The 107957-nt window shown below is 38.6% G+C and overlaps 20 protein-coding genes across 21 annotated transcripts in view; 8 read left to right on the top strand and 12 right to left on the bottom strand.

Moving 5' to 3' along the window:
* LOC108608093 (kinesin-related protein 6) overlaps positions 1-3966 on the bottom strand; it is a 4747-nt gene extending 781 nt beyond the window's left edge. The window contains exons 1-4 of the mRNA XM_017999297.2: positions 3681-3966; positions 1292-1643; positions 733-785; positions 1-670 (exon numbers count right to left, since the gene is read on the bottom strand). The exon at positions 1-670 is cut by the window's left edge and continues 781 nt beyond it. Coding sequence (XP_017854786.1) covers positions 1-670; positions 733-785; positions 1292-1611 — 1043 coding nt within the window. The 5' untranslated portion in view covers positions 1612-1643; positions 3681-3966. The remainder of the gene's footprint in view (positions 671-732; positions 786-1291; positions 1644-3680) is intronic.
* Positions 3967-12605: 8639 nt separating this feature from the next.
* Positions 12606-25319, top strand: LOC108607595 (junctophilin-1). Its single transcript, XM_017995783.2, is given in 10 exon segments — positions 12606-12679; positions 17654-18497; positions 18647-18861; positions 19939-20204; positions 20273-20409; positions 21099-21239; positions 21301-21769; positions 21772-23142; positions 24476-24676; positions 24738-25319. Coding segments are annotated over 9 exon segments (3234 nt in total). The 5' UTR covers positions 12606-12679; positions 17654-18150; the 3' UTR covers positions 24825-25319.
* A 1326-nt stretch (positions 25320-26645) lies between these two features.
* On the bottom strand, positions 26646-30364 carry LOC108606053 (UPF0430 protein CG31712). Its single transcript, XM_017995903.2, has 4 exons — positions 29907-30364; positions 29564-29836; positions 27361-27444; positions 26646-27297 (listed from the first exon to the last, which is right to left on the bottom strand). Exons 1-4 carry the CDS (start codon positions 30240-30242, stop codon positions 27130-27132), a joined length of 861 nt encoding a protein of 286 aa, XP_017851392.1. The 5' UTR covers positions 30243-30364; the 3' UTR covers positions 26646-27129.
* A 104-nt stretch (positions 30365-30468) lies between these two features.
* Positions 30469-38817, bottom strand: LOC108596570 (bis(5'-nucleosyl)-tetraphosphatase [asymmetrical]). Its single transcript, XM_017982480.2, has 4 exons — positions 38807-38817; positions 33228-33232; positions 30953-31109; positions 30469-30868 (listed from the first exon to the last, which is right to left on the bottom strand). The coding sequence occupies exons 1-4, from the start codon at positions 38815-38817 to the stop codon at positions 30595-30597; spliced, it is 447 nt and encodes a 148-aa protein (XP_017837969.2). The 3' UTR covers positions 30469-30594.
* LOC108606008 (CG4619) lies at positions 31421-33070 on the top strand. Its single transcript, XM_033293653.1, has one exon. The coding sequence runs from the start codon at positions 31490-31492 to the stop codon at positions 33068-33070; it is 1581 nt and encodes a 526-aa protein (XP_033149544.1). The 5' UTR covers positions 31421-31489.
* LOC108608382 (ATP-binding cassette sub-family G member 4) lies at positions 33274-39682 on the bottom strand. The gene is made up of 9 exons (XM_017995811.2): positions 39556-39682; positions 36599-37005; positions 35314-35484; positions 34974-35256; positions 34661-34899; positions 34189-34599; positions 34009-34109; positions 33588-33946; positions 33274-33525 (listed from the first exon to the last, which is right to left on the bottom strand). Exons 2-9 carry the CDS (start codon positions 36990-36992, stop codon positions 33384-33386), a joined length of 2100 nt encoding a protein of 699 aa, XP_017851300.1. The 5' UTR covers positions 36993-37005; positions 39556-39682; the 3' UTR covers positions 33274-33383.
* A 5697-nt stretch (positions 39683-45379) lies between these two features.
* LOC108606033 (methyltransferase-like protein 17, mitochondrial) lies at positions 45380-47218 on the bottom strand. The gene is made up of 3 exons (XM_017995865.2): positions 46140-47218; positions 45791-46080; positions 45380-45726 (listed from the first exon to the last, which is right to left on the bottom strand). The coding sequence occupies exons 1-3, from the start codon at positions 47166-47168 to the stop codon at positions 45600-45602; spliced, it is 1446 nt and encodes a 481-aa protein (XP_017851354.2). The 5' UTR covers positions 47169-47218; the 3' UTR covers positions 45380-45599.
* Positions 47219-47393: 175 nt separating this feature from the next.
* On the bottom strand, positions 47394-48123 carry LOC108606064. The gene is made up of 3 exons (XM_017995914.2): positions 47850-48123; positions 47682-47783; positions 47394-47625 (listed from the first exon to the last, which is right to left on the bottom strand). Exons 1-3 carry the CDS (start codon positions 48102-48104, stop codon positions 47485-47487), a joined length of 498 nt encoding a protein of 165 aa, XP_017851403.1. The 5' UTR covers positions 48105-48123; the 3' UTR covers positions 47394-47484.
* Positions 48124-48380: 257 nt separating this feature from the next.
* On the top strand, positions 48381-50749 carry LOC108605997 (ATP-dependent RNA helicase DHX33). The gene is made up of 2 exons (XM_017995823.2): positions 48381-48553; positions 48621-50749. Exon 2 carries the CDS (start codon positions 48636-48638, stop codon positions 50721-50723), a length of 2088 nt encoding a protein of 695 aa, XP_017851312.1. The 5' UTR covers positions 48381-48553; positions 48621-48635; the 3' UTR covers positions 50724-50749.
* A 539-nt stretch (positions 50750-51288) lies between these two features.
* On the bottom strand, positions 51289-55714 carry LOC108606016 (UDP-N-acetylhexosamine pyrophosphorylase-like protein 1). Of its 2 annotated transcripts, none has more exons than XM_017995846.2 (3): positions 55458-55714; positions 54043-54408; positions 51289-52621 (listed from the first exon to the last, which is right to left on the bottom strand). In XM_017995846.2, the coding sequence occupies exons 1-3, from the start codon at positions 55540-55542 to the stop codon at positions 51516-51518; spliced, it is 1557 nt and encodes a 518-aa protein (XP_017851335.1). In that variant the 5' UTR covers positions 55543-55714; the 3' UTR covers positions 51289-51515. The 2 variants fall into 2 exon arrangements, with proteins under 2 accessions (XP_017851335.1, XP_017851342.1); XM_017995853.2 differs by lacking the exon at positions 55458-55714 and adding an exon at positions 54581-54651.
* Positions 55715-55914: 200 nt separating this feature from the next.
* Positions 55915-57822, bottom strand: LOC108606043 (transmembrane protein 115). Its single transcript, XM_017995894.2, is given in 4 exon segments — positions 55915-56519; positions 56521-56614; positions 56673-57029; positions 57089-57822. Coding segments are annotated over 4 exon segments (1320 nt in total). The 5' UTR covers positions 57613-57822; the 3' UTR covers positions 55915-56174.
* Positions 57823-58274: 452 nt separating this feature from the next.
* Positions 58275-61247, bottom strand: LOC108606041 (protein transport protein Sec61 subunit alpha). Its single transcript, XM_017995880.2, has 4 exons — positions 61094-61247; positions 60804-60871; positions 58841-59932; positions 58275-58774 (listed from the first exon to the last, which is right to left on the bottom strand). The coding sequence occupies exons 1-4, from the start codon at positions 61098-61100 to the stop codon at positions 58511-58513; spliced, it is 1431 nt and encodes a 476-aa protein (XP_017851369.2). The 5' UTR covers positions 61101-61247; the 3' UTR covers positions 58275-58510.
* A 307-nt stretch (positions 61248-61554) lies between these two features.
* On the top strand, positions 61555-66250 carry LOC108605976 (mucin-2). The gene is given in 6 exon segments (XM_017995802.2): positions 61555-61678; positions 62209-62426; positions 62483-65079; positions 65142-65322; positions 65383-65448; positions 65450-66250. Coding segments are annotated over 6 exon segments (3660 nt in total). The 5' UTR covers positions 61555-61630; the 3' UTR covers positions 66000-66250.
* A 72-nt stretch (positions 66251-66322) lies between these two features.
* On the bottom strand, positions 66323-67542 carry LOC108601953 (kynurenine formamidase). Its single transcript, XM_017989942.2, has 2 exons — positions 67270-67542; positions 66323-67203 (listed from the first exon to the last, which is right to left on the bottom strand). Exons 1-2 carry the CDS (start codon positions 67400-67402, stop codon positions 66413-66415), a joined length of 924 nt encoding a protein of 307 aa, XP_017845431.2. The 5' UTR covers positions 67403-67542; the 3' UTR covers positions 66323-66412.
* A 196-nt stretch (positions 67543-67738) lies between these two features.
* Positions 67739-68781, top strand: LOC108599722 (coatomer subunit epsilon). The gene has a single exon (XM_017986723.2). The coding sequence runs from the start codon at positions 67809-67811 to the stop codon at positions 68721-68723; it is 915 nt and encodes a 304-aa protein (XP_017842212.2). The 5' UTR covers positions 67739-67808; the 3' UTR covers positions 68724-68781.
* Positions 68782-68797: 16 nt separating this feature from the next.
* On the bottom strand, positions 68798-69418 carry LOC108599711 (PHD finger-like domain-containing protein 5A). The gene is made up of 4 exons (XM_017986711.2): positions 69299-69418; positions 69046-69236; positions 68903-68988; positions 68798-68837 (listed from the first exon to the last, which is right to left on the bottom strand). Exons 1-4 carry the CDS (start codon positions 69348-69350, stop codon positions 68831-68833), a joined length of 336 nt encoding a protein of 111 aa, XP_017842200.1. The 5' UTR covers positions 69351-69418; the 3' UTR covers positions 68798-68830.
* An 84-nt stretch (positions 69419-69502) lies between these two features.
* On the top strand, positions 69503-75108 carry LOC108594247 (coiled-coil domain-containing protein 102A). The gene is given in 10 exon segments (XM_017979367.2): positions 69503-69718; positions 69784-69854; positions 69938-69977; positions 70044-70205; positions 70207-70562; positions 70616-70798; positions 70854-71190; positions 74051-74217; positions 74338-74893; positions 75020-75108. Coding segments are annotated over 10 exon segments (2010 nt in total). The 5' UTR covers positions 69503-69589; the 3' UTR covers positions 75029-75108.
* Positions 71226-73058, bottom strand: LOC108594248 (glutaryl-CoA dehydrogenase, mitochondrial). Its single transcript, XM_017979369.2, has 2 exons — positions 72474-73058; positions 71226-72063 (listed from the first exon to the last, which is right to left on the bottom strand). Exons 1-2 carry the CDS (start codon positions 72937-72939, stop codon positions 71270-71272), a joined length of 1260 nt encoding a protein of 419 aa, XP_017834858.2. The 5' UTR covers positions 72940-73058; the 3' UTR covers positions 71226-71269.
* A 772-nt stretch (positions 75109-75880) lies between the features above and the next one.
* LOC108601875 lies at positions 75881-77217 on the top strand. The gene is made up of 3 exons (XM_017989848.2): positions 75881-76525; positions 76586-76765; positions 76822-77217. The coding sequence occupies exons 1-3, from the start codon at positions 75942-75944 to the stop codon at positions 77090-77092; spliced, it is 1035 nt and encodes a 344-aa protein (XP_017845337.2). The 5' UTR covers positions 75881-75941; the 3' UTR covers positions 77093-77217.
* A 389-nt stretch (positions 77218-77606) lies between these two features.
* Positions 77607-105393, top strand: LOC108594285 (carbohydrate sulfotransferase 4). The gene is made up of 4 exons (XM_017979423.2): positions 77607-78776; positions 103649-103831; positions 103890-104091; positions 104158-105393. Exons 1-4 carry the CDS (start codon positions 77869-77871, stop codon positions 104287-104289), a joined length of 1425 nt encoding a protein of 474 aa, XP_017834912.1. The 5' UTR covers positions 77607-77868; the 3' UTR covers positions 104290-105393.
* Positions 105394-107957: the final 2564 nt, after the last annotated feature.

The following is a 107957-nucleotide window of genomic DNA, read 5'->3' as shown; positions in this document are numbered from 1 at the left end:
TTGCTGTTTGTGCTGGGCTCACATTCCGTTTTGATGCGTTTGGCGCTGTTGGGTTCAAAGTGCGTCGAAGTCTGCTGCTGCTGCTGCTGATGAAGATGATTGTGCAATGCGTGGGAATGTGGCGTCTGATGATGCAGCGGCGTTGATGCCGCATCGTTATAAATCAAATCCTGACCAGACTCAGCCAGTTGTACATCGGGTATAAAGTTTTCCAGACTAGCGCTGGCTGTTTCACTATGCGCCGGCGAGCCAGGCGCCACTCCACTTGCAGGCGCCGCGTGTTGCAAGCCCAGTGTGGCCGCAATGGCAGGATCAAATGCATCTATAGTCTCCTCATCATCGTTCTCTGACAATGACTGTTTTAGCTCCAGCGATTCATCCAGGCCATTGTTGTTATTATTATTATTGTTGGCGCTGCTGCAATACAAATGATCCTGCTGATGTTGCTGCTGCTGTTGCTGCAGCTGCAAATGCTGCGAGAACTGATAGAGAGTTGCCAGGCTATTGTTGCCCTCCAGTGAATTTCGTGTGGACTTGAGAAACGGCAACAGAAATGCCATGTGCTCGGTCAGATAATAAGGTTTGTGCTGCGGCTCCGAGCCGCTTTGCTGTTTGATATAACGTGAAAGGCATGCGCGCAGATTTCGCCATCGCTCCTTGCAGTGTATAACTAAAAAAGGAAGCATTGATTAATATAAGTATGCTGACAATATTTTATCTCTAATTGCTTACCACTCTCACGAGTTTCCTTGGATATAAGCGCCCAAGCTTTCTCCTGGTTGTCTCTACAAGTAAATAAATAAATGAAATATTAAGTAGCCGCAGATTTAAACTAGTTAAATTTTGTGAGAACAACAGTAATGCAATCAAACAAATATATATTCTTAAAATTGTCTTTTAAGATTTACTCATGTTTATATTTACTTTTATTTCAAAGTCCAATTGTTGCTTTTATAATTACTTTAATTTGATTATCCTCCTAGATTTACTGCTATGGCTTATACATTTCCTAACTGTGATGTAAAAGTACTCTTTTCTGCATATACAGTTCCTTAATTTAATAAATTTATTAAAAAAAAAAAAAAATTAATAAATAAAATTACATTAATCATATAATTAGATGAATCTAAAAATTCTTCTCATACTTGTTGTATTTAATTAATAATAATAGACCCACAATATTTTCTTTAAAAAAGTCTCATTTGCTTACGCATCAAATAGAGCATGAAAAATTCCATATAATTGCTGTTTTGCACTCAATTTTATTTCTCGATTATACTGAAAAACTCACCTGTTGCGATACTCGGGCACTTTCTTATCATAAAGACAGCGATGCGTGCGCACCAAATTAACGAAACGTATGTTGAAATCTTCGTCCGCTTGCATGACACGATTTGTTGATCCTATGGATGCAGTTGCTCCACTGGGACTGTTTAAGTTGTACAAAGCTAATGCAGTGACACCACTCTCTGTGTCGCCGCCTTCCAAATGTGTGTTGTTGTTGCTGTTGCTCTTGTTATGGCTCGTATTGTTGTTGCTGCTGCTGGTGCTGCAGTTGTTGTTGTGATTTGTGTTGGCACTGGCGCTGTTGTTGGGCGTTGAGGTGGTCATATTCGTTGCACTGGTTGTTGATGTTGTGCAGCCTGTTAATTACAAAATTCACAATCAGTTTGCTGTTCAATGTTGCAATGCTGCTGCTGTCGCCTTCGCTGATAAAAAGAGCAAATTTGTGTGCATGTTGTTGTTGTTGTTGTTGTTGTTGTTGTTGTTGTTTTGTTGTTGTGTTGATTGTGTTGTGTTGACAGTCAGAACAACAGCAGAAACGTTTGCATAATACAGTTGAGTCTTGAATTTGTGTTTCAGCAACAGCAGCAAAGCTTTTTGCTGGTATTGTTGCTGTTGTCATAACTCAGCAATACATGCATGTGTATATGTATGTGGCTGTATTTTGTGGAGCTTAATAAAACAGTCTGTTGTTGTTCTTTTTGCTATTATTTTGTGAGCGAGCAGCTTTGCGACATTTGTGTTGTCGACGTCAAGCAGCAGCAACATTGTTTACTTTTCATATTAGCGAAGTCGGAATAACACAAGAACAACAATAAAAATGTCAGTCATAAAACTAACAAGCAATTTGGTTGTACTCATGCTCATTTTATTGTAACAAGTTCTTGTGGCCGTTTATTTTGGCTCGTATCTACTATCGTTGCTGCTCTGATAACAATAACAGACCCGACAGCAATTCACTGCATGCTTATGCCAAATGATTAATTTAAGGATTCGATGCTTGGACTCTGACTGCTTGACTTTGTCTATTACCTGTTTGAATTCTAAGCAACCCACTCAGTTCACCTGCTCACCGCTCTTCCGCTCAGTCCCACTCGTTCACTCTCTCTCTCTCTCTCTCTTTGCATATAAATCACGTTGCCTACTCTCACCTCTCTGGCGTTGAAATCTCTTACAAATTTTCCCGCCACTTTTCAGCACCTTGCGCTAAGCCCACCAGTTTTGCACAAAAACAACGTGCGCACAGTGGGCCTAATGTGCACATTTCTACGGGAATACATTACCATATTTTAAATAGCCATAAAATTGTTGCCAAGATTAAAGAAATAGCCTGTTTCTTTGAAAGCATGCATATTTATATTGCCAATTGTTTTTGAGTTTGTGTACCACTGTACAGTTGTTATGTTGTTTTCGCCATCATTATTATCAACCAACATCATTATCATCTTTTACGCTGCGCGCGTGTTCCGTTCTGCTGTCGGCTGTCGTTGTGTTGCTGTTGCTGCGTCATTTGTTTTTGTTGTCTACGTTAGTTTTGTTTGTTCGCATTTAACAGTTGCTGGCGACGTATTATTATATTAATTGTTGTTGTTGTTGTTGTTGTTGCTGTTGTTGTTGTTGTTGTTGTTGCTGTACCGCCTGCGCAACTGTTCTTGTTGTTGCTGTTTTCGTAGCTGTTACTGATGTTGTTGTTGTTATATGACAAGTGGAGAGGGCAAATAATAAACTAGCTGGCAATATTAATTGTATTTTGTCTATTAACATAAAATAGGCGTGTGTGTGTGTGCGTGTGTGTGTAAGTATAAACACATTGCTATTTTATAAACACACACAGACATACTAACGTAAATATCTGTATGTAAGTATTTGTATAAGAACACAACAGCGACAGCAGCAACAGCAACAGCACACAAAAAGTACAGCAACGTGCAAAAACAAGAAAACAGCAAAACACAAAAATAAAAGAATATTTCTAAAGCTAACAAAACACACACAAAACTTGCAGAAATACCTGGCCGTATACCCCCCACTGTATACCGCACATACATACAACACACCACTGTATATATGTATGTGTGTGTGTGTGTGTCTGTGTGCCCAATGACAGCCAGCAAGAAGGCAATAACTTTGTTAGATAGAGCAACAACAACAATAAAAAAAAAAAAGCAGCAGCAACAAAAGGCTACAGAAACACACACACACACGCACACATACAAACTTTTGTTACACTATGGCATATAGAATTTTTCTTGTTAGTGATTTGTTGTTGTTTATCAGGCCCAGGCTATTGTTGTTGCCTGCTGGTCTTTTTTTTTATTATACTCAATGTTTCATTGTATGCGTGTGTTTCAACATTTTGAACATTTTCATACAAATTTAGCATTTGTTTATTTTACCTTTTTGCTGCGAAATTCCGTTTGATCGCACAATCGCACTTTTGAACAATCGTTTCCGCCACACGAAAAATTTGAAAAGCGCGCTTTATTTTTTTCCACCGTTTTTCTTTTTTGTGTTTTTTTTTTTAATATCAGCAACACATAAAAATCCGCGCGAAAAGTCGCCGCTGTGGTGACAGCAACTGACGTAACGTACAATAAATAAAAAACTAAAGTTGCAAATTCAATTTCGTTTTCGGTTTGTGTGTCGTATGTTTCACGTTTCAAGCGACGAAAGCAACTAAACATACAGATACTCAGTATCTATCAGCTACAGTAGAACACAACAACAACAATAACAGCAGCAGCAGCAGCAACCAAGCAAACGGCAACGTCGCACAGTGGGCCGTAGGTAATTGTATGTTGCTCGAACAAGAAACAAAAAGTTAACATTTCATTTTTTGCTCTATACGCATATTTTATTCTTAACCATGCAATTTATCTATTTTACTAGCAATATTAAAGATTTAATTTTAGGCTGATGCTGTGACACTGTGCAGCGCCGACAGCAAACAGAGAACAACGTACAAAACACTGCCGTTTCTCTTTCTCTCTCTCACACATACACACACATATACTCGTATACGTATACAGCAGAACGGCAACTGCGCGCTACAAATTGCAAAGAGACAGAGACACAAAGCAGAGCCAACAATAAAAAAAATTATTGTTTTTCAATGGCTTGAGTGTTAAATTAAGCTTTACATTAGTCTTATTTACTCTATAATAATCAATATGGGCTGTAATTGCAATATCAATAAGTTTTTGGGCTCGAGGATCGCAGCCCTGCTGAGGATCAGCATTTAAATAATGTTAAACATACGAAAATCTTTGCATTTGATAGCATAATTAATACAAGTTGTTAAAAGAATGTATATCTTTCAAGTATAAAACATATTTCTCTCAAATTTCGTAAAACGTTATTGTTTATTTTGCTCTTTGAATCCCTTAAGTAAATATAACATTCCATATGGTTATCCTTTGTGCCTCAGCCGTGCATTTGTATGTGTGTGCGTGTATGTGTGCAACCACCTTAAAAATGAGTTTCGAACTCTCAGCGAACATTGGAACGACAGCAGCTGCTCTCAGAATAAACAAAATGCTCTGGCAAACAAAAATATACGAAAACAATTGTTTGTGTTATTGTATTGAAAGCTTTCGCTTGCGCTCTGCACCAAGTTCGTTCAAAATTGTTGCTGTTATAGCAGCAACACGAGCTGGCAATGAGCTTCGCTCTCTCTCTCTCAAATTGTTGTTTACATTGCAGGGCACTTTAGATGGGTGGCTAGATGGATGGATGGATGTAATAAAAGCTTTCAAGTTACTATAATATACACTATGTTTGATAGATGGCGCTTTAGCACAAAAACGGTAACAACTTAATGTTTGTATTCAAAATATAGCAAAAATGTATTTCATTTATGTATGAAAATAAACAAAGAATAATTCTATAATTTTACAAATATCAAATAAATTGCTTTAAGCTCGAAGGTATTAAATTTCTGAAGTACAACACGTCGTATGAAATTACGCAAATTTTCGCTTTGAAAGCTATGCAAAAGCTTTAGGGCAACCAAGCTCTTACTACACGACAGGTTCACAGTTCACACGCTTTTAGCCACAAGTTTGGGTCGCTGTGGTTTTTAATGATTTGTTTACAACTTTGTTGGCTTGCAAGTTGCTACAGGCATCAACTTTCAACTGTCACGCCTACAGCGCCTCCAGAGCTTGCACCCCCGCTGCGTTTGGCTGCCCGCATTTGTTGCAAGCTCTCTGCTCTGCTCGACTTGTTGTTGTGGCCCCGAAAATTCAATAAAATGGAGGCTCGCTTCTGTTTTGGCCCACATGCAGACAGACGAAGCAACGAACGCGAACGCGAACGCGAACGAAACTTGGTCAGCAGTGAGAAAGAGAAAGCTTGAGGCCGAGTGCAATCCTTTTTGTTTTTCTGTTTTGGCGGCGCTTAAAAGCTGACTAACTTTCAACATGCGAACTCAGTTGGTTAAGGACAGTCGACACTGACGCTAGTCCTGGTCCTGTTCCTGGTTCGGGCGTACAACGAACACAGTCTATAAACATTTTGTTGTTGTTACAATTACGCGCTGTGTGCTTTGAGTGCCTGTGTCAGTGTCTATGTCTGTGTGTGTGTGTGTGTGTGCAATGAAAATTTTGTCATGAATTATTAAAAACAGTGTACTCTAAAATTGTTGATTACATCTGTCATCTGTCACACAGCAGACGCACACCAATGTGAAGGATATAAAACGTAAGCTGAAAACTCAAGTGCTCAAGTGCGCTGACCCAAAGGATTTTTCTGCTTTTCGAAATTGCAGTGCAGAATGCATTAGAAAAGCGCATACGCTCTTGCTCTTTGTACGCTCTTCTCTCTCTCTCTCTCTCTGTCTCTGTCTGTCTCTCGGCGTTTGCATTTGGCGTGTAGAGTTTCGATTTCGTTAGAAAATAGAAACGACTGGTGTGTGTGCTGTAATAATTGTGGGAGTCGTTGCTGCGGCTACCTGTAGATGCCACATTCACTCACTCACCAATACACACATACATATGCGTGTATGTGTGTGCGTGTTTGAATGACAGTGGTCTGGCGAGTCCTTGAACAAAGTTTTTATTGTTAAAATAACGCTGACGCGCCCTCGCTTCGTGCTACTCAATGCTTCTGCTTCTGCTGCTTACTGCTCTCATTTCCGACTCTAATTAATCTATAATTCAAGGTCCAATGAGCCCGTCATGAAGGTTAAACATGACGAGCAGCATTATGAGATTTTCCTTAGCGCTCAGGCTCATTATTTGCACATCAATTTGTTGGCAAGTTAAATCCAAGAGCGGCAGCAGCTTTAAATTTAAAGTAAAGTCGAGTTTAATAATATGTCAAACAAGTAGCAGCTCGATTAAGCTTTGCTCAAACAATTGCTTTTGTTTGTTGTTTTGCTTAATGCGCTAACAATGGATTTATAATTTATGAGTCAATAACAAGCATTAAAGCAACTACAAATATTGATATGATTAAACTTCAAACAAATTGTTTATTTATTTAAAGGTTTAAAGCAAAATACTATTTATGCTACCAATTTCCTTATTCTATTTACTTTAAGCAGCTTAAGTAAACATATTTAATTGAATAAAATATTTCGCAGCACGAAAACAATGAGCACATTCCATAACAACAACAAGACTATGCTTATTTAAATTCTTGACACAACCTCAAAGCCTAAATCTTGACTTACCACAACTACTACTATAAATGTGGAGCATTAGCAAAACGTTGGACTTACGCCCGCTCCGCTTACACTCACGCCCATTGAAGCAGCAGTTGGGGCTTTAAAGAAAAAAGAATCATATTACGCATACGCCACATTGGCATCATTGAGGCAGTCTGGCAACTTCGCTGCACGCCAATAGCAAGAACAAAAACAAAACACAGCAAAATAAACTGACAAAGAACTAAAGCAGCAAAAGCTTTTCATTGCTGCCCATTAGCGCTCACTGCTCACTCACACTCAAACTCTCGCTCGCACACGCTCTTAGACTCACACGCGCTCGCTCTCGCTCATACCTGCGCCTTCAGTCAATGTAAAAAAATAAAAAGACTCGAGAGTTTCTTTTTTTCGGGGTTTTTCCTGCGTCGACGTCGCCGTCGCAGCAGACAGCGAAACATTTTGGTTTGGGATGAAAATTTCAATAATTTTCGTTTGCCTTAGTGTGAAACGAACCAAGAACTTAAACGAAACGAACGCGCGCGTAATATCAAACAAACAAAAAACAGCAAATTAAATGAATATTTATAAATTAATAACAGCAAACATAGTAGAGTCAAAAGTTTAGCTAATTAAATTGATTAATACAAAGCTTGCAACCTTTTTGCTAAAACGATTGCATTAAGCATAAACGAACAAACAACAATCCACAAGTAGCCAAACTGAGCAACTGTAAAAATATAAATATATATGCCTATATGTATAAATAAATAGTATATGTATTATGTACATGAATATAGCTATAGCTAAGTGACAATTGTATTGCATTTTGTCACTAAATGTTACTAAAACAAAAAAGTGCTAACAATATTTTATGCATCATGCTTTTGTGATTAACTGATTGTCACTCGAATTTGGCGGCTAGCAGTTTGAAAAGTGAGTGTTGGGTATTAGCTAAGAAATTAGCATTAACTATTTAATTATTATTTAAATGATGCAACTGCTGTAAAATTGTTTATAATACAAATACAAGCTCAATCTATTGTCTGGCTGCATGCTTAATGTTTTACCAATTGCATTTTGATTGTAAACAAAGAGCAATGAGCTTGCTTAATTATAAATAAATCTTTTTCTTAGTCATTACTTTTTATTTCTCCAACAATATAATTTCGTATCGGAGCTATTTTTGTTTGTTTACTCATAATTGTTTCACACAGAGTATTATACTTACTTGGCTGCTGCCAATTTGCAGCTTATGCATATTTGAACAAATTAGCTGTGCGCCAATGAAAAGAAATCGAAATAAAACAAATATGCAGAGTCAAGTAAACGACCGCGCCCTTGTCTTATCGTATTGTATACCCTCAAACGATCGGCTCACCCTTCAATTTATATATACTCATCAGGCAATAGTGCACACTTACTAGTCGTATGCTTGTTGTTGCTGGTACCACACGACGTATGAGTGTTGTATACATTTTTATAGCCAGCAACAGTCACACAAGCCACACAATCAAGCAGCCCCGTGTCTGTGTTTATGACAATTTTGCTCGCCCCCCGCGCTCATCTCACCTGCGATCAAGTCTGTTTGGGTATGCGGCGTATGCAAGTGCGACGGAAGTAAACTGCAAACTGCGCTTCATTGCAACTCTGTGTGACTGTATACATATATGTGTATGTATGTATATGTGAGTGTGTGTGTGTGTGGGGTGGCACTTGTTAGAACGGAAACGGATATCCTGTGCGCTCTTTGCACAGTTTGTCAGCTTGGCACAGAGTGCGCCTCCTGTTTGTCATTTCATCAGGCAAGTCAGGCAGTGTCCTTGTATATCCGTGTACACTTGCATTTCGCAATGTGTCCACACTGGGAAAGAGTAACAGGAAATTTTAAATTGAATGTGCGCCCGCTTGTTTGTTCGTATTTGTTGCCGCTACCGCTGCCGCTACAGCCGCTGGCCAAGATTTGTGTGCTCAAGCCAAAGATTTGTGTTTTCGGTTTGTTGAACAGCTGCGGGCAGCACTTAGTGGCGTCAGCAGTAAAATGCAAGCTGCAATTTAAGTAAGAATAGCTTTACAAGTGCTACATGCTTGCCAAAGTTAAGTCCTAACTTAATTTAAACAGTTTTCATTGCACATAAAATATATTTTGACCTTCTCACAGAATTTACATTTGCGATTGCCGTTGACTCTTGTGGTGTGTTAGTTTTCGACTGATTCATGTGCCCGCCATGACTTTGTAGTTGCCCTCAGTGCGTGCATACTTCTTTTTTTGTTGATATTTATGTGCCCTATACATGTGTCCTCTGTTTTCTGTTTCTGTATACTTGCCAGACTCAGCAGTAACCCAATTTCAAATGCTTGCTATTTAAACAAATTTTCGGGCTTGGCCCCATGTGCATCCGCCATTTGTTGTGACCTCGATTTGAGTGTGTGTGTGTGCCCTTTCTATCTAACCCTACACTAGTTAGTAACTGTCTCGCTCTCTGGGGTGTCGTTAGATGGCAGCCGCAGCAGCTTGACTTTAAATACATTGCAGCAGCAGCAGCAGCAGCTCAACTTGTAAGAATCTAAGCTAAAATGCTTGGGCTTAGCTTTTAAGTGTTATTGTTCTAATCTAACACACACACACACACACATACACACATGTGCACATTATGTGTATTATCCCATAAACACTTAACATGCAAGTTGGCGATTGCTTTTTGCTAAGCTTTTGTCTTGCGGCTTTGCGCTTATCGCGCCAATCACAGCAGAGAGACCAGCAGACACTACACACAGGACAAGGCCTAAGCCCACGCACACTTATGCGTACTGTAGTCTGTCTGTGTGCGTGTGTGTATTCACTTAAAGCTGCTTCAACTTGTCGTTGCTTGTTCTTGTTCTCGTTATTGTTATTATGCCTCGCCTCTTTGCATCTCTTCCTCCAAGGCTCTGAGTGTGTGAGCTTTCAATCCTTTTGTATTTGACACAACAATAACTAACACACATACGCACTCCTCACACATACATATACGTGCTACACATGCATAAATATTTGATTATTTTTATCGGATTTTTCCGCATTTCGTACCATAGTGCGTCGTATCCTTTTTTGCATTTTCAAGTCAACAGTTGCCTGTCAAGTTTTTTTGTTTGGCCTGATTTCAAGTATTTGCTGTTGAGTTTCTGCTTAATTTGCCAGAAAATATAAGTTGCTATTGTTCAACTTTATTGATTTGTTTATTGTTTGGCGGCATATGTGGCGTATGCGTAATATTTGTATATATACGACCACTAAGCAGCAAATGCAAGCACTCTAATAACAAAACAAGCTTAAAGCTTAAGCATTTGTGCTCAGGCGCTTGCTTTAAGCTGGGCAAGACTTGAGTACACGTGGCGCTATGCGTAATATCTTCATTAAGTCCTTCTGTCTGCGCACACACGACCGACGACCGACCCGACCGACCGACCGACCGACCGACCGACATTTGCAATCAGCTTAGATATCAATAAGTGATTAGTTATTTGGTTTGCCTAAAGACCACAGTTGGCATAAATTTCACATCAATCAAACTGCGAGACTCTTGTATCGTTCTACTGAATTATTTAGCCTATGTTGACCCACAGAGGCAAACGCGCCCGCCTGTGATACAGGCTCAACATGATTCTGACGTTTAATCGCACAACTGTCTGACTGCTTGTTATGCAGCAGACAAAATATTCGAAATATTCTATATCTCGTGCTGTTTTTTGCTTTCGCTTGCTTGTGACTCATGGAAATGTGGAAAAGCGGCAAGCGAAATATTTGTGCACATGCCAGGCAATCACAATTAAATTTGAAATACATTTAAATTCATAATTTGGCAACAACAACGGCAACTTAAGTGAAATTGACTAAGCAATAATTGAATTGCCAGGCCACGTGCCACGCACACACAAAATCGAAGGTCATCAGTCTCTGCTTATCAAGAATTACCCTAAAAACAAACCAGACCGCAGCCATTTCCTTTCCCTGCGGCAATTATAAATTCAAAGTCAGCTGTATGTGGACCCATAAAAGTTCATTTCAACTGACAGCCATCAGTCCGAGAGGCAAACAGACAGACAGACAGACTTGTGTACCTGCCTACGCCTACGCCGCTGGAGCTGTCGTAATTGTCTGACAGGCAGGCCATTATTATTATAAAGCCAAGTTGAAACAACATAGAGTTGACCAAGAGAGCAAACGAACAAGCACTTTTCCTTTCCAAGCTTTTCCTTGAATGCCATTGCGTGCGAAAATGTAGAAAGAAAATGAATTGAAGTTTTCAAACATATTAAGCCACAAGCATTGTTTGCTTATATGCATTGTCGGGTTAATTGGCATTTAAATGTGAATTAATGTTAAAATGAACATATTATGTTGCTGCTATGTTAAGCAGAATAATTTAGTTAAAGTGATTAAAGAGCAGTAAGCTACGAAATTTGATTTAACAGACATTTAATTGAATAAATAGTGCATAAATAAATATTCCTAGGTAAATGTAATTAGTACATGAGTATATGAGTTTACACCCAGTTGGTTTCTGTTTGTTCATTTTGCTTTTAATTTCAAATTGTATAAGCTTATTACTCAGGAGCATATCCAAACAGTTTGTATGGCTTGTCAGGAGTTCGGAGAAATGTGGCGGGAATGTCGGATCGCCCTATTGCGTGCTCAAGGCTCAAGGGACTGGCACTAGAGACGGCAGCTATCCGTTTACAGTGTTAATCGCGAATGTATTAACAGCATTTGTGGCTTACAATTTTAATGACACGCTCCGAGACTTTCATTTATGTGGGGTAATTGCATTTGCTGCACACACACACACACACACACACACAGACGAGCATTAAAAACACCGAACGTTAAATAAATAAATAAACTAGAGCACACATGTGTGCGCGCCTTTGTGTGTGTGTGTGTGTGTGTGTGTGTTAGTAAAGATAAGTGACTGGCAGCATGTTGCATTCAAAAGTTTAATTTAGCTGTTTTAAGCCAAATTGATTTCAATTACGCATAGCACACACATACACACACTTAAACAAATATCTACATATATAGCATGTCTGCTATGTTTGCGTATACTTATTATGACTGGGGCGTCAACAGAACACTCCTCAGCTAAATAGCATACGCCCGCCAGCCAGCTCGCTCGCCAGCCAGCGCTAGTGTTAGCTTGTCCATCATTGGCCGCAGCCATTTGAGTTTATGACTCAGCTCTTGCCACATTACCTGGCTGTCATTTAGCCAATTACCTGCCAAAGGCAAACAAAGGCGCCATTACCACAGACACACACACACACACATACATATACATATATAGCATTTATTATAGCGCTGATCAGTGAATGCCACCGGGCATTCATTCATATTTTTATGTCTATATTATGTTGAGAAGCAGCACTCGAAATTAATTTTTATTGCCCCATGCACACACAACAATTGGCAACAGCTGTTGCCACTGCAAAATAAAAACTGAGAGACTGTTTGTTGCTTTGTCGCTGGGCAACTTTCCAGTTGCCGCTGTCGCTGATCGAGTGAATTCAGCGCCCGAGTCCCCGAAAATAAATGCTCGCTCTTTCGGATGCTCTAGAGCACTTGTGGCCAGCAGAGAGAGCGCAAAATTAGCCTGAAACTCGCTGCGCTTGCATTGGGATTTTCTTTTCGTGTTGCGAACGTTTGGCGTTTGGACGTGGTACACGCGTAATCGCATAAATGTCGCGTCTACTTACTGCCTAAATACAACAAAAGTTAGTTAACAACAAATACACTCGCACACAAATAGACTTTCCATTGCTTTCTCTTTGATACAACATAAATCATTTCATTTTTTTTTCGTCGGTTATTATTACTGGCACGGCGGCCACTGATCAGCGATCAGATCAGTCTTGCCTTTCGCCCCATTCCCATAGCTAGTTCGCAGTTCTTATTGCCAGTCGTTGGCCGCCGTTCGTGCGTTTCGATCCGATCCGATCCCGATCCGTTGCGCTACGCTACGCTGTTCTCGCTCAGTTGTACTCGTCGCTCGTCGCAGTCGCAGTCGCTATCACTGTCGCTGTCGCTATTCGTTGCCGTTGCCGTTGCCGTTTGCCAGCTGTCAGCGTTTGCTGCTCAGCGCCGCCGTTTGGAACTAAAAACGTTTCAAGGCACGGGGATTTTCTCAACATTTATTTGTTCAACGCTTTTGCCTTTTGCTATTTTTAACGTATATGTGTGCGGCGGCCCCAACGCACACACTACAAACAACAACAACAACAAATATAACAAAATTGAAAAATAAAACATTTTCACATTTTTTTAACAATTTGCTCGAGTTATTCTATGTGCTCTGCTATATACTTATACATCTAATATGTATATGTGTGTGTGTGGAAAGATTCTTATTGCGTTAAATAACTTATAAAACAATATAGGTAGCAACAGCAACAAATAAATGTATTTTAATTTGATTTATATTGAAAAAATCGACTTATATATTTGGCAATAAATACGCATTGCAAATAATTTAGAGCTTTGGGTATTGGCAGCTATGAAGTAAATGAGGTAAAAGTTTTAGCTACTTAAAAAATAAAAGAGAATTAAATAGTTTGTGAAAAGTGTATAAATTTAAAAATGCATAAAACAAAATAAAGCTGGAAGAGTAAATAAATAAATAATTTAAAAACTGAATGAGTAAATTAAAAGCTACATTAAATATTTTAAATTTAGACATACCCAGATTTTGCCCGATAATAATATTTAGAGATTGAAAATCTGGCGGTTCAAATAATTACAGTCTGTGCAAAAATTTCAGTTCATAAACCATATAAGAAAATATTTCAATTAAAATTTATTAAACCATAAATTCTTTATAATCGATTTGGAATGAAAGCGTGTCAACTGAAATTTAATCGAAAATAAAAAACAACAAAAAAGTGTCAATAAAAAAAAAAGCGTAACTACTAAGGCAAGCAAGCTATTGGACTGTTGTTAATACTTAATTTATGTGAAACTATAAATAATTTCAATTTAGAGAATGTGTTGCCTCCAATAAGTATAGAACATAGTGCGAGTTGTGCGAACACAAAATATATATGCTAAAAATATCAAAAACTGAACGCTGCCTGTGCCTCTCTCTCTCTCTCTCTCTTTCGCTCTTTATGTATGTGTGTGTGTGTGTGTGTGCGGTGCAGATTGATTGAAATGCATTCGCTAAAACAAAAGTAAAGTAAATGCAACTCAACTAAAACAAAAACACACACAAAACAAACAAACCAAAAGGGATATTATATGCTTAGAGGCAAAAACGAACTCAACGTATTGGCAACACGAACAGTTGTCTGTCCGTCCGATTGTCGCGATGTCCAAGCACATCGACAACGACGTCAGTCGCAACCGACTGTTATTTAATTTTGTTGCTTGACCGACAGAACCAGAGACGCAGGCCACATTTCGCTTGCAAAAAGAAGAAAAAAGAAAAATTGAAATACTTGCGTCGATGTTTTTGCCAACACACAGAAAAACTGTTCAGCAATATTACGAGTTCTTTATTCTTATGCTTTTTATTTGAATTTTGCTTTGGTCGTTGGCAGCCAACAATTTTTAAAATAACAATGATACATGCGGCTGCTGCTTGTTTATAAATAAATGCGCATACGTAAATGATTTTTATCAGAGCAGCGCGTTCGCCCGAACTGTGATAATATGTTACAAATGCCTGGGCAACACGCCTATGGCTATTCTTATGGCCACAATTGATCGCTTTAACTTATTACTTCCCCCGAAAAAAGCACAGCCAAGGAATTTGCATTTGTGGTCATAAAAGTTGTGTATTTAATTCGATTAGTCTGTGTTATATATTTTGGAATATTTTTAAAAATTATACGTCATAATAACAAACTGACTACATCCAGTTTTATCAGCAGTGTAGCATTTGAATTGATTTATATTAAAATAAAGTCAAGTGACTTGTTGAGAGAACATTCCACTGTTGAAAAGACTTATATAATTTGAATTAAATAATAATAAATGCAAAATTTAATGAATTGAGAATTAAAATTACTAAAAACTAGCTGATTTAAATTAAAATCATGCAATGGCATTTACTCCATAGTATTTTGTTGAACACAGATAAGAATCATTGCCCAAGCACTTTTGCCATCTTGACTGCATTTTAGTTGCGTATGTTTTCCTCATGTTCACTAATGTTTAAACAAAATAACAGTGGCTGCCGCTCAGCAAACTTTGCACCGGTATATGTGTGTATTTTGCTATTAATAACGACAGCTTCAGAAGAATTCGAAATTCAAAATCAAATTTCATTTCATTTCGTTTTTGTTTGTTCGGCCACCACACAAAAACAATAAACTGCAAAACAAAGCAAAGAAAAATTAAACTAAAATAATTAAAAGGCAGCAGCAGCAGCAGCAGCAAAAAGTGTTTGCGGTAATTTTCTAAAATAAATACAGCACGCTATGTGTGCTGCAATATCAAAAAGGCAATCTTCAAACACATTATGCCTTTAAACAAAAGATAAATAAATATTAAATGTTTCGAAAGATAAATAAATAAATAGCAAAAGCAATCTGCAACTTCAAAAAGCCATTAAGACTACTAAAATAATAAAATAATGTTGATTTATTACAAAGCTTGGAATTCAAAATTTTATGCGTTAGCCAACCTAACCCAACAATTGTTGCCCAATAGCTAAAAACTATTAAACTCAATCTACAATTACATAAATGTTTATGCTACAATTTAGTATCAGTCTATATATCTTAGTATTGCTTGTTTCACACTATAAAATGCCAGCAGGTTAATTCTGTGGCAAACAAAATTCCAATCAACCGTGTGATAAGCTCAGCAGCCAATGCACAGCTTCTGCAGCTTCTCTCCCTCTTTTGCTTGGGTGGGGGGGCTTGCTTGCAACGCTTGCCACAATAAAACTGTAAATTATTTGCAGCCGAGTGAAGAATTTTCCAAATAAACAATTTCCGCTGAAACTTTGGTTTAACCTAGCTATCGATAACGCAATGTTGAGGTATTAAGTACTGAGGGCCAGTCATACATGCCGTATACGCAATGTATATCAAGCGAACATTTCCTGCAGACTGCAGACAATGTTGCTGGCCGCGGTAGATAGGGTAGGGGGATTGTTGCTTTATTTATTGCCCAACTTTGCTGCAGTACTTTTGGTTTGGCTGCAAAATATTCGAGTGTGAAGCGTAAAGAAATTAAGCATACGCCATGTGCAACAGAAAAACCTGTACTAACTGCATTTAATCTTGAATATGAATCACTTAATTTAAATAACTGTTTTATTGATGTACTCAAAGCCTACACATGTTATCGAAAAAACAAACAACAGCAAAATTATGATTAACACATGGCCCAGACGCACAAATTACATATCAATTAAAGAAAGCAAAAGCCCAAAAAGCAGAAAGCAACATAAATAATTACGAGGCAGTAAAAAACACACGGCTAAAGAACAAAACACAAACTTGGCATAGCCAGACTACAAGAAATTCTACAACAATAACAACACAACAATAAAGAACTGAAGGAATAAATTATAAAAAACTGAAATCATATAAAATGAAAAGTTTGCGAGTGCTGTGCATGGCATTTGTGTGCTACTATGCAATATTTATAATCTTTTATTACTATCACCGTGCATATGTGCAAAGAGTTAAACAAACGAGTGCAGACACACGCTAAACGCCAAAAAAAAAAGAAACACAGCAAGCAGCAGTCGCATAGCAACGAGTACTCGAAACAGCTGAGCGTGAACAACCTGCAGGCCGTCGCCTCCCACACACCAAGCGCCAAAGCCATTGAGAATCCAAATTTTTGTTTTTTTCTTACACACACGCACACTCAGACATACACATACCCATGTATATTTAAATATGTAGCTATAGCTATAGCTGACTATACGTAAATCCACATATATACAAAGATATATATACATATATGTAGATAAACTGATGCTGGGTGTTGCGTCTATAAATTTCGTTTGCCCCGGTGCCAAGCAAAACTCAACTGAAAAGAAAAACGTTTTTGTTATTAACAAACAAACAGCTCACACACATTTGCCTACATCGAACGTCTGTGTGTTATTTTGCAATTGCTACTTTATCATCATCATCATCATCATCATCATTATCATCATCAACAGATTCATCTGCAGCCACAACAATTAGTTAAACATCGTTGTCAGCGCAACTTTAACCAGCGCAGGTATTTTTGATTATGCTAGCGAAAAAGAAATTGAATTTTTATTTACATATTTGGTAAACATTTCGTTTAGCGCGTGCCCCAAAAATATCTGAAAAATTTCGACAGATTAAAATCAATTAAATGCGCTTTATAAATCATTTTGTACACTGCAATTTTCGCAGGCGTTTGTGTAAAATGTTTATGTGATTTGTTTACCCAGCGCAAAAGCGTTTTTATGGCAACTAATAAATATAGTGCGAATATTAACTTGATTACATAATAGCATTTCAAATTGTACCAGAAAGACAATGAGCGCACACACACAATTGAAAGTTGAATCGCTGGCAAGCTAAAAGCAAAGTGAATCATAGGCCGCAATTCTTGGAAACAAATACAAGCACAACGTCAATAGCAACATTTTCCTTGTCTAATTGCTTTTGTATAAAAACTGCTTCAAAGCCTTATTAAACTATAAAGCCTCAAGCAATCTTATTAATTATTATTTTGTGCGTTTCTATTTGCAGACCTGTTGCCAATCCAATGATGGCCCACGACATAAGCATACAACTTGCAGTTTATAACATTTGAGACTTGATTCAAAGTTGGGCCAACAAGTTGTGGGCTGAACACAAGACGAGGCAAACAGAATCAAAGAAGCAAAACCCAACTTGAGTGGGAATCAAGTTGCAACTTTCGCGTTTCAGTGAAAAACAAATCAACAAAGGAACTAACTTTAAGTTTAAGCACAAGCCAACACAAGTAATCTAACCAATCAAGAAACGAAACTAAGCGAAACGAACTTAAAAAGTTAGACATTTAATTTATACACATATTAGAAATATATTCAACAAATTAAAACCAATGCAAATGAAGCAACAACAACAACTACAGCAGCAGCAGCAACAATTGAGCAGTAAATCAATGTGCAACAGACGAAAGCATAAAAAGCTCAAAGCGACAACATTAAGTAGTACACACTAGAAAAATAAAGAGCAGCAACAACACGAATTAAGCATTGAGTATGCAACAAGCTGGTCAACTAACACAACAACAACTACAGCTACAGCAGCAGCAGCAACAGCTACAACAACAGCAACAGCAACTCCAGCAGCAGCAGCAGCTACCACAGCAACAACAGCTGCTACAAAATGGCGGCGACATGGCCGCCTACGCTGCCGCCGCTGGCATCAAGCGTGCACCGATGAGCGGCGGCCGCTTTGATTTCGAAGACGGCGGCACCTACTGCGGCGGCTGGGATGAGGGCAAAGCGCACGGGCATGGCGTCTGCACGGGACCCAAGCACCAAGGCGCCTATGCGGGCGCCTGGAATTATGGCTTTGAAGTGTCTGGATCGTACATATGGCCGAGGTAAGTGAATGTGAACAAATGGCTGATGATCTATTTCAAATGATAGCATTTAATTTTTATTCAATACTTTGTCCAATTGATAACAAATAATATTATTTATTTTTATACAATTTAAATAGTTAAATATTTGTATTATCTATTCCTTGCAGTGGCTCACATTATGAGGGTCAATGGCAGAATGGACGAAGACATGGGTTGGGCGTAGAACAAATTGGTCGGCAGATCTATCGCGGTGAATGGTCCAAGGATGGTCACAAGGGACGCTATGGCGTTAGGGAGAGCACCGTTTCGACGGCCAAATATGAGGGCACTTGGAACGAGGGCTACCAGGATGGATCCGGTTGTGAAACCTATGCGGATGGCGGTAAGCTACGCGCACTCACACTGCGTATACGTAACGACACTTTAATGCATGAGATCATGCCGCTAACATTCAATATAATAATTTTTGTTTTGTGGTTCTCTATTTGACTTTGTTTTTTTTTTGTTTTGACGTGCCTGTAATAATTTGGCTTGCGTATTCTGTTTGCGTCTTGCCGGTAGTAGGGAAAAATACACTCACACATGCAAAATATTTGTCGAGTGACCAAAAACTGACGTCATATTTTTGTTCATTTTGCCTTGCGGTTCAATGATATTTCGCTCGTTGTGCTTACACGTTGTATTTTCTTAATTTTTTTCTTCTGTTGCTTTTGAGAAAAACATTTTTGCACCATGAGTAGGTTTTTTCTGGGGAAATTCGGTTTGCTCGCGAGCATATGGCTCTCTATACTATACGCATAGGCTCATTGTCTTGCTGTGGGTGTGTGCATGCAATAAAAATGCATAAATATAATATATACTGAAATATATATTATATACAGCTTACATTGTGTTTAGCCAAGTTGTCACAGGCATGTAGACAATTGAGGTTATTATTTACCAAAAGATACTTGTAGAAGCCTCAGCTACAAATCATTATATTACTCATGAGAAATATGCTTAGAGTAGAATTTTAATTAATTATGATTCGACTTGTGGCAATTTCTTAGCTTAGCCTTAACCCTGCCAATTAATAGCCAGACTAAGCGTTAGGGCCTAACTAGGCAAATGTTTGCCCATATTCGCATTTAGTCTGCTGTAAATTGTTATTTGCACAAGGCTCTGCAACATTTACTAATTAAATAGCCCAGCGCATGCCACACAGACACACAAATTCTCGTTACAGCTAGCCCTATACTAGTTTCAAGTTAATAATAGCCTAGAATACTTGCCACAGGACTTAAGTTAGCCGTTCTTGTTGGCAAATGAACGTATTTCATGCTAAGTAGCTGCAGCCGAGCAGGACATCCGCTTTGAACTAACATTCCAATGAGGTCACACACTGCGACAGCTTGAGAATATTTGCATTTTAATTGCGAGTATCTATTTAATGTTGGAGTTGTTTCCTTTTTTCTTGTAGGCAAGTATCAGGGCCAGTGGCAGGAGGGCAAGCGTCATGGCTATGGCATACGCACCTCGGCACCCTTTGGCCTCGCGTCGCATCATCGACGCAAGAATTTGCACGCCTCGTTGAGTTCCCTGCGCAGCGCTGAGAACGGTAATGCCGCCAAGGTGACCGAGAAGACGGAGGAGATACGCGGTGGCTTCGTCCTCACCGCCAAGTCGGACAAGTTGCCGGTGCGGCGCAACAGCCTCACGGAGAAAACCAAAAAAGGATTTCTCATGGCAAGTTGTTACGCACAAGTAGTTAAATTAATGCGTATACTTAATATTTATTTTCTTTTGCGCTTCAGGGTCTGAAAATGCGTAAACAACGCAGCACTGGTGACTTGGAGAAGCGCGGCACAATTGCTTCGGGCAGCATACGATCCACAATGTCCTCAGCCTCTTGGATTAGCACTGGCTCCGAGCAGTCCAACTTGACCACAAAGTAAGTAACTAAGTTCACCATGAATAGTTAAATTTGGATCGATTATAATTTACTTGCTATTAGTTGGGAAAATGTTTAAAATAGTAAAACTTGCTTACACTGAAGCAGACAGTTGCCCAAATACGTCACTGCAACATTTGAATCCACTTTGACAGCTTCGAATTAAAGCTTACAGGCTCTTATGACGCTATATACTTATATACTTATGTATATGGAAATCCAAAAGTTCCGCATCAAGTTAATCAATCTCATTCTATGGTATACGCTATAGAATAATTTGTAGTTAGAGACAGCATCATTCCCACGTACATAACCAAGCTTGAGAAAATAAGCCAGGCCAGCCTTTTGATAAACTGTAGTCATTATCGATATATCCAGTAAATATGGCGTAATATGGGTACATAGTTAACAGTTGCAGTTGCACCACAACATTTGTTATTTGTGTTGACACAAGAACTGAGATTAATCAAACTTCAGCTGCTCTAATCACAAAGCATAAGTCCTTGGGTAGTCATTGAGCTTTGTTTGTTTTAATGCAACCAATAGTTAACTACATAGCTTACTTCTCTCATATCCAATGATGATTGAGGGAGCTCCAGGCATAGGTCTATGCATTTGCTTTAGAGTTAGTGATGCACATGAAGTTGAAGCCTCATTAAATCTTTCTTTTTTCATTTACTCTTTTACAGATCTGCGCATACAGAATCCAATGCCAGTTTTACCATGGAGGACGAGCAGCTGGATCCGACGGTGGTGGAAACTTACATGGGCGAATGGAAGAAGGACAAACGCTGTGGTCACGGCGTAGCCGAACGCAGCGATGGCCTAAAGTAAGTATTAAGATCTTATTTAATAAAGCTGCTCAACTGATAAAATAATCCTTTTAAACAGATATGAGGGCGAGTGGTATAACAATCGCAAGCATGGCTATGGTGTGACCACCTTTCGCGATGGCACCGTCGAGGAGGGCAAATATAAGAACAACATATTGATCACCAGCCAGAAGAAGAAGCATTTGTTCCTGGCGCGTTCGCGCAAATTCCGTGACCGCATCACGGCCGCCGTAAATTCCGCGCAGCGTGCACTCAAAATGGCCATGCAGCGCTCGGATATGGCCATCTCGCGCATGGCCACCGCTGCAGCCAAAGCACAGAATGCCGATGTTGCCGCCGAGCAGGCGCGCATCGATTGCGAGAATGCGGTGCGTATGGCGCGTGAGTTTGCGCCCGATTTCAAGCCCTCGGTGCTGGAGCGATTCGAGAAGCTGCGTTTTCGCGAGCGTGAACGCTACCGCGGCGGCACGGGTCAGTCCAATATGGACTTGAGTATGGGCATGACGGGCATGAAGCCAACAAACACCACAGCAACAACAGCCGCAAGCAGCAGCAGCAATTCTCACCGGCGAGCAGCAGTGGTGGTGGCGCTGGCAGTGGGTCCAGTGGGGATGCGTATGCCACGCAGGCACAACGACAGCAGCAATATTTGAATATGCAGCAGCAACAGCAACAGCAGCGTCGCATGTCGCAGCAGCAGCAACAGGAGTCAGAGTGTCCAGTGCCCTCGTCCATGTACTCGCAGCAGTTGCCGGTGTCGCCGCAGACAGATCTGTCCGGAATGATAAGTCATGGACAGCCCAGTCATGCGCAGGTTGTTAGCGCCATCAATCAGATGTATCATCAGCAGCAGCATCAGCAGCAGCAACAGCAACAACAAACGCAGCAGCAGCAGCAACAGAGCAATCCACAAATGAATCCTGCATATCAGTTCCAGCAACAACAGCCGCCCGGCATGGGCAACAAGCCGAATCAGCAGCTGTCCTTTGGCGGCGGCACGTCAAATCTGGCGCCTAGCAACAGTAGCAACATTTCGCCACAGCAGCAACATCAGCAATTGCTGCAGCAACAGCAACAACAGCAGCAGCAACAAAGACTCTACCAGCAGCAGCAGCAGCAGCAACAACAACAACAACTGCTGCAGCAGCAACAGCAACCCTCTTTGAATGCCTCGCCTAGTCACAATGCGTCCAACCTAATGCGTCGCGCCTCCCAACAGCAACAACATCAACAATTAGCGGATGCTGCCAATGCTGCTGCAATGGCTGCAACACAGCAGCAGCAGCGCGGCCAGCGTCCACCCATGCTGGGCCAGATGGGCCAGCAATCGTCCATCGATCACTTCGATCACTACAAGCGACCGCCCAGTCGCGATTCCTCCATCGATCGCTATGCTCGCGCCACCAGCCGCATGAGCGGCGCCTTTGCCGGCTCACGTCAAACCTCACTGGATCGCTCTGGACTAGCGGAAGGCATGACCAATGGCGGTGGCGGCGCCAGCACTCCAGATGGACGCCCACGTGCTGGCTCAGTATTTCGCGGCACAACGCCGGTGCCGGCGGGTGCGACTGCCACGACTGCCAACTCAACACTGACCGGGAATGGTTCGCTGCCATCCGGAGCAGGCGGACGTTTGTCGCGCGCCGGCACGCCCAGTTTGGGAAGCGCTGGACGTGCGCCAAGCCAGAGCACTGCGGAGCCGCTTTACTCGTCGCCCAATCAACCGTTCGAGGATGTGCTGCTCCGCCAGCGTACGCTCGGTCAGGATATCATTCCCTCGCCCTCGCAACCCAAACGCACGGAGAGCTTGTACTTGCCAGCCAAGCCAGCGACACCCGTGGGCATGGCCATGGGCGGCAAAGGAGGCGGCGGCGGCGGCAATGGCGGCAAGAAAATGAAGGTAGGTTCGAAATATAAAATAATTTAATTATGCATTTTTTAAATGAGATCCGATCCGAAGTACAAACCTAAATGGTAATGAATGACACCAACAGGCAAAAGGATTTCAATTCATACGCAAATCACATAATATATAATTTGTATTATATGCTAGCTATAGTAAGTCCGAATATCTGTCGAATATCTCTAGGTGAATGCATTATGTTGTCAGCATTTGTTAATGTGTCCTATTAAAAGTGCACGCGTCTGTCTGTCAAATTTCCCGGGGGCCCCGAAAATATTTCATAGCAAAGTTAATCCGAACAATTAACTTAATTTGTATGCCATAGATCTCTCAGGGCAGGCGCTCCTTGTACGCCGTTGACAAAACAAACGAGTAAATTTGTTTCTTATAATATATACGTGTTTGCATATATATGTATTTATTTCTCGGCCGATCTTTGTGAACGAACATGTGCCCATTCTCTGGCTATTTATAGTTGAGTTTTGAGTGCACGCCTGGTCAGAATGGAATGCATGCGCTGAAAGATTCAGATTCAGCAGAGATCAGCGATGAACGCGCTCCACAAGTGGTGGCCGTTTGGCTGACCACAAAAAAGAATAAAAAGCATAGACATTGGAAGATCGCTGAGCAAAATGTCGCCAGTCAGTGCTCTGAGTGCTCTCAGTTGTCGCCAGGCTAATGGGCAAAGACAAAATGCTTGGCAAGCACTTTGGTAGTAGCAAAAGACGCGTTGGCCACGCCAGAGGCAGAAGAGGCAGCTCTAATGCTTTGAAATTATTGCCACTTGTATATTTCTGTGTGTCGTTCAACTAAAAACAAATACAAGAGCAAAAAGGCAAAAACAAAAAAGAAAATATAATAAATACGTACAAAAGAATTTTCGCAGCGCGAACGGGGGAAAAGAACTCTTTTCATTTTATTTTTGTTGATTGTTGTCTTGGCTCATTGCCGTGCGGTTGGACTATTTTTGGCCATTCGGCGCATTGCTGGCAACTGATGACTGGCGACTGTCGTCTCGTTTAGTCAGAAATTCTAGCGTCATGTACAACTCGTTTACAAGTTGTTGGGGGCGTCTGTAAAGTCAAGAGACTTATGCAAGCAGCAATTGCCGCTTCAAAAGTACAACTACATAAATTAAGGCTCAAGCATTAAGCAGTCATGGACTGGTATCCTGAGGAGGATGAGGAGGAGCTGATGTTTTCGCCGGCACTGTTGGCGCGTCGTGCTAGTGAAAGTTGGATTGTTGAGCCGCCCGTGGAGGTGCTGCGTCCACTTACGGAACTTGCCAATTTGCTTAACTAATCTCTGCTCGTAATTTTCTTTTGCCTAGACGGTGCCCATCAATGTGACGCTGCAGCGCAAGAAGTCCATGCCGGACTTTCAGGAGCTGCCGCGTGCCACAGAGGCCATGAGTCGTGAGGAGGTGTCTGCCTTGGGCTCGGCACGCCGTGAGGCTGTGCGTCGTCAAATCGAAGTCAACGAACGTCTTAAAGCGAATCCTTTACTCTACTTGGTTAGTCCTCAAGTGAGGGTAAGTCGAAGTCAAACCAAACTGCATTGAAATTCTTGCTGAGTTGTTTATTTCTTTACAGGATTGGTTTGTGCGCCAACAGCTAATGCTACTGGTCGTTTTTGTCAATGTGCTGTTGGCGCTATTGTTTGTTAAAATGCTTACCTAGCGCCGAATTCACAGGACCACACGGAGATCAACAACGGCTACAGTTTTCAGTCACTGCAAGTGGCTAAAATTTGAGGGTGTGTGGTTTGAATTTGTTATTGTTTTGTGGGGCTAAAGCTAACAAGTGTTTAATTTAGCATTTGCAGTAAAACAGATTTAGCATGAATACTATATATATCTAAAATACCATATTCATATATGATATATCAATATGTATGTAAAAAGAAATCGAATTCAACACTAGACTGCAGCAAAAGAGAAAGTAAAACAATTTATAATTTAAAACAAACGCAATAACTGCAATGCACAAAATCGTAGTAAATAACATCTAAATAATTTGGTAAATTTGCTGGCCATTAAGTAATTTATTATTGTGGCTAAAAATTAAATGAATAGAATTCAATACTTACTACATAACTTACTTATGTATATGCAAATCAATTTAACGAATTTTTCTACACAAGCTAATGTAAAAGTACACAACATTAAACTTAAAAAAATATATATTTAATGAATTAAAACACAGGAAAAACACTTGAAAGTTGTTTGCTTCCTGCTGGCCATTTTAATTAAAATTCACAACACCCCACTGTCCACAATCTCTCCATGAAAAATGCAACTTCATTGCTCATCAGTGGCAATTGAATTTAAATTTAGTCAGCAAGCTAATCAAAAAGGCAAAAAAAAACTAAATAATTAATGCATAAATATATATTGTAATAATGTAAACACGCATATTTGTATAATTAGCGAAATTATGTGGGACCTAAAACAACAAACAACAGCAAAGATAAAACCAAAAAGGAATACATTTAATTTACAAAAAAATTTTTGAGGCCGTCATAAGTGCGCTTCGTTTTGGGCTTACAAATGCAATTTTAATTACGTTTAAAATTAATGAAGATTAAATCAAACGAGATATCGATATTGAGATTGTTAATGAATGATGCTGTATATATATATAAATTTTAAATTTATCGTATAAACTATAACATTTAATTATGTTTCTCCATATATAAATTTACATAACTTATTTTCAGCCATGCTGAGATTACGCGTATGACCATTTTTGAAAATGTTTGCAACAATTTTTTGTTCGTTTTAATTAATTCCATATCATTTTCTTTATTTCACTTTTGATTTGTTATTTTTTAATGCATATATTATTTTCAAAATAAACTACACATATGTGCATACAACTTGTATGTGTGTATGTGCAAAAAATATGTTTACTCGACTCTCTCTCTTTCTCTTTTTCTTTTTAAAAAAATATATATTATATATTTAACTATATAAACTCTCAAGTGCAATTACTATATATGAACTGTAAAACTTTCTGCTTTCTTCAGCTGCTAATTGGCAATGAGTTTGAGATATAGGGCAGAAGAAAAGAAAATCTAACAAATTGAAAGACTTTATAAATGAAAATTGTTGGCTGATGTTTGAATTGAAATTAAATTTGTTGCACATGCTTGTGCAAATGCAATCGTATGCAATATATACGATATATATATATTTGCATATATATGAAATTAAAGTATAATAAAAATATGTATGTTAGCATATGCCTCTATATACAGAATTATTCAAATCAATTTGTTATTGAGAAAGGAACATCCAAGCATATATAAGTATATGAAAAATGCAAGCATATTAAAAAAAAAAAAAAAACAACTTTTTAAGGCTAATAAAATAAAAAAACAAGCGTAAAGCACGAAATTATTAAATAAACATAGCTTATTTTCTATATATGCATATAAAAATTTATGTTATTTAAATGTTTAAAGGTAAGTAAAAACACAAATTTAATATTTATGCGAATGCTTTATTAATTTTCATTTAGTTTATGATATTCTAGCATTTTCAAAAGGTTGAGTTGATACATTTTCTAGATTTCTTTTCGGTCTTTACATTTTGACGCATTACAGAAATCTTTTGACTATAGATATATGAAGAAAACTGATTTAATTGCTTGCATATTGTACTATAAGAGCTGCATAATATTGATGAAAAGGCTGGGCATTGAAATCTGAATAAAAACTAACATATTTTTGTCGTATTTAAGTTTGTATATGCTGAAAACATAGGTCAACCTAATAATACTTTGCTTGCAGTCAAACCTCTTGCACAGGCTTCCGTTTAAAAAACAATAAAACAAATTCAATAAATCATAAAAGCCTATGCAATGGTCATAAGTGCAAGCAATTGGGAAAATTGGGATGAACAAAAAAAGCAAAAGCTATTAACAAGTAAAAGGGGACTGCAGTGCCCCTAGATCAAACTGCAATGACAATGGCAATGGCTCGTTATAAGGCGCCAGGCTTCAGGGAGAACGATAGCTTGGGTCTAGAATTGTTTTTCCCCAATATGACTTTCTGTTCCTCCTTAACACGCTTTTCTTGTTCCTTACGCATACGCTGTCGCTCCTCATCCATCAAACGCTGCTCTTCAATAATGGCTAAGCGTTCTTCGGCCTGCAATTGAATCAAAGATATATATTTTGACTTTCAAAAACTTGTTGTCCACTTAGAGCTTACCAATTTTCTTTGTGCCTCTTCGATTTTGCGATTATTTTCGGCCAAAATTTCTTCGAGCTCTTCGCGTTTTTGTTTCTCCTCCTCCTATAAAACCCAAATAAAATTCGTTGTTAATAAATGACGAAAAGATTTTCAAGATACACTTATAACTAGTTTATGTTATATAAGATCAGTTTCTTTAGCATCGGCCACGCAAACTGCGCGGCAACATTGTTTTTTTTTTTTTTCATGATGGGCTGCAAAGGCAGTTAAAACTAATTTATGTTTAACATCAAGATTTTACATTTAGAAATACATCTATATTTTTTTTTTTTTTTGTAGAAAGTAAAAAGTATAAAATTTAGTACTGTCCAATTAAAATGTTTAAATGATAGTTGGTATAATATTTATAATTTTCAATTTTGATTAACAATAAGAGCACACAACATTAACAAATGTACTAGAACTTTAATTTATAGTTTAAAAATTTGGTCTTCTTTTTATTTTTGGTTTTTTCTTTTTTGTTGCTACTTACTATTTGAAATAGTTCATTTTTCCAGTTTAATGGCTAAAACATTTTGTTAATTTTTGGCTTTGCTGCGAATTTGCATTTTGATTTATATAACTTGTGTATTTTGTTTTTGTTTTGTTTTGTTTTCGGTTGTTGAACAAAATTACAATATGGTGTTGAGGAACAAATTAAAAAGCGATTCGATAAACTATAAATGCTTAAGCATAAACATTTACGAATATGCAATGTAAATAATAGTATAGTAGGTGTGGTCACGACGATAACAACAACAAGTACAGTCATACCCATTGACAAATGGCAATCCACAGCTTTTTATGAGTTAGATAACAATCTTATAGACTGATCAGTCGATCAGCTCTGATGTAATCCTATGTAGACGTTCCTAGATTAAATGCGTTTCCTTAGAGTATATTTTATTTACACACACATTATTCACTGCGCCTTTTAAGTATATAGTCCAAGTTGGTATTGATTTCAAGACGCGACGCTTCGTCTCGATTCGATTCGATTGGTTTGTTTTAGAAACTCACTCACCCGTAGTAGAAGTAGTATGTGTATTGATACATGGGTCGCTTGAGGCATGCTGCTTGTACAGTTGAAACTAAGTATCCTAATGCTAAAGCTAAGCTAAGCCCCCAACGACTTGATCAAACTGCACTAGGCTAACTGTAATCAGCTTTAAGTACTAAATCATGCTGTTGCATTATCCATATGGCCGAATTTCTCGTCAAAGCTGGGCGTCCGGTATTTGTGCTTGGGTTATTGTAAGAATATTTGTGTTCCCTTGCAAATTCACACTCTTTCTCTTATACACACACAAAACTCACATACAGGCACTCTACAAAAGCATTAATTCGCGGATTAATAGTATTACAACAGCTACGAGTTACAGAAATCAATAGTATAAAAAAATATTCTTAAACAGAAAAAGGTCAATAGATGAAGCTAAAAGTAATTTAAATTAAATTTCAAGCGCTTTTTAGGGCGTTAAAACCGAAAAACACTTTTTATGGTTGCTTTTCTTTGCGGAAGGAAAAATAAAAAAAAATTACAAAGTTATTTGGCAAGAAGTTTCAGACGAAATGTGCAACGACGTGCCCCTAGGAAGCTCAGTGTGTTCATACGTATGTATATGGAAGTATGCATTTGTGTATGTGTGTGTGTGTAGGCATGCGGTTGCATGTAGGAGCTAGTGTATGAATTGGTTAGAAGTGAAGATTTGTTAGTAGAAGATAGCAATACCAATGATTAGATAATATTTATTTTATGGGTTTTACTTTGAAGTTTTTTTATCACTTAAATATAATTGTCAAATGACAACGTTCTTCGAAAAATAAAAGTAAATCCCTGAGCTGTTGAGATAGAGCATAGGAATTGATAAGATGGAAGACGAGTTCTTGTTAGTAATGCATTTACACACATACACACACACAGAGACACACCCACGCATAATTACATTAGCACACTGAACCACTTTGCAACTACTATTTGGGATGCAAATAGGGGGTTGTTGAATGGGAAACGTCGCCACACGATTTCTTGTAAGGCGACTGTTTGCAACTGCTGTTGGTATTTTTGTACGTGTGTGTGAGTGCTTGGTTTGTAGTCGAAGTGTGTGCAATATTTGAATTTATTTTTTGGGTAATGTGGGTAGCAGCAGTCGTCCAGCGAAATGTGATTACGAGCACCTACCTCGCGACGCTGTTCTTCTTCTCGTATTTGCTCTCGTCGCTTTTCCAGCTCCAGCATCATGTCGCGCTCCATTTCAGCTTTGGCAGTTTCAACGCGACGATTCACCTCCTGTTCTATCTCTTCGCGCCGCTTTTCTAGCTCCTCTTCCACGCGTTTTTTCACTAGCATTTCAATGCGTTTGGCAGCCTGTTCCTCAATTGTTTTCTGTTCTGCTTCTCTCTGACGACGCTGCCGTTCCATTTCGGCCAGACGCTCTACCTGCATTAAGTTTTGCTGCGTAAAAGAATTTACATATATATGTCTATGAAGTCTATGAACATAAGCAATTACATCATTTAGTTACCTCATCCAGCTTCATGAAGTGTGTGCGCTTGTGCCTGCTGCGATGTGACTCGTGATCCGAGTAGAGACTATCACTACTCGTTGAAGTGGAGCGCTTGCGGGACTTTGAGTGTGTATGCCTATCACTGCGATGTCTATCGCGGTCTCGCCGACTATGGCAAAGTTCTATTGATTTGTCTCGGTCCATGCGGCTGCTTCTAGTGCAGCTGCTGCGCTCACGTTCCCTATCTCTCTCCCTGTCCCGATTGTGTGACTTACTTTTGCTGCGTTTTTTGTGTTTGCTCTTGTGGTGGCGACGCTTCGTCGATGGACTGTGACTACGTGAACGCGAACCCATTATGGCCAACCTTTCTATCAACCAATACACAGGATGCACTATTTTGTCGTTTTTTGTTTACGCAAATGTTTTACTTTGTTTCTGCACGAAAATTGCTGTTTGCTAGGATTCTACTAGTGATGTGACATAGTTTTTCTCATGACTCGTTACAAGTATCTTAAAGTGACATGTAACAGCAAAGTAAGGCTACAAAATGCAATATATTTAAACGCACCGCAAAAAGTTATTTAGCATTCATTGTATCATTTCTTGCTTGTTATTTATGAAACAATACACAAAAATATAAGATCTTTAAAATAATATCTGTAATGCTGCTATCTAACAATTTTAGAAATATCTATTATTCCCGCATTCATGGACATGGGCATGGACTCTTCTTGTCCATTTCAAGAATCATTTCGTGGAATTTGTCAATCATTACTTGATTGTCCTTAAAGCCAACACATTCTTTGGCAGCTTCTTTGGCCAGCCATTTAAGCTCCGTGTGCTCTTCAGATAGTATTGCTGCCTTATTCGGATCGCGCAGCTCTGCTAGCCAATAGATAACAACCTTGGGCTTGCCCTTTACATTATAATTAAGAGTAAGTGGCGTATCGCGGTAAATTTTCAAATCACTTTCATCATAACTGTAAGAAATATGAGATGTTTATATAAATAACAGCTCATTAATACTTAAAATTTATATCTGCACATAAGACAAAAACACTTGCCCGGCTTCTTCCTTTGTCTCTCTCAGCGCTGTGGTGAAGTCATCCTCTCCGGGATCAACATGGCCTTTGGGTGAACTCCAGTGGAAGTCACCATAAGAGGCTTTCATGAGCAGATATTCAATCTGTCCACAAAGTCTTCGAAACAAAACAAATCCGGCTGCTCTCTTGCCCATAGCTATTTTCTTATCAAAGTAGTGCTGTAAAACAAAGATATTACATATCTAGTATTTTACTATATAGAGATGATCCACATGATGGTATTTTTGTCACGGTGACAACTGAACCAAATATTCCTTTAAATTGGATGAGAGAAATTTTAAAACATCTGCTTATATTACAATAAATAAGTCTGGTCTTAGCTTGAAATGGCCAAAATTCAATCGTAAATTTTACTTTTAATATTGTGTCACGGCAATTACATTATACTTTAAGTGACTTTAGTACTTAAAGATACTTTAGGGCCTTGTCACTGTTTTATCATTTAACACATGTGCGCGGTGTACAAACAATTATATAAAAACATAAATTGTTAAAGCAATGTTCGCGATAATACGCCGGTTGGCGACAACTTCAATTAGTAATCCGCGCAGCTATGCTTCATTTGCTGTTAGAGATATACTGCGCGAATATGTTGAGGACACTGGAACGTTGCTGAATCGGTTTTCCAAGCATATTGCCATGGAGCGCTACAAATGCGAAGAGCACGTGCTGCCAGCCATTACAATACGTTATTCTGACTTTTTCCCAATAACAGATGAACGCTACTTTCGTCGCACAGTACAAAAGACGCCAGCAACCCAGTTGCCAGCCTTGATTATACACGCCTCCACCTACAGATCCAATGCAGCGCCACCGATGTACGCGGCGACATTGAACGCACTGGATGCGCAGTCTACAGCACTGCTGGCAGAAATGGATACGAGCACAGTACTGGAAACACTTTATGCCTTTCTGTTTCTTATGCCCAATTGGCTAAGGCGCATAGATTTTTATCATGCGGCTATGCGACGTCTGGCAAATGAAAACTGCAACAGCAAGGAGCGCTTCTTGCAAATCTGTTTCTACATGAGTTTCTACAAGCAACAGAAGGGCAGTTACCTAGAGACGTTTCTTGCCACACATCTGGAGCAACACTTATCTAAGCTGACTCCCATGGATTTGGCCCTATTAAGCTATGCAGTCTACAAAACTTCCACTGTAATAAGAGGCGTAGCGCGTGAGCAGTACGAAGCCGCTTTAGTGGCAGCTACTCTGAACCTTAAGACCACAGATCCAGGTGCAGATGCACTGCTTGTTAGCTATGTAAAAGCTATGCGACTGCAACGTGTGCACAATGAAGAAATCTGCGAGCAACTGCAGCTAATCTGCTTGGATCCAGCTCAACTAGCGCAACTGCAGCCACGCGGTCTGGCACATATCTTTGCCTACTTTGCTGAAACGCAATGGGATCAGCCGGATTGCATGCAAGCACTTGTAGCACGTTTACTGAAGTACAAACCCAGCGAGCTGCGTGCCAAAGATCTGGCCACATTTATATGGAGCTGTGCGCAATTGAATTGTACACTAAGTGCATCTGAGCTGAAGCAACTGGAGATCTGGGCGTTGCGCAAATTGGATCAAGGCGAATATGACCGCTTTGCCGATCAGCTAGTAGACACCAGCCTTTCATTATGCATGCTAGGTCAATACTCTAAGCAATTGTTTGATGGAGCCGAGGAGCTAAAGGCACAACAGCAACTACCACAGCGTGCACAGCCAAAAGTGGACAGTCGACTAATTGTACTGCGTACCGCGGTGGCCATTGAGCAACCCAGCTGGACAGACATAAAACGAGAGCAGGTGTTTAAGGAACTTGGACGTGCGCCCGCATATCTGTTAAATCAGCGCGAGGATCTTACGGCCTATTCCAAGCAGTTGACTGCAGATGCTGAAGTTGAAGGTGTGGATCTTGTGTGTCCCATTGTGGGCATCAATTTGCCCAGCCTACGTGTGCAGACCTTGGGCGAACAATCAGTCATTTACTTTGTGGAGCTGCTAACGACGCAACAAACATTAAAGTTCAGTAAGAAGCCAACGTCATTATTAAGGTTCAAACAGCGTTTATCTGCTGGTAGTTAGGGGCGTCTTTTATAGGCCATCTTAATTTAAATATTTAACTGTGAAATCTACACACGTGTTGTTGTTAATTTTAATCTCTGTTGTTAAGTAGTATGGTGTCCAATGCGCAGGCACTGCAGCAGCTGCTGGAACAGACTAGCGTAGAGAAAACCGAAACAAGAGCTGTGATATAATATGGCTAATTCCCATAATTAACAAGTGTTTTTTTAATGTACAATAATTAATTTAGTAAAATTAACACTAAACATCTAATGTTCAACAATTTATATATAATACAAGGGTGTAAGGGCAAGATTTGCGTCAGCTGGCAAGCTCATCTGACGGACTTGATCTTGGCTTGGAGCACTATGTAAGCGCCCACACGTAGTAGCACCATCATTGAGCAAAGCGCAATTAAATCTTTCCAGAATTGATCGCCAGTCATGGAAATCTCCTCCAGGAATTTCTTTGGGTATCTGCACAGTGAAATAATAAAACATTAGTTTAATTTTAAAAAGTCATTGACTTTAGATTTTACCTATAATGGCAGTAGGGCTCATTGCACTCCAACACCTTACGATCCATGCCATAGATGGCCGCTATAAATCCTTCCAGGCCATATCGCAAATGCGATATATGACTGCCCCATCTTAAGTAACTGGGCAAATCACGCAAGGTTACACCAAAGCCAGCAAACATCATCATGGGAATGGTAAGCACGGGCGCCAGGAAGGTGCCGTTGGTTACGCTGAACCAGGCACCAATTATAAGACCGAAGCTTTGACCAACGAAAACTATGAGCAAACTAATGACAAAGAACATCCAGAAGCGCACCCATTCCATAGGCTGATAGCTCCATAGATATATGATAACCGAGAATATAAAACTGCTGAAGATCTGAAAGATGAAATACAAATTTTAGATAAGACTTTATTTAATTTAAAAGCGTAGCTAATTACCGTTATAGGCAGATCCACCAGCGTCATGGCAATGTAATAAGCTTTCAACGAGTACCAGCGATTAAAGTGTTCCTTGATTAAAATCGTCATCTCAATGGGAACTGTAAAGATGAATTTTGAAAAAAAATATATGTTTAGTTTTCAGAACTATTTGGCAATTAAGCGATAAGAGCTACACACATGTCAGCACGGTCAACATCATTGTAGTCATCGTATGATGCATTAATATGGCAAACAGCAGATTATAATTGTCCAGCACGCGCGAGCCCTCCTTTCCGGCATGATCATATAAAGCGCCGTAGAGCACCGCGACCGCTATGTTAACAATGATGCGTAGATGCGTCATTGTCGTATCACGTTTTGCTTTAATGTAGCCGCGTCGCAGTAGCACAGAGCATTGATTCGTCAGACTGGTGTTCTCTAGCGAAACATTCTTAGTGCGTTTCGGTATGGGATATTTACGCATAAGCGCCTCAGATCGCAGCACAGCACGTGGATTGTTGAACCACGTTAAGCAATTGCCATTTTCCGTAGCAGCCTTGAGTGTGTCGATCTTGTCAAAGCCATATTCACCACAGGCTAGCTCAATAACTATTAAGCAAGACGAACAGTTATAAAAAATATCTTCAAGATACGCTTATTTGTAACTCACTGTAATCGGCGGGATTGTGATACATGGGACAGGGCAGCTCGACGGAATGCAAAAAGGGCACCAGCTTTTGGGTGCCGCCCTGGTAGACACAATTGCCAGCAGAGAGCACATAGACCTGATCGAAAATTTGGAACAATTTTGCTGTGGGCTGATGTATGGTGCAGATAATGGTGCGACCTTGGGTTGTTAGACGCTTCAGCAACTCCAATACCTTGGTGCAGGAACTGCTATCCAAGCCTCTAAAAGTGTAAAAGAAAATAATAAAAAAAATATATAATTCAAATTAATACAATTCTTTAAGCGTAAGACATACGTTGTGGGCTCGTCTAGAAACATCACAGTGGGATTATTTATTAATTCCATGGCAATTGATAGCCTCTTCTTTTGACCACCGGACAGTCGCATGGTTAGCGTCTGATCGTGCTCATAAAGACCCAGCAGTAGTAAAATATCTTCAATCCTGCTCTCCTTTTCCTCGTAGCTAACATTTTCACCCAATTTTAAATCAGCTGCTATATGCATATTCTCGCTAACTGTAAGCAAAGGCTGCAGACGATCGTCCTGTGTTATATAGCAGGACATGCGACGGAATGAAGCTGTAAGTAAGGTAACGTTTTAAATCAGGCCAACTTTATTTTTTTAGGCTAACTTACGCAAATCACGTCTTCTGCCATTGAGCAGTATGGATCCATCTACTCCAGTTGTTTTAAAACCCGATAAAGCATCAAGCAGTGTGGATTTGCCAGCTCCAGATGGGCCCATAATAGCAATAAGCTGGCTGCCTGGGAATTTGCCGCACACATTGTGCAAAATCTCCTTTTCACCTGTTGATTCATTTAATTAAATTGTTAGAATGTCAAAAGTGAAAAGTAAATAGAGCATTTAGCACATCAAAATTCAAACATGTCAAGCCAAGCAACATGTTAAATTAATTAATGTTAGTTAAAAAAATTATTGAACCAGACATTCAATATTCATACTCTGTACCAAAAAATGAATAGTTTGGATTCCCTAAAAACCTACTAGTTATATAACTTTTATATATAATTATTTGCTCGTTTTAATTGCTATTACAAAAAATTAAATATGTATGCCAAAAAAGCAACCTTAAGTTCAGAGTTTTTCTCATTCAAACAGATCGTTGAACTGTTTAGTTACTTAACTGTGCTTAGTATTAACAAAAATGCCGTTTGCCTTAAATTATTCCATTATAAAGAAGTCATGAGAAATGGATGTCATAACCCAATTGGTCAAAAACATTATAATTGCACTTTAATCAAGTTACGCTAATGTAGATATCAACATTAACACATTTATTATATGTTGAACTTTGATATTGTTAAATGTGGCATAGCGTAGCAAATAAAAGTTATAAATAAAGTTATAAAACAAACTAAGCGAATCGTGAATACCCTAATAGTCTTTAAATAATAAAAATAAATAAATATTTCTTTGAGTATTCTTACTTCTTTATATAAATAGTATTTGTTTATCATTAGCCAAGAGATGGAACTAACTATAATTGAATTTTTACCCTTACAAGCTAATAAGCAGGCCCAATTTAGCAGCTATTGTTTATGTGCTAATGACTAACTGATAGCTGAACCGGGGACAAGGGCGCGCTATCTTATCAAATTGGAAAACAAAGAACTGTTAAAGAACTGACTAGCAGGTAGTCTTGATGAAATGTTTGGCATTGCTAAACTCAATAGCCAAAAAGACACATGTTACCATAGCTCTATAAAATAATTATTATCTTGGATATGTGCATATACAACTGTTGGCAACAGTACTAAAGTTTTCTTGGGAAGTAGCCGCTGCTTATGGAGCCCATAAAAGTCAATGCCTACTATTTATATTTGGCTAATCTTATCGGCTGATGTTTGAACTTATATTACGGCGCCATATCTTACAGATCCTAATTGATGCCACACCCACCTCGATTAAAGCCTAATTTAACCGTTAGCGAAAGCTCTTTGAACTCCATGTCCACAGACTCGCGTGCAGGCAGATTAGAGAGTGCATCCAAATCTAAATTAAACTCCTCCTCAGGTTCACCCTCTGCCTCTGCCTCTGATACAGCTTGCAGTGGCGGTTGCTTGCTAGCAACGGCAGGCGAACTTGTGGGCGTGGCAAGCACGCTGCTTGTGGATTTTGTGGCAGCGTTGGTCTGTCCATTGCGCCAGCTGCTGGCACTTGTCATGGGCACAGTGGTGGCATTATAGACACCACGTCCCGCTTGAGATGCGCTGGTATCGCCAATCTCAATGCCCAGACCTATGCCGGCAGTGCCGCCATCTGCGCTAAAGAATGTTTCTCGAGCTGTTGGCATAATTTACAATCAACTAAAATAAAAAATAAAATAAAATAAATTAAAATAATAAAAAAGAGCTGGCATATTTTTAAAGCTATTTCAATTGCACTTTTAAGCGCCTGATTGATATGTAAGTGTTGCAACAGGCCTCATGCAACAAGGAGTTATGCCACAAAATTGATCGTATTGAACTGCAGTTACCGTCATTGGCAAAACGAGTTTGCTTACGTGCCACATTGCACATTGAGACATCTTTATGTAAGTTTGTTTGATTAAATCTCAGTCGCCTTGGCACCTGTCGATCTAAAGAGTACCCATTGAAAAGCTCTCGCTCTACCGTAATATTTATAGTAAGTATGCTAGGTACATTATTGATTTTATATGTGTCATTATTTCTACGCAAACACTGATTGTAGTTGACGTCAAAAATTTGTTTTTTAAATAATATTATTGATTCGCTAAGTAAGCCAAATCAAAGTGCAAGTTATACATTAAAAGTGTGTAAGGAATTTTAGTTGTCAACATAAGATGTAATGAGAAATACTTCCTTATTTCAAGCTTTTAGAGAATTTTATTGAAGCTGTGCTTTCTTTATATTATTTGCTTTTTATCTTAAACATTTATCTAAAGCATTGTATCTAAACAAATTATGAATACATTAGAGCATACATATTATATAGGAAAGACAATATATATATATAATAATATATATATATATAAAGTGACACAATTTCTGTCATTTGCTTATATGGCACAATTGAATGACAACAATTTTTTGAGTTATCTGCATCAACCTCAATATAAGTAGTATGAATAATTTTATATAGCGCGCAATTTACTCCACATTGAAAGAAGTAATTTCAATTAAATTAATAGAAATCGTTTTGCAGTAAGATCAAGGTACAGCTGGCTAAAGCACAGCACAATTAAATATAATATAGACAAATATAGAAAAAATCGTTCACTGCTCTATCAAAATAACAAAAGCATTGTTTTTATTTACTTTTACGCATTTATATATGCATATACATTATTTGTATTGTTTATATTCATAACCAATCGCCTACAATCGCCATTGCCAGCTGACGAAGTGCTCGCCAATGTGTCATCTTTAACCCGCAGCAGGAGCTGCCTTATCAGCAGATCTCAATACAACTGGATCTGAATCTGAGCAGCAACAACAATAACAACTGAAGGTGTTTGATTTGCCAATCTAAGTATAATGTTTTCTTTTTTTTTTATTACATTTAGAAGATCATGTCAATGCCCTCAGCTCGGATGCTTATCTTGAGGGCTAGATTCAAAAATATACGCCTTTTCAAAAATGTTTGATGCTCGCGTGTGTCTTTATCAATGAGAGCTTGTCATACTCAGCTTACTACGCTGTTAAATTTATATTTAAAATGTGACAAATAAGTGAAAAAAATTTAAGCACGCTTATATATTTAAGAGCAATTCAAGGTGCTCTGCTGATAGGCGAGTTTTTTAGGAAGTTTTTTAAATTTCGTAAAGTAAAGCGTTTTTGTAAAGGTTGTCAAAGTTCAATTCTTCGCTAAATTATCTCATCAAACGCAATTACAATTAGCATAAAACATGTATTTTATTGTATATTAATAATTGAATAACAATGCATGTGAGAGTTTAATAACAAATATATTAGCTACCGGTTTTTATTTTAAGATACACATACTCATTGAAAGGTATATGCATCACCTGTTGCTTGTCATGCTTGTTATGCTTTATAGCCGATTTAGATACATTGCAAGCACATAGATACAAGTAGTAGTTGTATATGTCTGTAGTACCTGTACTACAGCTGCTTGTAAGTAAACCGGTTCAGCATGAGGAGCTGCAACAAATGCGTAGCATCATCATCTGCCCAGAACCCGAAAGTCAATTAAGAGCAGCTGCTTCCATTGTTTCTTTTCATAAAAAATATGAAATTTACTTGAATTTTTTTGGGCACATGTCAAAATATGGCTTAATAATGTGCTAATTTAATTAACTGAGCTGTATTAAAATGCAAATCATTTGAATAAATCATTGCCAATGACATTTAAGTAGTTGCACTTGTGTGCAATTGTTAAAGGTTCAACTACCTTTGCTCAAGTGTAATCTATACATGCATTGGACCTGTGACAGCCAATCAATTAGTTATTATATTCTAAAGCCGCAACTCAGCTAAATTTTCTATTTCATGCAACTTATAATATTTAAGAAAATATATATTTGCTTATGCATTTTGATTAAAATGCTTATTTATATGTGTCAATTAAACAATTCTTTTTTTGTGAACTTTGGCAAGTTCGTTTAAAATTTGCTATATAAACAATTTATTGCTTGCACAGTTTTTATTTTTAATACAATTATTTCTTTATTTGGTTTATTTATCATAAATATATTTGAGTAATTTATTAGTTTTCATTTTAGTTTTTGTTTTTACACTTTCAACTGATTTTTACACAATATCCTCATATCTAATTTATTCTTAGTCATGAATAGCACTTTGCTCAACAATTTTATATTTATTTTTCACACTTTGATTGAAATTGGCTTTCGACAATATTTGTGTTGGCCTTACCCGTACTAAAATCGTTGACAATTAAAACATAAAATATTTTATATTCCTACTTAAGGCTGTTCGATTTGATTAATTCGCGCTGCACAAGACCGAGCGAAACAACGTCTTCGATGTGACATGGGCGACTGGCGGCCAGCAAACAAATAATAATCCCAGCTAGCTAGCGCTGTCGATTTCCGTGCCGTTCCCGTTTCCCTCAGAATGCCAGTTGAGACTCGACGTTGAGGCACACACACACACACACACACACAGATACACACCAGCAAAGAAAACGATCGATCGTGCGTCTCAGCCGCAGTCGCCGTCTCAGTCTCAGTCTCAGCTGTTTGTCTGCGGGTGTGTGTGTGTATGTTTATCTATGCGCATGTGTGGGTGCGTATCTGAGCGGGGTGTTAACTTTATCAAAACAACGAAACTAAGTCCGTTCGGCAGTTGTTAACAAATATTTCGCCTTGTTTTTTAGCACATTAGTTTATATTATAGTTTTCCTTCATTGATAAGCATTCACATGTGCACATGTAAGGGTGTATATTTTATACCTGTTGGCAGTTGATTAAAATTTTTTGGTGGCTCACTCGTTTGCACGATCGCTTGACAACGACTCTCGTCGGCTCGGTTCAAAAGTCCACATATTAAATTTCTTGCAATTTTTTGTACGTAATAAATACTACATACGTAATAAAAATATATTACTTTGTGTTTTTGTTGCTGTTACTGTTGCCATTGGTTTGTTTCATTTTTTGTTCATTTAGCGTTTACAGTCACAACGTTTAACAGCAAAGCGCTCTATATGAACAACATTATCATGCAAGTTAACAATGCTCTGTCACGAATATATATGGAATATACCTATCAATATACAGTCGCAACTGCCAAGACGCTCATGGTCTTTGTGCTCTTGTACAATGATTCAGAAGTGTTTCTTTATTTTAGCTTTCGGTTTCTAGTAGATAACTTGACTTTTTGTACAAAAATAATGTTATATTTTGCGCACATACAAGTTATTAATTTCTACATTTATTGTTTATACAGACGCCAATTTCTTATCGTTGGCGGAAAGCATTGAAATACATAATTATCATATCAGTTGACTATCTGCTAACTTATAGATTGATTTAATGGTTTTATACAAAAGTTATCGTTCTAGTAGTCAAAGGTCAACTAACAATATGAGCTCAATTGAATTTTAATGTTCTTTTAATAATTCTAATTAGTTTAGTAGCTTACTTTATTTTTTTGCTGTGCACTATTGAAAACTTGTATTTTAGCTTGAAGTGCTTTCTATTTCTCAGCGACTGAGGACTGAGGCCGCTTGTGAGTCATATCAAAGTGTTGGATTTTGTTCAAGAATGAAACTTGCTCATGGAGTGTGCTTATTTAGTTATTATCGTAATTGTTGCTACAACACACAAGCTAGTCGTATACGTATTATATAATTTTCATTCGTGGACTTTGTGTTGTGTTTGTTTTTAGCTTTGAAACAAGCTAAACAAAAGCCAATTGAAATGTATAGCAGTAGCTCATAGCCTTACGAATAAAGAAAAATACTATATAATTAAAATTAAAAGTCACGTCAACCACCCTTTGTTGACTATTGTCGGTTCCCGCAAGTCTGAAGCGGTGATTAGCAGCTTAAATAGATCAAACATTACTACACTTATGCCCAAGTAGATCTACAGCACAGAAAACTCTGCACCATTTTGGATACTTAGCTAGAAAATTGTGCTCAAAGATAACAATTGTTTAGATTAAACTTCTTGCCAAAATTATACATATATTAACAATTTACAATTGATTAATTCTTTCAGTATGTTTACTTATCGCTGTCAAAGTCCAAATATTTGCGGCATCACTTCAAAAGTCTCTCAAGCAGTTCAAAGTCGAATTTGTCGTCAGCTTTGTGACTTGTGGGTGTTCAGCTGTCGTCTCTCAAATGCATTTCAATTGCTTTCTTATAAATTCATACCCCTGTCCCAGCTTCATCATGTGAGCTGATAATTCCAACTTGAACCAATTGTGGTCGTGTGTCAAAATATTTATAAGCATATACATTTTACTCTGTCGGAAGCTGAAAATCAGATTACTTTATGACCCATAAATAGTTGTGGCGTGATTGCTACGCCCGGACAATTCGAAATGTCGATTGTTTAAATTTCCAATGCTATATCCAAATAAATGTATTGAATTAAATAAATAATGCATGTATGGATTAACCAAACATTATTGATCTTTTCACTCAGTGTTGTTTCTAAAATCTAGGGAACATTTCATTTCATTCCACAAATTAAACTTCGGACTGTTCATGTTTAATGGAAGGTCGACTGAGTATTTTTGCTATATATATATTTAATATATGATGGTGTAATTTACAAGTATTAAGCTCGATCTACAATCTAGCTACAAAGTATTTTAATACAAATAAATATAAATAATAATGGCGAATAAAGTTAAAAATAAACTGTGGAATTGTTATGCTTTACAAAGTCTAAAATTATAGAAAAAGACAATTTTGTAACAGTTTTTTTTTTTTTGTAATAACTTTATCGAAACTTGATTATGTTTAATTTCAAAAGAACTAAATTCATTATGAATGTTAAAGTTCAATTTGAATTGGATAAAAACAAAGATACTCATTGGTACACTAAACCAGTAGTTGTTAATTTCACAAAAGGTTCTGTTAGTGTTACTGTTCAATTTGAGCAACATATTAGAGAAATTTAAAATTGAACAAGAAGCTGATTTTTAGGCATAACTTGTTTAATTGTTTACGTATTGCTGCTATAAACAAAGCTGCATCTTTACATTTGTAATTGTACAACTTTGACATTTTCGCTGCTGTGTGTCATTGCGATAATACTTACCTTACTTATCCTGTGTGTCCACCATACTTACCTGCGCCCATCAACCAGTGTTCAGTTGTATCCAATTCAAATTGAACTCTTATATTTATTTTCAACTTAGTTATTTTTCTTATTCGATCTTATTGAGATAGTTATATATTAATTATTATATATAGATAGAGCAAGCAGCATGGAAAAATATTTTAATTGCTCAAATGCAAAATGAAATTTAGACTTTCATGTATCTAAAACGCAAAAGAATTGAAATAAAAAGCAAATGCAAGCTGTCTGCATTAGTTTTTTGCCATAACTTTCTTAAAAATCATTCGATCCTTGAATGTGTTACAGACCTACGCTAAATAGTTGCATCATTACATACAAATTTACATATATTTTAATTGTGTATGGTAAGTCAGTTACAACATTACAAAGTTTGAAATTTAAAATAAACATGTGTAGAGCATTGCTTTTTATACATTTTAAGAAATTATTACTTATTGTTATTGTGTGTACAATTAGAATTGTTTGCTAACAATGTTTTGATATTAATTGACATTTAATCCATACTTTATAATGATTTTACTATTTATTTGGGCACTACGATTTCCAGTATCATTGTGCTAAAAATTATATCAGATTGTACTTACACAATATATACTTCAGAACACTTAAAACCAGAAAATTATACCACAATATGTATAACACATACAATATATTGATGATACCGTTACAAATTTCTCACACACCTGAAATTTTGCTCAACCGGAAATGTATATATCAATGGTAACGGTTCAGCAAGATACAGGCGCGAATGAAATATGCCGGATTGACAGTAGTTATATAACTCTATGTTTGAATTCACGTTAAAATATTATAATATGGGTAACCGCAACTATTCCTGACTGCGCTCGAGCAACGACTGATGAACAGACAAGTCAGACAATCGCTAGGTAGCCTCCGAAAATGCCACTAGATCAACTAACTAACTAACCAACCAACCAACCGCCCAACTGTGCTACATACATTATATATATATATATTATATATACGGCGGGGGAGTCGATATTAGAATTAGACTCGGAACAAAAGGAACAACAATGCCGGCTGGGTTGGCTTCGCTTGCCTCGACTTTGTTGGTTGGCTGACTGACTGACTGACTGGGTGGGTCACTCAAATGTTGCAACAGCAACAGCGGCGCATGCTTTCTAAACGCCACCGCTTTTCCAATTGCTGCTGCTGTTGTTGTTGTTGTTGTGGGACGCACCTTACTAATACAAATAGCCAGATAGAGATAGAGCGACAGCTGACACCAGCGCAACGCGCCTTTTAATGAGCTGACCCCACCTAGTCGGCATACATACATTTACACAATTGTAACTATATATAACATTTGGGCAGAGATGCTATGGGGGCGCCACCTGACATATATGTTCATATATACAAGTGTGTATTCGGTTCCCATAGGACGGGACGCGTTAAGAGCTCTTGGTTAGCATATAATGTAACCGTTTATCATTGGATAAGCGTATATATGTTATATCCTGTCATATCAATTTTATATGCATACATCTAAATGGGTTAATGACTTGACAAATGCATTGTTTAATTAAATTTACCTGGCCGATGCAGTCATTGAAATAATTGTTTTAAAATTAGATTAGCATAAGATGTATGATGAAAACTTTCAAAACAAATGTAAGAAAAATAGATTTTCAGAAGAGTTTTAATAGAATTGGCTTGAACTTATACTTAAATTATATAATAATTATAAATAAATATGAGTGGAATTTGTTAACAATTATCAAATACCTCCTATAAAGAGATTTTAAATGCCTAGATTAAGGATGTGTAAGTAAAACAATTCATTCCGAAAAAATTGCGATTGATTGGTCATAGCTTATCTGTGTAGTGATTATATATTTTACATATAAAAATGTATTCGCCTAAAATATCTAGGAACTTAAAATATATATAATCATTAGCATTATAACTTTTGATAAAATATCTGCTAAATAGTCACTTGACTGGGAAAAAAATTCCTTAAGGTAAAGTACTCTCTTTAATTAAACGCAATGTATTTATGGGCGGCCATAGAAAATTCTTAGCAAAGTATAAAAATGAATGTGAAATTTTTGCATTTACATTCATTTAAGGTGAATAAATCAATTCAAGTTTTAATAAGTTTGTTGACCCTTAAACATTACTAAAGAAATCCTTGTTGCTTGCTTACCTTGGGCGTAGCCAAAAGTTATCTAGGGGGATTTGGCAGATTTTTCACACTGGACAGTTTTTATTTAAAACTTTCCAAAGAGTTGTGCTTAAGTTTTTATCATCATAGGATGATAGCTTCCCCGCTTGCTACGCCCATGTTGGTAACACTAACATTTATATCCCAATGCCGAAAGGGAGTTGCTGGTTAGACATTTCCAAGCAGTATTCATATGCCACATTTATGTATCTATAGCACACACCTTGTTATAAAGCCAATCCTTAAAAGCATATAAGAACACACCCATTTAACGTGCCAGTTTTCGCGGTCTCCCGCGCACCTCATCCACAAAATGTTCCTTTTTGTATACAATTTGTTAGTGCTACGCAGCGTTATGCCAAATGACCACGCAAGGAGCTAAGGACTAAACGCAGGGATGATCTGCTGTGCAGGTTGCTAAAAGGGCGCGTTACCCATATAAATATACAGACAAATGTCAGACTAACTACACACACATATAACTGGGATTGTCGCCTTTGAGGAGCTCTAGACAATTGAAAACTGGCAGCTAACTTTACTAATTGAAAATTGAACAGGCCTTATATACATATCATTAGGCAAAAGTTTTGAAACATATTTTTAAGTATAACAAAATATTTATGTTATAAATTAATTTAAAATTAATGCAATTAATTAAGTTAATCCCTATGCTGTAGTTTGCAATGTATAAAATTTTATTTTGGTTACTAACAGAATCCACATAACGTTATTTTCTCATCAAAATTTAACGCCCGTAATGCTCTATAAATTTTGTACATAGCTTTGTTTGTTCTACCTTTATATATACGAGGGTGTGCTAGCACCAGTTGAGCATCATTTGGTATCAATAAGCTTACGCATATATTTAATTAAATTTACACAGTGCAACGATTTGTTTGTATATAATTAAACAACTAATTGCTTAGCCTGTTTTTAAGGCCTAATTAACTGGTTGACTACGCCAGCTCATCTAGCAGTGTTGTCTCAGCTTTACTGGGCTTGCTTGGCTTTGTTTCTGGTGTGCCCAGTTCCATTGGCAAACGATCGCCCCAGCGACTCACACGGGCGCATCTATAGGCTTGTCTAAAATTCAAGTATAGTTAGTATACAATAGAGACAATTTTGAACATTAGCTTTTACTACTTACTTGCCATGCTTGGCAGCTGTGAATATGACCTCCTGCAAATTACCTGCCGCAGTGCAGGTGCGACAAATAGAGTGTTTTGATCGCACCAACGTAGGACGCACTATACGTGGCCATGGACGTGTGGCATCTGCTGTGGCACCCTTCTTTAAGATAACATAACTATAGAGCGAACTAGCCCGATCTGATTTGACATCGCTGCTTATACGCAGTGGGGCATATGTAATGGGAAAATTGCAGGGTGTTCGATCAGCCAAGTCACTAAGTCGTGGACACCTCTGATCATGCGGACACTGCAAGTAATCAGAATTAAATTTAGCTATATAATATGATTTATAATAAAATATTGTACCGGCGCTAACGTATGTGCCTTCTCTTCTGCTTGCAGCGCTGATTTTAATAGAAACATTCTAGCTTCATTTACCAGCTCACTGCCGCGTCGGGTGCCCTCTTCCACAATGACCATGTAACCATCACATTTACGCCAGAGATTAAGCAACACTTCCTCTCGTTGTTGCTGATCAGAAAGCTCAAAGAGTGTATGTGATATGACCACCAGTTCGTATTTTGTGGCAATAGCAGGCAAAAATTGTCTGTAGAACACATTTTTTAACGATCGCTGCTTATTCTCAAGACCACCTTGCAGTATCAGCTCCGACAGTTCGTTCATCTCACGGGATCTGTCCACATTATAGTACTCAAAAATGCTGTCTCGCCAGAGCTCACTAGCCACCCACATGCCAGTGCCAATGCCGGAGCCAAAGTCAAAGAAACTACGTGGCTTAAACTGTCCATCCCGTTGTTGTAGTTCACTGAGCACACGCGTCAAAACCGCGTATTCCTGTGCAGCTCTGCCTATGGCGTAGACAACAGCCTCATAGGCGCCATAATCAATTCGTTTCCAAGCATAGACTCGTTGGCCCAGACGACGATTTATTTCCAGTTCACGTTTACGCTGCCAACGCGTCGCCTCTTCCTCGCTGAGCGTGGACAGGCGTTCCAACGGCATCTTTGCATTGACTTCCTCCACAATCAGCTGCTTTCTGTGCTCAACTTCCTCTTGTGACGGCGGCGGGTGACGGGATTTTATGTAACGATTAAGCAATTGACTGTCGTGCACTACTTTTCGCAATGGATGATCGCCTATTATACGCTTCAGTGCATCACTCAGCTGCTGGGGTAATTCTACATGATTTGGTTTCACTATGCCTGGATGTTTACGATGCTTTATGTTTTCCTTTTCTAAATCTGACAGCACCTCCGGTTCAACAGCTGCGCTTATCTTGGATGTAAATCTTTTCAGCAAAGTTGTGCTGGCCAGGAACAGTCTGGGCGACAGCATGCTATGTCCAGCTGTATCGCGCAAAAATAGCGCAGCCATTATTTAAATTCTTAATTCAAGACCACTTATATTAAATATAATACACAACGCATGTGGCGCCAGCTGTTGTAATCCAATTGGATATTGTTCGTAGCTTTGCAGCACTGCACCTACCGTTTTACAACACTAAAACCAGCAGCAGCAAAACGTAAACAATGCAATGTTTTGAAAATCACAATTGCAATTTTGCTTCAAAGTGTTCATATGGACTGATTAAAAATATTGTGTTTTTAAAGTTTATTACGGTTTCGTTTTGCTACTATTAATATATTTGTTTCAAACTTAAGCAAAGCATGGGATTTGAGTGTATACATTTTTATATGGGCGCCTGTTTGAAGCCGCGCGCCGCATAGTCAGCGGGAGCCGAGCGATCCGAAACACGGGGATAGCCTTCATCGCCGGGCACACAAGCCTTACGCGAAGAAATCACACGCCAGCCGCCCTTGCGCGTCCAATCCTGTTAACAGATACACACTATAGGAATCTGCTCAAGCTAACCATCTGTCTACTTACATTTTGATTGTACTTAAAATAGTAGGCACCGGCATAAATGCCCGCCATGGCAATCAGTGCCTTGCCGGTCCAGTAACGTATTGTGTAGGCGCGTTGGAAGCCCTATAGTATAAAATTTGGATCATCTTTGCTTATTAGCTGATTACATAATGCTTAAATTCAACTCACCAGCGCCGGTGTTAAAACTTCACACACTTTGTCTAAGGGTGCGCGGTAGAAACGCTTAATAGGATTGTTAAGCTCGAGCTCCAAAGCAGGCACCTTGCGTGCTCCGTGATGCAACTCCTGATCTTTTAGCCACTGTTTGCGCCAGGCACGTTCTTCAGATGTCATGCCAATCAAACGCTCACGCTCGCGAACCATGCGGCCCGCAATGGCCATGGGCTTGACGCCGCCCGTATCTGATGCGCCACCTGCAACCATTTTCTTTCTTTTCTGCAAGCTAAAAGCAAAACAAATTAAAAATCTAATCCAAAGTAAAAACCGTACGCGAAGCTCACCAATGAAAAACGAAAACAGCTGTTCAGGGATGGAAAAATATGCACGTAAATACTTGAGGTAAGTATTTATAAGTAAAACATCTACTTATTACTTAAGTGTGAGCAAAAGCTTGCCCGATCATTTTCAATATATAAAATTGCAGTCAAATTATTGAAATTATTAGAAACTGCCTAACATTTATTTAGAAACATCAAATTTCGCTATAAATAATTGTTGCTCATATGTATATCGATAGTTGAAAGCAAGTGCATATGCTCATCTTTATTGGCACACGTGCTGTAAACAACAAAAGTGAAATGCATTAAAAACAGCCTGTTTTGTATAAATATTTAACTTTAGATAAAAGTAACCGTTATACTACTCATGTACGCGTACGTATAAAATTAATTGCAGTGCAAATACAGGCTTGGCAACTGTTAATTGTTTATTTTTTTGCAGCACAAACTAAGCAACATGGATTCCAAGTACTTGATAGGCAGCAATGGAAATGCAAGAGGCCTGGCTGCCGTATTTCCCGTAAAACGCAAGTTGGAGCCCATGAAAGAACAAAACGTTATTAAGAAACCCAACAACTATAGTCCGCCAAAGCAGCCAACTCAAGTATACAAAAATGTGCTGGCAAATCGCAAGACAAGCATTGAGCAAGAACGAAAAGCGCTGCCAGTATATCACTGTCGACAGCGCATACTCAAAGAGCTGGAGGCTCACGATACACTGTTGATCATGGGCGAAACAGGCAGCGGGAAGACGACACAAATACCACAGTTTCTGATGCAGGCTGGCTATGCTAACCAAGGCATCATTGGCATAACCCAGCCACGTCGTGTAGCAGCTATAACCATAGCCAAACGTGTGGCACAGGAAATGGCTTGCAATGTGGGCGAAGCTGTTGGCTACACAGTGCGTTTTGAGGATAGCACAACGGAGCGTACTCGAATACGTTATCTCACTGATGGCATTTTGCTGCGTGAGGCTATTGGCGATCATTTGTTGCGAAAATATTCGGCTATAATGCTGGATGAGGCGCACGAGCGCACTGTCAATGCAGATGTGCTGTTTGGCATAGTAAAGGAGGCGCAGCAGGAGCGCCGCAAGCAGAAGCTATCCAAGCTAAAGCTAATAATTACCTCAGCGACCATGGATATTGATCATTTTGGGCAATACTTTAATGTCAAAGGCATGTATTTGGAGGGACGCACACATCCTGTGCGAATAATGCATGCCAAGCAAACTCAGGATGATTACATACATGCTGCTCTAGTTACACTCTTCGATATACATCGAAATGAGCCCATTAACCATGATGTGCTTATTTTTCTCACCGGGCAGGAGGAGATTGAGGCCTTGGCGCAACAAATACGTCAGTTGGCCAGAATTAACAACTCTGGTCCCTCGGATGTGCGTGTATTTACGCTCTATGCCCAACTGTCTCAAGGCAAGCAGCTGGAATGCTTTATGCCCGTTCCCGCAAACACGCGCAAAATTGTGCTAGCCACCAATATAGCAGAGACATCTATAACCATACCAGGCATACGCTGTGTCATTGACTGTGGCTTTGTCAAACAAAAATCCTTTAATGCCAGCTCTGGCTTGGATTTGCTCAAAACGGTGCGCATCTCCCAAGCTCAAGCTTGGCAGCGTAGCGGACGCGCTGGTCGCGATGCGCCAGGCAAATGCTATCGCACCTACACCAAACAAGCTATGACTGCATTTCCCAGCGCTACGCAGCCTGAGATTCTACGCGCTAATCTAACCTCCACGGTGCTGCAGCTGCTAGCCCTGGGCATTGATTGCTATAGCTTTGATTTCATAGATGCACCAGAGCAGCAGGGCGTGGTGAGTGCCTATAAAACCTTGGAGAAGCTGGGCGGCATCAAGTCTGTGACTGTGCCCTGCATAACGACCACAGGTCGCTGGTTGGCTCAATTTCCGCTTGATCCGCGTTATGCTAAACTCTTACTTTCCGCGCCCAGCTTTGGCTGCATGGATGAAATGCTTAGTCTGGTGGCTGCAATGAATAGCGATAATGTCTTCATTGGCCATGCGGATAAATCTGAGCTAGCCTCTCTTGCGCATGCAAAATTTCAATCAAAGCATGGCGACCACTTAACGCTACTTAAGGTCTTTGCTACTTTTCAAAAGATCGAAAAGACTAAAATCTGGTGCCACGACAATTTTCTCAACATACGAAATTTAACTTATGCACGTAATGTACGCAATCAGCTACAAGAGATTGCCACACGTCTTAATCTGGCTGTAAATAGCTGTGGCGATAATTTGGATGCTGTAAAAAAATGCCTTATATCGGGACTCTTTGAAAACATCGCCATGCTGCAGAAGGAGGGACACTACTTAACACTTAGCGGTCGCCAAAAGGCCAGAATTCATCCGTCCAGTGTGCTCCATGGAAAATACAAGCCGCCATGCATTCTGTTTACTGAGCTGGTCCAAACGGAGCAAAACTACTTGCGACAAGTGACTGAAATAAGCATAGAATGGATTGAGGAAGTTGTCCCCTCCATAAAAATTACACATAAATAAAGCTAACTACGTTTTTTTTTGTCGTATATATGTTTGTTAATCTTTTTTTAAGGATTTCTTTAAATTAAAAAAAAAATTTTTGTTTGATGCTTAGGAATTTAAAAAAGTATGGAATGCACTTTGAATATATTGAACGATCCGAAACATATTAAACATAAGTTTGGGTTTTCCATTGATGTTTTACCAAATATTGTTTGGCTATGCATAAAGTGTATATAATTCTTATAGTATGCGAACTATAAAATACATTTGCAGTACATATTGTTTATCATTAAATTCGATAAGCCCTTCAAAGCAATTATACAAACTTGATTTACCTAGTATGTAAGCCAACACTACTAGTTGCTGTTTAAGATTTAGTAGGTAGAACGATATCTGATATTAATTGTGAAATTGGATAGAATAAATTTACTTATTTGTCTATGGAATTACTTTACTTTATCTATGAGTAGTCAGCCTCAAAAATCAAATAAAACAAATTAATTATACAGTTTACAACATATTAAAATATATATTTTGATTGTAAATTTAATAATTCACACGAGGATTGCACAGAGAATGAAATTTAAAACGAAAATAAAGCAGAAAAATAAAATAACAGTTAACGCAACAAATTAAGTCCCACAACAAATATTTGTTACATATTTTTGCTTAAGTACTGAAAACTATGGAATTTTCGTGCTTTTTCCCTTGGTTCTGTGTATATAAATCCAATTAGATCGAAAATTAAATACAACAACTATCCACATTCATCAGTCTATTATGTACATATATATGTGTGTATATGGGGGACTACAGATGTCCATTCAAGGAATCGCGCAAATGAACGGGACTACTGAACGATTTGCCCTTAACCAGTTGCTCGAGATTCTCGCCAGCGTAGCTAACAGATGGCGAAATCTCACAGACATCACCATGCACCAGTCCTCCAGCATTTTCAATATATTTGCGATGCAAGCGATGCAGATCGGCACGTGCTGTGCTGGGGCAATCCTTGCCAGCAGCATCGGCATTCTTCAGAGCGCTAAACTCCTCGTCACGCAGCACCTCCATGGCTACAAATTTCTCGGCAAATTCAAAGACATCAAACACAAACTTTTCAATCTTAATGCCGTTCGGTTTGTCTGGTGTCAGACGCTTTCCGGCATTATCCACAAAGGGTATCTTCTTCTTGGCAACATGTAGCTTCAGTTCACGCTCAAAGGTGCTACCGATCTTGTGCAGAAAGTCAGCGGTAAAGAAATGATTGCATATGTTTCCAGCGCTAAATGTGAGTCGACCATTCGAATTGCGCATTTCAGAAGTCTTGGCAGAAATTTCACTGTACTCCACAACTTGGTGCTTGCCATCGACCATGGCCACAACGCCAACGGCTTCATTGGGAGCAGACTTTTCTACTACCTTAGCTGCACAATCTGCCTGCTCCTGTACGCAATAACCAATGAAGACCGGATCAGCCACCTTGATTAAGATGTTGTCCACGCTGTGCGCATGCAGATAACGCACATCACGCCGACGCATATCCTCTAAAATGCCAGCGTTCTTCATTGCACGATAGATGCCACCATTGCCGTCGGGTGAGCGCGCAACTCGATGCTTCTCGTCCAGTATAATGCGTCCATCGTAGTCAAAGCAGGGCAGCGATCCCTGTTCAAACAACAGCACATTTTCCTCCCGCAAACCAAAGTAGTTGTTGGCCTCAAAATATGCCAGTGTCGGTTGTTTCGTATGCTCCGAAGTCATTATGTACCAGACAATGTGACCGTGCTTGCCAGTCTGCTGCTCCGCCAGCTGCTCCAGCTTGCGTATGCGCTCCGCTTGAATGCGGAAAAGCGTCTTGCCCGATTGCAGGCCAACATCATACATGCCCTTGGGGTGATCAAAGCCAAGTCGTGTGCCTGCAATCAAATTAAAATTTTGTTGATTAGTCAATATTCTTTTACTTATATAAAATTGTTATTGTTTGTTTAACGCCGCATTTAAAACTTTTCAGCAGTTGTTATAAAGAAAATACTTTAAAAAGTGCTTTAAACTTTAATACTCTTATTATTTAATTATGCTTAACCGTTTTCCTATATCATTTTAGCTCACAACTCACGTAGACTGAGAGCTAATAATCAAAATGTAATCACAGATTTTCTTGCTGTGTGCGCCAGCCGGTTGACCTTAAAAACGTGTTCCTCTTCTTTTAAAAATTCATCTGCTGGTTTCGCTTTCATGCAGCGCGACTTATTTAATTTTGCTTGGTTTATTAGCATTTAAGTTACTCTAAAGGTCAACTACAGATTACCGGTTTGCTTCTCATTTTAGTGATCGTTTTAGGGAAGTTTTATTATCCATTACTCTTGGCGCTGTCGTCCACTCTGTACTGTTATTTCTAATATTAACGTTACGTGCAAAAAATACGTAATACACATAAATAACAAAAACTGAGAAAAAGGCAATTGAAATATTTGTTTGGCCAGCAGGCAAAAGCAAAACGGGAAATGTCAAAAGCCGAGCTTAAAACACAAAAAAAAAGAAAGGCAACAACTGAGCTAAGCTCATTGCGGAAGAGAGAGAGAGAGAGGGAGGTAGAGAAACTGGACTGACTGGCCATAAGAATGGCTCAAATTGTTGACTGTTGTCGTTTTTCTTTATGCTGGTGCCCTGTCTTGCACACTGAATTACAAATTACAATAAAAACGACGGCAATAACTACAGAATACAAAAACAATGCAGTTGCATGAGTGGGCAGCTGATTGAGCGCAAGTGTGAGTGATCATTTTTATTTGAAGCTAATTAACTTTTTTACACGCACACATGTAGACAAGTCTGCAAGTTTGTTGCTTTTGTTTTCTCTATTGCAGCTCAAGGCAAATTGCAAACTGAAATAGTTAAATATATCTCAGTTTGAAAAATTGTATGTATGTATGTATAATATAAAAAAAGACTGTTGTATTGGCTTGATGGCCCTGCAAGCGTATTTATCTATTTTGTCACTATTATCTTTTGTGTGCAAGCTCTCTATAGATTTTAATCGAACATGTGTGCAATATGTTCAAATACAAACTTTTGTCAGGCCCTAATGTAATGAATACTTAAGAAGCTGTTAAACTATACTCAGCAAAAATACCATATTTTGCGATTTATCTTATGAGATTAAATTTCTTCAAACAAATATTTACTAAGTAGTACATTTTTCCATATTTTTATGGAGTTAAATGTTTAATTTACACTACATACCATGCTCAAGTAAATAAAAAAAAACTCTACACTCCCAGCAATAAAGCAGTGAATGGGCATATCAAATAATATATGTACATCTATATTTATTTACCTTGTCCACCTGCCATAAGCAGTACAGCAACATGACCGTTGCTTATTTGCTGTAGTCCCTCCTCCCGATAGACGTTCAATTTGTCTTCTGCGGTGCGTGCGATTGAGAGAATTTGATCATCGGCTATGGGCTGCAGGCGATCATCGAGCTTAATGCCATTCTCATTCATTGAGATTGTGGCACGATCAAAATACTGTTTGATCTCATTTAGATCAAGTTCCGTTATGTCGCGCACTAATATAGCACGTTCGTCATCTGTTAGCTCGGGCCAAAACTTCACCAAATGCTCCTGGCCCACCTGGGCGAGTTGTGTGTGCAGCTTTAGGTAATCCGTCATTGTAGGTATCGATCGCTTAGCTGTTGCAACTGCTCAAGAGAGGGAGAGAGAGAGAGCAATTAGCTGTCTAATGTTGATTCTGCTAATGAAGTAGCTTTTGCCACTAAATGTTGTTGTTGTTTTTATTATTTGTTTGTCCAATGCGATAAACTTTTGATAATAACAACAACAACAGCCAATAGGTAAAGCGACAAAACGAACCGTTATAAGTGGTAACCAATGCGCAACTGAGCACTAACAGATCGCTCCGCAGTGGTTTTTCTTGCTCTGCCTGCCCGCCACAACGTCAAAGTTGCCGTTGGCGTTGGCGTTGGCGCTAGCGTTGACGTCGCTGCTTTGAATGGCAGGCGCGCATGTGTGTAAATATACAAGTGTGTACGCTTGTATTTTGACGTGTTAACGGGCACATTCAAGTTGGTCAAAAATATACTCTTGCTAACAAAGGGTTAGGAGGTATAAAGCGCAGTTTTCATAAATATTTTGAAATTTTGAAAAAATGCATTTGTATTTACAATTTATGCATTACCGAAAAGCGCAAAAATAAAATTGCAAATATCCAAACGGCCCTGAACATTGGCGCTAGTGAAAGTAAAACGCTAGGCTTCAAATACAAGTCAGACAAAGAACCAGAAATATTAAAGGGCGGGTCTAGTAATAGCCCAGTTCCAGTTTCGAGTTCCTGATTTGTTAAGACGAAAACAAGTTCCATTTAATGCAAAAACTAGCTTATGTCTCTATGCAATATTGTAATGGTATTTATGCAAATGTAGCAATAAGAAGTTGTTGATATTTTTGGTTTTATTTTGTATTTGCCACGCCAACAACAAACGCATACACAAACAAAAAATACATATGTACATTCAAACATACATTTGTACACGTAAGCATTAAAACCACCGAGCCCTCACACCCACACACACACACACACACACACACACAGAAGCAGGCGCAAAAAACGGAACGTCGATAAGAATTTTTGTTTATAGTTTTCTCTAAGGCATGCCAAACGGCCTTTCCGCTTTTTTACATGCCATATCATATGACTAAATTTGTAGCTCTTATCTAAGTTGAAACTTACCATTGCGAAGGCGGCGTCCATTAGTAAGCTGAAGCTGTTGTTGTTGTTTTTGCTGCATACTGCAGTAATTGTTGTTGTGACCCATTTGTGATCAATAAACGTATATACATCCAAATCAATAAGGGGCAACCGTTAAGCATGCCACAGTGTCACTTTACTTCATGGATACATAATCTTTAAATGTTGCTGTGCTTTTAACTTTAATTAACTAAAAACAAGGGCCCGCACCACCCACACATAAATCAAATTTACAATATTGTGCAAACACGACGACCGAGCACCAATGCACCAATATTTTATGCTGGATGACAGTGTGTTGGCTGAATTACCCATCCGCTACGGAACTTGTTCACATTATCTTAGACTTAATTTTAAAATTGAAATACAAACAAATCTAGGAAATTATTGGGTTTTTAAATATATTTACAGTAAATGTTATAAACTAAATAAAGCATTATTTTTCAAATTTTTTTGTGTGCAAAAATATACGCTAGTTGGCTTGGAAGGTTCTTTTTGTTTAACGTTAAATTGCAATTCTATGCAGGCAATTTAAAAACTACACGTATGTATATTTTTTTAGTTACACACGCAAAAACACTTTTAAATATAATTAAGAGCGCACTTGCTGCAGCTATACACAAATAATAATAATCAATTAGCAGACGAACGTTTTTAAATATCCGAAAAAAATTCATTTATGTTAAAATATAAAACTGTCTAGGCTGACGATTCATCCAAATTGATCAGCTTGGCATCTACTGCAGATCCCGTTGCCGGCTGCTGATCATTTTTGGGTGGCGGCGCTGGCATTGGTATTGGTATTGAGCTCATCGTGCTGATCATTCTGGGCTCAGCACGAGCCGTCGTTATCGGCTGTCCCGTGCTACTACTGCTGGGCTTAAGGAAATCTGGCTGTGGTGCCTGCGCCGCTGTCGGACCATGACTCTGGCTATGACTGTGCCCAGCGCTATGATTATGACTATGTCCAGCCCCATGACTATGATGCTTGTGCTGCTGCTGCTGCTGGTGATGATGCTGTGCTGGGATGATTGCTGCTGCCTTGCTGTTGCTGATTTGGAAACGACTTTGGCAGCTGTGTGTGTCGCGTCGAGTCAGTGGCCTTTAGCCTTTCGCTCAAAGCCTTTAACGCAATTTGCCTAAAAGGACCAATTATAAGAAATTGAGGTCTTGCTTAAGATATAGCTTTATACTCACCGCCTGCGTTCAATATCGTGCGGATCCACGCCGGGCATTTGCACAGATACGGAAGTCAAACTAGCAGCAGATACGCTTCGCAGCGGTGTGGGCGTCTTTACTACGCCCGCACGCAAACAGCACTTGTATATAGGATTTACAAGCATGCTGATAAAAGGTTGAGATACACTAGGAAAGAAGCTAACAAATGTGAAGCTCTCGGAGCTATCGCCACGTCCATTAGGATGATGCTGATAGAAACGCAAGTATATCCAAGATACCAATGCACCGGAGGCAAACATGGCCGGATAAGTGCCGTCCAGCATGCCAATAGCCCAGCATATAATAGCCAAGATGAGCACCGTCAATGGCACGTTACTAAAAGCAATAACAAAATAAGTGTAAAATAGTATATGCAATACGTACAATAGGCTTACCGATTGGTCAAACGTCCATAGCGCGTCTTAAAGATTAAATGATCTGGCATAATCTGTCGCACCGCTACACATATACCCGCCACATAGCCTGCTAAGCCATGTATATGCACATCGAATAGTATGGTGGGATTTTTGGTAATCATATAGTAGAACAGATAGTAAATTGTTGTGAGTAGCGAGACACCAAAATTGCTAAGGGCAAAGAACTTGAACATTTCAAATTGACCCCAAAGCGGTTCTAGCATCTTTCCACAAAGTCCCACAGTAATCACATCGACAATCACCTCCCACCAGTGCAGTTCGATGAAGCAGAACGTAAATGCTGTCCATATCCAAAACTTGCCATTAGGCAATATATATCCTGGTGTCACACTAAGCAGTAGCACCGCTGTCTCGGAGAAGGAGAGCAGATACCCAACAGTCGTCACCAAGCAGATAAGCGTAATCACTGGCGACGTGTTGTGCAGCAGCGCGGCAAGTTGCTGCTTCAAATACGGCACATTTGATGTGAGTGGAGCTGACATGGCAAACGCGACTCCGCTTACGAATATCTCCTACAACCGTAATTTGGGTTTGTTGTTATTGTTCTCGTTCGTACGCGAATGCTGACGCTGTTTTTCTTGCTGTCACCTGAATGTTGTTAAACATTAGTGTTACAGTATGCGCTGCATTTAAAACACATCTAATTTATTCGAATAAACTAAATAAATAACTTTTATTTATTTTTCTTTTGCTTTATTCAGCGCGTGGATGACAGTGTGCTTACATATACAACACAATCACATCCAGCATTATTCAACCGACCGCCACAACACTACTAACAATAAGCCTGATAAATTCAAAATTATATTTTTTAAAATTAGTATCTATAATTTTTTGTTATTACCAAAAGGCAAAAATACAAATTAAAAAAGGTTGCTGTTTTAAAAAATGTTATCTAATTTACGCTTTATTATGACAATTTGTATGCGTGTTGCGTGATTCAAAATGTTCGTTCCATTGTGTTTAATATGTTCAAGTGTATTAAGATCTATTATTACACTCGGTTAAAACAAAAGAATTGCATTGACATTCAATTAATTCAAGGGAATATTGAATTTAAGCAATTTAGTCTCACAATTCAAATACAACTAATAAAAAAAACTATGCAAAATAAAGTTCTTGTCGCATTAAAAACCATAACTTGTTCTTGTTTTTTGTTTTGTAATATTTATAGCCCAGGCCATTATATGAGTACCAACAGTCTTAGCATAAAAGACCTTAAAATTATAAGATGCTATTGGGAAATTATGTGGAATCGAACATTAGATAGATAATTCTCAAATGGCCATAGGCGCAACAAGTGATCGTTCATGGGTGTGAGAGAATGATGAAGAAATTTGTTGTTGGATTATTATTGCTGAAGCTTAAATGGTAAGCTGCTTAGAACAGCAGCGTGCCCATGCCGCCCATTTCAGATTGTTCCTTAACGAAAATCTCAAAGTATTGGTAAATAATGGTGACGGCCAGCAGAATACCCGTGCCGGAGCCAATGGCACCCAGAAAATCAGCCATGACAGACAGAGCGCCAATGCAAAGACCGCCAAAGGCAGCTGCCGTGGGAATATAACGATTCAGCTCGTGAATCATGGAGTTCTCGCGATGACCACGCATAACCATGTGCTGCTCCTTCAGCTGCTTGGCAACCTGCAAGCAAGTAACAAAGAGTATTTAGTTGAAATGAATAATATATGAGAGTAATAAAACACTTACATCCTTGGCTGAGCTACCAGACACATCGATCCATGTCTTGGAGAAGAACGCGCATGAGCCCAACATGAATACAATGTAGAGCAGCGCGTGTATGGGATCTGTTAGAATGTGTCCGACACTCTCGGGAGGAGACAGATAATAACAGAGACCACCAATGGGATAGGAGCGAGCTGGGCCGCCACCGCCAACATCAGCCCAAACACCGAGCAAGTTAATGAAGAAATTGCCCTGGAATTTGACGGCCAACATCTGGGAGATAACGTACAAGTTGGAGACGAGCGCTGACTGCAGAATAATGGGAATGTTGGAAGTGTAGAAGAGCTTGATGGGATAGCTGCTGTACTGGCCGCGATAGCGAGCGCTCTTGATGGGTAGATCCACACGGAAGCCTTGGAAGTAGATAACTACAGCGAACACCAAAATGGTTGCCAACAGGTTCATCAGATTTGGCAGATTCTGGCGATAGAATGCCTCGCGCAGAGCACGGACTTTGTCGTTACGTGTGGCCATCAAATGGAACAAAGCAATTACAGCTCCCTCGAATTCGGTGCCGCGTCCGGTGGTCACAGTGGTGGGTGAGAAGGCCTTCCATACGATTGTCTCGCAAATGTTGGTGGCAATGAACAGCGAAATACCAGATCCCAAGCCATAACCTTTCTGCAGCAATTCATCCAGCAGCAGCACAATTAAGCCGGCAGCAAACAGCTGAATAATAATAAGCATACAGACGCCAGCGCCAATTTCCGAAGGATCGCCGTACATGCCAGTCATCACATAGACAATAGCCTGGCCAATGGTAATGACCATGCCGAACAACTTTTGTGCGCCATTGAAGAGCGCACGATCCTTGGGTGTATCACCGACCTCAATGATTTTGGCGCCAGCCAACAGCTGCATAATCAGACCGGATGTCACAATGGGCGAAATACCCAACTCCATAAGTGTACCACGATTTGAGGCCAGAATTACACGAATCCAATAGAAGGGATCAGCCGAATCGGAGCTCATGATGCCAAACAATGGTATCTGACAGCAGACCAAGAATATAAAAAGCGTGATTGCCGTCCATAATACCTTTTCCCTGAATTGGATCTGTAATAGAATAATTAAAAATATATTTAAAAAATATTTTTTGATACTTATTGAATTTTAATTAAATGTTATTAACCTATACCACATGCTGACCTACTTGTCTGCTACGTGTTTGCCGTTTAAATAAAATCAAGTTTATTTTTTGTTTTTGCTATTCGTGTCTCTTAACATATGTTTGACGCGTCACAAACAAAAACAGCAACAGTGCCCGCGTACCTGTTCGTACGATTAACAGAGTCGGCTGTCATTTTCATACGAAACGGTTGAAACGGTACAACAGCGAAGTGAAACGGGAAAAACGATGTGAGCCGAAGTTTGACGTTTCCACGTCGCTTGTCAAAAACGTAGTATGGCAACAAGTAGCATTCAAATAGTACTTGCGGCTGATAAGAATAGCAGTAGATGTAGAAAAGCATATATTTATGAATGAAAATGTTATTAAAAACAAGTTAACATTGTCGCAAGCATTAAACTAATATCTTTTAACTTTAAAAAACATATAATAAATTACTACAACAATGTCAAACTAACCACATGTAAAATGAATAAATTTGCTTAATAATTTTGTTTAATTTAATCACACGTCATTCTTCCATTTACACGTATTACGTTTTTCTTATTTTCATTTTACTTTGGTTTGGGTTTTCTTATAACACCACAAGGTTTGTTTGTACACTACGAAATCACAAACTGTTTGCGTGGCGCATCTGACACTGACAAGTGAAAGCAAACGTCGGCATGCGCTGGCAACACTGGTCAGTGCAAACACGTCAAGAAAACCATTCGTAAATGCATAATTACACACATAAAATAAGCACAGTTTACAATGTTAATACTAAGCTTACAATGACAGTTTAACACACATACACACCTTGCGTTCGGGCTTTGCAATTTCTGGCAGTATACTGCAGAAGGGTTTAATAACTTCCAGGAATTTGACTGCAAGTAATGAATGAAAGCAAATTGCATTGTTAGCGCTGCTTGCAGTACACTTATATTTGAATTTAACACAAAAAGCGGCTCCTGGGTGAGCACACCAAATCCATTACATAGTTTTTTTTTTTTGTATACGTAAGCAAATGTAATTTGGGGTGCCACTATAGCGGTCGCCGCTGATTGTCATAAGCGGCTTTTTCACACACTTATTGCGCTGTTACTTACTTCCCATTCTGTTGCACTTAATATAACGTAGTGGCAGGAACTAAACTTGTGTTTTTTTTTCCCTTATTTCTATACTTTCCACGCAAAATTTAGAAAGTAACACTCACTGCGAGCAGCCACCACGACCGCGTCAATCAACGAAAATTAAAAGAATGAGCAAAAACGAGCAGCCACTGCGAGAATGAGCGGAGCAAGAGAGAATGAGCAATAGGCTTGCGAGAATGAGCGATAAGTTTTCCAATACTGAAATTAACAGATTTTGTGTTAATGTTAACAGAAAAAATACAATTTTCGTAAACTGTGGGAAAAAGCCACAGTTAAGACCGCTAGTACATTATCAGGGAAAGAACCTACAAAAATCAGCAATATAATCAACAACACAAATACAAGCAAATCAAATTATAAGACACAGCCATACAGTGGAGACGTAATATATGCGTGAAAAACTAGCTGGCAACAACAATAGTTGCGTGCGTCCAAATGTCAAAAAGATATAGAAAATTTAAATAAAATTTCGTGAAAAGTTACTTTTCGACAATGTCTTCGGTCATTTATGTGGATTTAAGTTCAGATTCAGAGGATGAGGTAAATGACAGTAACAGCGCCAACGGCGTTCAGCTGGTGTAGAAAAGTACAGTTGTATTTTTTTAATGGGTTTTGTGCATTGTGGAACGAATCGTTGTAGAATATGCATATGCATGTGTGTGTGCGTGTCTGTGTTTATAAATATGTATAATGGCCAGTGTTGCCTGTGCGCGTAAGTAAGTTGCTGCAGCTACAAATTAGAGAACGTCAGTGCTAATTATTCTAACGGAAACCAGTTATGTGACATGCTTGATGATTTGCATTGGAATTTGAATTTTGCAAATGGCGAAAGAGTGAATTTTCAAAAATTTGTTTACATCGTTATGCTAAATATGTATGTGTATGTGACTCTACACTGGGTACTTTTTCGGCGCGCTCAAATATCTCTACACTACACACATACAGCTGCAGCGTCGGCGCTTTTGTTTGTTTTGTTTTTAAAATGCATATTTAAATGTGGAGCCAACAGGTCCGCATATACAAAGGTAACGATTGTTTATAATGTGTAACTATGTTTTGGTCTTTCTTAGGGTCCGCCCGATGCTAAGAGAGCCCGTCGTGAGGCAGCTAAGTTGCATTTATCCGCATCAAAGCAGCTGCCCAGTAAATTATTGCAAATACAAAAGGCTACAATTAGTAAAGTGCCTGCCACAGTTGCTGTAGCCTTAAAAACGACAACAGCAACAACAACTACATCGCCGGCAGTAGGAGCAAATGCAACGACAACAACAGCTGCAGGGGCCTTCAGGTAATATTGCTAATATTCAATATGTATGCATGCTTATTAATTATACATCTTTTTAGGTCCATGCAAATACCTAGCGGCATTACAGTCACCAAGCACAATGTCAATATGAATTCAAAATTGCTGTTTGAACCCAACAATAACAACAGTAGTAGTAATAATAATAATAATAATAATAACAACAGTACTAGCTTAAAAAGCAAATCTATAAAACTTACAACAGTTGGCCAAAAGGCTCCTGCCACATTGGCCACAATTACCAGCGTTCCCACTCCACAGTCAGTGAAGTTGTCGCCCATGGGGAAAGCCTGGCTTCAAAAACCCTCAGTACAGTCGCAGCTAAAAGTAATTGGACAACAACAGCTAACATTGCAGCAACAACAACAGCTGAAGAACACAGGAAGTTTGCATAAGCAACTAAAGACGTTGCCTGCAACTACAATACAACAGCACTCGCCACAGCGTTCAACGGAAGCAACGCCTCAACTGCAACAACTACAGCGTTCGACAGCAGCAACACCGCAACAGCAACAATCTCAGCGCTCGACAGTAGCAGCAGCACCTCAACAACAACAACAAGCACAGCGTTCAACAGCACCAAACCCACAACAGCAACAACTACAGCGTTCAACAGCAGCAACGTCCCAACAACAACAACCACAGCGATCAACAGCAGCAACGCCCCAACAACAACAACCACAGTGTTCGTCAATAGCAACGGTCCGTAAAACAGCACAGCGAGTTTCAATCCCCCAACAACAACATCAACCCCCGCGCTCGCCAGCTATCACGTTTCAACAGCAACCGTGCTCGACAGCTACAATAACACCACACCAACAACAAAAGTCACCTGCGCGCACTAATTCGCAGCTGCCCCAAAAACCTACCGCTGCACCTTTAGTAATGGCAGCACCGCTGGTAAAGCCAGCACTGCGTTTAACAGCACCCCCAACGATGCAGATCACGAGTGCACAAAAGTTGCCCTTGAAATTGAATCCAATAATGCTACAGCGTTTGCCCACAGTGCAGATAAAGACAGGGCAAAAATTGACAGCGGCAACAACGTTGCCGGCGCCGTCGACGCAGCCGCCAGCACTTAGCGCAACAACGCCAATAATTTCAACCAAAAAAGTGAAACTTGCAACAGCGCCGCCAGCAGCACACATCTCAAATATAAGCAGCAACAACATAGTGAGAGCATCAGCTTCAACGCCACCGCTTCTGGCCAAACTCACGGCAAGCAAACCCAGTCTAGTGGTATCTAGCGTGAACAATAATAGCGCCGCACGCACAATGCCCTACAAACCAACAGCAGCAGTAGTAGCAGCAACAACAGTAAACCCAGCGCCCATTAAAAGTATAAGCACGACCACGCCCACACAATCATTGACAGCAGGCGCGACACCGCCATTGCGATTGCTAGCAACGCCGCCACACTGTGCTGCGGCGCTTAATGAGCCGCTGTTGCTGAATTTGCCACCGACCACCAGCATAACGCCACAGCTGACGCCAACTACAACTCCGCCGCCACCAACGGCAACAGCAGCAACTACTTTGCCATTAAGTAAACCAAATTTTCCAGCTGCTAGCATTTCGCCTGTAAGCAAACCAAATTTTCCAGCTGCCAGCATTTCGCCTGTAACCAAACCAGCTGCCAAGCGTGTGCAGCCCATAACGGTGCTAAAGAAGTCAGATGAGGAATGGCGCAAGCACATGGCGCAGCAGCAACTAAAGGAATTGGAGCAACAAAAGCAACAGAAGCTAAAAGAGCAGCGAGCATGCACGCCTACTATAGTGTTAGTAGAATCACCGCCCACAACGCCGCCCACTGAAAAGGAAGCTGAACCAGTTAAGCGCAAGTTGTCGCCAGCTGCAGCGTCAGGACCAGCATCCTTGGTCTCGGAATATTCTGCGCTGCTGCAGCTCTGTCGTGAGCTGGACAAGACACCAGATATGACGCGCCTCATAGATACTAAGCTGCTCAAATATTATCATAGTGTGCATGAGAGCTTTGTGCGCTCGCGTGGCTTTCGCAAGCAGCTGGAGCAAACGATGGAACGCATACGCGCCGAGCCGGATATGATCTATGTGCATCTTAAGTGTGTGGTCGATGAACTGAAGGTGCGACGCAAAGCCAAAGCGGTGGTGCTGGATGCGACGCCACCGGTAGATGAAGAAACTTCTGCGCCGGCGGTGGCGCCGACTGCAGCAAACATTCCTGCTGCCACGTCTACTCCCACACCCTCACCCACAGCCACTCCCAGCACAGGCAATAAACGGACAGATGAGCGGATACGCAAATTAAATCGAACTCTTTACACCATAACAAAACGTATTAGCGCGCTGGAGGAAGCGGATGTTGATTGGAACGATGATGATGATTCGAGCTATCTGCAAGTGGAGCGCTATAAAAAGCGCGCCTGTCAAATCTATGAAAAAATCTGTGATCTAACCGGTGAAAGTAAAAGCGCGCATCGTCAGCTAAAGCAGCCTATATGCTTCAAGGACTCACCTCATCCACAATTCAATCGAACGCTTTCTGCGTTTGTCAATCGCATGCATGAGTTTCCAGATTATCATGATGTGTTGCAGCTGCTTGAGCATTGCAACAAGGAGAAGGAACTTGGACTGGCCACATTCGAAATGAAGCGCATAGGTATGCAAAAAAATTTTCTAAACAAGAATTCACAATTAATATGTTGGCTTTTATGATTGCAGCTCACGATGCTTTTGTTAAAGTGGGCCGCCTGCTGCAGGCGCGGCGCAAGACTGATCTCTACGAGACCGTTACACATTTTACAGCCAATGCTAAGGATCCCGCAGCCAGCGATGCCGATTTGCTTGCTAAGCTGAATGAGAATAACAAAAAGCAAACCAAGATTAGTGACATTTTGGAAAAGTATATAAACAAAAATACATTTTTATATGATATTTAAACTAATTATGATATTTGAAATAGATTTGCTCGAGAGCAGGATCTTACCACGGAGGAGCAGCGCGAGGCGCGTTTAAAAGAGAAGCAGCTGGCAGCAACAACAACAACAGCAAACCTTGCCACTAGCAATTATTGCTGTAGACGCTGATGATAAGCCCAGTACCAGTGCTGAGGCAGCGCAGGCGCTAAGCAATGGCAGCACGGCACATGCTGTCATCAGCGAAAGTGAAAGCGAAGAAGATGAGGATGAGTCCGATGAGGATGTGGACACATTTGTGGATAACTTCAAAGCCAATGGCGATCTTAGCGATGCCGATGTAGAGTCCGATACAGAAGCGAATGCCTCACCAAAGACCATAACTGCAGCTGCTAATGTGATAGTTAACGATGTAACGAGAGTTAAGACTGCTGCCATCAAAGAGAATGTAGAACACGATTACTACTATGCCCTGGATAATGGCATGCCAAAGGATGCAACAGCAACTGGCCTCACGTCGCTTAAGGTCATTTCCGTCTCTAGTCTAAATGCCAGTGTGTCCAAGGAGCAGCAGCAGCAACAACAACAACAGAAGCAGCAGCAGCCAATTCAATCACGGCTAACTATAGGCACTGAAATTGTCATATCGGATGAGGAGTCATAAGCTTTGCTTTAAAATCTGTGTTTAGCTAGTAGTTAGTTTTTAATAATTTATATACATGCATCACTGACGCACACATTTTGTTATCATTATTTTGTATTGCATTATTTTTTGCCCAAATTCATTTTGACATATGTATTGTATATCATATTGAATATATAATTTACGGCACGTTGTGGCTGCTGTGTGGACCGATGTCCTTAGATAGTGTACATAATTTTAAAATACTACAACTAGTACTATTAAGTGTGTCTAAACTATTATTGACATAAGAAATATATATGTGAAAATATATAAACAAATTGTGTTTTAATGAAAGAGTACCGTTCTGTCAATAAAATATATTTATTTCAGCCAGGCAGTATGGGTATGGGGGAAATTCAATCAGATTACAGAGTTATTTTTAAAATCTCAAGTCATTTTGTTGCTTTGCCAAGTGCAGCTAAGAGGTACTGGGTTATAGTGGAATCATCCTCAACACACTCCTCAATTATATCAAAGTGATCGTATCTATCAAAAAGCTTAAAGCTTACAGAAAATCCAGCTTCCTGCAATAACTTGGCAAATTCACGACTTTGTTCCTTGAAGGTAACGCTCTCGTTCTCTGCAGTTAGGACATAAGACTGCGTGCCCGCCCAGCTAGCGCTGTCAGCATGCCAAGGCCAAAGCATGGGTGATAACTCGTTGCAATTGTTAGCGTCTAAGCTAAGTAGATTATTGGGATTGACACCTTTTAGTGGCCATAATTCACGTAAATCATATACGCCACCCATGAAGAAGACAGTCTTAACCTTTTGGCGTCGCTCTGTGGAGATTAGCTGCGGCACATGAAACAACTGTGCCATCAGATGAGCACCAGCCGAGTGGCCAGCAAAATGAATTTCAGTTGTTGCCGTTCGTTCAGCATAGTCAAATACCCATAATAAAAATTGAGTAAACTGATCAAGCAGCTGTGTCAACGTCACTTGTGGACACAGATTATACTCCATTACCGCCACCCTATACCCGCGTTTCACCAATGGCAACACAATTGACCCGGAGTGCTCCTTGTCCATCTCTTGCCAGTAGCCGCCATGCACATAAACAAACAGCTTTCCATTGTTTGCTTCAGGCTTACAGTAAACATCAACAACTTGGCGATCATCCACGCCAGCATATCTCAAGGTTTCTACCTTGACGCCATGCTTAGTTACGAGGTCATTGGTGTCTAATTAAAAAGATAGTGTCACTTAAACACCCATACTATAAATCAAAACATAATATGATGACTTACGTTGCGCACAAAGCTTTAAGTGATTTTCAATCACGGCCAAATCGGGATTCGGTTGATCCTGAAATCTCTTAGAGTGCATACTGGGCAAATAATCTCGCTCGAGATCAACGTTTTTTTCGTTGGGATGGTACATGTTTAATAAATTCTAATTGTTAAGCGATGCTGAACAGGTTATCTCTCTCGCGTTCACTTGCTTTCTAAGTAAGATTTAGATAGATATGAAAGCTGTTAAACAACAGTCGCTAACGCTTAAGCAAAACTATTTATGTGTTGGGCTAATACATTTTTTTTTTAATTTCTTATAATTTTTGATTATTTCTTATATACTTCAAACTAAAATAAATAAAAATAAACTTTTGCTTAACAGTAGTGGCGGTTAGTGACTGTTAAATAACATGAACAATTTAGTACCTGTTGTTAGCAAACAAAGTTGCCAGCATGTTTAAATTTCAACAGTTTTCAACACTGTGCTCGCAAAAGCCAACTCAGCTGCAAGTTTGTGCTATATTATTCATAAAAACTACAAAAATACGGTGAAAATGAGTAGACACAATGAAGACGACGTAAACTCTGCGCTATTCGATGCACGCAATGAGTACTATATTGGCAATTTCATGGGCTCCATCAATTTTGTGCTGCCTGAGCAGGGCACAGCCGGAGCAGAGCTGCTCTCGTACATGTACATGTCATATCTGGCTATCGATTCGGGACGTATAGTCGCCTCGGACATAAAGGAGAGCAACACAACGCCTTTGCTGGCACTACGCTTGATCAATGAGGCCTTTGAGCAGCCCGCACGCACGGAGGAAATACTCGAGAAGCTAACAGATAAGGTGGCCAGTGATGATGACGAGACAAACCTTTGGCACATTGCCACCGCTATTGTCTACTGTTACGATGGACAGTTTGAAAATGCACTTAAGATCTTGCATGGCTCCACCAATCTGGAATCGATGGCTTTGTCCGTGCAGTGTTTGCTGCGTCTGCAACGCGTGGATCTTGCCAAGCAATTGGTGGCAAAAATGCAAGAGATTAGTGACGATGCTACTTTGACACAATTGTCACAAGCCTGGGTTGCGCTGGCACAAGGAACGGAGCAGATGCAGGACGCATTCCACATTTACCAAGAGTTCTGCGAAAAGTTTAAGCCAACACCTGCGCTGCTCAATGGACAGGCGGTTGTACACTTAGGTTTGGAGCGCTATGAGGAAGCAGAGGCTGTCCTACGTGAGTCGCTGACCAAGAAGCATAATGATTATGATACACTCATCAATATGATGGTGCTTTCGCATCTGACGGGCAAGTCAACAGAGACTATTACGCGCTACTGGGAGCAACTAAGGCAATTCTATCCAAAGAGTGATTTTGTCAGCGAACTGGATAAGAAGTCGGCTGAGTTTGATAGGCTATGTCTGGAGTATGAGCCCAAGGGCGATCAGTTGCTGGCGATATAAATTAACAATTTGTAATTCCATTAAATCATTTATTACAATTATATATATATGCATAAAATTACAATACAAATATATGATAAAACTATTAAATGTTGTTGTTAAGCACATCAATAACTGAGGAAAGCAAAAAAAAATAATGTTAATTAGTTTGTTTATTATTATTGTAGTTTGCAACTCACTTCTGTTTAAAGCCGTATTTCTTGCGCTCATAGAACAAATCAGTCTTAGAGCTGCCCAAATTAACAATTTTGGGGCAGCCATCACGCTAAAAGAAAAAAAAAACATTAATTTACGTTTTTTTAATACAAGGGCTTCTACTTACATCTTTTTCCAACGTGGTGCAGGACTTACAATAGTAGGCATCGGATACGCCGGGACCGCCGCAGATAACACAACGTCCTTGATATGAACCATAATTGCATTCGTCACAAATGCGCACCAAGGTGCAAGGGCGCACATACGAGTCACAGATCACACACTTTCCATCATCCTTCTCGCAAAGCCGGCCTATAGCTGCATTTGTATGAAATCAGTTAGATTTGCAAAAGAATTTAACAATTTCCACTTGAACTTACCAACGCCTGGCTGTTTACGGCAGAAAATCAAATCTGGATGATGTTTAGCCATGCTTAAACGTTTTCAATTTATTTATCAACAAAAAAGCGACAGCAGCAAAAAATATGTGTATTCAGTGTGACCAGACATTTTTCACATGGCCATGATATATCAGATACATTGGCAACCCTAGTAAAGCAGCTGTTATTTTGTGTATACAACATTGGAAAAAGTGCATTTCAGAAAATGCATTTGGTTTAACTCAAATAAAAACGTTTAGCTAATAGTTATAAAAACGTTTAAGCTACAAAATGTCACAGGTGACGTCGCAGACGACGCAAAGCGCTTCTGCGGTGCAAGCGAGCAGCAGACGTCTGCCAAACAATGATCCTAGTGTATGCGTGGGCGGCTTCGGCGATACGGAGTGGGAAGCTCGTGAGGTATAATATAAATAAAATATTAACATAACTTATGGTAACGGATTTTATTTGTATACAATCAACAGTCGCAGCGTCAACGGGAGTTACATGAGGCGCGCGCTCGTGCGGCACAGATGGAAAAGACTATGAAGTGGTGGTAAGTGTGGATAAGATACATGGAAGGAGGGGGTGAGGTTTAACTGGTAGTTGTTGTTAATTAATAAACTTATTTTGTTGCAGGTCTGACTGCACTGCCAATTGGCGTGAGAAATGGAGTAAGGTAAGTTGCTATGACGCCCGTTGAATCAATAAGAAATGGTACAAAAATTGTTAAATAAATTTAAAGGTGCGTAACGAGCGTAACAAGGCGCGCGAGGAATCTAAGCAATTGGGCATCAAACTGGAGGTCGCCATGAAGGAAACGCATTCGCTAAAACGCGAGAAAAATGATCTGGAGCAGCAGATAACGCAGCTCAAAAAGGAAATGGAAAAGGTGCACACGCTGATGGATGATGAAGCATGCCGGTCAATTTCATCGCGCCGATACCAACGAGGAGGCGGAGGCCAATAGACGCGATGCCAACTGCTCGCCAGACATTTCTTCAGATGGCCTGAAAAATGTAAATAGTGAGGATGGTCTGGTCACCAAGCTACCCAATGATGTGAAAGATTTGGATATAGAAGAGTTTGCTTTGAAGGGCGCTATGCCGAAACATTTAAGCGAGCTGGACAAGGCGGCTGAAGAGAAACGCTTGATACAGCAGCTGTCTAAAGATGACTTTGATGAGGAGTACTTTCTGCAAAAGATATCGATGTTGCAATTGCGTTTGGATGAGGCACAAAAGACCCTGCAATTGGAAAGAGAGTGAGTCTAAAACATGTAAAAATTATTCGTATACTAATCTTTTTTACTTGTAGTGAAAAGCATGAATTGCATAAAAACTTGGAGAAGATAACATTGGAGCTGCAGGATGTGCGCAGCAGACAGGAAGAGCTGCGGTCTGCTAAGCAGGATGCAGTGCGTGAGCTCTTGACGTTGCAGGAGCAACATCGCGCGGAAATGCGTATTGAAATTGGCGCACGTGAAAATCTGGAGCGTCGGTATGACCAACTATGCATCATTTATATCTCTTGTATGCATTAACTTTTGTTTCAGGCTTGGCGAGCTGCGCACTGAGCTGGAGCATTTGCAGGCAGAGAATGCTACCGAATGGGGCAAACGCGAACGTCTGGAGTCTGAAAAGTTAGCGCTAGAGCGCGACAATAAAAAATTACGTGCCGAGCTACGTGACTATCAAGAGCGCTCGGATCGTAAATGTCGACCCATGCAGTCCAATGATGTGGAGCTGCGCGCCTTGCAACAGGAACTCTCGGATCGCAACAAGGAGATTAGTGAAGTTAAGTTGTCGCATGCTAAACTAAAAAAGCTGCTGGCTGAGTCCAACACTGAGCTGGGACATGCGGTGCGCAGAGCTGAACAATATGAGGCAGAGGTAAGTTTAATACTAAAAAAACGTTTTTTTTATTATTAACAAATTGCTCAGTGGTGTGTTTTAAAAAATGCTCGAGTATTTAGTTGGCAAAGGCCGCCAGTCCGGTAATGGCACGTCCCAAGATAAGCGCATGTATATCATGTGTACCCTCATAGGTATTGACCGACTCCAGATTCATCACATGTCGAATCACATGGTACTCATCACTGATGCCATTGCCACCCAGCATATCGCGCATTTGACGCGCAATATCCAGAGATTTGCCAGCATTGTTGCGCTTGATCATGCAAATCTGCTCGGGTGTGTGCAGCTTCTGATCCTTGAGGCGACCCACTTGTATACACGCCTGCAAACCCAGAGCGATTTCTGTTGTAGCATCCGCCAATTTCTTCTGTATCAGCTGATTGGCAGCCAATGGTCTGCCAAATTGTTTGCGATCAAGCGTATATTGACGAGCTATTTCCACACAAGCCTCTGCAGCGCCCAAGGCACCCCAGGCTATGCCATAGCGTGCATTGTTTAGGCAATTAAAGGGTCCACTAAAGCCTAGGGCATTGGGCAACACTTGCTCCTCCGGCACGTGCACGTCATCCATTAGTATCATGCCAGTGGGCGAAGCACGCAGCGAGAATTTTCCTTCAATTCTAGGCGTATCCAAGCCTTTGCCGGATATTTCACGATCCACAATAAAACCACGTAGCTTGCCATCCTCGCATTTTGCCCAAACGACCATAAGATCAGCAATAGGTGCGCTGGTTATCCAAGTCTTTGAGCCGTTCAGTATGTAGCTCTTGGTCTTGCTGTCGTACTTGGCACGTGTTTCCATGCCACCAGGATCGCTGCCATGATTGGGCTCGGTTAGACCAAAGGCACCTAGAAAATAAAAAAATAATCAGTTAAAGAAATTGCATTACATTTTTGTTAGGGTAGAGCATTTACAAGCGACTTTGCATCTTTGTTCTTGTCTTGTTTGTTTTTATTCGCTCACGCACACAAACAAAGCTTACGCTCATTGGAAAAGTTCTGTTGAGAGAGCAAAGCGTGAGAGCAAGCTTTTTTTTCAATTCCAATGCAAATCAAAAAAGCTCTTGCATCAGTTGCTATCACTTTAATTCACACTCTCTGGCTTCCACACACTTGTTTACTGCAGCTTGTTTTGTTGTTATGTAGGCCCCCCGCCTAGTTTTAGACAATCTTATCAGCATTAGAATTTTGCTTTGCTAATTTGATGATAAGAAGTAAATCCAGAAAATCTAGCTGATCGCGTGGAAAAATTTTCTCACCTATCAGTTTGCCCTGCGCCATGCTGGGCAAATATTTTTGCTTCTGCGCTTCGGAACCAAAGTCATAGATGGCTCCCATGGCCAATGAGCTTTGCACGCTCACAGCCGAACGATATGCAGAATCGACACGTTCCACCTCACGCGTTAGCAGTCCGTATGCCACATTAGAAACGCCAGCACAGCCGAAACCCTTGATTGTGCAACCTAAGACGCCCATGCTGCCGATTTCCTCCATTATCTTCTTGTCGAACTGTTCCAATCGATTGGCCACCTTAACGCGCGGCAGCAACTCCGACTGGCAGTAGCCGTTAAAAGCATCGCGTATGGCAATCTCCTCCTCCGTCAGCTGACTCTCCAGATTCAACGGATCCTGCCAGTTGAATTTAACGCTGCTCGCCTTGCTGCTGCTGCTTGGCAGACGGCGCATGCACGGGCGCAACTTGGCGATTACACTTTGCGCAATCATTTTCCGTCAGTGTTTTGTTGTTGTGTTGGAATAAATATTCAGCCGGCTGCTCACTTTCGTTCCAGCGCTCAAACACTGGGGACAACCAACGCGTTTGACTTGTTCTGAGAGACTGCTCGCTATTCTTAAGCGTCATGAGCTTTCCAGCTCTCGCGTGCATTAGTTTGTTGTTTTTTTGTTTGTTTTATGGCTGACCGTAGTATATTTTGACTGCTCTTAAGCTCACATGCTCTTATCTCATCGCATTGATTTGCTACCTTCTGATAAGTAAAGAAACTGAAAGTGGCATTAGCTTCTTTTGAGTGTGTGTGGGTGTTTACTGTGATTGTACTTTTAATAAATACATTAATTTTTGAAAGTTCTTATCAACAAAATATTTATAAAACATTTGCAAAAGATAATAGAATACAATTAATTTAATTGTATAGTATTCAAATATTATTTTAGAAACAGTGCAGGTCTAAAATAAAACTTATTTGCTATCCTATACTTCCAGTATTAATTTGTATTTATTTAAAGTTCATCACTTATCAATCAACGACTGGCATTAGTATACACTTTGACATTTTTGTGAAAATTGGAAGTTGCGCAAATGTATGTAACAGGGAGAAGGAGGCGTGACAGACCCCACACAGCGCAGCAAATCCATAAGCTATATATATTCTTGATCAGCAAGACAAACTGAGTCTATATAGCCATGTCCGTCTGTCCGTCTATCTGTCGGCCCGTCTGTACGTCTGAATGCTTGAGCAACTGTTTCTCAGCAACTATAAGAGCTAGACCAAGAAAATTTTAGTACAAAGGTGCTCATATATCCAAACCCGTAAGTTTTTTTAGGCAATTAAAATATATTAAATTCTGAAATAAATCACAAAAAAGCCTGGTCATGTTTTCGACCGATGACGAAAATTTCAGAACATTCGGATAAATAACATAGGAATTACTCACATTTTAATTTTCAATATAGACAGCGGGGTGCGATTTTGCTGACGCTACAGCGAAAAGTCAAAGTGTATATAAAAGCTGGTTGCGCCCAACTTTCATTTGTCCACTTGTCTTTTATAATTTAAGAATTATAGCAAACATGAAACGAATTTTTTAACGAAATTAGGTAAAACGCCTCCGCCAACGAGTAGAGGAGCTAAAGCGTGAACTAGCTGGCGCTGAGGATGAGCTGGATTCGGCTGTTAACCAAGTGCGTCGACTGCAGCGCTCCAATGATGAGCTAGTGGGTCAAGCCGAAGGTCTGCAAGTGCAGCTGCAGCATGTGCAAAACAGGTAAGGCCTAAGCTAAATTAACTTCTCCTAACTAACATTGGTGCTGGTGCTCTGCTAATAACTTAACCCCTCTGCTTTAACACTTAACCCACACACTAAAAACTAACAATTGGCCTGAAGACGTGCGCCAAGTCCTCAGCTACGCGGCATGGGGGGCGTGCAGTTGAGGAATAAGATTGCCGTTGAGCTGCCCAGCGAGTGCTTGCCGAACATAAACGATTTGCGTCAGATCTTTGATGATACACACGCCGGCATGCGGAGCTCTCACAATGGCTGCGACACGGCTGCAGCGCATCATGCTGCGTCGGTTAAGCGCTCGAGTCACACGGAGCGCACGCTGTTGCAACAACAGCAAAGCAATGCGGCAGCTGCGGCGGCGTTTTATGATGCCAAGACAACGCACTTTGAGGAGAATATATTTGAGAGTAAATCACGTAATTTGGAGTTTGAGCGTGCCAAGCAAAAGTTTGACAATCCACATCATCATCACAATCATCAGCGGCAGCAACGTAGTGGCAATCGTGCCAATCTTGCGTTGCCGCTTAAGTGCAGCAACAATGTCAACACTGCCAACAAGGACGAGCTCAACAGGCAGGTCTATGATCAGGATCAGCTGAATGCTGGCTATGCACGCAATAGCGTCAATTTAGATGGTCTTAAGGTATCCGACGATGAGGTGAGCTCTAACCTTCCTTGCATGTCACTAACTTACACGCTTTGAGTTTTATTTTGGGTTTTGGTATACATGACTTGGTCTTAACTGCTTTGCATTACTTAATTGACTTATGCTCGTGTCTTACAGACTCCGTAGTTATGGCTCGACTAGTTTGCTGCTAGAGGATGAAACCGAGGGAAACAGCGATTGAGAGCTTGCTAGTTATATACGCATATACTTAATATTATTAAAACTAAAACATTCTATTACAATTAATGGTATTAACATAGTATTAAACATTAAGTTCAGCGTCAAGTGTCATTTTCTAACATTCTATAATGTTATTCTTATAAAATAAATACTCTTTGAAATTCAATTCAATTAAGATTCAAGTAAATACAAAATTTGTCAGGCCTTTCCTGCTGTTTGCCATTTGATCTCAAAAATATTAAATGCTTCTACTTTTTCAATTACATTTCAAAGAGTATAAACAGCTGCGGCTTAGCCGAGCAATTTTTCTTTAAATTATATTTTGAGCATTTTACCATTTTACACAAGTTATATAAACACAAATTGAATTTTATACGAGTTATACATGACTCGGTTTAGCATTTTGACAAACATTATACATACTCATATATAAATAGTGCCAGAAAATATAAAATTTGAATTTAATTTCGATATGCAATAACCATTTTAAATGAGGAAACTCAATTCAAAATACGTATTTTGGTGCCTCGTACAAAATTTACCCCAAAGAAATTAGGCGTCCTTCTAGTCTATTTAAATGCATGATTTCAAACAGCATATCGAAGTTATAAATAATATATTAATTGTTAGAATATATAACTAAGCTTAACATTTATATTAACATACTATTAATAATATTCAGGTTATGCTTAATAAATTACATTATAAAATACAAATTTTCGAAACTTAGTTTTCATTTATTAAGCTGCCAGCAAGACAGCCAGTCATATATAGTTAAGCCTGTTTTGCTGTACAATATATTGTAACTAAATTATCTACATTTAGATCTTAGAACAGTATAAAAATTCTTTTTGTTAAAATGGTTAGCCGTGGCGCAAAATTTACCGGCATTTGTATTGCCATTTACTTGGTATATGCCATATTTGTGTTTTTTATATTACCCTTCATGCTGCCGAGTCCAGTAGACATGGTACGCTCTATAGTGACAAGACAGACTGCTCATTTGGGCGATCTGAGAAACTATACGTTGGAGACGGGCGGCAATCCCAAGCGTTCGTTGCTTGTCATGTACAGGGGCTCAGGTGCCCTCAGTTTGCTGGATGCATTGACACGTCAAGCAGGTGGCTATCATCATTTTGCGCCATTGGTAGCGTATAATGATCGTTTAACGGAAAAGCAGGATATAGACCTCGGCTTGGAGCATTTGGTATCCCTTTTTAACTGCGATTATTCTCACGCAAGGGATATGCTTTATTACGCGAAGAGAACGCCATTATACAAACATTTTTACGGTGTACAGTGGGAGATATGCCAGGCCTACTCTAATGAGGTCTGCTGGAATCCTGACACCATGTCCAAGATCTGCAAGCTCTTTCCATTCATCAACATGTCTGTGTACAATTTGAGACTTCAGTTTATTGCCGCATTGCTAAAGCGCAAGGAGTAAGACCAAAACGCTTTTTTAAATTATAAGCCTAATAAAATGTTTTTCTTTTATTGCAGTTTGAATGTCAATATTGTGTTACTGATACGTGATCCTCGGGATATAATAAACTCGCGTGCCAACCGTGTCTGGTGTAGTCGAAATGTGAATTGCACTCAGCCGCATCATCTCTGTGAAAATATGGTGATGGATCACATGTATGCCATGCATCTGCAAAACGAGTTCCCCCAACGCTTTAGGTTGGTTTTCCGGACTGCTTATAGTAATACATTTGTAATATAATTATTTTCTGCAGAGTCGTTTACTACGAGGATATGGCGCAACATCCCCAAGCAGCACTTCGAAAAATCTTTGACTTTTTCGGTTTGCCTATTGTGTTTACCAATGACACTCCATTGTATTTTGAAGCACCGAACACATGGACTACCGGAATGATAAACAGTCAAGTTCTTGAAGTGGAAAACGCTTGTCGTGAAGCTATGAAGCTGTGGAAATACCAGCCTGCTTTTTCTCAGAACGATGTATCAGTTGATGATACAGCACCGTCGAAGCAAAAGAAACCTTAAATTTGTAATTGCAGAATAAGTTTAGAACATTTCTTTGTCATGTAACACCGAAATTACAAATGTATTTATGCCATCAATATATGCAATGTGCTTAAATGGCACCTTGAACTTGCCGCCAATCTTGACATTCTGGGTGTGTTATTAACAGCAAATTTAAACGTATGAAATGTTAACGCGCTGTTATTACAGACGGACATATCGCAGCTGCACCGATTAACAATAACGATAGCATCCTCGTATGTAGAACCTCCCGCTCGCACACATGTTGCTACAGTGCTTCATTTAGTCGAACATCGGATCTCTCGCTCGTACAGTTGCTCGTACAATTTGAAGCGAACCTTTGAGTCGAACTCATACAATTGAGGCGAACATTTGAGTCGAGCTACGACCATTAAATATCGGACCTCTTGCTCGCACTCTGTATTGCCACAGTGCTCGCACAATGCTCGAACTAAACAACAACAAACCAAAACCCAATCAGAAATTTTTTTCATTTAATTTCAAATAACAGCTGTTTACGGTCGTGCTCCGAGGTCGCTTGTGTAAAATAATTGAAATAAATAGTAAATAAAAAATGCAATGCTTGGTGCATTATAGAATGTGAAATGCTGCAGTGTGGCGCGAGTTGGAGCGTGCGTGCGAGTGTGTGTAATTTAGCAATTCCAAGTGGGACGATGTAATTGTAAATAGAAGAGCCAAAGTACAAACAAAAGTTTCTATAGTTATTTAAGCACAAAGTGTATTTGAGATACAAGCAAGCAATAAGAGAGTAACAAATGAGCACAACGGATTTGGAAGCGTGTGCTCTGCTGGCCGGCGAAACTGTGGACACTGCTGCTGCTGCCAGCGCTGCTGAAGATTTGCCCAGGACACGCAGCAAGCCACGTATAGGCATCAATTTAAATTCGAAACGCAGACGCAATCGAATGTCTCGACGCGCGAATCTCATTGGCATCTGTGGCGTAAGCAGCTTGTGTATACTGCTGCTCATAGCGACAACACAGCATCGTCCACTAACCTCGCCTTTTGGCAGCGGGGGCAGCAACAGCGGAAGCTCTGCCGGTGGTGTCGCCTCCAATCTGCTGGCCAACAATCTGGCACGCAATGGCGGGTACTACGAGCGCCAGCCATCTCAGACACAGGCCACCATATACAATTTGACAGCAACCATTGGCGATGTGCTGGCGGCGCAGCGAGCTCGCATATTCACCGAAATGGAAAACTTTGAGTATCCGCGTGGCGGCGCCGAGAAGCTCAATGACTTGACACCCGATACGGGTGGAACGCCAGTGCGCAGCATTGTGGTGACCAGCTGGCGTTCGGGCTCCACTTTTCTGGGCGATATACTCAACGCCATGCCGGGCAACTTTTATCACTACGAACCGCTGCTGGACTTTGGCATTAAACAAATTCGTGATAACGATGATCAGCGCCAGGCCATACAGAATCTGAAAAATCTGCTCAATTGTGATTATGGCGATATGACTGATTACCTGGAGTACGGCAAGACACACACCTATCTATTTGAGCACAATGTACGGCTGTGGGACGTGTGTCGTGATTATCCGCGTTTCTGCTGGCGTCCCGCCTTCCTAACGCCCTTCTGTCGTCTGTTTCCCATACAAAGCATGAAGACGGTGCGTTTGCGTTTGGCCCAAGCCGAGGAATTGCTGCAAGACCAAAGGTGAGAGAAAAAAAACCTATTATATTGTATTGTTTTAACTTTTTGAATGCGCTACCCAAACGTGTTTTTAAACTCAAGCAAGCGCAAGAGAGCGAGAGCGGGAGAATGTGAGTGGGGATCGCTGGTAAAGAAAGTGAAAGGCGCTGCGTCGCGCCTGCGCAAAATTTGTCGCGTCTCTCTTGGCACGCGTCTTTGTCGCTGCTTTATTGCTTGCCATTGCTATTGCGGTTTCTCCCAACTACACTTTTTAGTGAATGCGTCAGTTACAGATACGCTTTGCTTGTTTTCACAATTGTTGGAGACTTGCCAGATAAAGCGAGCTTACATACGCACACAAGCATACATATACATATGCAATGTATATGTATGCTTGCATGTGTTTGTGTAAATGGCTTATCCAGCTGTGCTTATCACGCTTTGTGTGCAAGTTTAAATAAAAACTTTCTGTGTACTTATGAAAGGAAACTATGCAAGAATAATTCTTTTAATTTTTTTTTACTACTGCAGATCTTTTAATTATACGAATTGTGTTTTAGGCTTGCTTATCAGTCACTCGTTATGGTTCTTATCAGCAAGCACAAACTAATTAAAATTATAATTGCTGTCAGTTGCATGTTTGTTTTCTTTAAACAACATACAAAGCATTGTTTTTAAGCGAAATTAATATTTATAATTATTTACAACTTAACAAAGATACATGTATGTATATATTAGTTTTTCAATAGTAACAAGTACTTTATTTACATTTTTGCGATTAGATAAAGCTGAGAGTAAAGAAAAATGTTTGCAACTGCCAAAAAATTACAGAGAATTCTTTAAAAATTAAATAATGTACTGAAAGGTAAACAACAAATCAAGCAGCTGCAGTAAATCGCTGTTGCTTAAACATTGTAAATAAAATTATAGTGCTATTAGCTGTTGAATGAACATTAATCTTATTTTCGTTATGACAAATAGACTGCTACAAAAAAACTTTCCGTGCATAATAAATGTTTTTAAATTTCCTCATAGTTACTTTATCCATGATTTGCTTTTAAATATTAATTTTTAAAGCAGTGTTTTGTTTAAATGTTTGTGGCCTAACAGACAAACAATCAAGCTCAAGAACAACCAAAAGCAAAAGCATAGGGCCAAATAAAATCAATAAAATTAGTAGCTCATGGGCTTTCCGGGAACAAACAGCACCAGCTGTAGTATTTATGTAAACAGCAAGCAACGTCAACCGAACTCAAGGGTTTGATTGATGTCCCTCTGCTATTTTCGTAACAATCGTATTTGTGGTTTCACTTCACCCATTACCTAAAATCGCAATCAAAAGAAAACTAATCACATTTTGAGCGATATGTACACACATAACATATCTTATTGTTGTTGGTTCTGCAGCAAAGGATTCCACTCACACACACACACACACACACATTTGATTTGCTTAGACATGTGTGTATTACATTTCATTTCCACATTGTCATTCTGCTAAATGAGAATCGTTTGAGAAATGTCTAGTTGGAAATGAAAGCTCGTTAATGTCATCAGCCAGGCAGCCAGCCAGCCAGCCAGCCAGATATTCTTTGACGAGGTCAGTGCTGCCTACAATTTTATACTACAGGCGCCAATGATAAATTAATGCAACAAATCATGAGGCTTCCATACCAACTGACTGTCAGTTTCTCCAGCCTGTCAACCGGAAGACGTTGCGGCAATACTGAATAACAATTTATATTCTTATCTTTTTGTGGTCAATTGCGTTCAGAAAATAAATTAGCAAAAAATTCGAAATTTGTATATGTGCACATATTGCTTGGAACTGTATTAAAATAATATGTAGAACCTTTAGAAATTCTCTTTTAGAAAACAAATAAATCAAAATATGCTAAAGTTAAAAAAAATCTATACAAGTTGTTTTATATCTTTGCATTTGCAAATTAGAATAATATTAAAATTCTACACTATTTCAAAATAATATCTATCCATCCATCTATCTATTGCTGCTACTGCGCTGTAACTTGCAGATACATTTCATACACTCTATTATCGCAATCTGCTTTGGCCCTTCTCTTCACTTATCATCCTCATCCTTCTCATGGGTGCGTAATGCATCAAAATGCCGGAAACGCTCTTCAAACGCTTGAATTTGCCACCAGCGCCACCCACCCACCCACTCACTCACTCACCGACAGTTGCTAGGGCGGCCCTTTTAGCCAGTTTTGCCTCGTTTCGGAGCTGGCAACACATCTCACGCCCAATTTGGGTCAGTGCGCATTGACGGAGCGTTTTTGTTGACTGGGTCTATAAGCGTTTTGGCTTGGGCGCTGGCTTCTAATTGACTGCTCGAGGTTTCTGGGTGCGACGCACGAACACTTCTTTTTTGTTGCTGTTTTAGCTACTGTTAAACATTAATTGCGTATACGCCGCATTGCACAGACGCTTAATGGCGGGTTTATTTTAATCACATTACTAGGCACATTTTGATGTGATTCTAGTCTAGTGGCCAGCGGCTTTAAATCAATTGGCCCAAGTTGTCTATGGGGCTGGGGCTGGGGCTGGTAAATTTAGAAGTCTCTCATACATATGTGTGTGGCTTTTGTGGTCTTTAAGTCTTGAGCCGCTTTTGGCATAAAGGAAATAAATTGTTGTGAAAATTGAAAGCGCCCACAAAAGTTGAAAACGAGTTGCATGCAACAGCATTGAGGCAGTGGTGGCAGTGGCAACCGCAACCGCACAAGCATTTGGGCTTGCAAAGTCGCTTTTAGTTGGCTTATAATGAGCAAAGTGGTCATTAGCTGAAAAGTTTTCGTAAGCGCTGCGTTTTAAAGCGGGCCAAGAGAGATAACAATGAGCGAAGTGCTCTCGGCCTCAAACCTCATTCAAAGCATTTTGACCAAAGAAAAACCCGTTCTAAACCCAAAAATGAACAAAAATAAAAGCAGATTGCACAATAGAGAGCTTCGTTCTTGATGGCTTTTAAGCTCTGTGGCTCTGGCTGTGGCTGTTGTGCACTCTTGACTCTTTTAATGCGTGACAGTTTTGACAGAATAATAATAAAGCAATAAGAGTAATAGTTGAGAAAGAGGCAAAGAGTTCACTGAACCAACGCTTGACATACAATGCAAACAAAGCTAACAAACATTGCCCGCATTTTGCATTTGAATAACACAAAATTCGTAAAGTAAAAAACATTTGCAACGCTTTCAAGCCGCAGCTACTACGATTTGTAGTTGCTTTCTGTGCTGCGTAAATAGCTTAGAAAAAAAATATTGTTGATGCCCCACGCTGAGCGAGAGAGACAGAGAAAGAGACTTGGCCCCGGAGTCAAGCTAACAGCATTCGCACTTCAAGTCAAAGACTGTGACTGTGACTGCGACTGGTACGGGGTGAAGTGAAAGTGATTGATATTTTGTTTTGCTTATTTTTTGCTGCTGTAAATTTCGCTTTTTCGTCTGGCAATAGTTTGTTCAAATATAATTTCTACTCGAAATGTTGCTTGGGAGGAGCTCGTTACTTGCTTTTCGTATTTCTTATGTCTATTTAATTGGTTCGAGGTGTGACGGCGTTCATTAAAGTTATGAATTAACTGCTGTAAGCATGGCCTAATAACAGGTTTCTAGAATATTTAAATAGTTTAACTATCATATGGTCAGTGGGTTAGCAGCAAGTTCAAAGTGTTTGTTTATTTATGTAAAACTAAATTACAATAGGCAAAGCATTTAAGGCTGAATAAATTTAAACATATACAATATGATAATAGATTAGCTACTGAATTTAGCTTGCATTAATTAAGAATATTTAGCAAAAAAAAAATATTTAACAACAGGTGTCCATAGTAACTTCTATCAATGGCATTGTTATCGATAGTATCGCATAATAGCTTAATTAAAAAATAGGTCCTTTTAACAATACTTGCTATTTATTTAATTTATGTTAATTTATGGTAGATTTTTTCTCGATAATATTAGTTAGATAGTTTACAAGCACTACAAAAAAATAATAATATTAATACATAATAAATATCTAAAAAAAGCTAGAAAAAAAAGTTTCTTAAAAATTAAAAGAACATGCTATCGTCTTCATTTATTTTTAACTTTTAGTTTATTATTACCACAGAAAAAGTTACTTTAATTGATAAAAAATTGCGCAATGTATACTTTTTGTTTATTTATTTGTCAGTCAGCCCGTTCACTAAGTTGACCCGAAAAGTTTGGCATTACCACAAGCTAACATCATTATTGCTTAACAATATGTTATGTTGTTGTTTATTTTTAACATGCTGACAGCCAATGACAGCTCCAAAGATACTTATTGTTAGTCTTAAATGCAAATACTATATATAAAAAATATAAAAAAAGAAAGAGTAACTCACTTGCCTTGAACAGATTCTTTGCTGTATATTTTGGTTTTATATTTCTACGTCTAAGCAACAAACAATTACCAAGCAGTATTTATTGTTGACGCGTTGCGTAGTGAGTTCTTAAGTAGCAGCAACTAATGCGATTTCCCCGAACTGCAAGCTGAGCAGCTCACAAACTTTATGACATATGCTCAGAAGCCATTTGTTGTTGCTGCTGTCGGTTGCACGCTTCATCAATTTTCTAGAGCCGCGCAGCTTGTCGAAGTAGCTTGAAGTTTTTTTGAGTTAGATCGATTGCCTTAAATCATAGCAATTTTCACACGCTGTACTTGACCAAAAGCTGATTAGTTAGCTGTACTTTTCAGCGCTTCAATGAGCCTGAACTTCAGTTATTAGCAATAGCTGCAAGCTAGTTAAAGCCGCAGTTAGCCTAGCCACTTGAAATAACTGAATGCAAATTGGGTAGCAACAAATTTTATGTTGCTCGGCTTAAAAACAATCTTTTGCAATTTTTCACAGCATTTATTTTTTGTAATAATATTTTTTGTTTAAAAGGCAACTAAAATTGCAACAGCTGCTTACCAAGTTGAGCTTACCTGGCTTTGATTTATGTGCATGTGCGAAAAAAGAAAAGCATTGAGAGTGAGAGGGAGAGAGATGGAAAAAAGCAGTTTGCGAAATCCGTGTGGAAAATTGTCTGTCTAACTCTCTTTTAGTAGTAAAAGTATTTCTTTACTTTTAATGACCAAGGCAAAAGTTTTTCTCTATTGCTTTATTTTTCATTTGATTTTATTTATTTGCTGTTGTTGCTTTTAATTGCATTCAGAATAGTTGTAGAAAGTCTGGCGTTTCTTTTCTTTGGAAAAACAACAACAACAACAAATACTATTGTAAATAACATTAAGCTTAACGCGCTCTCATCATTGTGCAAATTTCACAGCCGGCGCTATTGAAACAAACCGGAACTTTTAGCCATTTCCATGTGGCTGCAGGTCTCTTTAAAGTTTGTTAGCTTTTGTGTGTGTGTGATTTATCAAATTTGATGGCTCTTGATAGCTTGGCTCACATACATGGCTGTCATTTAGTTTTAAGTAGCCATGAAGTGGCCATAAAGTACTTATACTTGGCTTTCAGTTGAAGCACTGCCCACTAGCCAAGTTTACAGCTTGAGTTACAACGCTGATAAACGTTGAAGCATTGTGTGTGCTTTGATAAATTGCAGCACTCCCCCCCCAACTAACAATAGTTTGTGAATTATCAAGAGTGCTGAAAGCTACTCGTGTTCACCAGAAGTGCTTATCAGCGTTGAATAAAGATAAAAATTAGGCCTTCAACAAATAAAAACAGTTTTATCTGCAAATTTATGCTGCTCTTTATTTAATAAAAAATTAAGTTTAAATGATAAGATAAGCTCAAGCTGTGAACTTAATTATGAGATTATGCTAATTGGTAGCAGGCAAATAGAAATTAACTAATTGTCTAGTTAAGTTAAGACATTCTTTCATATTAATTTCCCAGTAATTAGTTTAATGCGAGTCTTAGAATTTTTGATAAACGCAAGCAGCTTGGGGCTCATAGTTTGTTCTCATGTAACCATGTTGTAATCTATTAAAAATCTTACAATTGTTGCTTATTTTTTATTTATTTTTATCTTAATAATTCGATATTTGTGTGATTTACAATCTTTGTTTAACCAACAGCTGACCTCAATCATAACTCCATTCATCATTTATTTTCTATACTATTTGAGACTTTTATTTATAAACAAACAACACGCAGCTACTTTTCTTCTTTGCCACTGCAAGTCAAGTCGTTAAATAAATATGCAAACTGCACGCAATTAAAGGCAATGATAACTACAAGATTTATGTGCGACTGCCAAACGATTTTTAGTTAAACTTAAAGTGAGAAAAGTCTATGGTCTATGGCTTAACCATTTCATTTTTGACTTAATGCCCAAGGCTGGCAGTGGTCATAAATCTTACAAACGCCAGCTAGTTCTTTATTCTATGTTGAGGAACCAGCAATTTGCTTGCAGGCAAACTCAAACACACACACACACATACACATACACATACATTTTGTTATGCAATCAAAGTACTTGACTCGACTTCTACTGCTGCTGCTGCTGCTGCACTCCTGAGCTCAGTGGCTATGGCTCACTTACGTAAATGACGCCCACAATGTAGAATGTACGGCCAACGGGGCGTATGGGGAATATGTACAAAATGGCGAACAAGATGGCGTTACGCCCAGACGACGTCTGCTCGTTCGATTTGGCTGCAAGGATCATTTAAAAGAAAATCGAAGAAAACTCGCACACAAAAGCAAAAGCAAAGCACATGCATAAATAAATGCCCACAGAACAGAGACTCAAACTGCTGCAATCCCATAGTTTACTTTGTAGTAGTAGGGGCAAGGATAGCAGCTGAGGGTTGCAGCTTAACCCAGGCAGCACCCAAAGCTGCCGACATTGCGCTTAAGTTACAACCAGGCCAAGCCGGAACAGCTAAAACTTTGGCAGTGTTCTGTTCGTTCGTACCACCAAAAACTGAAGGCAGGAAATTTTGTGCTCGCGTTGCAAGAGCGAAAAACAAAACCCAAAATGATGAGAGAGGGGAAAAAAAAAAAAACAAAAATTGTAACACGACTTAGCAAAAATGTAGCGGAAATATAATGTGGACTGGGCAAGCAGCAAAAAGGAAGTCAGAATTGAATAAGTAAAAACTTTTTGCTAGCTTACAATGAAAATAAAAATAAAAACAAACAACAGCTTTAAATATGCAACATACAGCGCATAGTTATTAAATTATGAGCAACGACTTTTAATTTTTGGGTTTTCTAGTTTGTTTTATATGAATGAAAAATAATTTTCAAATTCAATGAATAAAGAGTATTGCTAATGTAACATTTTTACTATTATATTATTATTATTTTCTCTTTAAAACTATTTACTTTACAAGTACTTATGTCTAGTTTATTTTCAAAATTTTGTAGATATTTATTTCCACTGCTAATACTTCAATAAAACGCAAAACAAATTAATTTCAAAATCTCAAAGCCTTTGATATTTTTTTAAATTTTATATTAATTGTAGAATATTGATTTGAGATATTGCATCAAAAAGAAAAGTTAAAGCTTCAAAGGAATCCATTAAATATTAAATTGTAGCCTATAAACTAAACCTTTCTTTGTAAAAAGTTTCTCCAATACATTCACACTACTATAAAGATAATTAATAGACATTTAAGCAACAGCAATTTATGAGTTTGAAACAGAAGATAATGCACAGTTTCTCATTGGTTTGCAACATAGTCTGGGTTGACTTATGTGCATATGCGATTAAATTAGCTTTGGCAGCCCCAAAGACTTAAAAGCCAAGTTGGCTAACAGGCATTAAGGCCGAGACCTGGCACTTGGGCAACTTAATTTGATTTTGCTCCTTTGGCTCTTGAGTGCAACTAAATTATAGCAAAAAAGAAATATTTGCAGCCCTGTCGACTGACAGCTTTGACTATCATTAGCACAAGCTTGATTGTGGGCTTTTCTTTGGGTGTGTGTGTGTGTGTGTAAGTCGTTCTCATCTGATGTTAACCACTGTAATCTATTCGAGTGCTTGGGCTGCACTATTTCCAGCGCTTGCTCTGCCTGAGAGAGAGAGAGAGGGAGAGATATTAGCCTAATTTATGCGCGAAAGTCTTTTTTTCATTCTTTGGCTATAAGAGTTGAGAGAGGGCCGGGCCAGGCCGGGCCGAGCCGCCTGCGCTCTAGTTGAATGCCCAAGCTCCAAGTTTGCGTCATGACTGTTAATGATTGAGTGTTTGGTGCTAAGGCCTCTAACTGCAGCGCTTTATAAATTGTTTCAAGTCATGACACGCATTTTGTTCGTTCGTTTCTTCGTTTTGGGCTGCCCGAACATTGCACTGAAGGCGACTTTCTCTTTTGGAACCAAAACGCAAGTTCAACTCTAGCTTAGCTATATGTCTGGGCTCATTAATTTCATTCACACGTCTTAGAGCTGGCCAAAGACCCAGCCAGGCAGTCAGTTAGTAAGTCAGTCAACTGCCAAGTGCCTGTTAATCACAATTTAGCCTCTAACTGGGTTATAAGCTGATAGGCAAAAGCAAAAGCCGCAGCTACTACACAATTTGTAAACCTTTTGTTGTTTTTTTTTTGCTTACCATCATTCCTCTCCATTGGGCATGTTGCCGTTTTTTGTATCTTCCTTTGCCTTTAATTGTTGCCCCCCTCGTGTGTACCCGCTGACAAAGACTTCCACCGCACATCACAAACCCATTCGCACCCCCGGGGTTACCGGCTCCATTGTTTTATGCACCTTGCCTCTTTGTTACCTGCTGCGCTGCTGTAAGTTTGCCTCTAGCAAAGCTCAAGAAAAACACGGGGAAGTTACTAGTCCCTGCTCTGTGCTGTCGGTCGTTGCCATTGTCGCTGTCATAGAAAAATGTGTCAGCAAAGTACTTTTTAAATTAATTAGGAGTTGCTTGAGGACTGTAGCTGCTTGGCCAAGCTAAAGAAAGCGCAACGTTTGGCAAATTAAGTTAATTTAGCTGCTAACGATTGTAATAATAATACAAAAAGCAGTAGAATGGACAATAATCACTTAAGTTCAAGGGCAGACTTGATGAAACATTATGTACAAATTAAATGTAATTTTCAACTTTAGGCTATTATATAAATTTTTGTTTACAAAGCTATTTTATATTATTATTTACGCTATTTCTGCAGCCTATAATATTCTACTTTCATTTGTTATGAGCTTTTTTATGCAATAAATTCAATCAATTAGTTAACTTGCCTATAGAATTCAATAACTATGCATAATACGCAGTTCAGTTACAATAATCTAAACAGCTTCAAAATGAAGTTATTAAAGTATTTGCGATATAACTTTAATAGCATATATGTACATATGCTTTGAGATACTGACGGCATACATATATCTAATATATTTATTTGTATATATTTTTGTATCGAAATCAACATAATGCAACTTAAGTGCTCCAGATCCAAATCTGCCACACAAGTTGCCGCAAGTTGTGTGTTGTGTATTCTTGAAACTATTTGCTGGCTCCACGACCTTAACCAATTTGGCCATCTGTCACAATCATGGGGGGCAACTACTTTTGGCAACAAATTGATTTTTCTGTTCTGCGCCAAGAACAGATTGCCTACATTTTAACCTTCAGCTAAGCGACACATGCTTTACCTGTTTGGCTACCAACAAAACATAAAAAGAGCAGAGAGGAGAAGCGAAGAAAGGCAGAAAGTTTACGAAATCAAAAGCATAACGAACGCGAATTATAAATACAATGTTTGTGAAATGTTTTCGGAGACAGTCGAGTTAGTTCTGTCAGCTAACCTACACATGTATACTTACTTATATATATATATGTGTATATATATGTTTATAATATAGTAACATACCTGCTGGGCCTGGTGTCCATGTACGTGCGTGTATGTGTGTGTGTGTTGGCTGCTTGGCACTTGGCCAAAATATATTTCGCTTACTCTCGTTATGTGAAAAATGTCGGCGAGCGGCTTTGGAGCACTCAGCGCTTGGACTTGTATGTTGCTGTTGCTGCTGTTGCTGTTGTTGTTGTTGGGTTGGGGGCTTACCTCAAATACATTGTCCTACATGCTTGAATATTTTTCATATATTGCCGCTACTTTAACAACTTTGCCCAAATTCCTAGCATGCATATTTCATTTGGCATGCGTTTCATTTCTTTTTTTCTCTTCTCTCTCTCTCTTTGTTCCCTTTTATAAACACGCAAAGCGTACAATGGGTGGGTGGTTGGGTTGAAGTACATTGAGCATTGTTACTCACAACACAAATAATGTAATTTCACATGCATGTTTGTGTACGTGTGCGTGTGCGTATGTGTGTGTGTGTGTGCATGAGCGAGTTTGTGATTGCTTAAGTAGTACCTGAGATTACGAGTACCTCAGCAACATCTGTCGATAGCACGTGCTCGACTTGACCAAGTGCACAGAGCTCCTCTAGCATGGCTTACTGCTATATATGTACCCAAATAATTCCAAAGACTAGCACAAACCAATTGCTCAACTTCAAAACAAACACAACAAAATCAAAATTTGAACTTTGAAATCAAACCATAACACCGGTATCTAAGAACTCGACAAAAAAAATTACCCCATAAATGTCAAATTCTCCGTACATTGCCACAAATCGCTATTAATGAAATCATGTAAATATTGATTTAATATATTTAATTAAAAATAGCTTTATATGGTACTATTTACACGTCTTGGCCACAATCTTGATAATTGCATGCGAAATAAAAGTTTAGTTTTTTAGTTTAACTAAAAATAAAATTTGAAAAAATTTCTTCTAAATAAAAAATACTCTCTTCAGTCTTATTCATTATTTGACATTGATATAAATATATTAAAAAATATATATTTCTTTATTTAAAAATTAAAATTAATTAAATTAAGATTTTAAAAATAACCTACACTCATTGATATCTATCTTTACAACATATAATCGTCCACATAATCCTGTTCTTGGGCTTGTGTCTATTGTCAAATTTAATAAAAATATGTACAGTTTAAATAAAATAAAATAAAATATTATATGAAAACGCCAACGAATAAAAGATTACATAATATCATAAAATAATATTAAAATATTTAAAATTATTTTTGTTTTAAATTTGATAAGCTTATAGATTGGGAGTGTTAAATAGATCTAACATTTGTTGCAAGCATTGGAAATAACTTAACAATAGTTACTGCTATGATTTCGACTACAACTATTTTTCCAACTAATTTTATTTCTACTATTAGTTGTATAGATTATATTGCTACTACTATTCATATTGTTTTTATTTCTACTACTGTTTTTTAAAAATAAAAAAAGGTCGTTAATATATATTGTTTGATATAAGTTTTGTATATAAAATTAGTTTATGCCACTCTATTATATTTTTCACTATAGTTTTATGTTAGAGCCAAGTACACTTGTTGTTTATTTTATTGGCTTATTCAATTAAATATTATAAGTTCGAGTGTGCCACGCGCCTCGTTACATATTTTCCCTTTTACTTTATTGTTGTTTTACTTTTGCTTTGTTTATTAGCGCCTAACACAAGAATTGTTGCTGTTGTTGTTATTGTTGCTGCTGCCTTGGGTCATTGTGTGTCGCATTTTATGTTTATTTATTTTATGACACGACACTGAGCTGAGAGCACATTGTTGCAAATATTCGGCAGTTGGCATGTGGGTCTGTGTGTGTTATCTGGGTCAGCTGACTAACTGACTTATAGGGCTCGGCTCGTATCTGAATCTCTAGCACAATTCTCGCTCTAATCTCGGCGAGCGCTGACAGCAGCGCTGACAGTAAATATTGTTGGTTGGATGCTGGATGCTGCTCAGCTTTCTTATAAGGCCTGGGGCTTTGTTTCGCTCTCATTATGTAAGCTTGCCACATGGCTGGCCACATTGCATAATGATGCAGCCTGGTTATGTGTCCAGCTCTTCTCTTCTTCAACTTCAAACGGGCTTTGCTTGGCGTTAATTTAAGTTTTTAGCAGCTCGTTAGTACGTGTCAGTGCCGCACAATTTGTGGCACGCCCCAATGCCCCAACGCCTCAAGCCTTTGCGTGTGTGTGTGTGTGTAAACCTTAGTCACGTCCTTTTGTTGCACAGCGAACACAACATAAGTGTTTGCCACTGCAGTGACTGCCTGTCTTAAGGTCTCTCTCTCTCTGTGTTTTTGGCTTTTCCTTTCGATTTGCCCCCAACCCCCTCCCACCTCATACACTTTGCGGTGCAAATGGCACGAGCATAACAAATATGAAGCTGAAAACTCGATTTAATCAAAAGCCTTATTGACTTTAGAAAGTTAAGCTTGACTTTTCGTTTGTTCAAAGCTCAATTTTCTTTTATTTTCCTAATATTTAAAGGCACACACTTTAAATATACAAAAATATTGCTTTGCTTTGTAGCCTGCTTGACACACAATTTGTTTAAATTTTTCCATTGACTGTCAGTCAGACAGACAGACAGTCCAAAGCTGACATTGTGGCAAATGGCACAAGTTGTAGTTTTTTATTTTTATGTTGCTGCAGCAAACGATAAGTAGCAATGTTGTCAGCATCTAGACGCTGGCAGACAATTTGCGTTTGTAAAAGAAAATGTTGTGATTTTCCATTTCGTTGCACTTACAACTTTCCCACAGTGGCAACATAAACATATTTTGTCAGACAAAACAGCAACGCAGTTTTTTCTTTTTTCTAAATATCCAATTCGATTTAGCAACAACTTGGGAGTTTCGCTTTAGTTTAGGAAATTTGATTTTTATTAGGCAAGCACGTGCTTCAACTTTGCTTCAAGCGTGCTAATAAATGCAATATTTTTTGCCTAGAAGAAGAAGAAGAAAAAAAAAACAAAACATGCAAGCGGCACGTTGCACGTCTTGTCTATATTTTCTCTAGACTGTCGGTTAACAATACTAGCTAACTGTTCAGTGGCGTTAATTAAATTTGCCATAAAAGCAAAACGAAGTTTGCATGCGCTTTTCACAAAGAAATGTTTAGAAATGTGTTAGATAATAATTACATTTATTTTTAGTATAATTTGTGTACTAAAATATTTAGAAAAATTTAAAACAAATTACTTACTGCTGTACAATTGACAATTGCAATGCCATTTAACATACAAAAAGAAGAAAACGTAGACCAGCTGTAGAAATTATGTTAAAATGTTGCCAGTTCCATTGCTACTGTTAACTTTTTAACAGCAGAATGCAACGCTGCTTATTTAAATAAAAAGCGAATGTTATGTGGATTTTATGTTGCGCTGCTAACAGAAATATATGCTGCTAGCGAAATGTTTACTTATCGCGTTACGTAGCTTAATTATTTATTCAACTCTTTATGATTATCTAGTGACTGTAGAAAAATTATTAATAAAAAATAGTAAACATTTTTAGAGATATATTAAATGTATGCAAGAATTGAGGCTAGATCCAAAATTCGAATCATTCCAGCGTTAGTGTTAGCTGTTAAGAAATTTGCCACAAAGCTTGTCAGCTAGCTGAAATGCTTATACTGTTGGCTGCTCTAACCAAATAGCAGTTATAACTACAAGTTAGTTGCATTAATAGAGGGAAAACCGGCGTGGCGTTGACATAGCCTAGTCCGTTGAACGTCATCATTGACTCATTATAATTATCAAGCTGGATTTGCTGCACTAACAACTCAACAACATACATGCCTCTCTCTCTATTCTTCTTGCTGCTGCTGCTGCTGCTGCTGCTTACTCAAGTCACTTGCTTATCTAAGCAATTCTTATGCGCTAAATTGTTTTTGTTCTTTTTGTTTTACCTTTTTTTTCTTCTATATTTTTGCTGTTGTAAGTAGCAGCGGGCCAAGGCGTTGTTGCCACAATTGAAAACTGTAAACTGTTGCCACAATAATCGCAATAATTAAAAGCGCTCGAGCGCCACAAATCATGACAGGCACTGAAGCTGAAGCTGAAGCTGAAGCTGGCAAGCGCACTGGCCCGGCCAAGCTGCTTGGGTAATCGAGAGAAATGTAGAACAATGAATTGCTCAACAGCTGGCAACGGCAACGGGCTTGGGTATCGGGTTATGGTGAAAGGGTTAGAGCCAAGCAAGAGCAGCTGCCGCAGCTGATAAATAGTTGCAATTAAAATAGATTAGTGGAGCTCTGGCAACAAAGTATTAGAGTTGAAATGAAGTGCAGGCTGGTAAGCTGGCAAGACTGTAAACAATCTTTATATATGAAGAGCGTTCGTTGCTAACAAATATTTGCTTATTCGTATAAAATCCGACTCATTAAAGCGCATCAAGCTACACAGGCTGTGGTTATAAACAAAATATAAGCGGGCTTATCTCCTCGAAGCTCTTCGGCTTTTAACCTTGAGGTTGCCACAACGTGACTTTTGCCTTAACAACCTGACTGGGCATGGAACTGACTTGCGACAGTGTCAACTGATGCTCGTAGGCGCGCGCTCTGTGGGCGTGTGGGCGTGGTAATGTGGTCGCATAAAAAGGTACGTGCCACCTCAGTACTCTTCTTCGCATTTTATATATACACAACACACTTGCATGTAATTTGTTTGCATATTTAACGCTGCTTGTTGTGAAGTGAGGAGCGAAGAGTGTGCAGCGGGGCGTGGCAGCTGTGACAACCGAGCGGTTGTTCCGGTTTCCTTTGCCAAGTGGCTGCCTAGGCCTATGGGCCACCAAAGTCAAGGGTACCAGCCAGCACCAGCGCGTTGTTTAAGTAAGTGCGAATACACGAATATTTGCATTCAACAGAAAAAGTGAATGGATATTTACTCTGTGGCGCACTCAGCTGCGAATCAAAAAATAAATAAACAGTTGAAAGGCATACCCCAGACATTTAAAAAACGATTGTGTAAGCCTGGGTTACTTTTCCTAAAGTCTGTCTAAAACAATTGCTTGCATAAATTAAATAAAAATATATTAGTCGACAACATAGAAAATATTGTTAGTGGAAAGAAATTGCATCAACAGTTTGTCAATGGGTTTTACCTGAAAGTTGAGTTGCATTAATACTTTTTTAATTATAAAAATGATTTCATACAAAAATCATTTAGAATTTAGTTGCTTGCTTGTTCGCTCTTGAAACTTGTTGGTGTTTTTATTTTATTTTATTAAATGCTACAAGTTGAAGATCTTAACCTTTTTCTAAAGCGTTTATATTTGTGCCTCTTAAAAAATCCAAACTTGAATATAGATATATATTTACCTATCCAATTAATAAAGACTTTTATTTGTCATATGTTTTCATCATAACTTAACTTGCAATAAATTGCATTTCAAATAAACATTTTCTCGATTTGCTTATTTATTTTACAAAATGTTATAAAATGCTTTAAGCTACAAGTTTGAAAGCCTTATCATGCCTCTAACTAATTCAATTAATCATCTACATATTGATTTTACCTATCCCATAATACTAAATAAATAAATTGATAGTACTCGTAGTATAGTAATATAGTATTGTCATATATTTGTTATGTTTTATTCATGAGTAATTCTTTATTTGCATTTATTTCGCAGGCACTGCAATTTTTACAACACAAATTGATTGCAATATAAATATTTAAATGCTATATTTTCAATAAACATTCTTTGCCATTCATTGCCTTTGAATTCACTTGTTCACACGTCATATATTTTTATTATTTTATTTGGCATATACACACTTTACATACCTATATATATGTTTTGCTATTATTGGAATATTTTCGCTGCGCTCTCGTTTTCACAACAATCATGAACGTTAACGCGTTTTATTGTTGTCTCGAGTGCAATGCAAGCGAACAAGCGAGCGAGCGAACGAGCGTATTTACCTCGCAGGCGGCAGCAGCTAAGTGCTCGTATCTTAAAGATACAATCTCTCTTTGAGCATAACAGCAACACAATGCAATTGCCTGCAAGTCAGTTGGCAATGCATCTACTATTGATATTTGGGGCGTCGATGGGTTGGGCGCTGTTTGCTCTCTCGCTCTAGCTCTAGCTCTAGCTTCATGCTGTAATTTTTTTATTACCTCTGCAGCGGCTCAAGATGAGGCAGAAGAGTCGAGTAGCGCGCATATCTGCAAGTTGTTTAAATTAGTTCTATTCTTATGCAATGTTCTACGTGGCACCTTTGTGTGGCGTTGTGAATGCCGCACGTTGCAAGCATTCTTCATTCCATTGTTGTTGTTGCTACGCTACGCTTTGGCTTTACAATTGCAAACGGCATTCGCCAGTACGTTTTGTATCTACAGCTATGCATCTGCTTCTGCTTCTATGTGTGTGTGTGTGTGTGTGTGTAGTCATGTAATTTGCAGCCTATAATAAACGCGAAATTAGTTTTAGTTTTTTCCACCTCAAGCCAGAATTTTAAATTGTGCATAGAAATGAGTTAATAATAGGCTCAAATTGTTTTTATTATGTGCAGATCGCTTGAGTAATTCTTGTTATTATGCCATACAAAGAGTGCATAAAGCATAAATTTATTATTGAATTTATTATTTTTATTATATGTGTGCCTTACTTGAATTAAGCCAATTTTGTTGCAGTCGACTCCACTTTCCAATTATCCATTTGCCTTTCACTCGCTCGCCATTTGTCACTGCAGCGAAGGCTGCCCCTTGCTGCCCCCACCAGACTCCGCCCTACCGCTGGCACCTGCCCTGCAATTTATTGCCTCGCTCCAAAAAGAAAAAGAAAATAAACTGCACAGCGTCCAGCATCCAGTGTCTCTACCCTTTCGCCAGCTAGCGAGCATCATAAACAAGCAGCAGCAGCGATAACCACAGTTAATGCCGCCCGCAGAGGCACGAGACGCTGCACGTTGCACGTTGCAGTTGCAGTTGCAAATGCAGATGCAGTCTCTCGCTCTGCTGCAGTTGTGGGCAGCATTGCGCATTGAATTGAAACTTGCAATTTAAATTTATGATTGTTTTAATTCATACGTGTGGGCGTCTTTTGTACTGAATCAAGGCGTAATTGCCTTTGCAACAGTGCAAATAACGCAAATGGCTGTTGGGGCATATAAACTCTCAAATATGACACAATATTAATAAAATGTTTATTATTTTATCTCATTGCAGGTATGTCAAAACAAAGAAGAGCGCTAAGCAAGTATAAAATATATTTATAGCTTATTGTGTATAATTCATAAATATTTGGAGTGTCTTTTTATTTACTTAGACTTGTGCCAAACCCATGAGATTGCTTTTTGCATAAGCAATCCCCAACACTTATCAACAAATAGATAAAACCAGTTAATAAATATTTATGTAAACACAAGGGCGTGCTGCCCAATTGGGAAATGTAAGAATACAAATGGCACATTTCATAAATAAATCAGCGTCAGTTCGAGGGCCATATAAAATTTTTAACTCACAAGTTAAATGAAGTGTCAAAATTGTAGCCACATAAATTGCATTTACATGACAGTCATGAAATGAAGTGAATGACAGTCTAGTGTGGGCGTCAGGAAATTCCTTGTATTCCCCAAAGGTGTGGCCATGCTATTCAATTTTGCATTGAGGCATTGAGACAGCTATGCGGTTGAATTCTAGCCCAAGAGCTCGTTTAATTGCATAGCGCATCAGAAATGTTGATTGCCTTTCTATACGCTTTACATTTAATTGCATTTTGGTGTTAGACAAGGCAAAGTGAAAGGTACAAAACTGAACAAGCCGCCAACTCTTTATGTGGGTGACACAAAATTCAGCTCGAAAGTGTTATGGAGCTGCTGCTTGCCTCTATAGAAAATGGAATTAAACTCAAGGCTCTCTCAAGCGCCGCCTGCATTGCAGTCGACGCACTTTGCTGGCATCTTTTGCTTTTCACACTTGAGCACCGCATTGCTAATGAGCTTAAGGATTAGGCGCCCAGCAGCAGCAGCAGCAGCCCGCTTCACTCCCTTAAGTCGCCACATCGCTGCATAATGACGGCGATAAGTCATTAAGTAGCTCAGTCAGCACAAGAAACGCTGCAAAGTCAACACTTTGCTGCACCAAGACGAAGTAAAAGTAGCAGGGCACGGGCACGGGCACGGAGCTAACCATGAGCTATGCTCGAGCTGGAGTTTGTAGCATATTGCATTTGGCAGTGGCTGTCAGTGGCATTAGATTGTGCTTGACTATGGCTTTGGATAGGCTTGAGTGACTGTGGTAATTTGTTAGCTAATTAATTTCAATTTAGGGTTTACTATTTTTGTTGTTTGTTTGCAAACTAAAGAGCTACAATTTCCAGCTAAAACTTTCTAGCAGTTGAACTTATTACAGCAGCTAAACTTATTAATTACAATTAGGCTTTGGCGATTAAATATTTAAGCTTTGTTATTAATTTTTCAAGAAGATTTACACAAATTTCAAAATTGCCCAAAATTAGTTATATTTTTGTTTACAAATATTTATTATAATTAATTGGATTGAATTAAATTGAATTAAATCGAATTAAATTTGTCTTCAGAGTAGGAATAAGAATAATTAAGTAGAATATAAGTATTGGTACATATGTACGTAAGGATAAGATTATTTGATCTTAAAGCTTAACAATCAACTCGCGCCTGTCTATGTTAATCTGCTGCTGTTTATTCTATGTTAAGCTGCTACTGCTTATTAAATGTTAAGCTGCTACTGTTAAGTTACGCTCACTGTCATCCTCAGCCTAAATGTGTTGCTGTAAAATTAAAATATTGTAAGCTCAACTGATTTGTTTTTTGTAAGCGTATTACAGAAATTAAAATTCATTCCTCGATTTAATTAAAAGTTCAGCAAAAATGCTATTGAACTTTTTGCATACCTTTATTGATTGCTTGCCAAAAAAAAAAAAGAAAAGTTGTGCTGGCATGAAAATTGTGCAAAATTCAATTTCGCACAAATCAATCAAATGCGAAAAAGGACATTTAATGAGTTGCCCGCATAGGTACAAAGTCTGAAGTTGCGGCAAAAACTTTTCTTCAGCAGCATTAAAAAAAAAAAGCTGTTGCCAATTAGCTCAAACATTTGAGCAAGAGAGCATATCAATCTTTCACCATAAATGTGAGCTGCTCTTTGATGCTTTTTTAGTTAATTTATATACTACGACTGCCAACGTAGGAAGTCGCGCTTGCTCTACAATAATTTCACATGTCAACTAAATTGCTTGGAGCAGCGCAGCCGCGGCAACAGGACCTGACTCTTATTTCTGGCAAACATCAGAGCGCCGCCAAAGCAAACATACGCTGAACTGGCATGGGGTCTGCTCAGTTTGGTTTTATGGCAGCTTTGGCCTATCAAAAGCGTGGCCCTAAAGGCTACTCTCATGTCAAATGCACGAGCACAATAAATTTCAAATGCCGTGGCAAGCAGCAAACAAAAAAAAAAACAAAACAGAAAAGCGAACTCTACACTTACTATACGTATAGATATAAATTGCCAGTGGAATCTGGGCAGACAATGCGAGCAGTTTTTCAATGATGCCCAGCTTCAGCTCCCACTGGAGCATGTTGCCTTCGTCTGCGGCCCGGACGATGTGTGAGCGTCCATTGGCTTGTCATATGTATATTTTCACGTCATTAGAGCGCCTTGCTTAGTTTCTTATTAATGGAGTTATGCAGTCAAAGAGGCGGCGGCGGCTGCTTCATGTGTCAAGCTCTAAACTTGCAACGCTTTGTGCTCTGCAATTTGGTTGCAAATGCCACCTCTGACCGCCTGAGCACTGAGCTCTGTCTATTGTCATACGATTCGCTGGCTGCCTTTCTCTTTTTTGCACTTAAGTGTTCGTTGCTGTTGTCGTCGTCGTCGCATCTCCCCAGTTGACTTTGATTGACATTTGCCGTTGTTTGCATTTACCGGCAATTTTTCACCTTGATTTCATTTCGCATTTTGGGTGGCCCTCGTCGCTGCCTGCTACTTTCTGTTTACAATTGAAATTGATCAAGCGCTCTTGGTACTTTCCACTGCTTTGACCCAAATAAGAAATTCCTAGCAACTATCTAAACTAAGTTGCAGTTTAGTTTACGTCTGCAAACTGTTATTACAGTCACGCAATTTGCCACTTAACTGCGCTCGTTTTATTATCGACTTTCAATGTTGTGTGGCGCAGTTTGGATTGTCAAGTTCAAGGTATTACTTTGCTCATAATCAATCAGTTATGTACGAACGGCAAACAATTAGTTTTAACTAAGGCAATACACTTTACTTTCACCCAGGCAGACAGACAGGCAGACAGACACCACTTAAACTATTAAAGTAATGCAATTTACTTGTTCAACTGCATATGCTTTGGCTGCTCCCTTCGTGCGGGAACATGCAAATATATAATGAAAATTGGACACTTGCTCAAAAGTGGGGCAACTGTCTGTAGTCTCTGCTCCACGGCTTGACAGGATGTGTTCACTTTGAAAATGAAATAAATGTATGCCATCTGGCAGTCCTGGCAGTCCTGGCTAGCTTGGCGTGCCAGGCATGAACTATGCGCTGGCCTTTTATATTTGAGGCTTTCACGTTGGGCGCCATGACTTCATTTTTGCATATTTGTTGTTCTGTGGCTTGTGCTGTGGCTTTCATTGTTTGCGTTGTTCTCACGTCTGATATTTTTGGGGATTGTTGTATAAGCACCTAGCGCTGTTATGGGAGTGTGTTGCTTGTATGTTGTGTCGTGGGGTAGATCGCTGTTCACACATGCATGATTCTTCTTGGGTAAGCATGCTTAAATCAAACTGTTTATTTTTCATTTAGAGTTCTAGTTTGCTTCTACAATTATCTTTATTTAATCGCGTTGTCGTATAATATGTGGTTTATAATAATTATAGTGTGTAGTTCAGCTTGATTAATCTATTGCCAATACACGAATCTCCTGTGAAGTAAAATGTATTTGTGTAAAGTTAATAAAACTCATGCATAATTAAATATATTATTGAAACGCAAATGTCAAATGTAGTTAGCTAGACTCGCACTTGCCATTTGCTTACTTTATGCTATTAATCATATTACCAAACAGTTGAAAGACGATCAAAAGCTTGACTGAATATTCAAACTGACTAATACCATTGCCACATATATTTTTAACAATTTGTTGATGCCAACCATATGCTTATATTTTTTATTATAAAAATTTTATTTTGTGTAGCAAAAGATTTATGCGCTCATATTGTTAAGAGCCGTGTTTTTCAGCTGCTTTTAATTGCTTTTGCCGCATTAGCAGCGTTTTATTTTTATTTATAGCCAACACTTGGTTCAGCATAAGTTAAGTTATGTTTTTAATTTATTTTTTATAGCTAATTAAATGAACACCCACGCAGCTTTTAAGCAGCTCATAGAAATGTAGGTTTTGTAAACTTTCAGCTGCTAGTCTTAAGCTTTGACCCCTGACCTAATGACTTTCTCGTACTAAATGGCCTCCAAAAAAAAAAAAAAAAACTATCTGCGTAGCCATTGCCTAATTTCAACTGTTGTTAGTTTTTGCTGCGGCAATTTTGCGGCATTTTGACACAGTTTACTGAGATCAAACAGTCAGCAGATTTGCCAAAAAAAAAAAAATTTGCAGTAGCTGCTTTAAAAAAACCAAAGCGAAAAAAACATAGATATTATTTACAGTTAACTGCCCAACATTTTGTTCTTTTTGGGGTCAGCTCTAATTCATGCTAATACCCTTAACGAGTTATTAGCTATCGTTCGCTTATATACGTATATGTATCAGCAAAGAATAAAATACATATTTACATAACCATTGTTAGCCCCTCGCTCGCCCCGCATCGTTAAACATAAAAGCAAAAGTGTCTAAGATTTCTTTTGTGCCGCTCACGTGTTGCTCGAGGCCTTGAACCTAAACAAATGAACTTTACTAAACAATCGATAGACAAACGACTATAGTCATTAGCATAGAGCTCTTGCACAGATTTGTCTTTATGGCAGCCATAATTCATGCGCTCCTATGTCTAATGAATGACCCAATGCAACGGTTCTGCTCATAAGCCATATTTTGTGTTAATTAAGTTAATTAACTAGAACCTACAGTTTTAATTCTGCTATTGAATAAAGATTTTATTTAGCTAATTAATTCTGATCAACTAGTAAAAATTACAAATATTTTTATGATTAAGTTCTTTACTACTTTTTAGTTTGAAATCTTTTAAAATACAGTTCGTAGCAGTTCATAACTTTAGCAATTACTTAACATTGAATAAATCAAATTGATTTAAAGCCGCTGTCTAAGTAATTTACAGCCGTAATGTTAATTCTTTTGTAATCGTTGCATTTGACAAGCCAAAGCTCTCATAATAGTTAACATCTGTTAACATGAAAGCAAAGAGGCTTTCTTTGTTGTCAGGACACAATCTGCTCTTCTTCTTTTTTCTACATGGCTAATTAACATTAAACTGGATTAGCGGTAAAATTTGTCTGCGTGCAGCTGCGCCCTTCGCGTTTTATAAAAAAAAAACTTTGCGGCTCTTCTGTGGGCCCGCTTGACATAAGCTGATAATTTTGATTAATTGTTGCTAATGCCTGAATAAAGCGAGCGAGAGCACCTAGCGCCTAGGCAGGTTTTAAATTATATAAAGCTGCTCATATTATATCTTTAAGCCTTAAAATTTAAATGTATACACTTGTTGTGTGGTACTTACTTGTTAACTTTTAATTGCGGCGCGTGTTGCTGTTTTTTTATTTTCATTTGCTGCCTTTTGCTGTTGGTTACTTAAATGCTGTGCGCAGTTTTTCGCATTTTATATCGCTTGTAACGCAGTTTCAACAAATTATTTTTTGCTTCTTTTTTCCATGATATTTATATAAAAAATTTCGCTATTTTTTCTTATGCCGTGCGCTACGCGACATTATGACATATTTATCAAATTAACTCACACAACTATATTGCAGCTCCGAAAGCCAAAGTGAGCTACTAGGTCACAAGCGTATACGTAAATTTTTTAAAGCCGCCAAGTGAGTGCACAAAATTTTAGACATGCGAATATATGACAAGTTAAAACTATTGCAGCAGTAACTTAAAATCAAAGGCTTATTGTTATGCAAAAATTATGCATGTTGAATTATAAATTAGCAGCTGTTGTCGTCAAGTGTGACCAACGACAAGCTGGACACAAGTGCTTTGGCCATTTGCTCTGTCAGTAATAGCACTGGCAAAACACAAGACTATTTTTAAACAATTATATCATTATTATTTTCACTTGCTCTACTTACAAGCCAAACAGTCAATGTCAATTTTGTGGCTTTAATCTCAATACAAGTGGAGATTTTAGTGCTTCGCCGGTTATATAATTACAAATTGGCATTTTGCATAATTATAATGGAAAAAAGTGAAATTTTTTGTATGAATTGTGTGTGTGTGTGTGTGGGTTGTGCACTTAAAACCGTCAAGTATACTCAAGCATAAATTAAAAATGAGATGAAATTTTATTAAACAGAAATTCAATTCAGGCACAGCCAGCCGTAGAAATTTTGGTTTTCCTACAAGCTGTCAAATAGATTTTGTGCGTTTTGCATATTGCAATTTATATCGATATGCCAATTATATATATGATGACAGACCGTGAGAGTGCCTCTTGTTTATGTATAAATAAATATATGCAGGCCTTAGGGCTCTTATTACCTAAAAGTATTTTGTAAATTATTTTTATGAGCACTTGTTTTGTCTTGAAGATATTTAAAATAGATTTAAACTAATCATTAAAAGCAAGCAATAAATTGAGTTGACTACGAAATATTTGTTGAGCGTAAGACTTCAATATTTTTATATTTTCTTCGTTCAAAAAAGTCATAAGTATTACTTTGTCGGTTTATTTCTTTCACCTTTTGCATATATTTGATTTGCTTTGCACTTGAGCAGCTGTGCCTGCGATTAAAGTTTCAACTTTAATCATTCGTAGCGCTTTTTTATAGCTGGTTTGTTGGCAAAAAATCAACTCTTAGTAATATGCAAATGTCTTTGTTGTTGCTGCTGCTGCTGTGCTTTTTCTCGTATTTTGCGTAACTTTATTTTTTCATACTCTGCTTGCTCATTAGTTTAACAATATTGAAATAAATATTCACAATCAATTTGTACTTAACACTGCATCAATCAATACATAAGGCGCATCAATCAAAATATTTTTACTATTATTATGTTGTTTAATCAATTGTTAAGAGTTTTATACACAGCAGCAGCAAGCAACAGCGAACAGTTATTGTTATTGTTACTGTTACTGTTATTATTTTTGCACGGCTTGGTGCCCTCAGAGCTGACATTTTGCTTTTAGACCTGATTTAAGTTTTGCCGAATGTTTTAACAATTTACATTAAATTTGCCGCTATTAAAATTTTCAAGTTTAAAAATAGTTTGCCAAATTGTCAATTTGATTCCATTTGTAGCTTCAATAATAGACTCGAATTATTGTCTAGCTCATCAAATTTTAAGTAGCAACAAAATTTATATATATGTCTGATTAGATGCATATGTACATATGTAAGTTGATGGTCACTTAGCTCGTTAGCTTGTTGACAGCGACAAATTCATTAGCGTTGTGGCTTTATGGGAATTTGGGGAAAACTGCAGCAGTTTGCACTTTGGCATCGCCTGTGGTAAATGCTGATTTCGCTATTGCAACTGATGATGATAATGATAATGATAATGTGGCACAAGGGGCATTGACAACTGTTTGCGTTGTACGTTGGCTATAAAAATAAAATAATGCTAAGGCAGACTGCTGAAGAGCTGCTCTTTTAGCTTTGAGTATTTTATTTAAATTGCTTTGCTTTTCATTGAAGGCTAAAACACTTGAGCTAAAATTAGCTTTATATTAAATTTGATAATAGTATACACGTAATTATTTAATTGCCTTGAAAAGTTAGTTGGCATTAAATTCGAATTTTATTTTTTATAACGAGCAACAATTGATTGTGTGCAAGCTCCGTTGTTATAGCGCGATGAACTTCACGCTCTATGCACAACTATTACGTTAACTAATCACTTGCCTGCCTATATCATTAATATATGTATTTCTTATTGCAGTCTATCCAATTTGCGCATTGTGCTGCTGGTGCGAGATCCACGAGGCACAATGCAATCGCGACGTCATCGTGTCTGGTGCGGAGGCAATGAGGATTGTGAGAATCCAAGCTTGGTCTGTCAGGATCTGGTGGATGACTATAATACAGCCGAGAAGCTGCTCAAGTTATATCCAACGCGCTTCAGGTAAGTAATTTAAATAGTTAATGCAATACTAGTATTCATTTATTTATTGCCTTTTCAGAACTCTGCGCTATGAGGACTTGTCTTTGAATCCCTATGATATGACACAGGAGATTTTGCAATTTTATGGACTGCCCTTTGATTCGGCTGTGGAAGAGTTTCTCGACTCGCATACCAAAGTGAACATGGGCGGTGTTAGTTCCACATATCGTGATTCCAGATCGGCGCCCTTCCATTGGAAGCAAGATCTCAAGCCAGAGGAGGTTAGTGTCTGTTGCTTATTAGCTTATATATAAAATACAAACTAAAACTGTTTTATGCTCTCGCAGATCAAACAAATTCAGGATGTCTGCGTGGAGGCCATGGATCTTTGGGGCTATCGCCGCATGGGCAACTTGAGCAGCTTTGCCAATCTGCAGCAGAACTTTGATCCAATTGTATTGCCGCCGCCGTTTACGTGAAGAGCGCGTCATGTGATGAGCTCTCACATATAAACACATAAACTGATAAAGATAACTAATTCTTCTACTTGGTACATTTTGTTGTGATATCGTCGTGTTGAACGAACAAAAAGAAAACAAAAAAGATTTTTGAAAGCATTAATTAACTGAAAGATCAATTTATATAAGGCTATGGCAGTAGCTGGCACAGTTTTTCTTTGCTAAACACGCAAACCACACTTACTGAGCAATAGTTAATGATATACCATATATATACGTTACTATTACAATATACAATATACGATATACAATATGTATGGATGTATGAATGTATGTATGATTACGATATAATGGCATAATTTTAGTAATTGGCGAATTTTGTGTAGAGCGTAAAAATCGAATATCACATTTATATTATACATATATTTAGGTCTAGCATCTTAAGCAATAACAAATAACTGATATACTGAGAAATTAGTCTAAATATTTAGATAAGAACACAAGCTGGCATTACATACTCTTAACTTGGCTTCTAAATTTAGTCCACACATATTTTTGTAATTTATTTTGGCTTGAGAAATTCAATTCACAAAAAAAATCCAGTGATTTAGCAACTATTACAAACAAAAACGTATCAAAATCAAATTTAGACAAACTTACTATGCAAAATCAAACAAAAATCTGTTGTGCAATAAAAAAAAAAAAAAAAAACGAAAGACAGAAATTGCAAAAATCTTGGCTTAGCGAAATTATTGTTAACGAGTATTTACATGGATACATGATTACAAATGTAAGCGCAATGATGAGCATTCAACTCCAAAACCTTAGTTTAGTCCTATTGTTAGTCTGCAAGCATTATTTTAATAAAATATGTAGCATTATATTGAAATCGAGCTTAAATGCTCGCCTAAGTTGTTGTAATTTGTAATTAAAATGTAATATATATAGATTATATACTATTTTCCTTAGTTTTAAACTTATTTGAAAGTGTTTCAAAAGCAAATTGCGTACAGCCCAGTTATGTGCGGTGAACTACTAATGCTTAAAGTACATTTAAAACCAGTTAGGTAATTGCATACATACAATTTGGCAATATTTGCATTTTAAATACAACAAATTAAATAAATAAATAAATAATTGAATACAAAACATATGTTGTTTGCCTATTTTAATTTTCATTACATAAATCTATCTTTTATCGGTATTAATTTGTTGCTTATATAGCATTGAGTTTATTGCAGTTAGAGTGACTGTGCATTTATATTCCATCTCTATCGGGTGTTTCAATTTATAATGAACATTTATCCAATATACAATTAATATCCTCTATGCTCTCTGATAGGAATTATTTATGTGTATATAGAGTATACTTAATCTTTCACTTAATGAAATAAATAAATGTTCGCAATAAGTGTAACAACCTATTCTTCATTTAATATTGTATCAGATACTTCACTAGCACTGTTAGCATAACAATATGATACCGAATTGATGCTGAAGCAAAAGATACCTATCACACCAACTATTTAAACTGCTATAGAACTGGCCGGCTCTATAGAAATACTGTACACAGTGAATCACAGTTGTTTAGCAAAGCCGACTTTAATAAAATTAAATTATAAATTAATAATAAATTATAAATAAATCGAACTGGTCTTTTACTACTTTTAACTTATAAATTGCTTTTTTTTTAATTTTTATAACCTCCTTTAATAACTTTTTTGAACAATGTCGTTCCTTCGAAGGCAGCCTGTGCGTCAGTCTGGTTTAAAAAAATAAACACTCGCTGATATCTTTAAAAAATTTAAAGCGTACATGGAACATGGTTTGATTTTTCCGCTATTCTAGCTGCAATCTAATTTAACTTATATACTTAAAACCTTACATAACGAATTAAATTTATATCGTTTTCGGCTTCAGTTTGCTTATGATCCTAAACAGTTCTATAATTTTGTAAATTCCAAACGTAAATCTTCTTTAATACCTAATTCAGTTACATATGAAAATACGACGTCAAATAATGATCAGGCATCAGCCGATCTATTTGCAGACTTCAAACAACTTATTCTGCTAATAGCGACTCATCAATTACACCCTATCCTTATAACGTACACAAATCTAATTTTATTCCAGATCCTGTGATTACCGAAGAATCGATATTGCGTGAATTAAATTTATTGAAACCTGTGTTCACTCCAGGACCAGATGGCATACCAGGTTGCGTACTTAGATTTTGCGCCGATTCCATATACTTAATTTTACATAGACTTTTTGCATTGTCCGTTAAATCTTGCTCATTGCCTTCAGTCTGGAAGGAATCATTCATTATTCCGTTACATAAGAATGGCCCTAAAAGTCACGTAAACAACTATAGAGGTATTTCAAAATTGTCTGAACCCCTCGAGTACTCCCGTGCTATTACAACAACTTTACTCTGATGTGTATTTACTAAAAGATTTATTTTAACTTTTTTAATTATTAATTAATTAACACTAATAATTAACCTATTGGGTTTTTGCCAAAAAAAATTGTTTAGTTGTTGATGCTGTACATTTTAAGCAACAACAAAGTTTTTATAACAACAACAATAACATATTAGAGTTATTTGAAATTAAACAATAAGCAGTTCTGTGCTTTTGGTTATTTAGTTATAACTTAGTCAGCAATCACCCGATTATACAACTGTTTACTGTTTTATGATCTTATTGATGCTATAAAAAAAGTTGCATCAATACATTTTGGATTTTACAACTTTCACAACTTTCCCTATTGATTTAAGCATTTTTGCCAAAATATCGAAAATCTTAGAATTTCCAAATTTGAATGCAGTTTTATTAAGATGTATAAGAAGGCTTAAAACCATGAAACATGATATCATTTCGCTGAGCTCGAGCTTATCAAAGCTTTATATTTAAAAGAATATTGTCTGGTTTGCTTACTCCTTTGTTCACAACATCGTTTAATAATTTTTGAAAGTGTGCTTGCTCATACTATATGTATGTATGTTTGTTACACTCACATATAATGTTATAAAATATCTAAATTAGATTTTTTTCAGCTGAGTTATAACTTCTCAAAGTTTGAAGTTGAAAAATGACCGCAGTATTAGTTTTCGGGCTTTAATCAATTCATCAAATGAAACAAGAAATGTTTATTTTGAGTCTAAAAAGTTATATAAAGCATAACACATATTTATTCTAATATTATTCGATGAGTTGAGCTTTGCAAAGCTTGAAACCAAAATGAAAATTAGTCAGCAGCAGAGGCTTATTAGTCGTAACTTGTGATATCGATTCTTGAATTGTGTACGGTTGGTTTAATTTTACTGCTCGTATAAATGCTTAAAAAAATGCAGCATCATTTCATTTATTAATAAAATAAATTATTACATTACTTAAGCTGCGCGCAAGCATTCAAATGCGTATGCGTTTAGCTTTCTGCCTTTTGGCAATAATTTCTTAAGGATTCATCATCGTGCGCTATTATTGCTTATTGTTTTGCATTTAAGTAAAATGTTTAAGCTGTTATATATACGCTTTTTTGAAATCCATATAGAGCACAAGCATGTTATTTAATACGCCTAAAATAAACACATGTAAGTAAACTAAAGTGCTGTGGTAATCACATGGCGTATGCGTTATATTTGCTTGCCAACACAAGGATGTCTCTTTTGTGTTTGTGTTTGCTTA

The sequence above is a fragment of the Drosophila busckii genome, chromosome 2L (genome assembly GCF_011750605.1).
Source record: "Drosophila busckii strain San Diego stock center, stock number 13000-0081.31 chromosome 2L, ASM1175060v1, whole genome shotgun sequence".
Lineage (NCBI taxonomy): Eukaryota > Metazoa > Arthropoda > Insecta > Diptera > Drosophilidae > Drosophila > Drosophila busckii.
Note: the sequence above shows the minus strand (reverse complement) of the source record. Positions and strands in the feature narration are given on the sequence as shown.

Coding starts and splice junctions, on each gene's coding strand:
- LOC108594285 (XM_017979423.2), top strand. CDS start 77,869: ATGAGCACAACGGATTTGGAAGCGTGTGCTCTGCTGGCCGGCGAAACT. Junction 78,777..103,648: donor GAATTGCTGCAAGACCAAAG/GTGAGAGAAAAA, acceptor TTCTTATTGCAG/TCTATCCAATTTGCGCATTG. Junction 103,832..103,889: donor TTATATCCAACGCGCTTCAG/GTAAGTAATTTA, acceptor TTGCCTTTTCAG/AACTCTGCGCTATGAGGACT.
- LOC108599711 (XM_017986711.2), bottom strand. CDS start 69,350: ATGGCTAAACATCATCCAGATTTGATTTTCTGCCGTAAACAGCCAGGC. Junction 69,237..69,298: donor CCGTAAACAGCCAGGCGTTG/GTAAGTTCAAGT, acceptor ATACAAATGCAG/CTATAGGCCGGCTTTGCGAG. Junction 68,989..69,045: donor GCACCACGTTGGAAAAAGAT/GTAAGTAGAAGC, acceptor TTTTTCTTTTAG/CGTGATGGCTGCCCCAAAAT.
- LOC108606041 (XM_017995880.2), bottom strand. Junction 59,933..60,803: donor TTGCAAAGCCCGAACGCAAG/GTGTGTATGTGT, acceptor ATTCTATTACAG/ATCCAATTCAGGGAAAAGGT. Junction 58,775..58,840: donor CTGGTAGCTCAGCCAAGGAT/GTAAGTGTTTTA, acceptor ACTTGCTTGCAG/GTTGCCAAGCAGCTGAAGGA.
- LOC108594248 (XM_017979369.2), bottom strand. CDS start 72,939: ATGATTGCGCAAAGTGTAATCGCCAAGTTGCGCCCGTGCATGCGCCGT. Junction 72,064..72,473: donor GGCGCAGGGCAAACTGATAG/GTGAGAAAATTT, acceptor TTTATTTTCTAG/GTGCCTTTGGTCTAACCGAG.
- LOC108601875 (XM_017989848.2), top strand. CDS start 75,942: ATGGTTAGCCGTGGCGCAAAATTTACCGGCATTTGTATTGCCATTTAC. Junction 76,526..76,585: donor GCATTGCTAAAGCGCAAGGA/GTAAGACCAAAA, acceptor CTTTTATTGCAG/TTTGAATGTCAATATTGTGT. Junction 76,766..76,821: donor GAGTTCCCCCAACGCTTTAG/GTTGGTTTTCCG, acceptor TATTTTCTGCAG/AGTCGTTTACTACGAGGATA.
- LOC108606008 (XM_033293653.1), top strand. CDS start 31,490: ATGTTCGCGATAATACGCCGGTTGGCGACAACTTCAATTAGTAATCCG.
- LOC108608382 (XM_017995811.2), bottom strand. CDS start 36,992: ATGCCAACAGCTCGAGAAACATTCTTTAGCGCAGATGGCGGCACTGCC. Junction 35,485..36,598: donor TAAATTAGGCTTTAATCGAG/GTGGGTGTGGCA, acceptor ATGAATCAACAG/GTGAAAAGGAGATTTTGCAC. Junction 34,900..34,973: donor TTTCTAGACGAGCCCACAAC/GTATGTCTTACG, acceptor TTACACTTTTAG/AGGCTTGGATAGCAGTTCCT.
- LOC108599722 (XM_017986723.2), top strand. CDS start 67,809: ATGAGTAGACACAATGAAGACGACGTAAACTCTGCGCTATTCGATGCA.
- LOC108606053 (XM_017995903.2), bottom strand. CDS start 30,242: ATGGGTTCGCGTTCACGTAGTCACAGTCCATCGACGAAGCGTCGCCAC. Junction 29,837..29,906: donor ACTTCATGAAGCTGGATGAG/GTAACTAAATGA, acceptor TCTTTTACGCAG/CAAAACTTAATGCAGGTAGA. Junction 27,445..29,563: donor AAGAAGAACAGCGTCGCGAG/GTAGGTGCTCGT, acceptor TGGGTTTTATAG/GAGGAGGAGAAACAAAAACG.
- LOC108601953 (XM_017989942.2), bottom strand. CDS start 67,402: ATGTACCATCCCAACGAAAAAAACGTTGATCTCGAGCGAGATTATTTG. Junction 67,204..67,269: donor CTTAAAGCTTTGTGCGCAAC/GTAAGTCATCAT, acceptor CTTTTTAATTAG/ACACCAATGACCTCGTAACT.
- LOC108606033 (XM_017995865.2), bottom strand. CDS start 47,168: ATGGCTGCGCTATTTTTGCGCGATACAGCTGGACATAGCATGCTGTCG. Junction 46,081..46,139: donor AGGCACATACGTTAGCGCCG/GTACAATATTTT, acceptor GATTACTTGCAG/TGTCCGCATGATCAGAGGTG. Junction 45,727..45,790: donor ACAGCTGCCAAGCATGGCAA/GTAAGTAGTAAA, acceptor CTTGAATTTTAG/ACAAGCCTATAGATGCGCCC.
- LOC108606064 (XM_017995914.2), bottom strand. CDS start 48,104: ATGGTTGCAGGTGGCGCATCAGATACGGGCGGCGTCAAGCCCATGGCC. Junction 47,784..47,849: donor AAGTTTTAACACCGGCGCTG/GTGAGTTGAATT, acceptor TTTATACTATAG/GGCTTCCAACGCGCCTACAC. Junction 47,626..47,681: donor ATTTTAAGTACAATCAAAAT/GTAAGTAGACAG, acceptor ATCTGTTAACAG/GATTGGACGCGCAAGGGCGG.
- LOC108605997 (XM_017995823.2), top strand. CDS start 48,636: ATGGATTCCAAGTACTTGATAGGCAGCAATGGAAATGCAAGAGGCCTG.
- LOC108596570 (XM_017982480.2), bottom strand. Junction 30,869..30,952: donor GAGACAAAGGAAGAAGCCGG/GCAAGTGTTTTT, acceptor TATTTCTTACAG/TTATGATGAAAGTGATTTGA.
- LOC108606016 (XM_017995846.2), bottom strand. CDS start 55,542: ATGGGTCACAACAACAATTACTGCAGTATGCAGCAAAAACAACAACAA. Junction 54,409..55,457: donor TGGACGCCGCCTTCGCAATG/GTAAGTTTCAAC, acceptor TCTCTTGAGCAG/TTGCAACAGCTAAGCGATCG. Junction 52,622..54,042: donor GCTTATGGCAGGTGGACAAG/GTAAATAAATAT, acceptor ATTTGATTGCAG/GCACACGACTTGGCTTTGAT.